Here is a 144,179-nt window from a genome sequence, read left to right as displayed (position 1 = left end):
TCTACCATCCATTTACCCGATTGGTGCTTATATTAGTTTATATCTGTTTCTGTCTTGTGGTTGTTTCAGCACACCTATTTTATTCTAGAATGACGATGGTTCAATAAATACTTATTGAAAAACTTCCCTACCATTTATTCTGTGTATCTCTCTGAGACAAAGTGAGAACGAATGACTGAGTGAAAAGTACTGTACTGTTTTCACGATCCCTGATGAGACAGGGTTGTCATGTTCGATAGTTGCCAAGAACTATTCTTTCCTTGGTAAGAGGAGTTTTTAATGGGACTGTGAGTTAGCTGGTATACTAGCGAACATTCCAGGTGGGGGTGTCTGGAATCAGTCTGGACACCAATCCCACAGTGTATGTTGTCTAAACGCGAAGATCCTATATAGGTTTATAGGAACTACACAGCAGAGAGCCTAAAAGAAAACTCTGAAACGGCTGCCTATGGAAGCTCAAAGAACTGTGATTCAAGGCCTAATTCTTTCTCACCTCGATTATGGCAGATTGTTGTACCTGGGCAGTCCACTTGTAGTTATTGTGAGACTAAAAACAGGCAAAAAACAAAGCAGGCCCACACATTCTTCACCAGCTTATCACTCCTTACCTGACAAATAGGGACCTTAGGTCCAACATTCTTGATCTTCCATTTGTCCCCAGAGTCAGGAGAACCAGAAGTGGTAGTCATTCCTTCACATATCTTGGCCCCAAACTCTGGAATGCTTTTTACCTATTGGTCTGAGAAAGGACACTAACTACCTGAGTGTTAGAAAAATATCTTATAACCTATCTCTTTTCTATTACAAAATGTGCTGAATTATGCCATATAATTTGCCTTTTCTTGCCGCACAATTTACTCAACCCTGCTGCATAATTTGGCCCTCCCTTGCCGCATAATTCTAGACTCCCTAAATAAAGTATTATAACAGATTATACCAATATTTTAACATGATACATAAACTACACATATAAAATAAACATGTTATGTAAACACCTGCCAAGTAGAAATGTAATAAGGCAGCTGATAAACACGCAATGTATGATGATACAACGTGTACCATCACAACACGGTATGTTACATCGCGGTCTTGGTAACGCAAGTCATCACATTGACTTGCGCTGGAGGGGTCTGATATAAGGAATAGTGTGAATTACTATTCCAACTCCAGTCTACGTACAGTAGAAAAGGTGTTGGAATAGTAATTCACACTATTCCTTAGTCTAGAGCGCCCTCCGGTGTAAGTCGATGTAAACACTTGTGTTGTCAAAACCATGATGTAACCATACTGCGTTGTAATTGTTTCTTGGCAAAGGATGTCTCCCGGAGCCCACAGAACAGACACCATGTACTGCAGAATGAAAATGTTCTGTGGTCACCATGACTCTCTAGGGTTCACATTGCCTTGTGAGGCAGCCGTGACTCATGTGGATGATCACAAAGAAGAGACTGCATTTGCCCCACAAGCATTGATGGGGATAAATTAAACTATTCTGTAATTGAAAAGGAGGTATTGGTAGCTTACTATGCCATCTCCAAGTTTAGGCACTTTATTTGGGGGTAGTGTTTTCACCACAAGAATGGATCACAAGCCCCTGAATGCATATTTTGAGAAAATGGGGATCAGTTCTTCTCCTCTCACATACTGCTTGGGGTGGTCAAGTGTGTTCCGGGGATACAAAATGGAGCGGCTTCAATGTTTATGTGCTTCACATGAAACAGCGATTTTGACTTGAATTTTTCATACCTTATCCTTCACGCCGCTGGGTCATAGTGTGATTTTTAGTACTACTAAGATAATAAGGTACTATTTCCTCTGTAGCAACATGTTTTATATTGTTCAACCAGACGCTGTCTGTCGTGGCACAACTCGAATCTATTTGATGTTGCCTAAACTCCTTTAGGATATATGCTGGAGAAGTTGACTTAGTAGCGTTACTGAGTTCCCTATTCACTCATAAGCTGGAGGGAAGCCTTGCTTCTATCTGTTAGCATGCTAAGAGACAGGTACAGGCCCTGTTTTTTGGACAGGGTTTTATGGCTGTTTTCTAAAGGCGATTGAAACAGCACCCACAATGGGATATAAGGTACTTGGGCGATTTCTCACATCATACTGGGATTGCTTTGGCCTATATTCAAATAGTATTATTATAAATCACTTGGAGACACCTTTTGATACTGCATGCCTATTCTTTTTGTTTTCTTTTCTCTATGGTTTTCTCCTCCCTCCTTTGAGGCTTAGAATACCCAAGGAAGGGGATATAAGGTTAAATCTGTATATTTCTATTTGTACACTACACCTATATCCATCTTATTGGATTGAGTTTTAAAATGTTGTCGGAGTCTAAGTGTAAATATATATATATATAATTGAATACATAGATTTATGATTTCATCCTGTAATTTCAAATCCTGCATTGGATACACCCCCCCCTTTTTTCACCCTATGTTTGATTGTGTTAGCGTCCTGAAGAAGTTGTGACCATATCGGTTGGTCTTCACCAAAACGTGCGTTGGTGCATCTCCAGTTAACAAGACTTGACCATTAGACCATTAGAATGTATGAAATGTCAAGCAATTACGTCTCTGAAGACATTATTTGTTACATACATGTACGTAAAATAATTGAATCTTGTAATTTATCCACTTTTTTTTGTCATATCTGTTTGTCCACCAGTACATGTTGAGTTCTTGGTTTCTATTTTATTCTTGTCTTTTTTATCTGCAGGTCGTTGATATGTGAGAAAATATCTGTTGAATGAATGTGTTGAAAGGTGTATGGGCGTTTGAATTCGGGTATTAGTAGGGGTAGCTGTATGGTGCTTAAATATAGGTATACGTTCCTTTGTCAACTGGGTCATCTTTTTTACGTTTTGCACTTGTATAACTACATGTATTTTTATATGATGCTGTTTATAATAAATACCTTATATTTTTGATAAAGAAATTCTGGATGAAGGTATTGATGATTCCTTATATGTTTGATTTAAAAAACGGTTCTTGTGTGATAGATATAAACACACACACTTAGACTCTGTCGATGACTTGCTGAGCATCCTCCAAGTATGGCGAGATATTCCGCCTACTAATCCTTTACAGGGAGTCTGTTTTCGTTGGTAGATGCAGTTGCTTCCCTGATTTGTCTGCCTCTCCATTCTTTGTTCAGGGGCCCCTTTTTCTGGTTCATTTATTCCAGGAATACAAAAACACATGGTATGTGGTCACTTTGACGTGGATAGATGCAGGGGGGACACCGACATTTGGGCTGGTAGGCATAGAATGGTTACATTCATAGGGACAGGATGATCGAGACATGGGGCAGAGGACAATGACAAGGTGGTGGAAGGTCAGATACACCAGGATAGGCGTGTCACACAGAAGGGGATGTCAGTGTACAAAAACCCGAGGCAACTGCATTATTTACAATCTCTAATTGATAAAGAAAAAGATACAAGAGGACAAAAAATACATATGTACAGTGTGTGTAACAAAAAGTGTTGTATTATTATTTAACATTTAGTTTCTCATTATTCTATATAACAAAAAACATTAACAATAAAACTATTAAGACAAAATATATATATTGGTGAAGCGACGTGCAGGCTCTCGTTTGCTCATTGAAGGACTTGGTTTTCATATATATATATATATATATATATATATATATATATATATATATATATTACCTACTGGCGGTCGCCAGTAGGTATATATAGTTAGGATTTTTTCTCTATGGGATTTTTGAAAATTCTATGTCTAATAACTTTGGCGTTTGTGGACGGAATTGGCTGAAATTTTCAGGAAAATTGAACATTTTGTTTCTGAGCAGCCCCTAAAAATTTGGGGGGGGTTCGTCAAGGGGGGGCCGAGAAAAAAGGGGGGCCCAAAACGCGTTTTTCCCATGTTAATTTCCATAGGGCGGTTGGCCTCACTTTTAGCCCGAACGGCTGAATGGATTTGCATGAAACTTGGCAAAATTGTAGGGACTGTTAGCCCGATGTGCCTTTGCTAGGTCTCAATATATGTGCTCCATTGGATTTTGATAAATTAACGTTCAAAAAAAAATATATATCTGTAACAGCGCTCCGGGTAGCGCTCCGGTTCGCGTACTTGACACGTAACGGAACTTCGCGAAGCAAAGCTGATTGGCTCTCCGGTGTCTGTCAACATTCTAAACAGTCCGGAGCGGCCGCCATCTTGTCTCTCGGTAGGATCGAGAGACAAGAGGAGGCCAAAACAAAGGGGGAAATGACCATAAGGGGGCATAGTAGATCCCCCCTCACCCTCTAGGTTTGATGTGGAGGCTTTAAAAGGGCCCCGCGGGGCAAAAAAAAAAAATCGTTTTTTGCATGGGGAGCGCCCGGTACGCTTTTGTGCAATGGGCGGTGGTAATCTAAATGATGAGGGGGGGGGGCAGCGTTCAAAGCACATCAGCGTGCATAAACACGAAAATGTTTTCATGTACCACGTACTTGACTTATCTCTAGCTTTATTAATACAATAATCAATAATGAAAAATCGACATCAATAGGGTTGTCCGTATTCCCAGTCAGTACCCTTCCCCGCCTGCCATGTGCACAAAGACCGCATACATACCCCATAACGTCAAGGCTAAGTAACTAGAACGTCATAAGGAGTTGCAAGTCGCTCCCATACTGGCGCCATTTTGGTCGAGGCCAGGCAGGTCCAGAGTATAGTTGAATGTCTCTAATAAGTAGCGGCAGGACCAGAATCCCTTTCGGCAGTTCTGGCTTCGTCATTACGAGCACTAGAAAACAAGACATTCTGGGCAATACCACCCTTGACGCAGCCCTTTATTCTACAAGATGGTGTCTTTCAAAAGCCAGGGGTATAGGAGTATGTAACAAGCGAGCCATTTAATTGAAAAAACTAAACGTGACAAACGGTTTCAGGATCAGTGAAGGTTGATTTTATAATTGAAAGTATAACAGGATCAGTTACAATAAAATCGTTCATACGCAGACCATGGGCGAGTATCATGGGTAACATTATTTCGAAGCTTTATTAATACAATAATCAATAATGAAAAATCGACATCAATAGGGTTGTCCGTATTCCTAGTCAGTACCCTTCCCCGCCCGCCATGTGCACAAAGACCGCATACATCCCCCATAACGTCAAGGCTAAGTAACTAGAACGTCATAAGGAGTTGCAAGTTGCTCCCATACTGGCGCCATTTTGGTCGAGGCCAGGCAGGTCCAGAGTATAGTTCAATGTCTCCAATAAGTAGCGGCAGGAGCAGAATCCCTTTCAGCAGTTCTGGCTTCGTCATTACGAGCACTAGAAAACAAGACATTCTGGGCAATACCACCCTTGACGCAGCCCTTTATTCTACAAGATGGTGTCTTCCAAAAGCCAGGGGTACAGGAGTATGTAACAAGCGAGCCATTTAATTGAAAAAACTAAACGTGACAAACGGTTGCAGAATCAGTGAAGGTTGATTTTTTAATTGAAAGTATAACAGGATCAGTTACAATAAAATCGTCCATACGCACACCATGGGCGAGTATCATGGGTAACATTACTTCGAAGCTTTATTAATACAATAATCAATAATGAAAAATCGACATCAATAGGGTTGTCCGTATTCCCATTCAGTACCCTTCCCCGCCCGCCATGTGCACAAAGACCGCATACATCCCCCATAACGTCAAGGCCAAGTAACTAGAACGTTATCATAAGGAGTTGCAAGTCGCTCCCATACTGGCGCCATTTTGGTCGAGGCCAGGCAGGTCCAGAGTATAGTTCAATGTCTCCAATAAGTAGCGGCAGGACCGGAATCCCTTTCGGCAGTTCTGGCTTCGTCATTACGAGCACTAGAAAACAAGACATTCTGGGCAATACCACCCTTGACGCAGCCCTTTATGCTACAAGATGGTGTCTTCCATTCAGAAAATATTGTTGGCAGCATTTTGAAAGGAAAGATAAACGGCCGTTCTCCTAGTGAGTCTCACATTGTTACATTTATGAAGAATGTTGAAGAGTAGTATGTTGAAAATCTGAAGCCATCGTTCTACAAACTCTCAACCAGCCTTGGATGGAAAAATCCTGAAGAATGTACAAACTGAAAACCAGTTTTTGTCTGCATAGCATCAGCAGCAACACTTGAGTCAGCTTTGTGTGAAGCCGCCATCTTGATCCAATCAATACCGTCCCCCTGCACACATTCAGGGACCAGGCCGCATTGCGAGGGCACCGCAAGACGTGTCTTCAGGTCAAACGGATTGTGGGACAAGGTCCAGAATGAAGAGTCACCAAAAGGCAAAAAGTTCCGCCGGGAGCCGGCCGCCTATGTCGGGGGCGATCTCAGGCCACACCAGGGCAACAAGACTTGGGGAGGGGGCAGGAGCCAAGCGCCCCCTCCCAGTCCGCGCCACCACACCACCTCTCGGGGGCCTCCGTCAAGCGGTTCAGGGAGGCACCGCAGGCAGCGGTTCTTCAGATCAGTGGCTCTCACCGGCAAGGCTCCCCTCCGTCATCAGTGATCGTTGGCACTGTGGTTGCGGCCGGAGGCCCCCCCTAGTCAATGCCCCGGCCTCTCCATGTCGTAGGCCGCAAGAGTGGGCGCAACTCAGCTGGATGGCGGGTGAGATGCTGTAGCCGCAAGAGTAGGCGAAACTCAACCGGCCGAGTGAGGCACTGTGCCGCAAGAGCGGGCGGAACTCAGCTGGCCGAGCGAGGCACTGTGCCGCAAGAGTGGGCGGAACTCAGCTGGCCGAGTGAGGCACTGTGCCGCAAGAGCGGGCGGAACTCAGCTGGCCGAGCGAGGCACTGTGCCGCAAGAGTGGGCGGAACTCAGCTGGCCGAGCGAGGCACTGTGCCGCAAGAGCGGGCGGAACTCAGATGGCCGAGCGAGGCACTGTAGGTCTTCCTCTCACAAAGATGAAAGTCAGAGTGAGGAAACAAGGAGGGGTTTTCATCATTTGGGACAAAAAAATAGTTCTAAACCAATGAAAAGTGTCATTTTTATGTCACATGACCTAGCCTTACATCATTAGGAAACCAAAAGTGAAATGAAGCAATGAAAATTTTTATTAACAAGTCACATGACCGGTTATGCTTACGTTACGCGCTCCGCGCCGCGCCCCGGATCGCTTCCGGGAAGCTGCGCTTCGCGCCTCGCTTCGCGCATCGGGTGCGCTAACGCGGCGCGTCATATGACGCATTACGCGACAACGCGATACTACAGTGTTTCTGGATGTTTCAGACTGAAGCTGGCGTCAGCATGAGAGCACCCCGTGGCTACGTCGTGACCGTTCCGCGAGCAATCATGGCAGTCGCTCCCCACCGGAAGTCTGCGGGAGTCGGGGGCCCCTTTGACTCTTGTAGAATCTTCAAGGCTGAGGGGACGCTTTTGGGAATGGGGCCCATGCCCTAGCAGTCAAGCGTCCGAGTTCCAGGGTTGCCCAGAGCCATCCTTGCAGGCCAGGCCCAAGTCTGTGGAGCCGACCGCCATTTCGTGAGCTCCGTGGCAGCCGCCTGTCGCTGTACCGCAAGAGTGGGTGCAATTCAGCCGGATGGCGGGTGATACGCTGTAATAGCAAGAGCAGGCGCAACTCAGCTGGCCGAGAGAGGCACTGTGCCGCAAGAGTGGGCGTAACTCAGCTGCCGAGTGAAGCGCTGGGGTGCAGCTGAGAAACCTCCACCTGGGGAGGTGGGGGAGGCTCGTTCGCGCTGCCTCTCCCTTCCAGTGCACCCCACGCCGTCTCCTGGTGCAGGTATATGTGATGGTCGGACCAGGGCACCGCAGGACGTGTCTTCAGGTCAAACGGATTGTGGGACAAGGTCCAGAATGGAAGAGTCACCAAAAGGCTAAAAGTTCCGCCGGACCCCGGGAGCCGGCCGCCTACGTCGAGTGAAGCGCTGGGGTGCAGCTGTGAAACCTCCACCTGGGGAGGTGGGGGAGGCTCGTTCGCGCCGCCTCTCCCTTCCAGTGCACCCCACGTCGTCTCCTGGCGCAGGTATATGTGATGGTCGGACCAGGGCACCGCAGTACGTGTCTTCAGGTCAAACGGATTGTGGGACAAGGTCCAAAATGGAAGAGTCACCAAAAGGCAAAAAGTTCCGCCGGACCCTGGGAGCCGGCCTCCTATGTCGGGGGAGATCTCAAGCCACACCAGGGCAACAAGACTTGGGGAGGGGGCAGGAGCCAAGCGCCCCCTCCGAGTCCGTGCCACCACACCGCCCCTCGGGGGCCTCCGTCAAGCGGCTCAGGGAGGCACCGCAAGCTGCGGTTCTTCAGATCAGTGGTCTCACCGGCAAGGCTCCCCTCCGTCAGCAGCGATTGTTGGCGCTGTGGTTGCGGCCGGAGGCCCCGCCTAGTCAACGCCCCGGCCTCTCTATCTCGTAGGCCGCAGAGTAGTCGGGAAGAAATCCCGGGAACGGCGGCATGCATTTGGATCGATGTTGCAGCAGGCTGCCATGTAAATAGTTATTTAATAAAACGTTTTACCCTGTTACTTTGCTGGTGTGTTGTATATATTTATAATATTTGCATAGGGTTTGTCGTTATTTTGGGCGGGGTGGGCGGCGGAGCCGAGCTGTCTTGCAGCCATCATGGCGTCGAGCTCGGTTCCTCTCACTAGTTTCATATTTCTCATGAGGGGTTGTTCCTAATGTTTCTATTTTAGCGAGGTCAAAAAGAGATCCCATTAGTGGCCTACTGATTTTGCTTGATTCCTTTTGTTTTTTCTAACGATTTTTCACTATCTGCAAAGACTAAACAGAGTATTGCGACTCTGTGCTTGTTTGTAAATATAGAATGAACCAAAGAGAAGCAATTCCAAAACAGTAAAGGCTTGGATAACAATCAATCAAATGGAGAGGGAAGCAGGCACGACGGATTACAACGGGGGCAAAGGCCTGCGTTACCTACCCTTCACTATCTGCAAAGAGAGAATACTCCTAAAAGAAAAGAGGGGGGGGGCAGCGTTCAAAGCACATCAGCGTGCATAAACACGAAAATGTTTTTACCTACCACGTACTTGACATTTTAAAGCTTTTGATATTTGCTAATAAAAAACCATTGAAATTTACTGAAAAAAACATAGGTTATAGACCATATATAGTTAGGAATTAGCATTTACAAAACCTTGAAAATTCACTGAAAAAACCATGGGTTATAGACCATATATAGTTAGGAATTAGCATTTACAAAACCTTATTTTACTCACACAAAACCATTGAAATTCCATATATAGTTAGTTGCACTAACTATATATCGCGCACCTGCAATCCACTGCTGATGATGTCACATATTACATCATTCATGACATGGTCAGTGGCATCACTGATGACATCACTGATGACATCTCAAATGACATCACTGATGACATCTCAAATGACATCACTGATGACATCTCATTTGACATCAATGGTCACATCACTGATGATATCATTCATGTGACAATACAATGCATCTCCTCACACTTCAATATAACCTCTGTTACACCCAGTGTTAAATACAGAATATAATTTTTTAAACCATTGACACACCAATACTAGTTACTACATACGCACTCACTGATTCCTACGTCTACAAACACATTCACTCATTCACCCATACAATCATTCATACATACAATCACTCATCTTTACAACACTATCATATGCACTCATACACCTATACAGACACTCACACTCTGCCACTCATCCATGGAGTTACTCACACACCTAGTCAGTCCTGTAAAGAATCAATCACACTTCCATTTTCTAATCTATACAGTTAAACATAGAGTACCTTACATTTTCAAACATATACTAACACATACTTACTCTCTTATACAATCATTGATACAAGAACACATTGATCTGCACAGAGTCACACATCTCCCAGCCAGCCACACACACACTCAGTCTCACATACATATACTTGGACAATCAATCAATAACCCATATAGTTACTCATATAGCTACTGATCAACACATGCAGCAGTTTACAGAACAACAGACATAATGATACACAAATTAAGACAGTTTAGTCACTAACCCATGCACTCAGTGAGACACATTTAATCACTCACTCATACAGTCAGTCACGCACCTACTAAATCCTTCATCCAGACACTTCTACATCTACTCATTCTTCAATATGTAAAACATATTTAAACTTTACAGAAACACACAGTCACTGGATGATGTCATCAGTGATGTCATCAGTGATGTCATTTGAGATGTCATCAGTGATGTCATCAGTGATGTCATTTGAGATGTCATCAGTGATGTCACTGACCATGTCATGAATGATGTAATATGTGACATCATCAGCAGTGGATTGCGGGTGCGCGATATATAGTTAGTGCAACTAACTATATATGGAATTTCAATGGTTTTGTGTGAGTAAAATAAGGTTTTGTAAATGCTAATTCCTAACTATATATGGTCTATAACCCATGGTTTTTTCAGTGAATATATATATATATATATATATATATATATATATATATATATATATATATATATATATATCATAAAACCAGAAAAAGTTTGAAATACACATATACTACTTTCGCATCTGCATTCATTGAAAACCACCCTCACATAAGAAGCAGAGTACATAAGAGCAGAAAACATTCTTTACTCATGCATTACAACACGTCATTACCCTGCTTTTTTTACTCCGCAAAAACTTTAACAACGTAGGGCTTTCAACCGCAAACCATTACAACGCATTCCCCATTACAACGCCCGGGTGGAGTTAGAATAGTAAATTGCATTGTAATGGATAATGAGTTGTAATGAACTGTGTTGTAAAGCCCTGCGTTGTAAATGTTTTTGCGGAGTAAAAAACACGGGGTAATGGCACACGTTGTAAATGCGTGCAGAGTAAAGTGTCCTATTCCGGAAAAAAAGTTTGCAATACACATATACTACTTTCGCATCTCCATTGATTCAAAACAACCCACACATAAGAAGCAGAGTACATAAGAGATGTATATAGCAATAGAATGTCGATCAAAAAATAGTATTTAGTTTTGTATTTAATTGATGAGACAATCAGTATTATCCCATCATTCCACTCCGTTATTACCCTAGGTATTGCACTGAAACAGCTCTATTTAATGTCTGTGATGATACGCGAATATTTTTTTTTCCTTCACTGATACTTATTCACATCACAATGTGGTCACCGATTCTTAGTCATTTCGCTGCATTATATGCTAGCATGGATAATCTTTTATTGTCGACCATTCAGTGACCTGTAAGATAGGAGAGTTCTTGCATGGGGTCACTTTCATTTATGAGGCAGGCCACTGTGGTGAAACTGGAGACTATGTGCAGAGCTCTTTTATAGACCGATTGTAGTGCCCCTACGTTACATCCCCTGCTCTTCTATTCCTGCTGTTCTTTAATATCTAACTTCAAACACACACAAGCCTTCTTGCTGATGTGGGGCAGGCCAACTATTTTCATTTAAACAGCGCATACATTTATTTGCATGTCACTGGGCCACAAATCAGCCTTTCTATGAGATTTGGGATTTAGAAAAGGTGACACAATGGTTTGGTGCTGGTGGTTTAAAGCTGAATGCTTCAAAGAAGGAGGTGTGCTTTCGGAGGTCTTGGTGCTTGTGGAACAATTCTGTAGCATTTTGAACCCCCACCTACAATACCGAACATTGGGGCATATTATCAAGGGGGTTTATCTCCGCTTTTTTGGCTTTAAAAGCCAAGAAAGCGGAGATAAAATGATCTCCCTATTACCTAGCTGTCGCTAACACCAGTTAGCGACAGCTAGTAGGAGATAGCGACCATCTTGGGCCCCACTTTGCATGTCAGTGAAAATTATCACTAATGACATGCAAAGTGGTCGTGCCAAGATGTTAGTGACTGGAAACAGTCGCTAACATCGCTATCTCCTATTACCAACTTTTGGAGATATTCGCGCTAAGCGCGAATATCTCTAAAAGCTAACACCTGCCCCTGAGCAGTTCTTAGCCATGTTATCCAATGGTAGGTGGATAACATGGGTAAGAGCATTAGCTCGGTAATGCATGAATATCGCTGACTTTTCAGCGATATTCATACATTTCGGCCGATTTTTATCGCTTAGGAGATAAACCTTGATAATAGCAAGGTTCCTAAGCGATAAAAATCGCCGCAGCTTGGCGATAAAAATATTGTCGCTAAGCCAACATAGCGATAATTATCGCTAGTTGTTGGTAATATGCCCCATTGTTTTTAGGTGTGGGGCCCTGATTTCACCACTACCCATACCCCAACATTCGGTCAGCACACACCATTCGACATACCATATAATGTACCACATTAAGAAAAGGGTGTTGGTCAGTGCTTTTCAGCCATTAGCTTCTTTGCGTTAAGAAGTCTTTATCATTGCTTGGTTGGCTCTCTGCCAAGTGCTGGATCATACCTGGTCATATTGCTGATGATTAACGAATGCTGTTGCAGTTTTCATCGATGAATGATGATATGATACAATTGCAGCTTTTATTGGCTTTGCCAATGCTTGTTACTTTGTCTCCAAAATCCATCATTTAAGCTTGAGCTGGGAATCAGAAATATAACTGAAAGCTACACTGGAAATGATGGTCATAAATGTCTTCGTCACCCATATAAAACTTAAACTGAGGCTTCACCTTATCCCCACGAATTATCATCATCATCTGATAGGACGCTTAATAATTCCCATCTAAATTATGGGAAATCACTCTATACTGATATTCCTATGTTCCAGGTTAAGCACTCACAGGGTTCTTTAAGTATGGCTCTGTTTCTGCCACAGCCGGCGCTCTACTAGAAAAGCACATTTAAGCTTTTGTATGTAACGCTCAATTCTTGGGCTGTCAAAGAGTTTCTGTTGTCGCCCTGTTTCTGCGAAGCCAGATTTCGAACAGCCTATGATCCTGCTCATCTGATTTGCGTATTTACTATTCCCTTCTGATCAGTGTGCTTACTTTCATGAAGATTGGTGATTATACTGCCTCTGCTCTTTATAAGTAATAAAGAAAATAGCAGACCACTTTTCATTAATGCTCTTCACATCATACAACAAATCTTGCCTCCCAAGTACGCTAAACCATAACACAACATCTTGTGCCACACTTTCACCACTCACCCACTACACCACTCTACAACTCCCTACCACTCTGTAACCTCACACAACCACACCTTGCACCTTCACTATTTCCCACACTATTCAACCTAAACTAAGCAACGCCATACATAATTTCATGTCAAAATAATTTACAAGATATCAGATTAGCCATCTCAGAGCACCCGTTCTCATAATATTCAAATTATACCACAGTAGACTATATCACACCACATCAAATAACACAATGGCACATTACATCACACTACAGCATATCACTCAAGGCCACATATGACAGAACCACAGAGCACCCTGCAAACCATACGGAAGCAAATTGGGCCCTGCATATAACACACCAAACACACAAAAGACCTCACTGCGTACTCAACATATTACCACATCACCATCGCGCACATACATAATTTGTCATCACTTAATAGATCATACCATGCAGTAGCATGTAAAAAAAACAAATAAAACGTATACCAATCATGAGCAAATAACTCCCACCAGCGCTACTGTGTTGCACTACGGTCTTACCATATAACATAGGAATCCACACACACAGACCTCAGTCTTGATCAGACCTGCTATCAGCACCTTGAGAAAAAGGAGCTGGTATAGGGGTGCTATTAAATTGTAAACTAGTAATCACAATATATTGTCATGCAACAATCATAATTAATATCACCCACTGCTTACCATGTCACCATTACAACATTCCATATGACATAATCTCAATGTACACATTACCACACTAGATCAGAGCACTCCCCACCTTCTACACTACTAATGGGTCGATTCCGATCTTATAAGGAAAGTATCCCAACCGAATCAGATCCTCAATGCTTTCCCTATGCCTCGGAGCGCTGGAGTATGACCAAGCAAGTACGATGCATCCTTATGCTGATGGACTCGGTTCTGTCGGACTCCCATTGAACTCTATGGGAGCCTGTATACTGAATGTGTACACAGGCTCCCGTAGCAAAAAGGGGTGGGTGGGGAAAAGCATACACCCTGTGGCAGGTGCACTATGGGGCCCACCACAGTGTGTATGCTAGGATCGGGGGGACCCATGGGCACCCCCATGACCGATTTAGAGGGCCCCGGGTGAAGGGAGGTCTGCTATGGCCCCTGGAAATCCAATTCTCGCAGCTGTTTCGTATCCCTGAGACCGTGTCGATACGACTGTCTGAATTGTGCAATGTACTCGCTCTATTGGAATCCGGCTCCCTTGCGCAGCACGATTTGGCTGCAAATGAGTCCTACGGACAGCATCAGGTTCAGAAATGATGCGGTCAACATGTGGGAGATCTTCGCATCGTATTTGGTTGTTCGGAACTGTGTACAATTCGGTCAGAAACAAGGGCTACGAATCGGATCCGGGAAAGCTGAATATGTTTCAGAGTCCTTCCGAACGATATCAGAATCAGGCCCTAGGTCTGCACAACGCCATTCATAGAAAACTGCTCATCACACTACACTTACACACCATGCTATTCCACACCAATGAACAATATTAAAAATGGTAAAAAAAATCAGACATCAGTGGTCATGGCATAATAAAAGCTTATTTTTTTTATATTTGGCATTTAGCTTTTTGAGTATTTATTGCAAGGTAAATAAAGAAGAACAATATACGTGTTTATACAAATTGTATCCTAATCTTATGTGGATTAAGCACCACAACAAGTTAGGAGTCAAGACAATTGTGAAGAAATTGGAAAGAGAGCAACAATAGGAGATCAATTTTGATGTTTAAACAATAGGTAACAGAAATTCACAGTGCGAGACCAATGGGCAAATACTACAAGAGTTAGACTGTGCATTTGTACTAGTTCTATGAACATGCATGCAAGCACACAGACATCATACACACATGTACTCAGACACACACAGGTTGAGGCTTTGGATCTCAAGACCAAGCTCGAAAGACCACCTCCTTTTGTAGTGTAACCTAACCTTGCAGGCTTACTTACAAAAATGCCAAGATACCACTGATGAAAACAGTAGGTGCTGTGCTATATAAAACCTCTTTGAAATAACACAATATAAATATATATCAATATCCATATTGAAAGTGAAGACTGATACATCCTGTTTTTCAGGTAGAATTCTAAATTCCACATTAAGATTTATATATATAGAGAAGATATGGCTAGAGTAAGACGGATCTCTAGGGCTGACTCCACGACCGATTGCGTGCAGATTGAATTCCTGGACCCTACTACAGCAGAAAATCTATTAATTCTGGACTTCAGAACATCTCCTCCTGAACACTCTTCCATCCAGATCCGCCGGTCTCCTCTTTGGCAGCAGGCCCATGTGTCAGAGGACTCCGGGCTGAGCCAAAATGACTGACTAGATAGTGCACTCATTCTTCCCTTGGGTCTCGATCTATACTTACTAGGTGTGGAGGCCATGAGCCTAGCCTAACGATAGGTTACACACCAGTTATAGGTAGCTGGAAATTTTACTCGCATAAAACCATTGAAATTCCCATGTTATAGTTAGTTGGACTCACTATAACTTGCACGTCTGCAATGCACTGCTGATGACGTCACATATTACATCACTCATGCATATATTTAAATATTTAAACATTACTCACTAATATATGTATTCACTAAGATACACTTAATAAGCCAGTTAACCAATCAATTTTTTTTTAAAAACACTGTCATGAGTGATGTAATATGTGACGTCATCAGCAGTGCATTGCAGACGTGCAAGTTATAGTGAGTCCAACTAACTATAACGTGGGAATTTCAATGGTTTTATGCGAGTAAAATTTCCAGCTAACTGTAACTGGTGTGAAACCTATCGTTTTTTCAGTGAATATATATATGTATATACATATATATATTATATATATTATTATATTATATATATTATATATATATATATATATATATATATATATTATAATAATATATATATATATTGTGTAAACTGATTCTACAGTTGGTTACTAGCTATGTGAAAGTCTATATTAGTTATTGATTAGTTAACTGAGTATTTGTATGGGAGTGTGAAAGTGTGTGTGGTTCGGTGGAGGGTGTGTGACTGTCCAAAGATGTGTGAATAGTTTATTCAGTAGATATATGAAGTTTATTTTAATATGGTTTATTTTGCCATAGAAATTATGATTAGTGCTGAAGAAAGAAAAATTAGGGCATATTTTGAGTGACTTCTCAAATCCTCTTATATTTCATTAAAAAAATTCTGATATGCAGTCTCCCAAGATGGCCACCAGAGACAAAAGAGCCCAAATGTAGCCCAATATATATATATTCACTGAAAAAACCATAGGTTTCAGGCCTTATATAGTTAGGAATTAGCATTTAAAAAACCTTTGAAATTCACTGAAAAAAACATAGGTTTCAGACCTTATATAGTTAGGAATTAGCATGTAAAAAAACCTTTGAAATTCACTGAAAAAACCATAGGTTTCAGGCCTTATATAGTTAGGAATTAGCATTTAAAAAAACCTTTGAAATTCACTGAAAAAACCATAGGTTTCAGGAGTTATATAGTTAGGAATTAGCTTTTACAAAACCTTTGAAATTCACTCAAAAAACTATAAGTTTTAGTGGTGTTATAGTTAGCTGGACATTTTACTCATACAAAACCATTGAAATTGCTCCTATATAGTTAGTTGTACTAAGTATATATCGCACACCCGCAATCCACTGCTGATGATGTCACATATTACATCATTCATGACATGGTCAGTGACATCACTGATTACATCTCAAATGACATCACTGATGACATCATCCAGTGAATGTGGTTTGCTTCGTTATTTAAATATGCATTATATATATAGCAATTTGCATTGAAGAATGAGTGGATATATAAATAAATATTTGGATGGAGGATTTAGTAGCAGTGTAATTGACTGTTTACTTGACCAATTTATAATGTCTCACTAAATATAGTGGATAGTGACTAAACTGTGTGAATATCTGTATCACTTTGTCAGTTGTTGTGTAAACTGATTCTACAGTTGGTTACTAGCTATGTGAAAGTCTATATTAGTTATTGATTAGTTAACTGAGTATTTGTATGGGAGTGTGAAAGTGTGTGTGGTTCGGTGGAGGGTGTGTGACTGTCCAAAGATGTGTGAATAGTTTATTCAGTAGATATATGAAGTTAAAACTACATGTTCTAACAGTTTGGGTGAGGGAATCTCTTTATGGGTGTGGTGATGAGCAAATATATTTCTCAAAGGTACAGGTCCAACAAACTAGAAAAATAAAAGGCAGTGTATGTGTCAGTTGTTGTATATAAATAAGTATACATAAGACACAATGATTGTGTGAGTGACTGTATGGATAACTGTATACTTGTAATAATGATTTTATAATTCACTAAGTATGACTTACTATCTAAATGAATAGAAGAAGTGGTGTTTGTATAAGTGTTTTGCTAAGTAAATATGTAAGTATGATCCATTGTTTGCATAAGTGAGTAGGATGACTTCATATGTGAATAGGATGCGTGCTGTTGTTTAATGTCGATATAGATGTATAAGTATTTTTGATAGTGTTCTATTGTTTATTGACAGCATGTATGAGTGAATCCATAGGTAAGGGATTAGATGTGTGTATACATGTATGAATCACTGAGTGGATTTTTAGATACTTGTATTGCTGTGACAATGGATTAAAATATGATACTCTGTATTTTACAAAGAGTGATGAAAAATTGTAATAGTGTATGAAAAGGTGTATGTGATTGTCACGTGGATGATGTCATCAGTGATGTCATCAGTGATGTCATTTGAGATGTCATCAGTGATGTCACTGACCATGTCATGAATGATGTAATATGTGACATCATCAGCAGTGGATTGCCGGTGCGCGATATATACTTAGTACAACTAAATATATAGGAGCAATTTCAATGGTTTTGTATGAGTAAAATGTCCAGCTAACTATAACACCACTAAAACTTATCGTTTTTTGAGTGAATTTCAAAGTTTTGTAAAAGCTAATTCCTAACTATATAACTCCTGAAACCTATGGTTTTTTCAGTGAATATATATATATATATATATAATATTTTCCAATGGGTACTCAGATACGAGGCCGCACTCCACTATCAGGTAGTTTAACAACCACTTTATTAATGACACATGCAGCTTTCCATCTCGTCATATAATCCCACGGCCTTACGTGTTTCAGAACCTTTGTGCTTCTCTTCAGAGGCTACCGTCAGGAATCAAGGATTCATTGCCTCCATATCCCCTCTGCATGCTCTTAACTTACTTTCATTGGCCTCTGGAGTGCCGTTGCAGTCAATTAATTATCACAGTGCATGCTGGGGCATGTAGTTAATTGTGCATTATTTAACCCTCCAGTGGGTTGGATTCTTGCGTGTCAAGTCCGGGATATATTTTGCAGCCCTCCAGTGGGCCCCAGATGACACTATGCATGTTTGAAATTCTTTCACCTGCAGTGCCGATACAAAAGGGATCTTTATCACTCTTACAGACCTTCAGTTGCTTCCTAGGCGGTGTGTAGACCCCACGGAAGGAGCCGCCTTGATAACATATTATCCAAAGGGTACTCAAATACGAGGCCGCACTCCGCTGTCAGGTAGGTTCACAACCGCTTTATTCACGAAAGCTTTCCATCTCGTTGTATAATCCCTCGGTATAAAGAGGTTTCGAAGCCTTCGTGCTTCTTTTCTGAGGCCACCGTGAGGAATCAAGGGGTAGAATTTACTATTCCCACTCCAGTCAGTGCAAAAGTAGGGAAAGTGTTGGATTGCAGAGGGGTACAATGTATTATTCCCATTCCAGTCAGTGCAACAGCAGAGAATGTGTTGGATTGTGGAGGGGTAACATTTACTATTCCCATTCTAGTCAGTGCAACATCAAAAACAAGTAAAATATCTTAAACAAAATTAAAATAATTTACAGTAAATAAATTAAAGAAATATATTGAATAAAAAATAGAAATATATTTAATATTAAAAATGTCAAATCAATTCACTTCTCACCCCATACCCCTACAAAACCCACAAACCTCATTTACATTTCTTTTAAATGTACTTGCATTATTAACATAATTATTTATCAATTACTCAAATATTATTTATGGAAATCTAAATCTAAATTCAATTAAATTAATTCACTTCCCACGCTATCCCTGTATAAATTCCATAACCCCAAACTAAAATCAAACTAAAAAAACAATTAATATTGCAAATAAAAACATTATTTGACAATTAAATAATTATTAGTATTTCACAAGTACTCAACAAAAAAACAAAAAAAAGCCTACTGTCCACAATTTACCCCTAAAACCCCACAATCCAAACCTAAAAAACATTTAATTGAACAATTAACAAAATTAATGATCAATTAATATTAATTAACAGTTCATTATTAAAACATAAATTAATTCCCTCCTTTTACCTTAATAAACCCCAAAAGCTACACCTAAAAAAGTAATTAAACAATTAACAAAATTAATGATCAATTAATTAATACTAATTAACAACTAATTAATAATAAATTTAAAATAAATTACTTCCCACCTTTTACCTCTATAACCCCAAAACCCACACCTAAAAAAATGAATTACACAATTAACATAATTAATTATCAGTTAATGAATTATTATTAATTAATAACTAATTAATACATTACAAATAAATTACTTTCCATCCTTTACCCCGATAAATGCCACAACACGCAAAACATATTTACATTAAAAAACATTAATAACACAGTTAACAAAATTAAAAATCAATTAAATAAATAATAATTGTTCAAAAGCAAGCATTGGTTTATTATAACTAAATTACTTCCCAGCCTATTCCCCTATAAAACCACAACCAGCTACAACACTAAAAAAACACAACATTTAATTACATTAAATTTCATAACTACTAAAAATGTAAATGATATAGTAAGAAACAAGAGCAATATTTAAACAAAAAAAGTCATATACATTTGAAATATATACTAAAAACATAGCAATAATAAAAAACGATATTTTAAAGAACTATGGGCCAGATGTAGGTAGCCAAATACCGGTCAATAACGGCCAAAAATACCGAATTTCGGAAGTTACCGACCGGTATTAGGCTATTGAGATGTAGGAGCCCATAAAAGACCGATTCCGTAAATACGAGTCGGTAATTTACCGAATCGGAAGATTCCGAATCGGAATTTACCGAATCGGTATTTTCCGAATCGGTAGTTGCCGAATCGGTATTTTCCGAACCGGTAAATAAGAAATGGTAACAAAATGACTATCGAGATGTAGGTATCTTCTAAAATACTGAATTTCATGAAATTCGGTATTTAAGAGTCGGTAATTACCATGGATTGAAAGCAGGTGGTAAACAGGTGCAGGCTATAAAAAAGGCCCCAAAATGCAACAGTGTGACCTGAATGGTGGCATTCTACGTGATAGCAAGGTGGCTACGGCTGCAGGCCGCAGGAGAGAGGGTCTGGACACGGGAGGAGCAAGCCTACAGACAGCGGATAACGCTCTTCCAACTCACTGAGGCAGAGATCTTGCAAAGGTAGAGGCTAGATCCCCAAACCATGCTGGACTTGATCAGGGACCTACACCCACTCCTGGAGCACGCAACGGGAAAAAAATGCCTATGGTTATTTGAAGATAGTCGCAGTAAGCAATGTCATTGGTCTTTGACCCTGTGACATAAACCCACACTGAGGCATACTAGACTGAATCTTCTGGGTTTGGTCTTCTTTTATCCACAGTCACAGATTTCCACCCAATATGATAAATGTTCTTACCCATCAGAGGCTCAATGCCATAGTACATCTATAACTGATGTGAATTAGCTTGTAAGGTTGTCTTGTGCAGGAGGATCCTGCTTGTGTTGCTGTCAGCATAATCATACCCATTTGAGGCAGCATGAGGCACAGGGTCCACTGTGTGCATTCAATGCAGCACTGGCTCTGGCTCTGTCAATGGGATCATTACCACCACTCAATGAGCATTGGTGCTCGCAGTCTCAGGTGAGTTATGATAATCCCTTCATCAGTCAGTTAGAGCAGCAATGGGGTTGCTGAGCTTGAAATCTTTGAGATCCTGCTTCCTCTGGCCCAGTCTCAAAATACCCACTCAATCAAGTGGGTACCCACCTCTGTGGATCTTAACTCCTATCATCAATTGAAGTCTTTCTACTCCAATTGTATCTGATGGTTGAGTTCACCTTGGTGCTTTGCAGCTTGTCAATGGTATATGTCAAGTCAGAATTCTCCTCTTGGAGGACTCCTGGACATCCTCAGCACAATTGTTGATTTGGCTCTAGTGGGTAGACATTTCTGGGCCTCCAAATATTTTTGTATCTTCTCTATGCAGGTTCCACCCTCCTTCTCAGGGGAGGCGTCACTTCACCAAGCCTCTTAAGAGATTTGACTTATTCTGAGCAGGGGCTTCTTCATACACCTTCAGTGCTCTTTTTGTGCAGTCAGTCATCTCCTTCCTTCAAAGTCAAATGCAGACAGTTCTCCTCGTAGATTAGTCAAATCTTACCCAGGTTTCTGGCCCTGAATCTGGCAATGGAAGTAGGTGGTCAGCACCCCAAACCTGATGCTCAAAAGAATCTCCAGGTTTCCACTGTTGTGGGAACACAGGCATCTGCTAAGGAAAACTTGGCTTACAGAATGGAAGTGTCTGTCCCATCTTTGTACTCAAGTGGCAGACAGTTCTTACGTATTACAGTTCAGTTATGGGCAGTTCTGCACATTTGTGATTTGCACACAAACCATTCCAGCAATGGTGTTCTTCAAAAGAATAAGCAGGAAGGCAGAGGGGAGATTGGAGTCTCATCCAAGGAGCACCACAAAACAAGAACACAAAGGTAGGTGAGGCTGCCCCATGTATCAACCTGTTAACCTCTGTGGGGTAGCCTCTCCAAGAAAACAATGTGCCAGAAAGGAACAGGGGACAATCTCTAGTTGCAAATGTGTCCCCGTCTCTTTTCTTAATTTCAGCACCAGTCACCTGCCTGAAAGATTTCATTGGAAAGTTCTGGAGGCTTGTGGGGTGCAGCAATTTACATCTGCTGTCTGAGCCTGTAGTGCATACACATACAACAGCCATAAACCTCATACATTGGCTACTAACACTGTCTTAGGGGGCTGGCAGAGCAAATTCGAAATGCAGGAAACTGGTAGGCTGCTCTCTAAGGCAGATAATAGGAAAAATGCCTGCCTTGCTCCATAAACATGGCCACAAGAATTATGCTGCAGGAAAGGAACAAATTATGTAACAGGGTTTTATAAATTTTATGATAGTATTACTTCATTATTTTAACACTTTCACAGATGTTAATACTTTGTGGGCACACCATTAGTACCAGTTAAACACCCATATACAGAAAAAGGCAACTGAAAGGTGACCCATCAGCTTTTGTGAAGGATCTTCCACTCCACAACAATATTTGTTGTTGTTAGAATCTTTAGATGATAAAATATGTGGCAAATGCAGCATAGGCACAATTTTGCAAAAATCGCCGCAGCCACATAATTTCATAATTCCACTGCCAGTGGCTGTAATCACAGTGCGGCCACCAGTGCCAATACTGTACAGCCCGGGAGATGCCAGTGGTCACTATTTTAGGAAAGTGATGTAAACTTGGTGTGCCCTCTAAACTACAAAGCCCCGATCTGGGTCTCACTCCAGATCACGGATAGCCCTTAGTGCACATGCATAATCATTGGGTATGCTGAGAAGAGGGAACAAAAACATTACATGAGACTTCAACACAGGAGTGGGCGTCTCCGGAGCCATGCAGGGGGCTTTCTTCAGCCCAGCAAGCAAAAACTCACCTTTTTGTTCAAAGCCTCATTTGTAGGTCTCGCCTATGGCCTATGCAGCGCACATGCATTGCATAGGAAGAGACCTTTAGGAATCGGTTTACTTTTTGTGCCAAAAACGTGCACGCTTTGCATTGCTTTCAATGACAACACGTGCATGTTTTGTGATTCCCTTGCGGGAGCGAGCTTTGCCGACATCTGTTTGTAATTAACTTTCAAACAGATGGTGCCTTTGCTCGCTCCCGCAAGGGAAATGCTGTGTATGCTCTCGGCCGCACTCCCCCCACTTGTTAACCCACAGATTACAGCATGCGCAAGTTTGTACTTGTTGTTTCCTGAAGCCAGCTGCAGAGTGAGTCACTGACCGTGCTTGCAAATGTGTGCTCCTTCACAGACTGAAGCCTTTTATTTTTTGGCAGTATATGGCACAATCCCCGTGAAGCTCCACTCCCAGGCAGGCCCCAGAACACTTCGCACTTAAGGAGGCTGCACCGGCCTCACCTAAATTACAGGAACAGGTCTGTTTCTGACCAGACCCAGTCTCCATGGCCGCTTGGAGACACCCTCTCCTCTCTGAGCATAGACGCATGTTATTTGCCATGTTCTCACCGCACTCCCTGCTCAGCACATCTAACTCTCCCCTTAGTCCACAGCACCGGTCGCACTGCCGCCACCCCTCCCACTTGTTAACCCGGGGGTTACAGTGTGCGCGAGTTTGTACTTGTTGTTTCCTGAAGCCAGCTGCAGAGTGAGTCACTGACCGTGCTTGCAAGTGTGCTCCCTCACAGACCGAAGCCTCCTCCCCTCCCCCTCCTGCAGCCAGTGATCCGAGACCTATATTACTATTTTACCCCTGGGGTGAGCAAATGGAGCGGGCTTGCATTAATTATGGGATTTTATTTTTATTATTTGGCAGAAGATGGCACAATCCCCGTGAAGCTTCACCCCTAGGCAGGCCCCAGAACACTTCGCACTTAACGAGGCAGCACCGGCCTCACCTGAAATTACAGGAACAGATCTGTTTCTGGCCAGTCCCGGTCTCTCTGGCTGCTTGGAAACACCCTCTCCTCTCTGAGCATAGACGCATGTTCTTTGCCATGTTCTCACTGCACTCCCTGCTCAGCACATCCAATTCTCCCCTTAGTCCACAGCACCGGCCGCACTCTCCCCACCCCTCCCACGTATAAACCCGCGGGTTACAGCTTGTGCAAGTTTGTACTTGTTGTTTCCTGAAGCTGGATGCAGAGTGAGTCACTGACCGTGCTTGCAAGTGTGCACCAAGCTCCCTCACAGACCGAAGCCTCCTCCCCGCCCCCTCCTGCAGCCTTTATTCATAGACTTACATTACCTCCTCGTTAGTCTTCCTCGCCACATGACTAACAAAGTGAGCTTCAGCTCCACACCAGAACCCTCCAAAGCAAAAAGTCAGCCTCCCATGCCTCCCATCCCTTCCCAATATGGCCGACCCATTACACCCCTGACCTCTATAAGAGGCGGGCGGGCCCAACCCATCAGCCTGTTTTTTTAGTTCTGCGCTGCAGATTTTCCAGAGCATTTGATCAGGTAAGTTGGGCTGAGGTCCTGCTCCAGCAGGTCCCGGTGGCCTGGGGGGGGAGGCCCTGCTGCAGCGGGCTCACACTCTGGTTCCCCCGCCTTCTGGCCCTTCCACTGTCCATTTGGATTCCCAGCTCTGCTTTAGCGGGCTATGTGATTTAGGCCCTGCTGTCACCAAGTGGGATGTCAGGCGGGCTCTGGCAGGGTTTGCCTTTGTCTCCCGGGTGGCTGCTCTCGCTGCTTTTCCGGGTGGGCATTTGTGACTTTGGCTCTGTGCGGTCTGGTGCCGTGCATTCTCTGTGCTACTTCGGTCTTCCTGGGGGCACTTTTTCTGGCAGCACTTCGTATCGCGGGGGTCCGGGTTTTGGGCCCTTCCGCTGTCTTTCTGTCCCGGGCTGGTTCTTCTGGCTCGTGGTTGACTCCCTTGGGTGGTTCTTCCGTTCGTCTGGCCTGTTTGGTTTGTCCTCTTCCGTGGGGGTCCCATTCTGGTCCGCTTGGCTTTGGTATGTGCTCACTATGTTAGTCATGTGGCGAGGAAGACTAACGAGGAGGTAATGCCCCGATTACTCATGGTAATCTTCATTACTCCGAGTATAGTCTTCCTCGCCACATGAGTTCCCATCCCTCCCTCCCTGTCTGTCTATCGGCTTCATGTTTATGCTTGGTAGTTTCAGGCTGATGAGTTGGGCCGGACCGCCACTTATAGAGGTCAGGGGTGTAATGGGTCGGTCATATTGGGAAGGGATGGGAGGCATGGGAGGCTGACTTTTTGCTTTGGAGGGTTCTGGTGTGGAGCTGAAGCTCACTTTGTTAGTCATGTGGCGAGGAAGACTATACTCGGAGTAATGAAGATTACCGGTAAGTAATCGGGGCATTACTAATTTACCTCTGGGGTGAGCAAATGGAGCGGGCTTGCTTTAATTACTGGATTTTATTTTTATTTTTTGGCAGTAGATGGCACAATCCCCGTGAAGCCCCCTTCCCGGCAAGCTCCAGAACACTTTGCACCTAACGAGGCTGCACCGGCCTCACCTGAAATTACAGGAACAGATCTGTTTCTGGCCAGTCCCGGTCTCTCTGGCCACTTGGAAACACCCTCTCCTCTCTGAGCATAGACACATGTTCGTTGCCATGTTCTCACTGCACTCCCTGCTCAGCACATCTAATTCTCCCCTTAGTCCATAGCACCAGCCACACTTTCCCCACCCTTTAAAGGGGGCGTCGCTTTTTCACAGAAAATGCGTGCACTTTGCCCCGGCCTCGGAATCTGACTTGACAGCAAGAGTGTGTTAAAAAAAAAAACACTCCATAGGCAGTGGGAACGCAAACAAACCTGTAAATCTTGTCTTTGTTGCTTTCCAGCACTTGATTTGCTATTTGGAATATGTATGCCATAGGACAACTGGGTTCTCAACAACCTGTTCGGCATGTAAAAGTCTTTTGCTTTTTAGATTCACAATAAAATAAATGCAAGTCCAGTCTGGTCATAGATAAAGCTCTCTACCAGGCTTTATTGATGTAGCCCTTTCCATGGATGTTTCACTAGAGCCATTTCCATCAAATGTTAGATTTTTTCCCTATTTTCATCTGCAAGAACTTCCCTGAAACCTAAACATCTGACTGTTGCATGTGAGCACTGGCCAGGCTGATAAGAGTGATGGCTGCAATAAAGAAGGCATTTGCGCATTACTCAGCCTTCACTTCTTGTAAAAGGATAAGCACATTGGGGCAGATTTATGAAGGCCTTGCGACGCCGGTGCGTCACTTTCTCCCATGTTAAAAATGACGCACCGGCGCGCAAGACCTTCATAAATCTGCCCCATTATATGCCTGCTTTCCCTATTACTTTTGAAAATGTATCCATGTGTTAAGATGTCTGAAAAGACCGCATATGTTCTTTCTCAACAAAATAAGTACATCCGATATCTAAGAAAGTAGCGTTCTGAAATCAAGACAAGAGCCCCATTGTTCTCTTGAAACCTCTTACTGACACATCTGAAATACCATCCGTAGCACACTGGGACACACACTCACTGGAACCTCATGCTAAATCCTACACCAGCTTACACAATATGAATCTGCAAGTCATTCATAAACCAGCACACGTGAAATCCATGTAGAAAGCAATGCATAACATATTATAGCACACAGATCATACACACATCCACTTGGCTTGCAGACACTATACCTCAACACCTTCTCCAACAAAGACGTCACAAGCACGTTCAGGAACGTTCTGCGGATATGTGCTGCATGGCTAAATAATTATAAGGTCCCAAAGGCGAGGCCTATTGGCTATGCCAATGCTTGTTTAGTTACTCAATGGACGAGTACGTTTTTTTTTAGTTTTTTTTTTACATTACCTCGACTGTGTAACCTCGACTCTGGTAAGATATGGTTAAGGAAGGAAATGTCGTGTGGAAACTGTCAAACTATGTGTGCCATGGTTATACGTGCTGTGACGTTCATTGCATAGAAACTTGTTGCACACAATGTACCTGGAAAGCGTATAGTGGAAATGAGGCCTTTACAATAAAAATGCATCGAAAACGTCCAGAGTTTCATGTATATGACCTTCCGCACCTCTCATGACACACAAAACTAGTCAATTTCACAAGCATTACACAAATTACTTTAAGAAACTGGCCAAAACTGCGCATGTGTAGCAATCAAATCCCCGGCCCAAAGCATGCTTTCACCTCGCTTTTGTATCTATGCTTACCCCATTGTTCACAGACTTTCGCTAAAACCCCTTTTCCAAGAGCAACGCTTTGATCTTCTGCTGGGCACACATTTTTAACACATTAAATCGAATGCACAGATGTACATTTATTAGACCAAACCCTTTTGCAAGCTTTCTTTTTTACCCCTAATTGCACTCAAATGCCTTCAAGGCAATTTTCAAAGCACCTACCTGACACAATGAGTGGGTTTTGTCAGACTTGACCGCTCTCTGGCAAGGAAGCGAGAGTCAGCACACAGCGAAAGTGTTTCAGCTTTTAACAAATAAAATAAGTTCAATTGAAATGGACATGACTTAGCACAGCCAGTGCAGAGCCCTATTTTCCGCGATTTGCATTGACTTCCATTAAAAGTTTGGAGGAAATCTTGATTCAGTCAGAAACAAAGGGGCTTATTTATAAACTCCTTGCATCACTTTTGTAACTTTGTTGGGCCATATTTACAAAGTGATCCATCTAGGCAGATGCACTACTTTGTGAACCCCTGCATCACATTATACCTGCGCCATGTTTAAAGTATGGAGGGTGGGCATTCCCCCGCATCAAAGCCTCGTAGAAGTGGCGCATTAAAATGTATAAGATTTCAGTGTGCCACTTCTAAGATGCCAATGCGTCAGAACCTTACTTTTGCAGGCGTAAGGATGATGCAGTGCATTTAATATAGGCCTCCCCCACGCATTGCTGGAGTTGGATCATGCTTGCAACACAACTCCAGCAATGTGTGACTTTTGCACCAAAAGATGCGTCAGGATTCCTGACGAATCTGTCTCTTCTTCCGTCATGGAGCGCAGTCCAATAAATTCGCGCATCCATCGTCGCAAGGAGGGCGCAGTGAAAACTGTTATATCGTTATTTTGTCGCAGCGGTGCAGCAGGTTTCATAACTAAGCCCCCAGACATTTTACCAGGTAAACCCATGTGAAATACTCATTTTGGATATGGCCCCAATTGCAGGGGTGAACATTTGGAATACAGCAGTATTGACGCCATGTGTAGCTGTAAAACACGGTGGTACTCTGCCTTTACACCTCATTAATAATTAAGGTAAACAAAGACAGAATGGCATGTTAAAAATGAATACAGATGATTTTCTATAAAGTATGTTGTGATGTTCTTAGAACATAGTGATGTCGTCCATTCTAACCATTGTATGTCATCTTGGAATGACAACATGTAAAGAATTCTAGAGGGGACAGTTAGAGTGGAAGAGCCGAAGGGTGAGGCTGCTTTCTATGGTTGGTGCCATTTATGGAATAAAGTTCCTCAACCATACTGGATGTGATTCCATCATTATTGGAGATCTTAATACTGCTGACGAACCCCTGAGAGGAGACAGGCATCTGAAGGCACCAATCTCTCCTGAACCAATTGTGTCACAAGATGTAAGACAGGCTTTCGTGTATTTTTGTGATGATCTACCACAACATTTTTATTTAAGCGGTTGCAAGCATATTTGGAATTTTCCAAGCATATTGCAGTAACTCCCTTAGTCAATGAAAACAATGCCCATGATTTGAAACCATAGACTTACCAATGGCTAGAGTGGCTCAAGCTGGATTGTCGTGGTATTTGTGTTAAAGCGCGGCAAGTCAGCTTGAGATTCTGCTCGCGTGACATCAAGAGCACTTGTTGAACTGCAGGATCAGTGGCAATTGCCAGGATGAGCGACGCATGCTACGTTGTGGAAACAAGCCCAATTTCCTGTACAAAATGACATTGCACCATGTATCGATGCCCATTTTAAAGGAATGGGCATCTCTCTACTGATGGAGCAAGGTTTTGTATGAAAGAAACTTACTCGGATGCAATCCTCTCCATTAACGTGTAATACTATAACCAATATGTTCGTAAATACTAATATTGCATTACATTTCTCAATACATGAAGCTAGGGGAAGCTTGTCTATGTGTATTACTAATAAATACTCTGAATGTCCTAAAATGGCTGCCAAAAACGCGGGAATCTTCGGCGCATGCGTCTACTGCATCTATGTAGTATGACGTCTTTGGCTATTGATAGGAAACCTTTGCAGTTGCGCAGTAGCTAATAAAATGGCCGCTTGAAACTCACATGTTAATGCACATGCTATGCTTAAACGGTTCCATGTTAAAATATCGATTGCAAAAATATAGTTGAAAAAAATATCGATGTAAAAATATTGATTACAAAAATATCGAATTCCTATACTTAAACAGGTAACTACAATAAGATTGACTCAAAAATGTTGATGTAAAAATATAGATGTAAAAAATATCGTCTTTAATAAATGACATAAATTAAAATAAATTAATTAAAAAATATTATTATTATGAACAAAATAAATCAAATGTAATATATATTTAAACTAATTATAGCAAAGAAACCAAATTTATTAAATATAAACACAAAAAAATATTTACATATACATATATTTACTTAAATACATTTTATTAACTATTATCTTTATTTAATTTATAAACTTTTTTAATTATATAAAAATAAAATAAACACGTATATAAATAATTTAAAATAAAATATTCTATATTTAATTAACACATTAATCTATTTAAAAAAACAATACATACATTTAATAACAAAATAAAAACATTAGTAGTTAAAACGTTGAATAGCGAAGGGGTACAAATTACTATTCCCACTCCAGTGAGTGCAACAGTAGAAAAAGCGCTGGATAGTGTAGGGGTAAAAATTACTATTCCCACTCCAGTGAGTGCAACAGTAGGGAAAGCTCTGGATAGCTTAGGAGTAAAAATGACTATTCCCACAGCAATGAATGCAACAGTTGGGAAAGCGTTGGATAGCGTAGGGGTGACATTTACTATTGCCACTCCAGTGAGTGCAATAGGAGGGAAAGCGCTGGATCCCAAAACAAAAAATAAAAACATCAACCTTTTTATTATATTTACTTTCTAATATTAACAAAATTATTATATAATTGTAAGTATATTATTTTTAACAAAGATAATAAAAAATAATTTAAGACTATAAAATCCACAACACACACCTACAATTAATTACACAATTACATTTAATAATTACTAATTATTTAATAAAAATTAATTTATTATTATGTATTAATTAATCAATAAAAAAATAATTACTTACCACCTTTCACATCATTTGCACATAGTAACACCAAAACACACACCTAAAACTAATTACACAATTTCAATGAATTACTAATTAATTGATGTCATTAACTTTAAAGTATTTATTAATTAATCAATAAAAAAATGAATTACTTACCACCCTTCACACAATTTACACATATAAACACCACAACACGCACCTACAATTAATTAAGCAATTAACCTAATAATGTAATAATTGGCTAATTGAAATTAGTTAACAACTAATTAATAAACTATTATTAATTATTCAATTAACACATTAATTATTCAATATATTTTCTAAAATTAAACTACTTTCCACCCTATTCCCCTATAATCCCACAACTCTATATTTAATTAACACTTTAAGCTATTTAAAAAAAATACCTACATTTAATAACAAAATAAAAACATTAGTAGTTAAAACGTTGAATAGCGAAGGGGTAAAAAATTAATATTTCCACTCCAGTGAGTGCAACAGTAGGGAAAGCGCTGGATAGCGTAGGGGTAAAAATTACTATTCCCACTCAAATGAGTGCAACAGTAGGGAAAGCGCTGGATAGTGGAGGGGTACAAATTACTATTCCCACTCCAGTGAGTGCAACAGTAGGGAAAACGCTGGATAGCGGAGGGGTACAAATTACTATTCCCACTCCAGTGAGTGCAACAGTAGGGAAAGCACTAGTTAGCTTAGGGGTAAAAATTACTATTCCCACTCCAATGAGTGCAACAGTAGGGAAAGCGCTGGATAGCGGAGGGGTACAAATTACTATTCCCACTCCAGTGAGTGCAACAGTAGGGAAAACGCTGGATAGCGGAGTGGTAAAAATTACTATTCCCACTCCAGTGAGTGCAACAGTAGGGAAAGCACTGGTTAGCTTAGGCGTTAAAATTACAATTCCCACTCTAATGAGTGCAACAGTAGGGAAAGCATTGGATAGCGGAGGGGTAACATTTACTATTCCCACTCCAGTGAGTGCAATAGGAGGGGAAGCGCTGAATCCCAAAACAAAAAAAATAAAACCATCAACATTTTTTTTATATTTACTTTCCATTATTAACAAAATTAATATATAAATGTAAATATATTATTTTTAACAAGATTAATAAAAACATTTTTTAACACTATAAAATCCACAACACACACCTACAAATAATTACACAATTACATTTAATAATTACTAATTAATTATTGAAAATTAATGTATTCATATTTAGTAATTAATCAATAAAACATTATGTACTTACCAACTTTCACACCATTTACACATATTAACACCAAAACACACACCTAAAACTAATTACACAATTACAATTAATTACTAATTAATTCATGGTAATTAACTTAAAAGTATTTAATAAATAATCAAGAAACAAATTTAAATACTTACCACCCTCACACAATTTACACATATAAACACCACAACACACACCTAAAATTAATTAAGCAATTAACCTAATAATTTATGAATTGACAAATAGAAATTAATTAACGACTAAATATTAAACTATTAATAATTAATCAATTAACACATTCATTATTCAATATATTTTATAAAATTAAATTACTTCCCACCCTATTCCCCTATAAACCCACAACCCGCTATGAAACTAAAAACGCAGAATTAAACTTAAAATCAATTAATAACTAGTAAAACTCTAAAACATATAATAAAATAACAAACAATTCTAATTAAAAACACTAAAATACATAACATTATTATAAATCGATATTTTTGTAAACTCTATTTTTGTAAGCAATATTTTACAAAGATATTTATGTAATCGATATTACTTACCTGTCAGTCGATATTCTTGTCAACTATATTTTTGTTGTCGATATTTCTTCTACTCCATATTTTTGCGGCAATATTCCTGTCCCACGATATTTTTGCGGCAGTATTTCTACTCTGCACCTGCTTAAACTAAACCTTACATGTTTTATTAAATTGCTAATGCAAAACATTTAAATACATTAATGGGATTAGTGTAGAGAAAAGTGGCATACAGTGCATTCATTTATTTTTGTATTCTAACATGTTTTTCTTTGACTTTATTATTAGTTCGTATTTGGCCCTGGAGGGTGACTGAAGTCCCTATCCCATCTGATTTATGCGCAAGCGCACCCAAACCGTCTGGGACATGATGAATCAAGTTGAAACTCAGCCAAGGTCACTCTAGCAAAGAAGCAGTTGGGAACCTCACCTCTCGACCCAAAGAGGGAAGGAATGAAGTCTAAATTTGCATACAATGTATTCAAACCTAATGTGAAATACGGGTGGGAATAAAGCTTGGGAAAGTAAATTAAGGGGCAGGAATATTGAACAATGAACCAAAGACAAGTATTACATTAGTATGGTGTGATGACCTCTCCCCATCTCCTTGTCCAATCATTAGTAGGCGTTTTCACAAATATTGAAACATTGGGGGTGGTACATACACATAGAATAGTATGACTAAGGTAGATTTAGTAAATTAGATGTCACAGACCCATAACCGACGCAGATGCCGGCAGATGCCACAGAGGTCAGAGACGCTGTCTGAGCACTCTGATAGAAGATTTGAGAGAAAAGAGATGGAGATACTGCCTGAGAAGAATCCGATCAACTAGAGGGGAACGTGGAAGAAGATCGAGGGGCACATCCAAGGAAGGGGAAAAATCGAAGAGAATAGTGCCAGAGAGGTGGTGCGACGCTGGTGTTGCATCTAGAAGAGGTCACCTATCCTGTCCTGAACCTGTACTGATCCTTGGGCTTCTGTCTGACCCAGGGGCCCTATCTAACTCCGTGGCCAGAGGTTGGTCCTCACACCATTCTAGGTAAATATAAATCTGTGTAGAATGTCCTTGTACTGCTTTCTGTTTCTACCCTCTCCAGTCACCGTCATCACGAAGATTTAACCAAGTCATATTATTCTATTTGAGGAAAATTATATTTTGCCTGACCAAATAATGTCCACTACATATACCCTATGTTACATTAATGTGCATGGCACCCATGCATATTTATCGTAGTGGCCTGAATCACTAGGCCTCTGCAAACATGTCCTGCAAGTCAAGTCATCAAAGTCTCCCAAACGTTAAGCTAAAATAAAGGCCCATGTATTTTGCATTCTGCATTGTGCATTTTAAATAAATATCGTACTGAGCCCTTTATTTTATTGTGGTTGAACCACTTTCTGAACTTCTGCCAAGACAGTGTTATGAATAACAGTTATCTGTTTTGCTGTACAGAGTGGCATCCCTGCCCGGTGAGGAAATGTAAACAGAAACCGTTCGCGACAGATGAGGCCTAGCTCTCTGTCTCAGCCCCCATGCAATGAACGGAGAAATATATGCTTTTCTGATTCTTAGTGGTGAACAACCTTTTGCTTCAGACAATACATCCCCTATCATATCAGATTGTACAAGATGTGCTTTTCGCCCTGACACAAGAGATGTCTCTGCTAGGCCGAAAGTCAGCTCTCTTCCCAGTTACACGTCAGTTGCACGCCATGCTCAAAGTTGCACAATTAGGGCAGAGTTCCAGCTGGTCATGCAGACTCCTCCCCTAAGTACCCACCCACCTATGACATCTACCTATCATCTACCTATGACTCATCAAGTGTGCGCCCACATGCTCTTATCTCTTTCTTTTTTGCTCGGCCTGGAGCGCTCCTCCCTATGTACAAGGAGAAAATTGTATATATGCTGTTCATTGTTATTGAATGTTAGATTACTCTTCCTGAACCTCAGTGGTGATGGAACATATTCTCCCTTTGACTCGAGTTATTGGAATAAAGCCCATTTTAACTTGGACACCACGGATCCTGTCTCTCATTTGATGCATGATATTTGGTTAATGCCTAGAAATTCTGCCAGGGTAATATTTTATTTACCACATTAATTGGCGCCCTTGAACAGGGACATGTCCCTTTCCCCACTCGCCGGAGTTTGTAGGTCTAGTCTTTGCCCCCTTCCACAGCCGTGACGGACTTTAAAGTGTACACGCCATTGGGATTACCCGCTACTCCCTCAGGCCCAGGAGGAGGACGGACTGCGACCAGGCATCCATGTGAGGCGGTGAGGAAAGCGGATCGTCTCAACCCAGAGCCCAGCCCATGAGAGAGCAAGGTCCGAGGTCTCCAGAGGTCCACCTGTTCCAAGGCGCATGCGTAGAAGTCCGAGGCCTTCAAGTTTCAAGATTCTGCTTCCCGGTGAGTACCACTATGGGGAATGCATCAAGATTAAAGACGTGCCCATGGTAAACGTGGGTGCGGTAAAGACGTGTCTCATTCACGTGAGACCGGTAAAGACGTGCCCATGGTAAACGTGGGCGCGGTCAAGACGTGTCTCATTTTTGAGACCGGTATGGTTGTACTGTATTTCAGTGCATAAAGTTTTTCAAGTACATGTTTAGCTCTCTGTATCAGTTTAGGTTGTAACTGTTTTAGTGTTTAATATTTGTTTATGTGTGAATGATTGTTGATTGTTTCAGTCTATTTTTGTGAATATTGGTTTCAAACATGCCACTGTTTTCAAAGTTACGTCAGATAGGGACCAGAAAAGGTATACTAGAAGAACCAGTTAACATCCCGCCTAGAGACACACCTGGTCATTATATGTATAATAAGCATGGGCTAGACGCCATTTCGTTTTTAGATTTATGGGTAGACTACACCAAGGACCTGGAGGAAAAGTATAGATGGCCAATCTCGGGTACATGGGATCCTGAATGTATTATGAGGGTGGAGGAAGCACTATGGAAAAAGAAGTCAAGACCCTCTCAGAAAGATGCCATCGAATTGTGGCGCAAAGAGTCACATAGGAGAACAGAGAAAGAATTGAATAAAGCAGATAGAACTAGACAAGCTGGGGAAAAAGCCAGAGAAAAGGAACTGCGGGAGGAGGGGGAACGTGTCAAAACAGAACAGACTGATAGGGAAAGAAACGCCGTTGTTAATGGTATTTATCCCGTTCTGTCAGAAGAACTAGCTAAAGTGACCACCTCAGAAAGATCCAGTAGGTCTCGAACGCCACCACCTGTACCATATAGAGTACATAGAATAAAGCCGACAGCATCTGAAGCATTCATTTCCTCGTATCTAGACGAGTCCCTTCCAGACTACGTTAATGCAGGTTTTCCTCCACCCCCAGCAGCAGATCAGCTCCAGCAACTTCAGCAGCAGCTAGCAAAAGATGACGTAGGTCCAGGGGCAGTGGGAGGGGTGCCTACTGTAGATGCAGCCATTCCATTTTGTGTATATGATACAGAACCAGGAAAGGGTTCAATGGTCGTGATTTCACGTAGACTAAGACAAGCTGTTGCATATCTAGAGACATTACCAGACATGAAAGATCACCTAGATAGCATGTATCGTTTTATTAGAACGGGGGAGGGACCAGATAGTATAGCACAAGCCATGGCACAGAGAAAAGTAGGGGTTAAGAACCATGTCTTACGTTTTATTATTAACTGCCTGATCAGGGAACAGGACGAAGGGGACGGAGATGTAAAAGCAGGATTGATAGAATGGAGTGATCACATAGATGCCGGTAGACATGAGAAACAGGGACAGATAGATGCTATGTACAAGAAAATACGAAAGGAAATAATAGAAAGGCACAGAAAAGAGTCTGAGGAAAATGGTGAGTTATCAACAGAAGAAGTAGATGAACCAAAAGACAAGATTAATTATGTAGGAAAAGCGCGACAGTTTGACAGACCCAAGTGCCTTGATTACCGTAAACAAGGGCCAGCTATAAAAGAAAGGTATTCCCTTGAAGCTCTATTCCAGGCTACTGAAATAGCACTGAAACAATGGATAGGGAGTGAGAGACCTCCCACACAACACGAAATAGAATTGGCCCGGTCAGCCACCCAGTGGGTGTCCAATGCCAATATATATAGCAGTGACATAGTGGCTCAGACTTTCTTAAGCCTTCCACCGAACGACCGGCGTTTGGCTGGTATTTACATGGTTCAACACTTGATAACGTTGTATAAATATCAGCATTCTGATCCTGGTCACTTGCATAAAATACTTGACGACATTTTACTAGATAGATGGACAGGTTTAGGTACTGAATTAATTAATGTAATCCTGGATCAACGACATAAGTACATAGATTCTCTGACTACATACTCGCCTCCAGTCTTACACCATGACAGACATAACGTACACATAGACAGACTGAACCCCCTACGAGAGGTTCATCCCGTTAAGAATGCGGCCAATGAGTTACAACGAGTGTATGTTTACACCCCCTTAACGAAATTAGAGATTCTTGAAATGAAAAAGATGTTGCCTTGTCATGACAAGCAAGACGAGGACACTAGTGATTTCTATTCTAGATTTGAGAAATGTTTTACTATTAACAGTGGCCTTAAGCCTGGTAGCGAGTCATTTCCACATCTTTTTGTGAGCAAATTAGTAGAGAATTCCTTACCCCAGATCAAGAATAGAGTACTGAAGGTTGAGAGTACTTGGCAAGCAAACAGCCCTTCACAAATGTTACAGATGCTACGGTATCATCAGAATAGGATTAGAGAAGAGCAGGATCATGAAAAGAGACGCATGAAAGAGACAAAAATGAAGGTGCTGGTTGCCCAGACGGTACCGGCGACTTCAAACAAGCATAACACGACACCTGTCAAAGGGAACTGTAATTATTGCAAACAACCAGGTCACTTTGTAAAGGACTGCACTGTTCTGGAAGACACAACATTGCTACAGGCAATACAAAAGAGCGACAGTACACTCCTAGACAGAATAACACGCAACAGAAGGTGTCCCCTTCGAAGTTGCAATTCTGTGAAAAGCAAGTAGTGTACCTAGGACACTTGCTTTCCAAGGAGGGGAGACAGCTAACACAAGCACGTATACAGCTCATTGCTAACCTTTCACAGCCCAAGACACAAAAGGAAGTACGTGCCTTTATTGGCCTCACTTCATACTGTAGGCAATGGATTCCCCAGTATGCCTTTCTAGCCAAACCACTCATACAGTTAACTACACAGGAGGCAGGGGGGACTGTCCTCCCTTGGACACAAGAACACACCTTGGCATTTGAGGAATTAAAAAGAGCTTTATGTCAAGCGCCAGTGTTAGCGACTCCATGTTACAGCAAACCTTTCATGCTTTTTGTAACTGAAAGAGAAGGAACAGCGTTATCTGTTCTCACACAAGATCAAGCAGGAAAACACAAGCCTTGTGCTTATTTTTCTAGCACGCTAGACCCAGTGGCCCAGGCTCTGCCTGCATGCCTGAAATCAGTTGCAGCAACAGCCCTAGCCATAAGACAAAGTGACTCCATAGTGCTGGGTCACCCTCTGACAGTACAGGTCCCACATGCAGTGGAGGTACTCTTAAACAGAACACAAACACAACACTTGACTGTAGCAAGACTGACAGGATATGAACTGACATTATTTCAACCACACATAGAGATTAGACGTTGTAATATTCTGAATCCTGCAACACTTTTGCCCTCAAGTACAGTAAATGCACCATCACATGACTGTGTGGAACTAATGAATATAGTGACAAAGCCAAGACAAGACCTGACAGATATTGCACTTTCAGACCCAGACTTAACGCTCTATGTAGATGGATCATGCATGAGAACGAGTGCAGGAGAGTTAGTAGCGGCCTATGCTGTGACCACTGATAAAGAAGTCATAGAGACACAGAAAATAGACACATTGTCAGCACAAGCAGCAGAGCTCATCGCTCTGACACAAGCCTGCATAAGAGCTAAGCACTTGAAAGTAAACATTTATACTGATTCGCAATATGCCTTTGGCGTTGTTCATGATTTCGGGGTCCTATGGAGGGAGAGAGGTTTCCTGACCTCCCATGGGACCAAGATTCAGCATGGCCAGCTTATTCAAGCCCTGTTAGAAGCCATACATTTACCTACAGCCATTTCTATCCTGAAGTGCAAAGCTCACACCAAAGTTACAGACACCATTTCCCAGGGTAATGACCTGGCAGATCGAACAGCTAGACTTACAGCCCAGACACCAACAGACACGACAAGGACAGAGGTACCATTACTGACAACATGTATGACAGTCAGGGATCCCACTCAAGACGTGCTCGACATACAGACACATGCCACTGCAGATGAGATAAAGAAATGGACTGAACAAGGAGGGGTCCAGACTGACCAAGGTTGGATGACTAAGGGAAAAGGCACATGGTTTCTACCAGATTCTATGGTACAAGTAATCATCAACACAGCACACAGTCCAGCACACTTGGGAGAAAAAGCAATGTTAGACAGCTTACAGAACATCTGGTTTAACAAGCACATGCGTGCCGCAGCGAAGCAGAAAGTACGAACATGTATGATCTGTTGTCAGTTCAATCCAGGTAAAGGCATCCCGGTGGAACAAGGCGGATTCCATCCTCCTGACCACCCTTTTGAGGTTCTCCAGATGGATTATATCCAAATGGACAGATGTAGAGGTTACAGGTATGTCTTGGTGGTAGTGTGTGCACTATCTAGATGGACAGAAGCTTATCCAGTTCCAGATTATACTGCTGCAACAACAGCCAGACAGTTAGTGCGCGAGTATTTCCCCAGGTATGGATTACCTCGGGTGGTCTATTCAGATAACGGCCAGCCATTCTCCTCTGAATTAATGAAACAGGTGTCCCTTCTGTTAGGTTACACATGGAAGTTCCATTGTGTCAGACACCCAGAAGCAGCAGGCCTTGTAGAGAGACATAATCAAACCCTCAAGACAAAATTAGCAAAGGTCTGTGCAGAGAAAGGCGTGGATTGGATTGTAGCCCTGCCGGTTGCCCTCTTTTACATGCGTATGGTAGCACATTCCAGAACAGGCCTATCTCCGTATGAAGTGGTTTTCGGTAGACCGCCAAATATGTGGGGTACGCCTATGCCCAGAAAGATAACTGATGTTGACAGTAACATGCTGACAGATTACCTGGCTTCCTTGATGTCTGCACTACTCTCTTGTCGTTCACAGGTTGCTGCCGCCTTCCCTGACAACACTCAGGTCAAGGAACACGCCATAGTCCCAGGGGACTATGTGTGCATCCGGAATTTTGATCGTTCCAGCCCCCTCGAGCCGCGATGGAAGACCCCGATGTTGGTGCTTCTTACCACGAGGACCGCACTGAAAGTGGAGGGACGCAAGGGCTGGATCCATGCCCATCACGTTAAGCGCTATTTTGGACAATGTGGAACATTCGAAAAGAACATTGACTTTAATGACACAACAGACTTTGTGCCGCCTTTGCTTGAAAAGACCCTTCAGCAAGAGTATAGGTCCAAGCTTAGATCTAGTAAGTCAGACGTAGTTTAATTGTTTAAGCCCACCCGGTGGTGAATCGGTTAGACCAGTTTCTGACATGTATAAGATCACATATGAGAATAGCAAGATGAGAGATTGCAAGACACTGCAGATACTGCAAGACATTACGCAGCAGAAGGATTGTTATCTTGATTATTATTTGATTCTGTGCATTGTTATCATCGGTTTTAGTTTATTGCTACATGTTTTCTTTTTCATTTCCTCACATATACATTCATCCAGTATGCATACGTGACCAGCAATGCAACTGAGTGCTTGGTATGTGGCCAACTACCCCCTTATCAGAAAACAAAGGGAGTTCTGCCGAAATAGATTCTAAAAAAAAAAACAAAAAAAGATTCTTAGGAAAACATGCCCATTGGATAACATGGCAAATCGCACCTCCGCACAAGACATGCTTTTTCCTCCGCTTCCACAGCTCAGATCCTTTTCAAATTTGGCATCGCAGTAGTCCAAGCGATGCCCTACATCCTCACTAAAAAGCAGCCGAATCCCTCCACTGGAACGGGTACGAATTTCCGCTCAAAAACACGCCCCCCCGAAAACGCCAAACAACGCCAAAATCCCTCAACACCTTGTTAAAGCAGCATGTTAAAACAAAACATCTTCAAAACGTTACCTCCAAGCACTTGTAAGAGATACAGCTCTCTCCTGCCTAACGTAATGACAACATACTCTGCACAAACCATGACCACATGGCGCTATTCACAAGCCATATTTACAAGAAACTCAGCAAGTTATAATAATGACATGCTCTTCATAAACCATATTTTCAAGGAGCTATTTACAGGGAACTTCAGTCTCAGAAGGACTTTCTTCTTTCAAAACGTCACGCCATACCTATTTCATTTGCGGTCAGACAGCCTAAGTACATCTGCCCTTAGACTAGGGTGGAACTTGTTATATAGCAGACAGAAACAGCGTGGAAGCAATATACAGATTTCAACAAAGGTTTCTTTTTCTTTGTTGGCCCCGTCCAAATTGTAAACTGATACGCAAATTAACAAGAACCCTGGAAGCAGTAGTGAATGTGACTGCATCTGCCCTGGCGACTTGATCCAGGAGCAGTTTGCCATGATACTATCACTGTCTGCAGTGTGGCCTGGCGATTTGCAGCCTTTATGCCACTGCTTGCGTTCCCCATCCATATGTACAAAGGATATAGGTGGAGAAATGATTCTGTATGATCAGCTATACGGTCTCATGAATATAGATGTATCCTGAAGGGTTATGTAGTTGACAAGGAGGGAATGAGGAAAATGATATTTTGCCTGACCAAATAATGTCCACTACATATACCCTATGTTACATTCATGTGCATGGCACCCATGCATATTTCTCGTAGTGGCCTGAATCACTAGGCCTCTGCAAACATGTCCTGCAAGTCAAGTCATCAAAGTCTCCCAAACGTTAAGCTAAAATAAAGGCCCATGTATTTTGCATTCTGCATTGTGCATTTTAAATAAATATCGTACTGAGCCCTTTATTTTATTGTGGTTGAACCACTTTCTGAACTTCTGCCAAGACAGTGTTATGAATAACAGTTATCTGTTTTGCTGTACAGAGTGGCATCCCTGCCCGGTGAGGAAATGTAAACAGAAACCGTTCGCGACAGATAAGGCCTAGCTCTCTGTCTCAGCCCCCATGCAATGAACGGAGAAATATATGCTTTTCTGATTCTTAGTGGTGAACAACCTTTTGCTTCAGACAATACATCCCCTATCATATCAGATTGTACAAGATGTGCTTTTCGCCCTGACACAAGAGATGTCTCTGCTAGGCCGAAAGTCAGCTCTCTTCCCAGTTACACGTCAGTTGCACGCCATGCTCAAAGTTGCACAATTAGGGCAGAGTTCCAGCTGGTCATGCAAACTCCTCCCCTAAGTACCCACCCACCTATGACATCTACCTATCATCTACCTATGACTCATCAAGTGTACGCCCACATGCTCTTATCTCTTTCTTTTTTGCTCGGCCTGGAGCGCTCCTCCCTATGTACAAGGAGAAAATTGTATATATGCTGTTCATTGTTATTGAATGTTAGATTACTCTTCCTGAACCTCAGTGGTGCTGGAACATATTCTCCCTTTGACTCGAGTTATTGGAATAAAGCCCATTTTAACTTGGACACCACGGATCCTGTCTCTCATTTGATGCATGATATTTGGTTAATGCCTAGAAATTCTGCCAGGGTAATATTTTATTTACCACATATTTCTAAAGAATCTATGCGTATGACATGTATTGGTATTTGACTCACAAAATTACTTAGATAAAACTTTTAAAACTCTCTCGAGACTGTGGTCATTCTTAAGAATAAAGTTAATGTCATTCTACCTATACTACTAACTACCTGATCCATTGACCAGAGGAAATTAAGACCCAAGGTGATAGTGTTGGTAAGAATTGGTAAAAGTAAAATTTCATCGCTCAGAGGTAACACATTTGATTCCAGTGTTAATTGCCGGTTTATGTGTGAATGTTTATGGGCCCAGGTGAGTATGGTGGTTTATGAGTAAACCAAACTGGTAAGCTCTCCTGGATCAGTTTTTCTTGGTAGCAGAGTTATGGTTAGGTTTTAATTAATACGGTAAAGAGAAATTGTGTATTTAATTATTGATTTATGTATTAATCAAAACCTGTGTGTATTGTTTTATGTTGTCTGGAAATTCCCAGGAATATTGAATAGCGGGCGGTAAATGGAAGCCATACTGCAGTGAGGTGACTTGCCATGATGAAGAAAGTGTGAAAAGTTATGCAGAACTTGAAGCACTAAGGATTATTTTTCTTTGTATAAATGTGAAAATGATTTGTAGCAAAAGAGTTCGCTAGTGAAACTTTGGTCTTATAACATCTAGAAAGGGTAATACTGAAAGAGTAGCACGTTCTTTGAAGCTTGAGTGAAGAGTAAGTGGAAGAGGTTTTACTTGTATTGTGTGAAGGGTAAGCGGAAGGTTTTACTCACAGCAAAATAAATTGACTTTTCTTTGAATTTAGTAAACCAGGCACAGTAGTGAATATTTCTACGTTGGTAAATAATGAAAATATATGGAAAATTGTAAGAAATTACATTTCGCATTACCTTGAAAAGGAGGGTGCAGATGCGAGAGCTGCGTTGACATCACTGAGAGCCGCGCTGGGAGTGGTTGAGACAGCGGGCGTGTAGCTGATGTGAAATTGTAAAGGAGGGGTCAGTAGAGAGGAGCGAAACTGACGTAATTGAAAGTCGCGCACGCATTGGCTAAGTAAATAAGCAAAACAAAAGTTGATTGGTCACCAGAATAAAAGACGCTCTGGTATTGGAAAAACATTAGAGTAAACCGAGCATCTAATTAGCCATCAAAATAGAAGCCCCGATAATAATAGACAGTGGAATTTGTATATGGAGAATTGATCTGACTATAATAGGGACTCGTCCAGATAGAAGATTTATAGGGTTTGGCAATGAATAGTATATTATAGGAAATTCACACAAAATGTACGGCGAAAAGAGAAAAAAATGTCATTTATGCAGATAATTGAAAATTATTGTAAAAGGAATAACCCCATTAAAACTAGAGAAGGAATTCTTATCCCGCTCCCAAAAACACCTGCATCATATATGATGATGGAACGAGGCTATCATACCTGTGTTATAGCTAGAAAATTGGATAGAATATAGAAAAGATGATGGAATATTAGCATTACCTTAGTTCGGAACAGTTAATGCGAGAAATTTACATAATTTACGAACTCGCATGAATGAATTAGAACAAAGACCTAGATTAACCCAGTACGAAGCTTTAGAAGAATGGGAAACGGAGGCATTTGAGCGAGATAGATCACGAAGTAACAGGAACCTGAGTAAATTTTATCCAAAAATTTCCTCCAGAAACTCAAGATAGTCAGATGAAACAATAGAGGCAAGCCATGGTGGTGGAAGGCTTATATCCTGAACTAATGACAGAAGAACAGACAGGAAGCAAATATACAAAGAAAACAAAACATTTAATGACAGGTAGTGGAGATTCAGAAGATGGTTATTTTGAAAATATATTAATGAAAAATCCTCCACCGTACCAAGAAGGGTTAAATAGAACTACCCCTAGTGCCCCGGTTCTGAAAACACCTTTAGTTCTGCAGGTTGTACGCGAGACTGCAATAGAAAGGGTACTTCAAGAAAAAGAGAGCGAAGCGATAAATAAAAATAGAAGTAAATCAATTCTTACATACACAAGCCGAATACAGTGCAGTGCAAAAACTAGTGAGGGATTAAAAAGGATGTGGTGGCAAACCAAAAAAAACTTTATTAAAGTTTGCTTCCAAACCTATGAAAAATAATGCAGGTACGGCTTTCACCAAATACGCCATAGATTTTGTTGAAAGCCATACCTGCATTATTTTTAATAGGTTTAGAAGCAAACTTTAAAAAAGTTTTTTTTTTGGTTTGCCGCCATATCCATTTTAATCCCTCACTAGTTTTTGCACTGCACTGCACTGTATTCGGCCTGTGTATGTAACACTATAGGCTGTCTGTCATATTACGGTGGCCTTTCTGGTTTTCTGGCTATCTGTTTCACACTCCTAGATCACACTGTCACCTCCTGAGTAAATGGGGTGCTGTGACAGGGAAGCTGGAATTCCAAATGATGGCACTGGCCACAAAGGGCAGTTGATGGAAATCCAATAATCATCTTACCATTTTAGGGATAGTCCAGCCTTTAAGGTTTTCTGATTTTAGATGTAATACGTCTGGAAAGATTCACAGTTACATTCTCTCTCTATCTTAGATCTGTTCTTTAGACCACCAGATCTTGTTGTTGTTTTTGTAAGGTTGAAGGGAATGACATCACCTTCTTGTTGGATACTGGTGCTACCCGTTCTACTGTGAGAACAGCAGACATCTCAAACCTACGCTTCTCGGGAGAAGCGATCCAAGGAGTGGGCGTTTCAAATAAGCAAATTAGGACCCCAATTACAAAACCAATGGAGGTACGTATTGGCAATTTTTAAAGAGATGCACAAGTTTGTGGTGTGTGACTCAAGCCCCGTAAATTTAATAGGAAGGGATTTATTGTGCAAAATTAATTGCACAATATTCTGCACACTGGATAGTGTTGCAACTCAGACCCCTGATGAAGACGGAGTTTACAAAATTATGTTAGCCAAGCAGGGAACAGAAGTAGATGAAATGTTTTCCATGATGACGAGTTACCAGATGAGGTAAAAACTACAGTAAATCCTGAAGTGTGGGATTTTTACAGGAAAAGAAGTAGGCTTAATGGCAAATGTAGATCCAGTAAAAGTGACCGTGAAAGAAGGTGCATTTTATCCAAATACCCAACATACAAAATGAGTCCAGATATTAAAGCTGGTGTTGCAGCATAAATTGATTTACTGGTTGAGCAAAGCATTCTGAAAGAAATAATGAGCAGTCCTTGTAACTCACCCATAATTGGTATAAAGAAACCCAGCGGGAAATATAGGGAAGTTCAAGATTTGAAAAAAATTGATAATATTGTCTTGACATGTTGACCTGTAGTGCCTAAATCAGCAGTAATTCTATACCAGATACCATGGACAGCAGGATGGTTTACTGTCATTGATTTATGCAATTCTTTTTTCTCCATTCCATTGCATCCTGATAGTCAATTTTTATTTTCCTTTAAATTTGAGGAGCATGTTTACGTTTGGAATCGTGTTAATCAAGGGTACACTGAAAGTCCTGCAATTTGTAACCACATTTTGAAAAGATGTCTTGAATCCCTGGTGATGCCCAAACAATCAGTTTTGGTGCAATATATTGATGATTTATTGGTTGCGTCGAAAACACGAAGTGGCTGTTACTGATTCAACTGCTTTGTTAAATCATCTGGCAAAAGGTGGACATATAGGGGCCCATTATGATGGCGGGCGGATTGCCCCCGCCAGGCTGGCGGTGGCCACCGCCAGCCTGGCGGGGGCAATCCGCCCGCCATCATCTCTAGTTTCCCCCCCGCCATATTAGTATGGCGGGGGGACCTCGGCGGACGGAAAGACCGTCCGCCGCTTTTCCGCCCCGGTTGCCTTGCGGCCGGGGCGGAAAAGGAATAATATGGTGGCGATGTCTATTAGACACCGCCTGCCATATTATGATGCCCAAATTACAATCCCTTTCCGTGGAAAGGTATGCAGAATTCACTCTGGGGGCCCCCTGCGGGCCCCCAGAGTGAAGGACAGTAGGGGGGTGCACACGGGGCGGTACCTGTGGTACCCCCCTGCATTTGCATAATCAAAGCGGCAGGCACCGCACGGTGCCTGCGGCTTTGATTATGCAAATGCATCACAAGCATTAATAGCATTGCGGCGGGTGCTGGTGTGAATATTGCCCGCCGCAATGTTATTAATGCATGATGCGCCCGCCACTGTGCCCACATCGGGACCCCCGCCCTTTAGGCGGGCGGTCCCGTTTACCGGTGGGCCCCATAGTGTCACCAGAAAAATTACAGTTTTGAAAAAATTCTGTCAAATATTTGGGACACCAAATAGAAAGAGGAGTTAGGAAAGTGACCACATAAAGAATCAAAATAATTAGACACATGTGATTACCACAAACACAAAAAGAAACAACAATGTTTCTTGGAGTAGTAGGTTATTGCAGGCAGTGGATTGTGGGATTTCCATTACTGGCCAAGCCTTTGATACAAATGACAAAGAAAAGAGCAAAAGATCCAGTAGATTGGGATGATGAAAGCATGACAGTTTTCTCAAAGTTACGGAATTGTTTGTGTGAAGCACCTGCCCTTGGTATGTCAGATTATTCAAAAGAATTAGCATTTTTCTGTTATAAGAGAGATAATTGTGCACATTTAGTTCTAACACAGAGACATGGCCTGATGTGACGTCCTGTAGCATATTTTTCTGCTACTTTGGATCCTGTGGCATCTGCACTGCCAGGTTGTCTACAAACTGTAGCTGCAACATGCATGAGTCTGGAACAAAGCAAATCAATTGTGATGGGACACACTGTAAAGATGTATGTCCCACATTCAGTTGTAATCGTGTTGACAAGAACACAAACTCAGTATCTTACTCCTAGTCATTTGACAAAATATGAGTGAATTATACTTGGGGCTGAAAATGTGACCATAGTCAGGTGTACTGTCCTAAACCCAGCTACCTTGTTGCCAGATCCATATCACGAAAAAGTGAAAGATGAAGTCGAACATGAATGTCTTGACGTTACTGAACTAAGAACTAAACCTTATCCAGACATACAGGAAGAACCCTTAAAGAATGCAGAACATGAGCTCTTTGTAGATGGCTCGTGTATGCGCCATGAAGAGGGGGGACTGGGTGCTGCTTACGCTGTGTGTGCATTGGCTGGGATAGTCGAGGCATCCTGTTTACCAGAAGTCAACTCTGCACAAGTAGCCGAATTGATCGCTTTAATTAAAGCTTGTAAAATTGGAAAGTAACTAAGCATGGGCGTAAAATCCGTTCCGCTCGCGGATTTTGCGGATTTTCAGCAAATTCGCCACCCGCGAACTCTCACGAACTTGCCGAAAATTCTTAAAATCCGTGCGAAGCGGATTTTTTGCTTGGTCGCACTTGCCAACTAGAATACTATACAATTTCGCGGGAGTAAATACTTGCGAACACGTAGATGCGGCGGGCAGCGACAATCTCGCAATTGCGAGATTGCAAAATTTGCAATTTCGCACAAGAAATCCACCAGCAGGCAGCATAAACCTTGAAAATTATGATTTTTATCAGAATAACTCGTCAGGTTGACATTTGCCTGCACTTTTTCTTTGCAAGGAGTCCATTTTGGGGGGGTGGGGGTGGGAGGAAGGAAGTGCCCGACAGTCTCTAACTTCCTGTTCCTGTCCACCAGGCTCCTCCCAGTGCTTTCTTCATGTGCTAGCCACTTTGATTTGGATCTTGACCTGGAAGGATTACTTTTGTGGATGCTGCTGGATATTTGGATTTTTGCAAAACTGAAAGCCCTCAGCAGGTGCAAAAGTTCAATCTTATCATTAGTAACCATTCCCTGTAGTGCTTCCTGAGGGGCCCCTTCAGAGTTCATTTGCCTACTTGCAACTATTCTATGACCCTGCTCTGACCCTCACAGCAGGCTCAGAGAATAGCTACAAGTATACAACAAAGGTCCTGTTAAAAAAATTACACTGCAACAGAAAGCAATTACAGACAAAACTGAAAGCACTCAGCAGGTGCAAAAGTTCAATCTTATCATTAGTAACCATTCACTGTAGTGCTTCCTGAGGGGCCCCTTCAGAGTTCAGCAAATTACAGATAAGGAAGCAGGTGCCAGCCAGACTGGAAGTTTAAATTCAGTGACACATTAATCAACCCCAAATTAATTCATGTCAGTTGAAGCAGGGCAGGTGTGCTTGCTTTTTTTCACCCCCATAATCTACAGTGATAAACCAACCAGAGGGTGGCAGTGATGTACCAGAGGGTGGCATGGGTGTACCAGAGGGTGGCAGTGATGAAACAGAGGGTGCTGTGAACCTGTGATGATGAACCAGATGTAGAAACAACATAGTCGCGGCCGTTGCGAGCCGACAAGTAAGTTCGCAATTGCGAACTGGTACAGAACCCTCGCGAACTGGCAGAAATTCTTGCGAACACAAAAAAAAAAATCCGCAAATTCGCGAGAGTTCGCGGATTTTGCGGATTGCTAATCCGTAAATACGCAAGTTCGCGGATTGCCAATTCGTAAAATCCGCCCATGCTTAAAAGTAACCATTTACACTGATAGTCAGTATGGTTACGGAGTAGTGCACGACTTTGGCCAGCTCTGGATGCAGAGGGATTTCATGACTTCTTCATGATCCCCCATTCAAAATGGAAATTTTGTCAAAGAATTGATTGAAGCAATTCAATTGCCAAACGTAGTGGCAGTGGTCAAGTGTGGTGCTCACCAGACAGGAGATGATTATGTGACAGCCGGTTATCGATATGCTGACCAGGTTGCCCAACATTGTGCTAACTATAAAATAGCATTAAACAAGAAAATTGAAACATGTGGAATCAGCTGCCAAATTATGCTACTTGGGGGTAAAAGTACATGGGAAGAAGTAAAAGACCTACAAGATGAAGTATACAAGAAAGAAAAGGAGGAGTGGGAGAAAATAGGTTGACAAAGAAGGGCTGAAGATGGCGTGTGGGTCTATTTAGATGGAAGACCAGTGATGCCAGACTGTATGCTTGCATCCATGGCTAGGATGTGTCATAGAGACACCCACATAGGCAGAGATGACATGATTAGACTTTTCAGACGAGATTGGTTCAATTCAAGGTTCAGGAATGTCGCAGAGAGTCTTTGCCAGGGATGCTTAACATGTCAACAAATTAACCCAGGCAGGAAAACAGTAGTCTGCACTGGAAGAATTGGAAAGGCAGAATGTCCATTTATAATACTTCAAATTGATCCCCATTTACCTGTTTGTCGAGGACTGTACTTGTCATAGTTTGTTTATTTGCGAAGTGGGTGGAAGCATACCTGACTAGGCGAAATTCGGTTTTCCTATTGAATCAGATAGAGGGTCTCATTTTAATAATGAAATAATTTGATTGATTTGCGAAGCATTTAAAATTGAAGAAAAATGTTACTGTGAATACCGCCAAGAGGCTTCTGGAGTGGTAGAACAATTAAATGGCACTATCAAGTCAAGACGGGGAAAGGTGTGCATATCCATCTCACTGGAATGGCCTGATGTTTTACCTCTTGTCTTGATGGGACTCAGAAGTATCCCAGATAAAAATACGGGTTTGAGTCCCCATAAAGTACTCATGGGAGGGGGAATGAGGCAAGCATGCATACCAGGACACAAGCTGTTGAATATATCTGATGATTTGGTACTGGAGTATTGCAAAGAGTTGGCCGACCAAGTGCGTTATATCTCTCACCAGGTTGGGGGAGACGCAGTTGCCAGGCAGCAGAACCAAGCGCATGATCTGAATCCCGGTGACTGGGTAGGTATGAAGAATCACACTTGAGAATCGTGCCTAGCACCAAGGTGGGAAAAACCACATCAGGTTATATTGGTAACAACAACAGCTGTAAAATGTGCAGGCTTGCCTAATTAGATTCATGCAAGCCATACAAAAAGAGTACCAGCACCTGATGAAGAAGATCCCCAACTAACTGGAGTTGTTCAGTGGCTGAGCAAGAACAACCTAGCACTAGTTGGGATGACTGGATCGCAGTAGTGGACATACCTGAAGTGATTGTGAGAACAAGAAGTCAAACCCGATTAGAAAGACAGAACGAGAGTGAGATGAGTCAGGAATAGAAGATCATGCTCAAATAAAAGAAAATACAGTTACAAAAGCACCTGAGCAGGACCAGATAAGGAAAGACCAATCTACTCAAAAGGAAGAAAATAAAAGCCCCATCCATAAGTCTGTGGAGGGACAGATAGTTCTTAGAGAACATGCCCAGGCAGAAGAAAATTGAGAAACTGAAAGACCTGAACAGGATCAGTTAGGAAAAGAAAAGAAAGTTCAGGAAAAAGAAAAAAAACAAATCGAAATGAATCCTGAACAGGGTCAGATTAGAGAAGAAGAACATATCCAGGCAGAAACGGCTGAGGTGATAAGCCCTGGACAAGGTCAGATAGAGAGGAATTCTGAAGACAAAAACAATCAAGTTGTGCCACAAATCAATGAAAATAAAAGAACTCTTGAAGAAGCTGAAAGCACAGTGCAAGCTAAAAGGGTTAGGAAAGGTGATAATTGGTTCCGCCTTAAAACTATTAATGAAGAGCCTGACCAAGTATCCAGCCAATCTGGACCGTCCACTGAAAAGCCAAGAAGAAAAAGTCCATGATTACAAAGACTGAATAATAAGTTCAAGTGTCCTAAATAGACAGTTGCAATTCTTGAAGATTTCGAGAATCTTGAAATAAGTGGAGATAGTGATGAAGAATTAAATGCTGAACTAATTGATGAAGAAGTGAGACCCACTTGAAAAAAAGACAACTCCCCAGGTTGTATTTTGTACAAAATTTCTAATGAGGGGAGAAATCTTCTTAACATAAAATGGCTGAAAAAAGAGCTGCTGGAAAACAGAAACAGAACTGTGTAAAGGATTGTTGTAGAATATGTATATGAAGTACATTTTTAGTACTTACAATATGATTAGTATTAACAGTAGCCATTTCCTATTTAATGGTTACAAGTAGACAGAACAGTACTAATACACGTGAAAGAGTGGCTAACATTAAACAGGACAGAGTAGATTTAGATACACCAGATGAGTTAGACTTACATCACACTGTGAATAAAAATGAAACAGATTTAAATGTTTTTGCAAACCTATTAGTACACTATGTAGAAACCATGAAAGTTAGCAACTGTTATGTGTGTATGAAATTGACAACATCGGTAGCAGAAGGTGTAACATATCATCATTTGCCATTGACGTATGGTATTTCATGTAGTATCTTAGCTAGTTCATTTTATTGAACTGGAAAATTACAATATTATTATTCCAACATAGCTGTGATTTTTTCTGAAGTTCCTCTGCGAAAAAGCATGAACCCAGTCCTCAGTAGTAGAGATTCACAATTCATGGGTGAATATTTTCTAACAATGAAAACAATAGGTATAGCTGAAGAACATAAGTATAATTTAACATGTAAGTTCCATGAAGAAGAAAAGATATTTTTAAACTTAGTGGAGAAAAGGAGACAGGATTTTCAAAGAAGGGCCTCTAAACCAAAAATTCAGATACCTAAATGGGCTGAGAAAGAAGAATTATTTGCAACTGGCAAGACTCATGCTGCTATGTCCCTGGACCTTGAGAAGAAAGGGAAAATCTGTCTCCATAGATTAAAAATAAAGTATAACCATATATTTATTGGTTACATAAAATGTGAACACAATTTCTTAGTACTTGGGGGATGGGGACTAAAAGGGGGTACAGATCCAGCAATTCCTGGAATTTATTTTGTGTGTGGAGACAAAGCTTATTTTAAGCTACCTGATCATTGGTACAAGAGTTGCTATTTCGGAATAGTATTCCCTAATGTATATCATGTAAACAAAATCACTGGAAACAATTAAAATAATAACAGACTAGCACGCAATAAAAGGGCTAGTTTTTCAGAAATAGTAGGTGATATATTTAGTGCATTGATACCTTCAGTGGGAGTTCTTTTGAACTCACGAAAAATCTGTCAATTGTCTACAGTAGTTGGTGGGTTATCAAGTGACACTGCTGGAGAATTTTGATTGATCAATACCGAATTGGTTGCTGTCAGATCTATGGTTTTGCAAAATCGACTTGCTCTTGATATATTATTAGCTAAAGAGGGCGGAGTCTGTAAAATGTTGAAAGCGAAACATTGTTGCACATACATTCCAGACAAAAGTGTTGAAATTGGAGGCTAAATTAAAAATATCACAAATTTGGAAGAGGATTTAAAACCACTGGAAGTTGACAGTGTATGGAAGAAACTAACAAATAGTCTTACCACCGTAGGGAGTTGGTTTTCTAACCTAGGAAAAAGCGTTATATGTCAAATAATAATGCCAATAATGGGAATAATTTTATTAGTTTAGCAATAATGTTTTGGTGCAAATGTTGCAGGAAAAGAAAGTGGTATGAAGTGAATGTAAAGGGAAAGAAGAGAAAATATGATGAAATAAGAGGAGATGTTTACCAAAGAATGAAAGGGTTACAATGTAAGAAAGAAAAGGGAAAAACGGAAAGAGTTGATGACGAGATTTAAATGGAAATTTGCTAAAGTTGGCATCTGATTTAGTGATTGAAATTAGTGATGGCATAAAATACCATCAGAGAGGAGATTGATGGACCTGACCTCGGGTCACTCCCCCCACCGCACGGCTCCTACTGGGTGCCTGTGTCTCCCCGCTGCTGCCGCTGACCGAGGGTTCGCCGCCCCTGGTGACTGCCACTCTCACTGTGCCTAACATTGTTTTCTTCCCCATCCTGTAATTTTGTCATTTTTCTTTTGTGTACCTATTCTAACTTTCTGCCTTTTTGCGCCACTGCCCTCCTGCCCCCGCCCCGGCTTCCCGCTGCTGCTCCCCTGCGGCCCCGCCCCCTTTTGCCTTTGTGTCCCTCATCCATTGGGCGCCCCACTCCCACCTCCCAGCTGCTCCTCTCTCCCACTTTGCATCCTATGGAGGTCACCGCGTGGAAGTGAAGCGGACGCGCCAAAGGCGCCAAAGGCAAGGCCGTCTGCGCGCATCCACGCCTGGACCGCGCCCAGCGCCAGGACCCCTGGACCCCACGCTCCCCGCAACGCCAAACTGCACTACGACTCCAGCACCCTCTACGAACTCAACACCGGACGAGGCAACCCCTGCTACCGGGCCACCCCGAGGCGCACCCAAGGACCCTTCGCCTGCCGGAACTGCAGATTCACCAGCATCCAGCCCACCAAACTACCAGCCAGAGAACCCAACCACCTCCGCTGCATCCTCCTAAACACCTGCTCCGCTCGCAAGCACGCCATTGAACTCTGGGACCTCCTAGACTCTACCGCCCCCGACGTCGCCTTCCTGACGTAGACCTGGCTGAACGCCACCTCAGCACCAGACATCGCCATAGCCATCCCACAGGGCTACAAGATCGCCTGCAGAGACCGCACCAACGGAGTTGAAGGGGGAATCACCATCATCCACAAGGACACCCTGAGAGTCTCCACCACCACCGATGACACCCTCACCACCGCGGAGCACATGCACTTCCAGATCCACACCGACCCCAACATCACCCTCAGAGGAACACTCGTCTACAGACCTCCCGGACCACGACCACAGTTCAGAGACACCATCACCGGCCTCGTCAGCATCCACGCCCTCGCCTCCACGGACTACATCCTCCTCGGGCACCTGAACTTCCACCTCGAGAACAACAACGACGCCAACTCCACTGCCCTGATCGCGACAACCTCACCAACCTCGGACTTAAACAGCTTGTGACGGCACCTACCCATGCCGCTGGACACACGCTGGACACATGCCTGACCCCATCTTCTCCACAAGCCCCTACGTCTCCTTCAACCACACCACCGAACCCCACTGGACCGACCACAGATGCATCCACTTCACCTTCAGGAAACCCACCACCGCACCCAACAGCTACCATGCCGCTGCTGGGGCAAGGTCACCAAGGACCAACCAACTACCACCCTTGCCCTGAGACCACCCGCTGACACCACCGACCCAGACACCGCTGCGACCAACCTCAAACAGTGGATCAACGACTGCGCCAACACCCTTGCCCCTCTCAAGACCTCCACAACCAACCACACCAACAAGAAAGCCGCCTGGTTCACCGAAGACTTCCGGATCTCCAAGCGCACCTGTCAGAAGCTGGAGAAGAAATGGCTCCATGACCGAACACCAGACAGCCACACAGACCACAAGAGCGCCACTCGCAGACACCACCAACTCATCAGGACCGCCAAGAGGACCGCCTTCAAGGACCGCCTAGACAAAAACGCACACAACACCAAAGAGCTCTTCAGCATCGTGAAAGAACTCTCCAACCCCAGTTCCAACAACAAGACATCCCACCATCACAAGACATGTGCGACTCCCTGGCCACCTTCTTTCACCGCAAGATCGCCGACATCCACGACAGCTTCAACACCGACACCCCTGCACCAACCACCGAGTCCACCACCCTTGCGACCACCACTGCCTGACCGCCTGGTCCCACGTCAGTGACGAAGACACTGTCAAAACCATGAACTCCATCCACTCCGGACCTCCATCTGACCCCTGCCCTCACCACGTCTTCAACAAGGCCAGCACAACCATCGCGCCCCACCTCCGGAAAACAATCAACAGTTCCTTCGAGACAGCAACCTTCCCGGAAAGCTGAAAGCACGCCGAGATCAACGCCCTTCTGAAGAAACCCAAGGCGGACCCCAAGGACCTCAAGAACTTCCGGCCCATCTCCCTGCTACCATTCCCGGCAAAAGTGACAGAGAAGATCGTCAACAAACAGCTAACCCGCTACCTTGAAGACAACAATATCCTGGACCCTTCCCAATCCGGTTTCCGCAGCAACCACAGCACCGAGACCGCCCTCATCGCCACCACTGACAACATCAGGATCCTGATGGACAAAGGAGAAACAGCCGCCCTCATCCTCCTGGACCTATCAGCAGCCTTTGACACAGTCTGCCACCGAACCCTATCAGCACGCCTCCATGACACCAGAATTCAAGAGAAGGCCCTGGCCTGGACCACATCCTTCCTCTCCGGCAGAACCCAGAGCGTCCGCCTCCCACCCTTCTGCTCAAAAACCACCGAAATCATCTGCGGCGTCCCACAGGGATCCTCCCTCAGCCTGACGCTGTTCAATATCTACATGGCACCGCTCGCCCACGTCGCACGACAACATAGCCTCAACATCATCTCCTACGCCGACAACACCCAGCTGATCAAATCCCTCACCGAAGACCCCCACACCACCAAAGCCAACCTCCACAGAGGAATGACGGCCGTAGCTGACTGGATGAAGGACACCAGACTGAAGCTGAATTCAGACAAGACGGTGGTCCTCATTCTCAGACCCACACCATCAGCCTGGGACGACTCTTGGTGACCGACATCGCTAGGCACAGCCCCAGAACGCACAGACCATGCACGCAAACTGGGGGTCATCCTGAACTTCACCCTCTCCATGACCAGGCAAGTCAACGCCGTCTCCGCGTCCTGCTTCAACACCCTCTGCATGCTCCGCAGGATCTTCAAATGGATCCCTCCCGACACTAGAATGACCGTCACCCTGGCCCTCATCACCAGCAGGCTCGACTACGGGAACGCCCTCTACTCAGGAACAACAACCAAGCTCCTGAGACGACTACAACAAATCGAGAAAGCCTCGGCACGACTGATCCTCGACGTCCCCCGATACAGCCACATCACACCCCACCTGAGAGGCGTACACTGGCTCCCCGTCAAGAAGAGGATCACCTTCAAACTCCTCATCCACGCACACAAAGCACTACACAACACCGGACCCACATACCTCAACAACCGACTCAGCTTCCACACCTCCACCCGAAGCCTCCGCTCAGCCAACCTCAACCTCGCCTCAGTTCCTTGTATCCGGAAGGCCACCGCCGGTGGAAGATCCTTCTCCTACCTCGCCGCCAAGACCTGGGTAATATACATCTGTGTACTATGTCCTTGTACTGCTTTATGTTTCCACCCTCTCCAGGTACCGTCATTATGAAGATTTAACCAAGTCATATTATTCTACTTCTAAAGAATCTATGTGTATGGCATGTATTGGTGTTTGACTCACACAATTCTTTAAATATAACTTTAAAACTCTCTCGAGTCTGTGTTCATTCTGAAGAATAAAGTTAATGTCATTCTACCTATACTACTAACTACCTGATCTATTGACCCGAGGAAATTTAGACCCAAGGTGATAGGGTTGGTATGAACTGGTAAAGGTAAAACTTCATCATGCAGAGGTAACACATTTGATTCCAGTTGTAATGGCCGGTTTATGTGTGAATGTTTATGGGCCCAGGTGAGTATGGTGGTTTATGAGTAAACCAAACTGGTAAGCTCCCCTGGATCACTACTTGTGGCTATTGGAAATACATTGCATCTATAAAAGCTTTGACTGAACATTTATTCAATGTGACAAAGAAGTTGTTTCTATTTTTAAGCTGCAGTTCTTTGTGTGTTAAGGTGGTGGCAGGAATTACCAGCAGCATCCCTATGGTCACAATTTCTGCCGAAAAGAAATCACAGTGATTGGCACACTCCTGTTTTGTGTCTGTTTTATTGTAAGCGGCATGAAGATTGCACAGCTGATGGATACAGGTTGATAGGCACACCTGACTCAGTGCCTTATACACTACATATTTACTGTTCTTGGCAAGACTTTAGGCACAACTTTGTATTGTTTGTCCAGTAATGAATAAGGGACATTTTCAACACGATGGTAGGTACACCTGGAAACCTAGTGACTTACACTGTAGAGCACACGTTCTCCACACTGTGATAGGAACACCTTGGAGAAGGGTCTTATGCTGTGCAGCTTCTGTACTCTGCATGTTGGTTGGCACACCTTGACGTTTTTCATCAGACATCACTGACAATGTGATTCTTGGATTTGAATCGAGTGAACTGTCACCATGACTACGACATATATGCCCTGTCCTGTCTTTTCCTGTCAGATAAGGGGGAACCAATTATATCGTGAAAGAGGTGGAAGAATCTGTTTGATTCATATTTGATTGCCTTTAAGGCAGAGAAATTCTCTGCGACTAGGAAAGAAGCTGTGTTGCTCCATAATTTTGGTGTGAAGGCTGTAATTTTTATGTTACTTTGGAAAACATTCCTATGGGTAATACGGAGGAGATGCAAGGGACATATTTGACATGTCAGTCCGTATGTTAGAAAAGCATTTTGAAGCAAGAATCAATGTAGTGCTTGAGTGGCACACGTTCCTTTCCAGAACACAAGGGAAGAGTGAAAGTGTAGGAAATTATATAGCTTGTTTACAGACACTAGCACGCAGTTGCAAATTTAATCCCTTGATTAACTCATTAGAGATCAATTGATAAGATGTACAGACAATGTTTGGGTCCAAGAGGAATTGTTGGCCAAGAATCCAGTTCCAAGGGAAGCTATTGCTATTGTGGAACTGGTAGAGAGTACACGCACATGAGAACCCTCTATACCACACAGTGATTTGAAAAACCATGAGGGAAAGAAAACTAAGGTTGAGGGAAAACAGTGTGGTGGCAGCAAAGCTGGGAGGCTTACTAAAATGAGATGTTATCGCTGTGGTAACCCAGGTAATACAGCGAACAGTACACAATGTTATGCCAGAAATGTGGTATGCAGAAAGTGCGGTGCAAAGGGCCATTATGCCCACGTGTGTAAAGGTGAGGCAAGCCAACCTCATATTGTTGACTCAGTTTATAAAGATTTGGGTAAAATGGTGTTAACTATAAAACCTGATCCAAGTGGAGTGGATGGTGGTCCTTTAAAGATGCCAGAGTGCCATATAAGCTTCAATGATAAAGATGTGGTTATGCTAGCTGATTTTGGTTCCCCATATTCAATGGTAGGTGAGAAGCATTGGGAAAGGGAATTTGGCGGAAAAGATATAACCTTGTTTCCTCCTGATATAAATCCTGTAAGTTATGGGTGGGTCCAAAATAGATGTACTTGGATATGCTGTCATGAGGACCACTTTTGAAGATAAGTCAACTGTTGGAAAGGTGTTTATCGTAAAACGTGTGTATATCTTGTTGGGGATCACACTGAAATGCAATGATGGCATCCAGTTATGTCTATGTCATTGGAACAAAGTCCTGAAGGCCTAGAAGTTTCCCAATGTGTTCAACGACTAATTGGGTCTTCTTACGAACTTTGAACACAAGATCATTCTGATGAAGAATGCAGGTGAAGAAGGTCTCTAATATTATGCCTGAACCATTTAGACTTGAAATCAACAGGTTGGTGGGAGAAGGAATAATTGAGGAGGTTGAATCTTCTGAGGTGCTTGCTTGAATTGAGTTAGTACTTAAGGATGGGGGTAAGCAAATTTGTGTTGATTTACACGACCTGAACAAGCATATTTGGGTTAATTATCAGCAACTTTTCAATATTTCAGAGGATTTGACCACGTTAGGTGATGCAAAGATTTTTAGTGTAGTAGACCTATACTTTGTTTACTATCATTGTTTACTATCATGAACATCAATTCCCGGGAGGGGCACAGACAAGACTTCACCAAGGCCAGAGTTTACCCGAACAGCCACAGGAGGACATACCACTTGGGAATGTGAACGAGCTTCAAGGAAAAAGAGGAAGAGAACAAACAGCCATCCAAGTAAGGGACACCCGGAACCCGCAAGCATGCAACAACCCCACCCGGGAAGCTAAATTGTAGCAAACACCTTAGGCGAAGCCGCAAGACCAAAGGGCAAGACCAGGAACTGGTAAGGTGCGCCGCCCATACATAACCCCAGAAACCCCTGGGATGCCACGAGCACCGGAACAGCAAGTATACCCCAGTGAGCAACAGAGAAGCCACGCAATCCCCTACGGACAGTAAGGGCAGAACCACAGGAAGAGACAACCGCCCGAAGGACCGAGGAGGGAGGCACCAACACACAACCGTCAGAACAGGACCGAAGCCCCCATAGGGATATTGCAGCAGAAACAGGATTGAGTAAACCCCCAACCCAGCTGATCCACAGGTACCCAAACCACAGGCCCCTTGGGAACCAGGACCAGAACCCTCTCCAAAAGAGCCCAACACTGGACCGGAGATCCAGAAACAGACGAAGCCCGAAACCCGTCACCACGGTGGCACACCAAAACCATCCGAAACCTAGGCGACAATCCGGAGGGCCCATCGAACCTTGCCAAACACCTCCCAGACAGGACAAAAGGCCCAAGGCAACATCCAATCGGAGCCCTCCCGAACCCCGATGCAGGTACAAAAGAAAGGACCTGAAGAACAAGGTTTGCTGAAGGAAGGGACCCCCGGCCACGTTCCCCAGCATGAAAGGACAGGGTGGCCACCTTCAATTGAAATGCCAGCCCAAAGCCTGACGACAACCAGCAAACATCCCAGTCTGCGAGGATCGGACTGGAGCCAACAACCTAATGGCCACCGCCGTCCATTGAACCAAAGTCTCCAACGGCAAAGAATCTTCACGAGAGCAGCCTGCTGTGCAGCTACCTTTTACCAAGGAGCAAGCCACAACTGTCTCCAAGTCGACACCAAGGCAGCAGCCACCACGGCACCAGGCGACACAAAGAGGAAGACAGTCAATCGCTGTGACAATATTGACAAAGATACAGAGGGACCCCCCTCATAAAACAGCCTGTAGTGTAGTTCCTATTATCCCAATAGGCTCTGCGCATTGGAATAGAACCTTCAATAGTATAGGCCTAGACCAGACGTTAACTAGGTCTTCTATTGTCGATATTAGACTTAAAGTTTTGGGTTTGCCAGCTAGCTCAGAGTTCACTAGAAACTTTCTCGAATAGGCAAGGAGGAGTTGAACCTCCCTGGATAGACAAGAAGGGATTTAGTTTCTGACAACCATAGAACATGACAACTTTGCTCTCCCCTAATCAAGAGTGTATCTCTAGAGTCGTGTGAAAACAAAAGACGACTTATTTTACTCAGTCAGTACGTGCATTCTTAGTCTCACCAGATTGTAGAGAAAAGGAAGAGACGGGCGTGTTCAATAAAAGATGGTATTTATTGATCAGTCTCTTTTCTCATACAAGAGAAATGGATCGATATTATTGCAATACTTATGGTTAAGTAAAGTGCATACATTAAAAGCAGAAGTATAAAATAATACTGTAAAAACATTGATATGGTTTCTAAGCCATATGATGGGTAAAAATGGATAAAATAGATACCTACACATATACATTTGACTAATCGTACTCAACTGGTGTTTCTAACTACGCCTACCCCAGATGTACCTGACTTAAGCCTAATACGTGGGCGGGAATAGAAAGTAGCAGTTTAAGTTAAGTTTGTTTTGCCAAGTGACTGACTCAAGAATTCTCTGCAAGGGGTTATTCAGTTCTGTACCTGGAATCTAGGATGAATGAGGGATGGTATCTCTCGTCTCTGGTCTCGATATTCCAGGCTGCCTGCGAGGGCTACCCGGAAGCGCCGGAGCTGGATTTCTCGGCAGGAGAAAGCAGCGTATTGTTCTCAGCGCGTCAGGAAGGCGGGGCTGCGCCAGCGGGGTCTGCTCTGCTCTGGGCTTCGGCAAGTCTGGCTGCTCCGATCTCGTCACCACCGCGTGTGTTTGCATAGGGCAATATCGGTAATATTTATACCTTTACGGTGCCGAGATTGACGTAAGGATGGACATAGATACGTCAATAAGGATGTCATACGACCTGGTCGTTAGCACATTCTTTTGCTGAAGTTCTCGGTGAAATCAAAACAATGGCCGCAGGGTTTTTCCCAGGTTGTCATAGGTTTGATTTGTTTTGAGAACTCCGTATGCCTTATCAGGGGCTGGAGGAATATCGCTTGTCTAATTAGATGGCAAGCGTTATGACCTAATCAGATAACACGTTCCTGTGCCGTAGTGTGGCTTAATCAGATAACGGTTCCTGCATCATGGGGGTTTTCTGCCTCATGGGATGGCTGCTAGTTAACTTGTTAACCAGAATAGGGTCAGGAATAGGGGGATCGATACAGAACCTGTAGGAATACATCACACCCACTCCATGCTAACTATGGACATATTTACGAATCTATGCATAGTAAAACATACTGTAGAGTATTGTGTATACCTTACCACCCCAAAATACATAAATGCATTTTGAAATTATCAAATATACGGAAAAAAACAGTCACATGTAATATATGCACTCAAGCTGTAGAATAATGCTAAAGTAATCACGCATATCTATACATTATCACTAATTTGTATATGAGAATTTACACATGAAATGGCTCTTAATACAGAAAAAAAGTTTCGAGACCATTCCATCACAGAATAAAATAATTATGAACATACCAGCGGGCAGCTAATGTCTATAAACTATCTAAAATTAGAAGTTTTAGTTCTCTAAGAATAGTTCTTACTTTAAGCAGAAGATAAGTGTCCCGAAAAATATGTAAAAATATTTTGGGGCTGCTGAAAAAATCTCTGTCCGTGAACTGGAAGGAAAATTGTTCATGGTATTTTGCTATTCTAGTTGAAGGCCAAATTCAGGGAACGCCGTGTGCGAGCTTGCTCAAAAGTCTCTATTTCTGCTCTGGTGAGAACATCATATCATTTAGACTGTCGAAAAAGCTGTCAACAGCTTCCTGGGAGAGTTCCACTAACTCGGAAAAGGATGTAACCATGCATTCGTGCGCATGATTGTCTCCATTGACGTTTTGATTAGTATTGCTGACAGAAGGTCGTACCTGATCAATGCTGTTTTCATCTTGAACTTCACTACCCCTCAATCGTAGTGGTGAAGCTTCCACGAATGCCGTCATCAGGATTGGTAGCCGTTGAGGGCAGCACAAAGCATGAGCCTTTATTGGACTCAACAATGTTTCTGCATCCATTGGCGCATCTGATTGTAGCGTCAGACAGGTGTCTAACACGCATTCTTCTCCGCATAGCAAGCACCTTAATACAGGTAAAACACATCGTTGCCACATTGGTGGAAATGAAAGAAACCAAGTCATGTTCAGATCTCTAAGCCGGGATAGTCCCAGGATTTTTGATATCCGGTCCCGGTATCCAATGGCTAGGATTGTTTCTTCCCTTGTCGCAGGTGTTTTGTCTGTGACATGGTTTGCCATAACGAAATATAAGGACTAAGAATAGTATTCCTGCAATTAGTCCCAAAATGAGGGGAAGTCCGCCAAAAATCGAATGGACGAAATCTGGAAAAATACCCAGTATGGCTTTGAATGGTGTTAATGCCATCGAAAATACTGTCTTAAATACTTTTGAGACTCCACTGGTATCAGAAATATTTAAGATTTCATTCAGGATTTCTGCGAAATGTATGGGGGAATTAGTTGATAACAATGAGTGAATCTCTGCAGTCGTCCTTGCGACTAGGAGATCATACGTTTCTTTTGATGACGTGAGCCTGGTCGGCGTCTGAAGAAGCACTGTTTTCATTCTGCTTAAAGTATCTATTCGAATAGAAGTAATTTTCAAGTTGGGCCATGCCCTTGCCTCCCTGTCTGGAAGGGAGCTGGGGAACAATAAGCGTCCACAGCACTTGACCTTCTCAGTCGTAGTTACGAGATAAGGAGTCCCGGGCATAAGACTACAGCATCTGCGGTCCACAATTAGAACGTAACTCCCATTATAGAGTCTTTGAAAGAATGGTTCTATCTCTGTTGCAGGTGCACCTAGCTGGTGACATGAAAGGTTATTTGAGTTCCCTTCACAGGCTCCATGCAAACTAATTCCATTACACAGAAGTGTACCGCTCAGTGACATCGCACAATTATTGCCACTAAGAAACACTTTCTGTCCTTTATTACTGACACATGCATGTGAATAGGGCAAGTTCCATGTTGTTTTAATGTACCCTTTTCCCAATTTTTCGTACATGCCAGCCTGTATATATTTTTGGCAGTATTGAAACCTGAAGGTTGATATTGGAATATTAATTATCCCATGTATTATCCATTCACTGACAGGTCGTTCTGACATTGTCACTGGTAATCTCTCGAGTTTCTCAATGCTCAGGATTGTATAATCAGCACCCTTTTGTGCCATACTGATTTGTTTATCAGTAAGGTTAAAGATATTGAATAGTGACGTTGTGTTGATTAAACGCCAAGGCACATAGCCTGAACGCAGATTTTGTAACGTCCAGCCAAGCTGTACAATAGAACGCAATTGGGACTGACCGTGTTGTAACAACAGTAAGTCTTGCGATAATATGTCGATTGCTGAAGACACAATGCTGTCCAGATAAAAAATTCTGGAGGACAGAGTCATTAACCCATTGTCCACTACAGAAAGTGATTTTTCCAAATTAATACGGTCAATTTCCCGTATACTTTCTGCTGTCTCAATTTGAGTCACCTTCCAGGCCTCGTTGTATGCTGCATATACAGAGGCGGCTATGAAACGTTTCTGACGCTGTTTGCGCGGTCCCATAATGAAATCACGCAAGTCAGCACCATCAGTAAGTAAAGTTAGGTGTTGCTTAATTTCTGCCAGTGTGGAAGTTTGTAGCCACTGAAGGCATAATTTGCCCACACTGTAGGTGGTTATTATCCCTGGGTGTTGTCTTTGGGAATATCTAGGGTCTGGCCTGGTCATTTTGAACCCCTGTGTTTTGTTCAGGAATCTGTCTTGACAGTTATTAGTATCTGTGGGCCAGATCAACCACTTTTTCCAATCAGGATGTGTTCTGTTTTGGTTTAATACATAATTTACGTCTATCTCTTCATCTGTAGAGCTATTGCTGTTCATTGTTGGTTTTGGAATAGACAGTTTATTTAAGTCTTTGATTTTGGCTAGGCCAAGACAGGTAGTTTGTTGAACAGTGTCATTTAAAAATATAATTTGTTCTGGGATCATGCAGGCTCTAAACAAAGATTCTATACCCTGTACTTGCCATTCTTTTGTACCCCAAACACTCTTTACTTCAACATTTTTGTCCCAATAATCAAAACCAAAAGTATTCATTTGTTCAAAGAATGAGTCTGAATATATCAATTTCGTGTTTGTTATCATGGTCTTTGTCCCTGTCTTATTTGACAATTTGAAATAAAATGTTTCAGCATTACTTGTGTTAAAACCTGAAAAGTATGAATATTTGTCATAAACGGTTCTTGAGCTTCCTTTTGGAGGGGTTGCACAATGTTCCCATTGATTATAATTTAAAACATTTCTAGGTTGTGCAGATCTATGTAGAAAATGGTTACCATAGTGGTTATAACAGTACATACTATCATAATTTGTCGAACCCTGCAAATAATCATGTTTGGTAAATTTAGCAGACATCACTAAGTCAGACATCATATTATTTATACTTTCAAAGTCCCAATCATCAGCAAATGAGCTTGGTTTTACAAAGTCACTCAACGAGATCTTAATTTGGTGTGGATATTTCAGGATTTCAACCGGACCATAAATTTCGTAGTCAGTGTTGTCCCATGCTACCCCACCCGGTATAGGATTGGCTGTGAAGTTGACTGAAGAAAGTTCTCTTTTCTCGACGTGTGAAGATGTGTGTGGTTTGAGGATCAAGTTGATTTTCTGACTTGCTGTGTCCATTTTAGCATATTTTCCCTCAATGAAGCGTCCCAAAGTTAGTACCATGATGAGCCAAAGTATGAGGATAAATGCACCAAAACCCACCCAAAATTCAATCCATGGAGAAATCAGATATGTTTCTTTCAGTTGTTTCAAAAGTACTTTAACTTTATCTTTAAAGGTTTTTGTTGATGGCTGTGTTTTTGATTCAGTGAAGCCTTCAGAGGAATCATCGAAGTTTATGAAGTAGCCGGATGCAGTTCTGTCAATTGTTCCAATTGCTTCAGGATTACTGTTTCTTGCATAGTCGTTTGTTACTTCATTATAGATTGGTGTGTCTCTGCTAAATGTTTTTATTTGGGTTTTCAGAGGTCTAAGTTCCATTGCGTTGTTGCATAGTCCTTGTTGTAGTTCTGTAGGCGTTTCGAATGTGATTAGCCTCTTAGATTGAACCTCTGTGTTTGTAGCAAATCTTGGTGTTCTACTACTTATCGGGAGTCCACTTGGCCTACTATTTGTTATCGGCCACATGATTGTGGTTTTACCAGGTCGATGGATACAACTCGGTTCTCCTTTTTACCAGCAAGCGGCGGTAGTACAACTGATCTTGTCCCGTTGATGGACAAGACAGGAACTGCTTTTCTGTAAGAAGGCCCAAATTCCTTCTTTACCGCGATCTTTTCTCTGACTAGATCCCCGACTTTTGGAATCCAGACAGGTCTTGCTGGGACAGGTGGTGGTTCTTCAGTGGTTGTTGGCTGCTGTTTCAACTTTATGTTGCTCAGGTCTTTTCTTGTTTCGTTTAAGTCCTGCAAAATAGCCAAACAATCTTTGGTATCAAAGCTTTTTTTCCTTCACCACTGAAGTCTGACTGTCGAGGTCTAAGACTAACATCCTAGTTCCAAACAATAATTCGTACGGACTGAATCCCTTCAGAGAATTTCTTGGCAGGTTATTTAGACTACGTTGGACACTTATTAGATGTTTGACCCACCCAGCTCCCGAACCTAATACCTTTGCCGTTATAGATTGCTTTATGTCACGGTTTTTTCTTTCAACAATTCCGTTCCCCTCAGGGTGAAATGGACAAGAGTACCGCAATGTAACGCCCATGCTGACCATGGCCTCCTTATAAGCTCTGGAGCTAAAAGCAGGACCATGGTCCGAATGCAGCATGCCAATTGCGTATGTGCCGATAAAGACTCGCAAATCTTTTATAACAGTTCTGGCGTCAGCCGTTCGCTGGGGCCACATCCATATGAATCTCGTGCATGAGTCCACTGCAACCAAGATATATTTATAGTTACCATCCCTTTGTAAGGGACCACAGTGGTCTAGGTAAACACAGGCTAATGGTTTATCCGAGATTAGAAGGGGCGTCTGCGCTGGACGTCTCACCGTTGATACTTTCATTCTTTGACATATTTCACATTCTAAAACATAGTTCCTTGTTTGTCTTCTCATTTGTGGCCACCAGTATCTCTGTTTTAATAATGATACTGTGGCTGAGACGCCAGCATGTATAGAAGCAAGCCCTTCGTGTGCCGCTATTATCAGTCCTAACCTATGTTCCATGTTTGGAATTGCCCTATCCCCCACTCCAGGGATTCGGGCAAAAGGAACATTGTTTGCGTCAGTTATGTATGAGTATTTTACTGGAAAGCCTTTCGGGAGTGTTTCTATCGAATCCTTTTCTGTAGCGCTGACAGCCTGTAATATTTCGCTGTCTATCTTTGTTTTTGACCGTGTGATGGCAGCTACGGAAGCCGTTAGCACAGCTGCCTTCGCGGCCTCATCAGCCAATGAATTCCCTGCAACGTGAACGCCATCACGTTGATGACTCAGCGTATGTATCACGTGAGTCTTTGGTAGTTCTTTTTGTAATAGAACTACTTGTTCCCAGAGCATCTTATGCTTGATTGTGCCTCCTTTTGCATCCTTAAAGCCATTCTGAAGCCAGATCTGCAAGTATTCATTGTAAGACTGAACGCAGTAATACGAATCGCACACTATGAGTGTGGGGAATTCTCGATCGGTATTTTCAAGCGCCATCTTAAACGCCAGTAGTTCAGCTCGCTGAGCTGTACAATCTCCTAGAGATTGTGTCTTAGTGATAGCTGGTTTGAATTTTCCTTCGTGCCAGCGACCTTTAACAATCGCGCACGCAGCACTGTAAGCTTGTTTACCCCCTACTGCGGGTTGTGCTGATCCGTCTGTATATATTATACAGTCGTAATGTTCTAGAGGCAGAATTTCGGTCGGCGGAGGACATTCAAATTCATATTGGAGAAATTCTTGTGTTTTTAAGTTAGGATCAAATTCGTATGCCACGTCTGTTGCAGCAAGAGAATTAGCCCATTGTATCCATCTCGGATGGAGCGCTTTAGCATTTGGAATGCTTGCTTTTGTTACAGCCTCTAGGGCTGGTATCGGTGTCACGATTATTATTCGTTTTCCTTGTGCCAGGGCTCGTTCTTTTGCTATAGCTGTCTGTGTTGCAGTAAGAATTTTTTCCGTTGGGCTAAATTTCATTTCAGCCTTAGTGTACAAGTGTGATTTGAATGCAATTGGTACCTTTTCTCCCTCATTAGAGGTCAGGTATGTGAATCCGCATCTTCCTGGGATGACTCGAATCACTAGATTGCGTGTGTTATCACGTGTTTCTAATTTTGTTTTAATTAACATGTCTGTTTGTAAGGATCTCAAAATTTCTGTGTGTATTTGAGTCCAATTGGTTCTTTTAAAATCTGGTTTTATTAGATCGTAAAGGGGTTTGACCCTTTCTGCGTAATTTGCAATGTATGTTCTTCCGAAATTTAGGAAGCCTAGAATTGACTGTAGGTTTTTTAGTGTTCTAGGTGCTTGGAGTATGGCACATTTCTCTAGGAAATTGTCAGCCAGGCTTTTGCCTTCACTTGATATTTCGTATCCTAAGAACAGGACTGTTAGATGGGCAATTCTAGATTTTTTAAAGTTGAATTTGTAACCCTCTGCTGCGAACCCAAGTATTATGGTGTTCACTCTTTTCAAGTGAGTCTCCAAGTCATCATCCGTTAAGTAAATGTCATCGACATAAGATAATGCTTCATCATCATATGTTTGTAGTAATTCTGTTACTCTCGCTGAGAATACCCCTGGGCTATTCTTGTACCCCTGGGCTAACCGACAGAATTGTTTTTGAGTGCCATTTATTGAGAACGCAGACAAATATCTGCTCTCTGGTGCTATGTTTTGACAAAAGAATCCATTAGAGATGTCTAATGTTGTTTTGTATTTTTTGCGCACTATGTTATTCATTAGTGCAGCACTATGCGAGTTTTGTACTGCAAAAGTTTTGCAACATGAGTTAAGGTGTCGGTAATCCAAAACTAGACAATATAAATTGTCTGGTTTGGAGACCGGAAACAAAGGGTTGTTCATTTGTGAGGTGCAAGTTTCAATCACCCCCTGGTATTCTAGTTGATCTAGGATTTCTTTTACCTGTTTTTTAGCTTCTTGCTTAATTGGGTACTGTCTTTGTGCAGTAGGTTGTGATTTTAACTGGATTTTGTGAGGAGGAGAGTCCTCATCCCATCCTACATGATTTCTATATAAAGCAGGAGCTTGAGCTACTGCCCACTTACTGGCAAGTGTGTATTCCCACTTACTGGCAAGTGTGTATTTTTTATGAATTGGGATATGATTTGAGAAGGCAGGCATAATTATTTCTTCGCCATAAGGTCACTCCCTGACAAACTCTGGTGGCCAGTCTTTTTCAGCTAGAAGGATGTCATAGCCCTTGGAGAGATTATCCCAAAATAGTCCCCTTATTTTTCTAGTCTTATCCCCTTCTATACGTAAAGTTATTTCATATATTTTGTGAGGTTTGCTAATTCTGGTGTCTGCAGTTTCCACTTGAAGATATTCATTCGTGTCCACTGTCTCCAGAAGATTCATAAGGACTTTGCGAGCTATGCTCACTTCTGCTGCGCTGTCTAGCATTGTCTGAGACCATTCTCCGTTTTTCAGTTGTGTCCTCAGTATTCTCGGCATTGTTAACTACCTTGATACTGGCTACCTTCTTTTTTGGAAATTGTAGTTTCTTTTTTAGCTGAGCAGATTCCTTGTCTTTGGACTTGGCGTGCTCTTCTCTTTGTTCTGATCGTCCTCTTCTTTCCGATTTCTGCGAGGAAGTCTGAAAAGATTGAGAGGGACGTGTATCAATGTCTTGATATCTATCAGGCTTCTTTATATTATCCCTATTTCTAAGGTTATATCTTTTCCCAGAGGGGTCACTTTGGGGTGACCTGTGTCTTTGGTTCGGAGATTTTTCTCTCCGCCGAGGAGACCTTCCTCTGGACTGGAATTTCTTTTCTTTAGGATTGGATTGTTTGTTTCCATCCCAGCTCTTTTTTTGTGATGTTGAATTATTATTAAAAAATATTTTTCCAGGACTTTCAATCAGTTGTGGTTTTACTGGTATTCCACCTAAACTATCTCTACCTAGTTCCTCATAGGATTTTTCTATAATTCTGGCAATTTCAGCTGGTTGGTCTGCTATATCTGTCTCCTTTAACCTCTGGCGGATCGCCACGTTTGCTGCTTCTCCCTTTATGTTGGCTAATAATATAGCCGAGACCTGCTTGAAGTCTTTTAGTAATTTCATACCAAGAGTTAAAGCGGGTTCTGGACCGTATTCGTCTTGAATTTGTTTTAGCACATCTGGTATTACCGAAATGGATGGAACACCGTGCGTTTTTGTGTAGATGGAAGCAAAGACTGTACCCCAAGTGTCACAGTCCTCCACGTGTGGTGCGATTCCCATTGGAAGACAGATAGTCAGAATCCTGTGTTTATCCACAGGGGTGGTGTCTGGAAACACCGCCTCTATTTGGGTGATTTTTTGTGCTAACCAGAATGGTATTTGTTCCCTTTTAGCTGGTACTTTACCTAGGCAGGACTGTATGTTCTGTGGTGTAATTTTATTTGTGTTCCCCTGATGAGGGGTCAGCTGTGGAATTTTAATTGCTGGTTGAATTGTTGAAGTCCGCATCACATATTGGACTAATTGTCTATGTAATTTTATTAATTGTTTTAGCTGTGTTAAAAGCTCTGCTGCAGACATCCCATCGATGTCTGGATGTGGTGTGTATCCGGCTAGGACCGGCCACGTTGCTCCTGGTCTACCTAATGGACCGAGCCTGGTGATGTGATTATTATGTTTTAGGGCGCCATTAAATAAGAGCAGATGCTCTTGAAATTTAAGTGGTACTTCCACCTCCTCGAAAGGAGTGTACTCATTAGGAGGTTCCTCTGTTTTGTAATAGTGGAAGACCTTTGTTACAGCATTTGCTGCTGGAAAGTGTATCCATGAATAGAATACCTCTGTCTGCCGATATTCGTGTGCCTCAATTACGAATATGACTGTGCCACCTCTAGGTGTCAGTCCATTTTCTATAAGTTTTAAAGTTATAGATTTTCTTATGTTGACCGCGATGAGTATTATATCCGGGTCAGCGTCTTGCAGTGCATTATCAGCTGCTGCGAGTTCAGTTATTATTCTAACTGCCTCTCTTTCTCCTTCAGTGTCTGACATTGTACTGTCCAGAAGGTTATTTAGTTTGTTTTGCAGATCAGGTTCTTATGGAAACAAAGATTAGATGCACAATATTTTGGAACAGTGTATCCTTCAACGTTGACTAAACCAAGGACCATACATAGGAGTTTCCTCCTGCGAGGTCTGGCGGATATTACCTTTCACCCACTCCAGACGTCTTTGGAGTATTATGGGAAAAAAGGGGGTCTGAGTGAAAAAGCACGACTGAGTTACTCTAAATGTCTTACGTTAGTTTTATCGCCTATCCAAACGCGTTGGGCGCCATGTAGTGTAGTTCCTATTATCCCAATAGGCTCTGCGCATTGGAATAATACCTTCAATAGTATAGGCCTAGACCAGACGTTAACTAGGTCTTCTATTGTCGATATTAGACTTAAAGTTTTGGGTTTGCCAGTTAGCTCAGAGTTCACTAGAAACTTTCTCGAATAGGCAAGGAGGAGTTGAACCTCCCTGGATAGACAAGAAGGGATTTAGTTTCTGACAACCATAGAACATGACAACTTTGCTCTCCCCTAATCAAGAGTGTATCTCTAGAGTCGTGTGAAAACAAAAGACGACTTATTTTACTCAGTCAGTACGTGCATTCTTAGTCTCACCAGATTGTAGAGAAAAGGAAGAGACGGGCGTGTTCAATAAAAGATGGTATTTATTGATCAGTCTCTTTTCTCATACAAGAGAAATGGATCGATATTATTGCAATACTTATGGTTAAGTAAAGTGCATACATTAAAAGCAGAAGTATAAAATAATACTGTAAAAACATTGATATGGTTTCTAAGCCATATGATGGGTAAAAATGGATAAAATAGATACATACACATATACATTTGACTAATCGTACTCAACTGGTGTTTCTAACTACGCCTACCCCAGATGTACCTGACCTAAGCCTAATACGTGGGCGGGAATAGAAAGTAGCAGTTTAAGTTAAGTTTGTTTTGCCAAGTGACTGACTCAAGAATTCTCTGCAAGGGGTTATTCAGTTCTGTACCTGGAATCTAGGATGAATGAGGGATGGTATCTCTCGTCTCTGGTCTCGATATTCCAGGCTGCCTGCGAGGGCTACCCGGAAGCGCCGGAGCTGGATTTCTCGGCAGGAGAAAGCAGCGTATCGTTCTCAGCGCGTCAGGAAGGCGGGGCTGCGCCAGCGGGGTCTGCCCTGCTCTGGGCTTTGGCAAGTCTGGCTGCTCCGATCTCGTCACCACCGCGTGTGTTTGCATAGGGCAATATCGGTAATATTTATACCTTTAAGGTGCCGAGATTGACGTAAGGATGGACATAGATACGTCAATAAGGATGTCATACGACCTGGTCGTTAGCACATTCTTTTGCTGAAGTTCTCGGTGAAATCAAAACAATGGCCGCAGGGTTTTTCCCAGGTTGTCATAGGTTTGATTTGTTTTGAGAACTCCGTATGCCTTATCAGGGGCTGGAGGAATATCGCTTGTCTAATTAGATGGCAAGCGTTATGACCTAATCAGATAACACGTTCCTGTGCCGTAGTGTGGCTTAATCAGATAACAGTTCCTGCATCATGGGGGTTTTCTGCCTCATGGGATGGCTGCTAGTTAACTTGTTAACCAGAATAGGGTCAGGAATAGGGGGATCGATACAGAACCTATAGGAATACATCACAAGCCGCTCAGAACACCATGACTGCTACCAGCAGAGACTGCTCAACACGCAAGTGCCCATGACCAGAGAGAACTGCAACCACCAGGCACCGAGTTGCCAGCACCGTAAGCAGGGAATCCAACTACACCACAGAAGGAAACTCCACAGAGAAACCCAGCAAAGGACATCAATGATCCAAATACTGAGGAAAGGCATGCATGACAACAGCCGTCCATTTCCTAACCAGTACACACTTCACTGGCCCATGAAGAGAAAGGCACTCAGGCCCACTACGCTGACAATAGGCGAAACATTCCATGACCTAACACCAACAGAGGGCTAAGGACATCCAAAAATGTCCCGCACATGCTGAAGACGAACAATACTGTAAAGAGCAGCTCCATGGCCAAAATGACCCTACACCACCCTCGACATCAGAAGGGACCGCTAGAGCTTACAACAAAAGCCACACCCATCGTGGCTACAAGCAAATAAGCAGCACAACAGACAAGGTAGGTGCAGTGGAAGGCAGGCAACCAGGCCCCCTCCACCAGGGCTTACCCCCCTGACCTGCACCCACCCACGATGAGCCATGGCCAAAGAAGCATAGACCACTAACAGATACATTTAGTGCCAACGAGACCCCACACAGCTCCGACCACTTCCCATCCATGATGAATAACGGCCAGAGGATCACTCACAGACATACATAGATGCTGACACAGGAGCCAACCAAAGAAGGATACCCAACACATATAGAAAACCCAAGACCGAACATGTCCCAGGCTTCAAAGGCCCAAGGTTAGAGCACCAGCCACCAGCCACGCAGGACAACCACCGAGGGATGAAACAGTAAGCAACAGAACAAGGGACACCAAATCAAATGATCAGCAGCCTTACCCGAAAAGGGGAGATAGCGTAGAAATGCCCATAAGTCCAAATAAATACCAGGACCCGCAGTGAAACACCAAGTACGAACACATTACCAATGGGGAATGAGGCTGACCGTAACCACGAGGCCAGGGAGACCCACCAGTCACCCTAAATGAATGAGGCAGAGACCCCAGTCACCGGGCCACAGGGACCCATTCCAAGTCAAAGCACACACCCTTACCAGGACAGCGAAAATGCTGACAGCCCCAGTATGTACTCCCAGCGAGTACCACTGCGCCGGGGACCAGCTTAGCACCCAGTTCCGGTAAAGGAGCCAGTGGCAACACACCGGTGCCATGCCTTGCAGGCACCCGCAGTAAGCCAGCTCCGAAGAGTAAAGAGCGAACATGGACCCGCTCCAGCTGGTACCCACTCTCCAAAACCAGAGCCCGCCCTCCCAGAGGAGTGGGCCATATTGCCACACCCCAGGCATGCCAGAAAGTGCCACAAAGCTTACCACAAAACCCCTACACCTACCAGGAGGTCCCGCTACAGCAGGGGATCGAACCCGGAAGACGGGAATGAAAATACCATGAAAACCCCAGAAAACCAAAAAGCACCACAAGGGCAAGAGGCAGCCAACTGCAAATGAGAGCCCAGTCCTGCTAAAGCAGGGACTTGATCCCTAAAACCCACACAATGGCCTCTAGAGCAGACTGCCGCACACTCACCTGGATCAGAAGAGAGTCTTGCAAGGAGTAGTTCGAGTCTTTTGCTCGAAAGTTCTGTGGGAGGAGCTACTACTCATGCATTAAGGAATGTGGTGGGGAGGTCTGACGAGGAGGTAATGCATGATGAGTCCAGGCATTTTAGTTAATTTGTAATGCCTCTGAGAGCTTACTGTTTCATGAGGATGCCCTTTGGACTGGTATCTGGAGCATGTTTCCAGAGGGTTATGAAAATGGTGCTTGACACATGATTTCAGATCATGAAATCAGATCATCAAGCACACTCTTTGATCTTCGTTGGGCATCCCATGGCCACCAATATCTTCCTGGTGACTCCAGTGTGACTACCTTAAAGGCTTAGTCTTCCAGGAAAAACAGGGCAACCATATCCGCCATTACTTTGTTGAGAGCCATGGCCCTGCATCTATGAGGATGGTGGAATGGGACACATTCAAACTGGTGACACATGGTTATCGCATATGACAGGTAGTGGGTATATGCAGGACACTGGACAACAAAATCTGGGACAGCGAGACCCACCTACAGTAGCTAAAGCAACAAACCAGGATCCTGATAAGAACCCGCAGCCAGCCACCGAAAAGACCTTATATATACAACTCCTAGAGCGCCACTGTCACTTTAATTTCACAGCTCACGCAGCTAAAGTCCATAGAGAAGGGGACAAATCCAGCTGGCTGTTAGCCTGGCTAGCGCAACTAGATACTAATTTGCATCCCATAACAGAGTTGATCACACTCATGGGCACATCCATCTATATCCAAGAGGACATACTACAACTCTTTTACACTTTTCACTCTAAGTTGTACCATGCCCCATCTAGCATATCTGAGGACTACTTGGGCACCTTTCTTGTGGACACTCCCTCCTCCATCCCCACTGTGACTAAACTACCACTTGACAAAAAAAGAACTACAGAGGAAGTAATTTAGGCGATCAGGGACCTAGCCCACAATAGAACCCTGGGTCTTGATGACCTACCACTTTAATATTATAGTGCTTTGTCCTCACAACTTGCTCCTAAATTGAATGATTTATATGAAACCCCATGACAGCAGACAAACTCTCTCACACGCATCAGGAATTGCTCCTGTTCTCCATTCCAAAGCACGGCACAAACCCAACTCAACAATCCTCATATCGACCCATGCCATCCTAGGGGACAATTATAAAATGCTGGGCAAAATACTGGAGGACTGCTATGCTCAGGTGCTCCCTGGCTCATCCAAGCAGACCAGAATGAGATCATCTGAGGACACTGCAACTCCCAGAACATTTGTCGGTTGTTTTTATACAACACGTGGGCTTATCCAGGTCTTGATCCAGCTTGGAGTCAGCTCATGATTACTCGCATACACTCGGCTCCTCTACACTAACCTGACCTCCTGAGTCTGCCTAGGGCTCCTTATCTCTGCCCCATTTCAAGTGAGCAGAGGCACTAGACATGGGTGTCCCCTTTCACCACTGCTCTTTGCCTTAGCAATGGAGACTCATACTATATGCTTACGGCGCGAGGGCGATGGCTGGGTAGTACCCCTAGACGGCAGGACACACGCGCTATCCCTGTACGCCGACAACCTCATCATTTACTTAAAGGGCATTACATCGGATCTTTCCCCACTTCAACATACACTAGAAAAGTTTGCTTCAGCTTCGGGTTTGCGAGTAAACTGGGATTCATCTGCTACATTCTAACCAGCCACCGCAATCCATATATCTAGTACTACTCTAAGTAAATTAGGGTTTATTTTGGTTAATAACCATAAAAAGCATACAACCAACAATCATACTATGCAGCATAATATAATAAATAGCGTCTAAATCAACTGTGGGCAGAGAACACCGCTCCGCCCACGGAGTGTGCAGAGTTTTGCCAACTCTGCGTTCCGCGGAGAACACGGAGTAGGCAAAACTCCACAAACTCCGCAGCGGAGCAGGGTGGGCCACCACCCACCCTATTAGCAATAAGTAAAAACTTTTAAAAAAACAATTTAAATAAAGAAAAATGGCTTACCCTAGCAGCGTTGTCCCCGGGCTGCCCTCTTCCTCTTCATCGTGTTCTTGGTCAAAACTGCGCATGTGCGGTCTCCCATGCATACGCGCATGCTCGGACGACCGCGCATTTGTAGTTTTGACCAAGAACGCGATAAAGAGGAAGAGGGCAGCCCGGGGACGCCGCAGCTAAGGTAAGAAGAAAACTGGGTATTTACCTGAACCTCCAATTGCTTGATATGTTACTTATGCAAGACAATAAACGGAAATTAATGCGTTTATCTTGGCCATCAAATTTGCCTGTTTTTCTTTTAATTATTTTTCACGTTCAAGAGAGTAGTTACAAAGAAGGACACATAATCGACTAAACAGACAATCTCATTATTACAACATATAACAGTACATTGAAACTTGACATAAATATGTGGAGAAATACAATTACATCAATGAAAAATGCACAAATTGTGAGGACATTAAATCAATCGAAAACAGTTGCAATGTGTAACTTCAAATCATATTTACACATTTAAACAACACATGATATTCCAAATTTTAGGAGGGTAATTATTTGCAATACTCTAAATGTCCAAAAAATTAGACTGGCACTTTTATAGTAGCCTTGACTGGTACTTTTATAGTAGCCGACCCGTTTCGAGTACCGGTTTTTTGAATTGCCGGACTATCATCAGGGCAGATGAATCCTTTCTTAAAACCAACTGTTTGTGACAAAAAACAAAAATGCGATAATGAATTGTAGTGTGCTTCCTACTATATTTACAATGCTCTTTTTATCATTAGCTAACGGGGTATCCACATACCTGGCAAATGCCGAACGTGGGTTGTAAACTCGTATTGTGTATTCATGCAGTGGGAGCCACTCTGCAACAAAATATCAGAGTCTAAGTGTTCTTGTAAACAAAGCTTGTATCGCATTGTATCTGTGTCACTTGGACACCGGAGTTACCTTTGACTTGCACTTGCGTGGCGTGGTAATGTGATACGCTGATGTTCGCTACTTCTCGGGCCGGGGTACTGGGGTCTCAAAATCTAAACAAACAGATGGGGTCCAAAATTCAGCCAAATGCTTCCACACATTAAAACGAGCACGTTATGAACGCGGTCGCAGCTAAGGTAAGGCATTTTCCTTTACTTTTAAATTATTTTTTAACACCTTCGGTGCTCATGACGGCTCCCGGCCGTCATGAGTCACAGTAAGCATGTGCTCATGACCGCCGGGAGCCATCAGAACGTTGCTGCTCCGCCCACGCGTGATTAATTCCCCGCCTGTGCGGGCGAATTAATCAGTGGGCGGAGTTCTGACGGCTCCCGGCCGTCATGAGCACACACCCACTGTGATTTATGACGGCCGTCAATAAGCACCGCGGACCCACGCCCACCCCTAGCCCCGCCAGCACTGCAGCAAAATGAACACCGCAGTGAAGGGGTAAACGTTTTTACTTATTGTCAATAGGGCGGATGGGAGACAGGCGTCGTAGCGTAGCTATGCAGAGTTTTACAGAGTTTGTTTTCAACTCCGTGGTGCTCTGCATAGCCTCACTATGCCCAGGGTTAATCTAAATACATTTCAAATTCATCATATAGTCATTTAAGACAATATAAAGATAAAACTAGTAATAAAAATGATCATCTAGCTATTAAAATTTCAAACCCTTTCCCTTACGTACTAGGTTTACAGTTAAAATATATCTACTAAGATTAAATACTATAGGCTGAGATGTATCTATTTTTAAGATTCTTAATGCTCCCAGATATTTTCTTGTCCACATATTTTGACAGATAGGTCAATTCCATTTTTTCCTCGAGGCAGCATAAGCTACCAAGAAACAGCTACTCGTTACCTGATTTACCGCCTCTACCACACCCCAATGGATATATTTGAGGGGAACCTTCGGGTTGCACTGTTGGGCATTAAGGTGCAAATGCATTTCTGGCAATCTTATGCCTCCAGCCCCAATAGGTAAGGTAACACTAGCAAAAATGATTATCCTGTCTTGCCTGCTTTACCACTTCACTAATCTCTCCGTAATTCCACTTTGCCCCTTCTTCAGAGATCTCGACTCATTGTTGAGAGTAGCCGAATAGTGCCGAGTAGCACTTAGCAAACAACAGGTTCAGAGAGACTGGAAAGGGTTGCGTGCCCCATCATTTGAAGTGTATTTTCTGGCAGCATAGCTATAATGGACTGGACAGCCGGGAGATACATTGGAGTGACCTGTACTGAAAACTGTGTCTTGCCCTCTCCGGCGATCCACCGCCTCCATCTTCCAAAAACAATGCCCCCCTTCACTTCCCCTACAGGTGGTAGTGGCTTGAGCTTGCATGTCCAGAACACATGACATAACCCAGACAATCCTAGTATATCCTCCTGCATTGCCTCTTGTCAGACTTCCTAAATTTCTTGAGACCTTCACATGATTTGACTTAGCCCCCGGGATGGAACACTCAGTCCTGACAAGGGGGGACCTTTTTCTCAACGTACAGCTCCTTGCATTTGACCAGCTAACAGCAGACTATTATCTACACCCAGGGCAATTCCTTCTCCATTGGCATCTCACTCACACACGCCAAACCTACGGAATGCTATGTAATCAGAAGCACATCCTACCCTGCAAGCGAACCTCATGATGGGCCCTGGCCCTCACCTTATGTCAGGTCCACTTGAAGTAACTTTCGCAGGAACAGAGATGCCTTTTTCCCAAGCCACCTCCCAGGAAACACTGATGCAAAGTTTAATTAATTACACCTAGTGCTTTCCCAAGTGGGGGCAGGGGGATTGGATAAAATAACAAACAAGAGAGAAGAGACTGCCAACTGGTCTTCAACCTTCTAATAATCTTCTTGCTTCTGACTTGAATATTCAGGAGGCTAAACAATAATATCTAACATTAGACTCATTCTTAATTACTTGGTTCTTTTTATGTATTGAACAATATTAACATATCATACCTATATGACCATTAGCTTCTGCTGCTCTTCTATGTATGATAGACAGTTATGGTGTTCATTCTATTCTCTTCTGTCTAAGATAATTAACAATGTTATTCAGTAATTCTTCCTAAATCCTATTATCTCTATGTTAGCTGAGAATATGGAATAACCTACCTAATTATATATTTCTTATCTGTTCCAATCTTTAAAACTTTAACCTTTCATTTTCTTGTCTTTCAGGTAAGGAATTGGTATCGACTTCTCTGTTGAGTACTTCTAACAATTATGTTCTTATAACTCTAGTTCAAAGGCAATGTAACATTTCACCTAGCTTAGTTTTACCGAAGTATTTCTTCTCACTGAACCTCTCTCTGGAACGCGCTCACAGGAGCTCACAGGGGCACGATAAGATTATCAGCGTCACAGCATCAAGCTTGGAAAATCCTCATAGTGTTTCTCCCAGTTCTTTTTCAGCAGGGAACACTGTGCATGCCTCCGTGCCGAAACGCTACCCTCAGAGAAGGAAGCGGGCGCAGCATCAAGCTTGGAAAATCCTCGTAGTGTTTCTCTCTGTTTTTTTCAGCAGGCAACACTGCACATGCCTCTGCGCCGAAACGCTACCCTCAGAGAAGGAAGCGGGCAGAGCAGCACACGGAACGTCCTTCCAGACAAAATCTCGACTATAGTCAATTCGGCACTGGAAACTAGAAATATAAAGGAAAAAACAGCGGTAAGGGACACTCCTGACTAAACTAATGGGAATGTGGGAAAACGCTGCCATAATGGCCTCAGTTCAGGTGAAGTGCGCCAACATTCTAAGTTGAGCGCTTCACCAGCAACTCGAGGACAGATTCGAAAAAGACTAGAATGCCGCATCACACGGAGCGTCGGACATCTTGGAGTTCCCCGTTCTCCAGGCCTCACTCTAGGTCAGAGTTTTCGTCTTCTTCTCAATTAGCAAGGGTGACTTAGCATCTATCGTACAGAGAAAATGTTTATGATTTGCCGTAATCCTGACAGTACCCCTTCACAAAGGAGGTCCTTCCATTCTTGGCTTTTTAGGGAATTTTTGGTGGAAGGATCGTACCAAAAGGGGAGCATGAACATCAGAACACTTTTCCCAGGCTCTCTCTTCTGGACCATAGCGCTTCCAGTCCACCAAATAATAGATTGTTCCATGTATTTTCTTAGAGTCTAATATTCTTTTGACCTCAAATTCTTCACCTGACAATAACTGTACGGGTTTAGGAGGGTGAATTTCTCTTAGGTCTGAAGACACCTTTTTCAGAAGTGAGACATGAAAGACGGGATGTATTTTCATTTCTTTTGGTAGGGTTAAATGATAAGTCACTTGATTAACCTTTTTCTCTATTGGATATGGGCCTACAAATCTTGGCTGAAACTTTCGATCTCCCTTCAATCTAAGATTTTTAGCGTTTAACCAGACCCTGTCTCCAATCTGCAAGTTTGGACCTTCCTTTCTCTTTTTATCAGCATATTTTTTATAGTTTTATTTGTCTTGAACTAAATTGGTGGTGGCAGTTTGATGAACTAGAGCTAGGTTTTGTACTATTTCTTGGACTGCTGGAACTGAGATTTTTCTACCTATTATTGAAGAGTTTGGATGCCTGCCATAATTTAGGTAGAATGGGGGAAGACCTGTAGAAACATTTTTTGCATTATTGTGTGCAAATTCTGCAGCCCACAAATACTCTGGCCAATCCCCTTCTTGATCTAGCATAAACAACCTTAAATACTGTTCTAGTTCCTGGTTGACCCTTTCAGTTTGCCCATCTGTTTCTGGATGATAGCTTGTGGAATATCTTGTTTCTATTCCTAAACTTTCCATGAAAGCCTTCCAAAAACGTGAAAGGAATTGGGACCCTCGATCCGAAATTATCACATTTGATATACCATGGGTTCGTACTATGTGTTCACCAAAATGTGCAGCCAACTCCTTGGCCGTTGGGGTTCCTTTCAAGGCTACAAAGTGCACCATCTTGGTGAATGCATCCATGAATACCAATATGGAATTATACCCCTGACTAGAAGGCCAATCCACTATTAAATCCACTGTAACTGTATGCCAGGGATGAGGGGGCGTGGGCATTGGTTGGAGAAACCCTTTTGGTGATTGCGATTTTCCCCGAGCACAGAACCCACAAGCCTTCACATAGGTGTGAATATCCCTAGTCATTTGTGGCCACCAGTAGTATCTTTTGACCAGATCTCCGGTCTTTAGTATGCCCTTATGTCCAGCTAAACGACTGTCATGATTGTTCTCTAGAATCAATTGTTGAAGTTCTCGGGTTGGCAGATATAATTTTCCTTCTCACCAAGGTAAACCTTGCAGGACTTGTCTAGATGGTTCTTGTTTCGCCCATTCGGTCATTTCTTCTGGTGACATCGCTCTCATCACTCTTTCCTCAATAGTTTCTGAAAGTACAGCTCCGACCACCTTATGTTCTGGAATGACCGTCTTGGATTCCTGATTGCCTTCAATTTTCTCCATGTCAATTCTAGACAAGGCATCAGCCTTTCAATTCTTGGTTCCTGGTCGATACGTGATCACAAAGTCATAATCCGCAAAATTTAATGACCATCTGAGCTGCCTTGGATTGAGGGTCTTCGCGGATTTTAGGAATTTCAAATTTCAATGGTCAGTGAACACAGTCACCGTATGTCTTGCTCCCATTAAATAATGTCTCCACTCCTTGAAAGCGTCTTTGATCGCCAGTAGCTCCTTCTCGATAATGGTATATTTAAACTCCGCTAGTGTTAATTTTCTCGACCTGTAAGCTACTGGATGAAGTTGCCCAGTTCTTTTGTGCCTTTGTGAGAGAACCCCTCAATAGCCAGGTCCGAAGCGTCTGTCTCCAAATAGAAGGGTTCTGTAGGGTCTGCATGTGATAAAATTGGAGCAGTGGTGAACTCTTTCTTTAGTACAGGGGTCTCCATCCAGTAGCGTGAACTACTGTAGCTCTTGAGCTAACTCTGAGTAGCTCACCTATATGCAGCCCAGGTTACTAAATTAGAAAGATTTTGCTTTGTTGAATTAATTTACATATAAAGAAATTGAAATTATACTGCACTAATAATATTAGTAGCTGTTATTGTGTTTTATTGAACATAAGTAGGTCTCAATACAGAAAAGGTTGGAGACCCCTGCTTTAGTAACTGAAATGCTCATTCTGCTTCTTTTGTCTATTCAAAGGAAACTCCTTTACTCAACAGTCGAGTAAGTGGAACTATCTTGTGTTAGAATTCTTTCACAAATCTTCGATAGAAATTAGCAAAGCCAATGAAGCTCTGTAATTCTTTCACACTGCTTGGTCACAGTAAGCATGTGCTCATGACCGCCGGGAGCCATCAGAACGTTGCTGCTCCGCACACGCGTGATTAATTCCCCGCCTGTGCGGGCGAATTAATCAGTGGGCGGAGTTCTGACGGCTCCCGGCGGTCATGAGCACACACCCACTGTGATTTATGACGGCCGTCAATAAGCACCGCGGACCCACGCCCACCCCTAGCCCCGCCAGCACTGCAGCAAAATGAACACCGCAGTGAAGGGGTAAACGTTTTTACTTATTGTCAATAGGGCGGATGGGAGACAGGCGTCGTAGCGTAGCTATGCAGAGTTTTACAGAGTTTGTTTTCAACTCCGTGGTGCTCTGCATAGCCTCACTATGCCCAGGGTTAATCTAAATACATTTCAAATTCATCATATAGTCATTTAAGACAATATAAAGATAAAACTAGTAATAAAAATGATCATCTAGCTATTAAAATTTCAAACCCTTTCCCTTACGTACTAGGTTTACAGTTAAAATATATCTACTAAGATTAAATACTATAGGCTGAGATGTATCTATTTTTAAGATTCTTAATGCTCCCAGATTTTTTCTTGTCCACATATTTTGACAGATAGGTCAATTCCATTTTTTCCTCGAGGCAGCATAAGCTACCAAGAAACAGCTACTCGTTACCTGATTTACCGCCTCTACCACACCCCAATGGATATATTTGAGGGGAACCTTCGGGTTGCACTGTTGGGCATTAAGGTGCAAATGCATTTCTGGCAATCTTATGCCTCCAGCCCCAATAGGTAAGGTAACACTAGCAAAAATGATTATCCTGTCTTGCCTGCTTTACCACTTCACTAATCTCTCCGTAATTCCACTTTGCCCCTTCTTCAGAGATCTCGACTCATTGTTGAGAGTAGCCGAATAGTGCCGAGTAGCACTTGGCAAACAACAGGTTCAGAGAGACTGGAAAGGGTTGCGTGCCCCATCATTTGAAGTGTATTTTCTGGCAGCATAGCTATAATGGACTGGACAGCCGGGAGATACATTGGAGTGACCTGTACTGAAAACTGTGTCTTGCCCTCTCCGGCGATCCACCGCCTCCATCTTCCAAAAACAATGCCCCCCTTCACTTCCCCTACAGGTGGTAGTGGCTTGAGCTTGCATGTCCAGAACACATGACATAACCCAGACAATCCTAGTATATCCTCCTGCATTGCCTCTTGTCAGACTTCCTAAATTTCTTGAGACCTTCACATGATTTGACTTAGCCCCCGGGATGGAACACTCAGTCCTGACAAGGGGGGACCTTTTTCTCAACGTACAGCTCCTTGCATTTGACCAGCTAACAGCAGACTATTATCTACACCCAGGGCAATTCCTTCTCCATTGGCATCTCAATCACACACGCCAAACCTACGGAATGCTATGTAATCAGAAGCACATCCTGCCCTGCAAGCGAACCTCATGATGGGCCCTGGCCCTCACCTTATGTCAGGTCCACTTGAAGTAACTTTCGCAGGAACAGAGATGCCTTTTTCCCAAGCCACCTCCCAGGAAACACTGATGCAAAGTTTAATTAATTACACCTAGTGCTTTCCCAAGTGGGGGCAGGGGGATTGGATAAAATAACAAACAAGAGAGAAGAGACTGCCAACTGGTCTTCAACCTTCTAATAATCTTCTTGCTTCTGACTTGAATATTCAGGAGGCTAAACAATAATATCTAACATTAGACTCATTCTTAATTACTTGGTTCTTTTTATGTATTGAACAATATTAACATATCATACCTATATGACCATTAGCTTCTGCTGCTCTTCTATGTATGATAGACAGTTATGGTGTTCATTCTATTCTCTTCTGTCTAAGATAATTAACAATGTTATTCAGTAATTCTTCCTAAATCCTATTATCTCTATGTTAGCTGAGAATATGGAATAACCTACCTAATTATATATTTCTTATCTGTTCCAATCTTTAAAACTTTAACCTTTCATTTTCTTGTCTTTCAGGTAAGGAATTGGTATAGACTTCTCTGTTGAGTACTTCTAACAATTATGTTCTTATAACTCTAGTTCAAAGGCAATGTAACATTTCACCTAGCTTAGTTTTACCGAAGTATTTCTTCTCACTGAACCTCTCTCTGGAACGCGCTCACAGGAGCTCACAGGGGCACGATAAGATTATCAGCGTCACAGCATCAAGCTTGGAAAATCCTCATAGTGTTTCTCCCAGTTCTTTTTCAGCAGGGAACACTGTGCATGCCTCCGTGCCGAAACGCTACCCTCAGAGAAGGAAGCGGGCGCAGCATCAAGCTTGGAAAATCCTCGTAGTGTTTCTCTCTGTTTTTTTCAGCAGGCAACACTGCACATGCCTCTGCGCCGAAACGCTACCCTCAGAGAAGGAAGCGGGCAGAGCAGCACACGGAACGTCCTTCCAGACAAAATCTCGACTATAGTCAATTCGGCACTGGAAACTAGAAATATAAAGGAAAAAACAGCGGTAAGGGACACTCCTGACTAAACTAATGGGAATGTGGGAAAACGCTGCCATAATGGCCTCAGTTCAGGTGAAGTGCGCCAACATTCTAAGTTGAGCGCTTCACCAGCAACTCGAGGACAGATTCAAAAAAGACTAGAATGCCGCATCACACGGAGCGTCGGACATCGTGGAGTTCCCCGTTCTCCAGGCCTCACTCTAGGTCAGAGTTTTCTTCTTCTTCTCAATTAGCAAGGGTGACTTAGCATCTATCGTACAGAGAAAATGTTTATGATTTGCCGTAATCCTGACAGTACCCCTTCACAAAGGAGGTCCTTCCATTCTTGGCTTTTTAGGGAATTTTTGGTGGAAGGATCGTACCAAAAGGGGAGCATGAACATCAGAACACTTTTCCCAGGCTCTCTCTTCTGGACCATAGCGCTTCCAGTCCACCAAATAATAGATTGTTCCATGTATTTTCTTAGAGTCTAATATTCTTTTGACCTCAAATTCTTCACCTGACAATAACTGTACGGGTTTAGGAGGGTGAATTTCTCTTAGGTCTGAAGACACCTTTTTCAGAAGTGAGACATGAAAGACGGGATGTATTTTCATTTCTTTTGGTAGGGTTAAATGATAAGTCACTTGATTAACCTTTTTCTCTATTGGATATGGGCCTACAAATCTTGGCTGAAACTTTCGATCTCCCTTCAATCTAAGATTTTTAGCGTTTAACCAGACCCTGTCTCCAATCTGCAAGTTTGGACCTTCCTTTCTCTTTTTATCAGCATATTTTTTATAGTTTTATTTGTCTTGAACTAAATTGGTGGTGGCAGTTTGATGAACTAGAGCTAGGTTTTGTACTATTTCTTGGACTGCTGGAACTGAGATTTTTCTACCTATTATTGAAGAGTTTGGATGCCTGCCATAATTTAGGTAGAATGGGGGAAGACCTGTAGAAACATTTTTTGCATTATTGTGTGCAAATTCTGCAGCCCACAAATACTCTGGCCAATCCCCTTCTTGATCTAGCATAAACAACCTTAAATACTGTTCTAGTTCCTGGTTGACCCTTTCAGTTTGCCCATCTGTTTCTGGATGATAGCTTGTGGAATATCTTGTTTCTATTCCTAAACTTTCCATGAAAGCCTTCCAAAAACGTGAAAGGAATTGGGACCCTCGATCCGAAATTATCACATTTGATATACCATGGGTTCGTACTATGTGTTCACCAAAATGTGCAGCCAACTCCTTGGCCGTTGGGGTTCCTTTCAAGGCTACAAAGTGCACCATCTTGGTGAATGCATCCATGAATACCAATATGGAATTATACCCCTGACTAGAAGGCCAATCCACTATTAAATCCACTGTAACTGTATGCCAGGGATGAGGGGGCGTGGGCATTGGTTGGAGAAACCCTTTTGGTGATTGCGATTTTCCCCGAGCACAGAACCCACAAGCCTTCACATAGGTGTGAATATCCCTAGTCATTTGTGGCCACCAGTAGTATCTTTTGACCAGATCTCCGGTCTTTAGTATGCCCTTATGTCCAGCTAAACGACTGTCATGATTGTTCTCTAGAATCAATTGTTGAAGTTCTCGGGTTGGCAGATATAATTTTCCTTCTCACCAAGGTAAACCTTGCAGGACTTGTCTAGATGGTTCTTGTTTCGCCCATTCGGTCATTTCTTCTGGTGACATCGCTCTCATCACTCTTTCCTCAATAGTTTCTGAAAGTACAGCTCCGACCACCTTATGTTCTGGAATGACCGTCTTGGATTCCTGATTGCCTTCAATTTTCTCCATGTCAATTCTAGACAAGGCATCAGCCTTTCAATTCTTGGTTCCTGGTCGATACGTGATCACAAAGTCATAATCCGCAAAATTTAATGACCATCTGAGCTGCCTTGGATTGAGGGTCTTCGCGGATTTTAGGAATTTCAAATTTCAATGGTCAGTGAACACAGTCACCTTATGTCTAGCTCCCATTAAATAATGTCTCCACTCCTTGAAAGCGTCTTTGATCGCCAGTAGCTCCTTCTCGATAATGGTATATTTAAACTCCGCTAGTGTTAATTTTCTCGACCTGTAAGCTACTGGATGAAGTTGCCCAGTTCTTTTGTGCCTTTGTGAGAGAACCCCTCAATAGCCAGGTCCGAAGCGTCTGTCTCCAAATAGAAGGGTTCTGTAGGGTCTGCATGTGATAAAATTGGAGCAGTGGTGAACTCTTTCTTTAGTACAGGGGTCTCCATCCAGTAGCGTGAACTACTGTAGCTCTTGAGCTAACTCTGAGTAGCTCACCTATATGCAGCCCAGGTTACTAAATTAGAAAGATTTTGCTTTGTTGAATTAATTTACATATAAAGAAATTGAAATTATACTGCACTAATAATATTAGTAGCTGTTATTGTGTTTTATTGAACATAAGTAGGTCTCAATACAGAAAAGGTTGGAGACCCCTGCTTTAGTAACTGAAATGCTCATTCTGCTTCTTTTGTCTATTCAAAGGAAACTCCTTTACTCAACAGTCGAGTAAGTGGAACTATCTTGTGTTAGAATTCTTTCACAAATCTTCGATAGAAATTAGCAAAGCCAATGAAGCTCTGTAATTCTTTCACACTGCTTGGAGATTTCCACTCAAGAACTGCCTTAACCTTCTTGGGATCCATGGTGACTCCAGATGGCGAGAGTACAAATCCAAGAAACTCTACCTCCTTCGCACTGAACGCACATTTCTCTAACCTAACGTATAAGTTGTTTTCCTTTAACCTTTGTAGGAGCTTCTTCACCTGACTGGGATGTTCTTCTTCCGTTCTGGAGTAAATCAGGATATCGTCAATGTATACTATGACGCATTGATCAATGTAAGTAAGTAAATTCTTTATTGCTTGATTAATAAAAATCTTTACAATTGGTCTAAAAGTACTTGGTTGAGCACTTTGCAAAGCGCATAAAAAGCAAAAGATAAAAGTAAGACATTTCATTATAGTCACATTAGTGTTAAAGCATTTCAGAATCGATGAAAATAACCTACTGGACGAGACCCAATTTGGTTTCAGGCAGGGACACGGAACCGAAAGTGCTTTAATAAAGGCAGCAGATGAAATAAGAATGACATTGGACAAATGAGGAGTGGCAGTATTAATACTGCTTGATCTATCTGCAGCTTTCGACACGGTCGATCATGCCACCCTGATCGACCGTGTCTCAGCAATTGGCATCCAGAACAATGCCAAAGAACTCCTCGCTTCCTTCCTGGCCAACCGTTCACAGGCTGTAAAGCTGGGCCCTTTCTTCTCCCACACCTTCTCCCTTCCTTGCGGAGTACCACAGGGATCCTCACTAAGTCCGACCCTGTTTAACATATATGTTTCAGACTTAGCGAGGGTGATTAAATCCTACGGCATCAGCCTTACAACCTATGCCGACGACACTCAATTGGTCCTATCTGTACATAATGATGGATCGACAGTTGCAGCAAACTTTCAAGAGGGAATGCTTGCCATCAGTTCCTGGATGTCCTCAAACTGTCTAAAATTAAACTCTGATAAGACAGAGGTCAAGACATTCGGGAAACTGGAACCTGCCTGGTCCCATCGATGGTGGCCCAATGAGATGGGACCTCCACCAGAACCTGTTACTAAGGTTCTCAACCTGGGAGTCATATTTGACGACAGACTGATCTTTCACCATCATGTCAACTCCGTAGTCTCCACTTCCTTCTTCACGTTGAAGAAGATCAAGAAGCTTCTTCCCTACCTTCCCACTTCAGCTGGTAAAACACTGATCAGCACTCTTGTTTTCGCCAAAACGGATCATTGTAATGCCCTCCTTCTTAATGCACAGGAAAAAGTTCTCAATAGGCTTCAGCTAGTGCAGAATTCCTCAGCCAGAATCTTATTGGGCATCCCCAAATTCACCTCCATCTCTCCTTATATCCAACAGCTTCATTGGCTCCCAGTCAGGAGCCGTACAAAATTTAAGGCATTGTGTATTGCCTATAAAGCAATCAACAACGCAGGTCCGCAGTTTCTGAAGGACGCCCTCCGTCCGCTTGAAAACCTAAGAACCCTTCGTTCATCCTCAGCTCATCTGCTCAAAGTCCAACGCACTAAAAAAGCTAGCTGGGGTGACAGATGCTTTGCGATCTCCAAAGCCAGACTATGGAACTCACTCCCTCTCACCATCAAAACTGCCCCAACGCTCCTTAGCTTTAGGAAGAGATTAAAAACCTGGCTATTCCCACATTAAAATCTGCCATAGCCATCATTCTGATCAGTGAGTGCCGAGACACCCCAGGGTATTTGCGCGCTATAAAAATCGCCAAAACATAAAACATAAACATAAACCGTAATAAATATGAAAAAATAAATATGTGCAAAAATGAATCTTGTGCTATCCTTAAGTAGGGAAAAGTTAAATACCCAGGGATACCTATGAGGTGCTGTCAGTGTATGATTTTTTGTAATTGCAATAACAGGAAAGAAAAAAACTCTGTCAAACATTCGCAAGTGAAAGTTCTTTACATGTAAGAGTTTTTCGCAGATAGTAGTTTTTCCAGTTCATGGGCTAACGGCTGGGTTTAGCGCGATGTTTACTGATTTCATAAAGCGAACCAGTCTGCAGGCTAGTTGAATGTCCTCCCCGGTAAAGCATGCCAGCAATGCCTGTCGGCGAGTTCGCAGACGTTTTTGGTTCCACAGCTGTGTTAGATGTCTCCTTTGTTCAATATCTAGGGCTTTGCAGCTGCATAGCATATGCAAAACGTCCTCCTTTGTATCTTCGCAGAGTGTGCACTTTGTGTTGGATTCCGAGTGTCTCCACGGGGGAAGATGTTCTTTGATGGTATTACCCCCATCCTCAACTGCAAAAAGGATTCCTTCGCTGCCCTTGAGAAGCCAGTGCCTAGGTAGACCTGTGGTTGGGGCCTGGTGTAGCTCTGGATCACGAACCACCCTTGAGTCCTCCCGGTTAGTGCTGCTTTATCTTCTTCCAGGGATTGAATCTTCACAGTTTTGTTGACGAGCCGATTTATAGCATTTGTGTGTGCAGCTTACTTCCCAAAGGTCTTTTAGCGCAACGGTGCTTATTGCTGCCTGGAGAAAGGCCATTGCAGGGCTGTCCGTGTTTCTTTCCAGCTCTTACCATAAGTAAGTATTCAGGGTGCCCATCTCAGCACTTTTTACTTTGTGCCAGCATTTTATATAAGCACCCTTACGTGCTATTTGTTGTTTCTGTGGGCCGAACTCAAGTCTTAGTTGAGCTGGGGAAGTGTACGGTGGGAGACTGAAGAGTATTCACATAAATTTTGCTACTACTTTGTCTAATGTAGGCTCGTCTCTCCCTCTCATACATTCTCTACCATAGGTTATCGATGTCAGTAGTCTTGCTTGTAGAACGTCTAGCAAAAGGATTAGGTTTGGTCCAGCTATTTTGTTCTTAATGCTCTTTAGTGCAATGGCCAGTGATATCCCTCTGCTCTTAATTGCCTTTTTTTGTTGTTTGAAGGAGCCTTTCGAGTTGAAAATTATGCCCAAATATTTATATTCTTTGACTGTTTCCATCTTCTGATCTCGCAGAAACCACTGTGGGTGCCGCTTTTTAAATTTTAATATCATCACCTTTGATTTCCCTAAATTCATACTTAATCCGTTCTTATCTGAGAAATTGCTTGTTGTGTTAATGAGGTGCTGAAGGCCAACAGGGGTTTGGCTTATTAATATTAAATCGTCCACGTACAGTAGGTTCGACAAAGAGAAGCCCCCCAGCTTTGGGGCGTGATGATTGCATTTATCAAGGCCGTCGGAGAGATCGGACATGAAGAGGTTGAACAGGGTCGGTGCGAGGACGCAACCCTGCTTCAGACCTTTTGTTGTTGTTATATTTTTTGATAGACAATTACCTGCCCCCAGTTTTATTTGAATCCCGGTTTCTGTGTGCAATAAGATCAGTAGGTTCAGCAGTTTGGGGTCAGCACCCCAGCTTGAGAGCTTGGCCCAGAGTTTTCCTCTGTCTATGCTGTAAAATGCAGCTGAATAGTCAATGAAGCACACGGTAAACAACCTTTACCACGTAGTTTTTACCACGCGGTACCTTTACCACGCAGCCATTACAACGCAAGTCGTTACCACGACTTGCGCTGGAGGGCGCTGTGGGATAAGGAATTTTATAAATTTATATTCCAACACCTTCCCTACTGTTACGGGGACTGGTGTTGGAATATAAAATTATAAAAATCCTAAATCCGCGCCCTCCAACGCAAGTCGTGGTAACGACTTGCATTGTAGCGGCTGCGTTGTAAAGGTATGCATTGTTAGAACCTGCGTTGTAACAACGTACATCCAAGCACACATATAGCATTTTTTTGTGTTTGATTGTAGAATCTAGTAACAGGGTGACGGCCAGAATGTTTGTTGTAGTCCCTATGTTTTTTTGGAAGCCGGTCTAATTAATGGGGATTACATTTTTCTTTGATGCCCAAGCTGTTATCTCTTCTAGAAGGAGCCCCGAAAAATATTTAGCATCTATGTCAATAAGGGCAATGAGTCTATAATTTTTTGCTTCATTCCTGGTGCCTTTTTTATAGATCAGGGCGATGATTGATCCCATCCAGGAGCTCGGGATTTGCTCTGCCACCCAAATTTTCTCGAAGAGTGGGAGCCTTTGCTCAGCCCAGTAATTGGGTTCTTGCATGTAGAGGGCAGGTGGGATTCCGTTTGGCCCTGAGGCTCCCTCTTTCCGGCATTTCGCGATTCTTCCCCTAATCTGTGTTATTGAGCCTGGGAAGTTGGTCTCCTCGGCTGGTGGCTTTTGGCCCTTCATGTTCTCCTCCCAGACTTCTAGGTCTTGTATTACTTTGTTGGTTTCGTTGAAGTGGTTGGTTAGATGTTTTACCCAGCTCTCCTCCGTTATGTGGGAATTTATTCCAGGGACTTCGGGATACTCAATTTTATTAACAGTTTCCAGAATCTCGCGCTGTTGTTACTTCTTGCGTCGTAAAGCAGTTTCGCCCATGTTTTTTCTGTGGAGTCCTGCAAGTTTGGGGTGTCTGAGGGTGAGTTTTCCGGTTACTTGTCCGCCAGGCAGTTGTTCTTTTTGCCTCATTGGTGCATAGATTTCTTGTGAAGAATTGCACTTTGAGTTAGCTGGGCCAAAAGATTTCAGAAAGATTTCCCAGGCGGTTATGTTGTTGTCATGAAATGGCTTGACACTTTCCCAGCAGATCTTGGCATTTTTCGAGAGTTTTTCTGGGTCGCTTGTTTTGCATTTGATTCTCTTACATTTTGACGTGATCATTAAATTTTGCATATCGGTTGGAATTGTTAATGCTGTCCCCTGTGCCATCAGTATCAATTCTTGCGGGAGATGATCGCTGCAGTCGGATGTACCAATTTTAAAGTCGTTTGATCAATGTATTCACTCGGAACACTGTTGATAAAGTGCTGGAACGCTGCTGGTGCGTTACATAGTCTATAGAGCATGACCTGGTATTTGTATAATCCCAGATTTGTCCAGAACGCCATCTTACACTCATCTCCCTCTCGAACTCTGATCAAGTGATACGCACCTCAGAGATCTAACTTGGTATAAATTTGTGCTTCTTTCACCTGATCTAAAAGTACAGAGATAAGGGGAAGAGAATACCTGTTCTTGATAGTAACCTTGTTAATAGCTTGGTAGTCTATACACGTTCTCGATTCGCCCTCCTTCTTAGGAATGAAGAATAAGGGCAAGGAAACTGGAGAATGGGATGGACGAATAAAGCCGTTGGCTAGGTATTTCCTGATGTATTATTTTAGGTGCTCATTCTCTTTTTCAGTTAAGGCATACACCCGACTACAGGGCAAATGAGCTCCCGGTTCTAAATCCATTCTGCAGTCGAAAGGTCTATGTGGTGGTAGTCTCTCAGCCTCCATTTCGTTAAACACCTCTTCAAACTCCTTGTATTCCGACGGAACCTCATTTGTGTGGATCACACATACTGAGATTCCTTGCTCACTTAAAAGAGTTGCTGGCCCAGGTTCCTTGCCCCTTTGTTGGTGATAATAACAATTTTCCTTGCAAAATTCCGAATTCATCTTAACGGTTCCTGCTCCCCACTCAATACTTGGATTATGTCCTGTTAGCCACGGCAAACAAAGAATAATCTGAAATTGAGGAGCATCAATCAGATTAAATTGGATGGTCTCTCGATGTCCTTATTGGAATGTTAATACCACTGGTTCCGTGTGGCTAGTGATGGGTCCAGAAGAAATATTAGTTCCATCCACTGCTCTCACGGGTTCGCTCTTTGGCTTTAGGTTTGCTTTTAACCCTATACTGGCTGCGTATTTTAGATCACAGAAGTTTCCTGTGGCTCCTGAGTCAATCATGACTGAGACTTCGGTAAGGGTAATATTTCTAAACCTTAATTCCATTGAAATCACTAGATGCCGGGATGAAAACTGTAAGGTATTAGCTAAACGATGTTCTTCAGGAGTTGTCTTTTCTTCTGCATCCACCAGTCCAACTCCTCCTACTGGTGGTGCTTGAAGTTTTCCTTTTCCTTAGAGAACATATTTGGTTTCTTGGGACATATTCTCACAAAATGTCCACTACCTCCACAATACAGGCACAAGTTATTCTGTCGTCTCTTTTCCGTTTCTTCCTTGGTCAGAGGCCCTCGTACCACTCCGATTTGCATAGGTTTGGTTCCAGGCTGGCTATCCGGTACTTTCGATGAGTCATTTCTAGTTCTATCAAATCTATTGTGTTGAATGTAAAATCCTTCCGTTTCTCTCCCTTTCTCTCACTTTGACGAAAGTCGATTTTCAAAACTAGATCAATCAAGGCGGATATGTCGGTTGGTCTGTTAGGGATTTGAGCTAAAACGTCTTTTAATTCATCCTTCAATCCATGATAACAGACTGCAGCCCTTTTACTTTCTGGCCAATCTGTCTCCACTACCAATTTATTGAATTGGGCTAGATAAGCCACTAAATGTTTGTTGCCCTGCTTCAATTCCAAAAGTTCATTGTCGGTGGCTTGTCAAATTCTTCGATGATCAAAAATCCTTAGAAATTCTTTTTTAAAGTCTTTAAAATTATAAAGAAGGGCGTCGTCTCGAGTCACCAAGGGCATAGACCAACAGGCAGCATCGCCACTAAGATATGACAAAATGAAGGCTACGCGGAACTGAGCGTCTGAAAAAATTGAAGGACGACACATAAAGTGTAATGAGCATTGCGTTAAAAAGACTTGAGCCTTCTGTGGGTCTCCACTGAATCTTTCTGGTGGGGCTAGAGGAATTACTGGGGATAAGGAGTGCACTACATGCATAGCTACTCTAGTAGTGGAACTTAAATGTCCCCCTTCAGTTTCTGTGAATCTTAAACTAGACTATGGATTCAAGCTGGTAAGCTTAGTGGCCAATTCTATGGTTTCTCATCTATTATCTATTAGTTCTTGCCTCAGTCCACTGTTTTCCTCTCTAACTGCAGCTAATTCCTTTTGTATTAAATGTAAGGCCTCTCCTAAATTTTGCAATTTTTGACCTTCAGTCATTCTGTTCGGGCGCAAGTCAAATACGTGGGCACTTTAATCTGTCAGGTCCACTTGAAGTAACTTACGCAGGTACAGAGATGCCTTTTTCCCAAGCCACCTCTGTCAGGCCCCCCACAATTCTTACCTGTGACTTGTGAAGTAATCTTGCAGAGACGACATGAGCCAACACCACCGTACCCACCTTACCTCCCAAGCTGGCTATACACAGGTTTAAGGATGTTGATGGGCATGGGGAAGGAAGCCAAAAGGAATGCTGGAACGTATTTGGTAGCGAGATAAGGAGCTTCCCTCAGTTTGAGGACCACTGTATACACGTCCACTGTATAGGAAAGATAAGAGCCCCCTATTACTACCAGATATAAGCATATAACCTAACTCCTTCCTAGTTCCCCCCCTAAACACATGTAAAGAATGGTCAATACCTGTGGTGGAAGTCCTAAGGTGTTCATCAGGTATCAACGCTCCTGCGTAAGTAGGAGTAATTCAGTGCAGGCGCTTCCAGGTGGTTTTGGCAAAATCAGCAAAGCGCCTTTAGCGCAGAAAGGTAAAACAAACAATGCGCTCCTGCACGTAGGTGACGTGGTCACCAAAAAATCACCAAGGCGCCTTAGTGCGGACAGCAAGCAAACAGGTGCTCCAGCGAGTGAGAGAATTGCAGGAACATGGGTAGGAGGAGGGCGTACTAAACGCGCTGCTAACCAGGAATTGCTCTTCAGCGCATGAGTGTTTAAACAGCAGTCGGGTACTCACGCTTCAAGATGAAGAGCCCTAGAATGCCATGCGCAACAGCACTAGAACAGCAGGATAGCTCATGTCAAGAACAGCAGGAAGAAAGCAGGAAGACTACTTCGGGGCTGAAATGCCGGGAAATCCAGAATCCAAAGCGCAGAACGGGCGGAAACCACGGGTCTTATGCGGTTTCCCCCGGAAGCACTTTGGTGATGCCGGCAGCCTGCGGTGTACAGCTAGACTGCTGACTCCCTCCAGACCGGAAGTGAGGAAAGTTTGCTTCGCCCAAGGTACGGAGTTGCTTCCTCTCCGTACAATCGTCGGAATTGCTGCCTGAAGGTAATGTTACCTAACGAGATATGACAACCTCCAAGGAAACACTAGTGCAAATACACCTAGTGCTTTCCCAAGTGGGGGCAGGGGGATTGGATAAATTAACAAACAAGAGAGAAGAGACTGCCAACTGGTCCTCAACCTTCTAATAATCTTATTGCTTCTGACTTGAATATTCAGGAGGCTAAAAAATAATATCTAACATTAGACTTATTCTTAATTACTTGGTTCTATCTATGTAATGAACAATATTAACATATCATACATATATGACCATTAGCTTCTGCTGCTCTTCTATTTACGATAGACAGTTGTGGTGTTCATTCTATTCTCTTCTGTCTAAGATAATTAACAATGTTATTCAGTAATTCTTCCTAAATCCTATTTTCTCTATGTTAGCTGAGAATATGTGCTAACCTACCTAATTATGTCTTTCCTATCTGTTCCAATCTTTAAAACTTTAACCTTTCATTTTCTTGTCTTTCAGGTAAGGAATTGGTACAGACTTCTCTGGTGAGTACTTCTATACAAACGATTATGTTCTTATAACTCTAGTTCAAAGACAATGTAACGTTTCACTTAGCTTAGTTTTAACAAAGTATTTCTTTTCACTGAACCTCTCTCCGAAATGCGCTCACAGGGGCGCTATAAGATTATCAACATCAAGCTTGGAAAATCCTCGTAGTGTTTCTCTCAATTCTTTTTCAGCAGGCAACACTGCGCATGCCTCCGCTCCAAAATGCAACTCTCAGAGAAGGAAGAGGGCGCAGCATCAAGCTTGGAAAATCCTCGTAGTGTTTCTCTCAGTTCTTTTTCAGGAGGCAACACTGCGCATGCCTCCGCGCCGAAACGCTCCCCTCAGAGAAGGAAGTGGGCAGAGTAGCACACGGAACGTCCTTCCAGACAAATTCTCGACTATAGTCAATTCGGCACTTGAAACTAAAAATATAAAGGAAAAAACAGAGGTAAGGGACACTCCTGACTAAACTAACTCGGGACTGTGGGAAAACGCTGCCATAACAGTCTCGGTTCAGGTGAAGTGCTCCAACATTCTAAGTTGAGCGCTTCACCAGGAACTCGAGGAAAGGTTCAAAAAAGACTTGAATGCCGCATCACACGGAGCATCGGCCATCTTGGAGTTCCTCGTTCTCCAGGCCTCGCTCCAGGTCAGAGTTTTCTTCTTCTCAATTAGCAAGGGTGACTTAGCATCTATTGTACAGAGAGAATGTTTATGATTTGCCGTAATTCTTACACCCTATCACTTGGCTGTATAAAGCTGTTCGCGAGCTGAAAGTGCTTCCCTTCAACACAATATGGCACAAATGGGAGGAGTAGCTTGGGATAGCACTGCACAATAAAGAGTGAGACTGCCCCAGCATTTCCCGCAAATAGTATCCGGTAACTCACACTTCAAAAACATACAACTCTATGCTGCATTGCGCCTACTTCAGTAGCGGCCCCCCTCCCCTCAGCTCCTTGAGACCCTCATGGGTAAGTAGCGCGCTTTACAAGTATTATGATTGATTGCTTGATTGACTTCACCCCAGCTCAAATGAATCTCTTCTTACCACAAGCAGATGCGCACTGCCTGTATTGTCAGGTCCCAGGCGCAGACCTACAGCATATGATATGGTCCTGCCCAGCTTTACACCACTACTGGGAAAGAGAACACAACACATTACACCAGGTCATGGAGCCCACTGACATCTACACATGGGAGGGAATATTTGCTTGGTATTTTCAGGCGGCATAAATCCGACAAGGTGGCACTCACTTCATCTCCCTGGTGCTCCTCCTTGCCAAACGTATCCTCACCTTGCACTGACGATCCTTGGTGACCCCTACTTGGGCTGCCTGGTACGGCGTGGCCCATAAATGGGCACAGCGGACGAATGCCCCGTCCGCTATGAGGAGGTCTGGGGTCTCCACAAGCAACTCGTCTCCTCTCATTGGGCCATCCTTCTTTCAGAGTTTTTGCTTCACACTGGAAATGATGATCTTCCTCCGTAGTGGCTACTGCGCTTCAACAATACCAGACAATACTTGCTGTGCCCCCCTCATCTTCACACATCCATAACGTCCTACGCTACTCCATCTATACTGCCGGCCCCTGCCCCCATGACCAATGTATCTATATCTCAGGTTGATCTACTATTAGGTTCTGCCACACCCCTTCTGCTCCCACACTTCCCCCCCACTATTCGAGGTTATACACTTTCCCTTCTGTTGTGTACACTCATCAATCTCTCTGACATATACACAAATGCATGTTGTAAGCTGTTTGACTATCGCTGCACTTACCTGCTCGACCAACATGCTTTGCTCCTATTTGCATATATACTAAACTCTCATTGTACACCTTTTCTTTGTGTCTTGTTTAAAAACCCAATACATTTTTTTTCAAACACATTGTGTGCTACCAACATTGGGACATTTTGTTGTATCAAGGAAAATCGTATTGATCACTAATGCTAGCCTCAAAGGATTGGGAGGGGTACTTTCACAGAGAGAAGGTGGTGAAGACAAGGTAGTGGCATTTGGTCACTTGCACTGATGGGTGGAGACGAGAAATACTCAATCACAGAAAGGGAGGCTCTGGCATTTGCATGGGCAATCTGGCATTTTAAGTTTTATCTGTGGGGGGATACTGTTTGTTGTTTGATCTTTTCACAGAGCGTTGGTCCACGTGTTTTCTACCAGAAAAGACAACAAACTTACTCCTCGTATCAAAAAGTGGATAGAGGTATTGAACTATTTTTTTTTCCAGGGAGAGTAATTTGTTGGTTCAAAAAATGTGGTTGCAGAATTTTTGTCCCGTCTTCCGGTAGACAGGAAATTAGGCAGTAAGTTGATGGCAACGGAGGCCTATCGAACTCATTTCATCAGTTGGATTAGCAAGAGTGTTTTGCAGGAGAGTTAATGGAAATCTGCAAGAGAGACAGATGAAGAAGTGAGAGAGCTCAAGGCTCTCATTGTCAAGGGTTAGCGAGATTATAAAACGCTCTCCGAAGTAATGAAAAGTTTTTGGAATGCGAAGCATGAACTCAGTTGGAGTGGGGGTGATTTGTACAGGGGTACCAGAATAATTGTGCCCAAGGCAGTAGGAGCACATGAGGGTCATTTGCGGAGAAATCATACCAAGTCTAGGGTGAGGGAGTGGTACTGGTGGCTTAGTTTGGGTGGTCAAGTAGAAAGCGTTCCCATTAGGTATAATTCTAAATGGTACATGGGATACTTGCTTTATACAGAAAGAGGTGACCATAATGTTGATAACAGACATAACACCATAATTAGATGTACCATCATACAATTCATCGTAAGAAAATGCAGTTGATTGCTCTAAATCTGCCAGCACATTATGCTCTGTTTCAATGTCCCTATTATCAGAAATAGTACTATTGGTGATGACATAATTCAAAGAAATTTTAACCCATTGCGTGCTCATGACGGAACCAAGCCGTCATGAGCCACGGGTGGCGTGTGCTCATGATGGCGTGGTTCCATCATGCTGCTGCTGCACCGCCTACGCGGCACTAATTCCCCGCCTGTGCAGGCGAATTAATGACTGGGCGGGGCCATGATGGAACCACGCTGTCATGAGCACACGCCACAGGTGACTCATGATGGCGTGGTTCCGTCATGAGCACAGAAGCGCTGCGCTCACCCCTTACCCCCACCTATGCTGCGGCAGAATTGCGCCTCAGCAAAGGGGTTAAACAAATACAGAATTAGCACACGTGCAGTAGGTCCATTCACATCATACGACACCCTGATCCACACTATTCTTCGGGAATTGGAACCACCGTAATGTTTACCAGGAACAGATCTCTTTGTTCATGGTACGATGATGCATGTGATTAAAATACTAAGTTCACCAGTTGTACTGAAGAACATTCTGGGCGATAATGTCCATTCAGAAGTATGAAAAAAACAGTCACCAAACCAATCGAGAGGACCAGAAAGGGTAATCCAATTGGAATCCAAAGGTGTACCCAGGGAGTAACAATGCATGTCTTTTTCAGCCAAAGATAAGGTGCATGCAATTGTAGCTTGAAAGGGAAAGTCGGCTGTACTGGTGTCTCAAGTTCATTTGAACCCGATGAGAAGTCATCATAGTCCACAGAGTAGCCAGATGCCATTCAATTTATTTATGGCAGCGCAGCAGGTTTTGTAAAACAAGGAGATGACTCAATCTGTGGTATAATGGTGTAGATCTTATTGTCCTTGCATTATTGAATAGAAATTTGCCTTTCTGTACTTGTCGATTGTACAGTGGTTGTTGGTCCAAAATTGAGAAGAAATACTTCATTGTTGTTTACTCTTTCTTATTTGAGAGAGGAATCCTCTTTAGTTAGGAAAGCTTCCATCTGAACCTCCTGTGTGGTAGCGAGAGGAGGGCGGTGGCTGCTCAGGATCCCATGTGGCTTACTGTTGAGAATCAGCCACATAACGTGGTTTGATAAGATCTCCTCAACTGGCAAGGGGTGGAAGAAGTACAGCTCTGGTGCCTTCGACAGCCAGGACAGTTACACGTGCTGTGTATGACGGGTCAAACACTTTTCTGTCCACAATTTTTTCTCTGACCAGATCCCCAATCTTTGGGACTGACTGGGTCTTGCCAAGGCAACATTCACTTCAACAGTGGCAGTGCATTTTCCTTGGATGTTGCTTTGTTTGTCCGGGAATTCATTAAGTTCCTGTAAAACAGCCAAACGTTCATTGATGTCAAACATTGTGTCTTCTGCCACTGTACAGACATTATCAAGGTCTAGGACCCACATTCTCACCCTGAACAGGATTTCATATGGAGGCCAACCAAACAGGGATGTTCTTGGCATATTGTTAAGTGCTCTCTGGAACTCATATAGGTGTTGGACAGAACTGTGACTCGAGTCTTGTACCCTTGCAGTTAAAGACTGCCTTAATTCATGTTTTTTCCTCTCTGCTACTGAATTTCCCTCAGTATGATAGGGTGAGATGTATCACAAGGTCTCCCTCAAACTTCCAACACTCTTTGTAAGCCTGAGATCTGAACACCAAACCCTGGTCAGAAGTAGTGTGCCAATTGTGTATGCCCTGATGAAGACTTGAAAGTATTTGATAACTGTTTGGGCATCAGTCAACCACTGTGGACATACCCACAGGAATCTAAAGCATGAATCTACTGGCACCAAGATGTACTTGTGAGCCCCGTCAGATTGTAAGGGGCTGCAGTGGTCCAAATAGACACAAGTGAGAGGCTTATTCAAAACCAATAGAGGTGTCTGTGATGGATGTGCAATGGTGGTGCCCTTCATCTGCTGGCAGATGTCACATTTGAGGACAATGTCCTTGGTCTGTGTTGTAAGATCAGGCCACCAATAGCTCTGCTGCAATAATGAAACAGCAGCAGTAATCTCTGTGTGTGTTTAACCCAGACTATCATGTGCAGCTAGTATTAACCCCAGTCTGCAATCAGTGTTAGGTATGACTCTATTCCCCACTCCTGGAATGTGAGCATATGGTATGTTCTGTGCATCTACCTTGTAGAAGTTCTTGAGTGGAAAGCTTTTGGCAGGTGTGTGTCATTGCGTGCAGCATTGACAGTCCCCATTATATCTCTATCTATCCTCATACTAGAATGAGTGATTGCACCAACTGCAACAGTACAAACTGTTGATTTAGTGGCTTCATCTGCCATGGAATACCCTACAACGTGCACGCCGACATGTTGATGACTCAAGGCGTGTATTACATGTGCCCGTGGAAAACAATCTTTCAGCCGCACCACTTGTTTCCAAATCATCTTGTGCTTGATTGTGCAACTCTTAGAATCTTGAAATACATTTTTGGCCCATTAGCGAAGATCTTCATTATCTGACTGGAAACAATAATATGAATCACACACTATAAGTGTGGGGAATCCATGATTTGTGTTTTCCAATGCCATTATCAGGGCCTTGCGTTCTGCCAGCTGCTCTGTGCAGTCATTAAGGGACTGTGTGTATGTTTTCTTAGGATGGAACTTTAAATCATGCATGCACCCCTTTACTATTGTGCATGCGTCAAATATTGGTGCTTTGTGCCTAAGGCAGGCTGGGTGGACCCGTCAGTGTAGATGATGTATTCATATTTATCTAGAGGCATTATTTTATTCGGCAAAGGATATTCTTGTTCATAGTACAAAAAAGCTTGTGCTTTAATGTAGAGTCAAATCTGTTGTCTACATCTGTTGCAGTGAGAGAGTTAACCCATTGTGTGCATCATGGACATAAAGCTTTGGCATTTGGGATGCTTGCTTTGGTGTTGGCCTCTAAGATCGGTACCGGGGTTACAACAATTATGCATTTACCCTGGGCTAGTGCTCTCTCTCTCTCTTGCTCTCTTTTTCTCTCTCTCCAACAGTCTGTACTACTGTGAGACTATTTCTCAGTAGGTGCAAAACTTATCTCAGCATGTGTGTATAAATGTAATTTGTATGCTATTATTATGGTATCACCTTCATTGAATGTGATATAGGTGTACCCCAATGGTCCTGCTACAGCTTTCAGCCACCACTAGATTTGTGTTGTTTACATGTGTGTGTAAATGATTGGAAGGTATAATATCAGCCTGTACGGAATGCAAAATGTTTGTGTGTTCCTCTGTCCAATGTGTGCTTGAAAAGTCTGGGCTTATCAAGTCATAAAATGGTTTTACACAATCTGTGCTATCCAAAATGTATGTTCTGCCAAAAGTCGTTCGAGTATGGAGCCATGCACATTTTTCTAAAAAATGGGTCGCCAGGCTTTTGCCTTCACTTGACAATTCATACCCTAAAAATAGGACATTGAGATGAGCAATTTTTTATTTTTCTAAATTAAATTTGCAGCCCCTGTTAGCAAACCCCAGAACTATGCAGTCCATGCTGTCCAAGTGTTCCATTAATTCATTGTCCGTTAGATATATCTCATCTACGTAGGATAATGCCTCTTCATCAAAATTTTTAAGTACCTATGTTACTCTGGCTAAAAACAGCCCAGGCCTATCTTATAGCCCTGAGGTAATTGAAAGAATTGCCCCTGTTTTCCTAGCACTGAAAATGCTGTCAAATGTCTACTTCAACGCACTATTTTTAGTCAGAAAAATCCATTCATGATATCTAGTGTTGTTTTGTATTTCTTCCATTGTTCGTTAGTGCGGCACTATGTGCATTTTATACTAAGTAGATGTGTTCAGATGTCTGTAATGCAATACTCGACGGTATGAATTATCAAGTTTCATTACGGGAAACAAAGAATTATTCATTGATGAGGTGCAATTTTCTTTTACATCTTGGTATTCAAATTGTTCTAGGATTTCCCTAACTTGTTTCTTAGATTCAAGTTTAATTTAATACTGTTTTTGGGGTTGAGGAGCTGTCCTCAATTGAATCTCGTGATGAGGTGACTCATCATCTCACCCCACATGATTGCGGTATAATGCTGGAGACTGCGCTAACGCCCACCACTTGGTGTAAGAATGTTTCACTGATTCCAGAACGTGGTTGGAAAATGCAGGTAAAATTACTCATTCCAAGTTTGGACACTGCTTTACGATGTCAGGTGGCCAGTCTTTTTTAGCCAAAAGAATATCGTAACCATATATCAAGTTCTCCCAAAGAGAGCCTTGATGTTTCTCGGTATGCCCCCCTTCAACTGGATTATAATTTTATATACGATAGGGTACACTTACGCTAGTATCCGGTCTTTCCACCATGATATGCTCGCTCAGTGCTACTGCCACCATATAATAATCCATCAGGTTCTGGTGAGCTATTGTGACTTCTGTGGCATTGACCAGCACTGTCACTGCCCACTCCCTGTTCAGAAGCAGAGTCCTCAGTATTCTGGGCATGCCTGATTTTAATTCTGGCTACCTTGTTGTTTTTGAATTGAGGTTTAGGAGTCTTTGATTTTTCTTCTTTATTAATAATGTAGTCAGACGAGCATTGTAATTACATCTTCGATTTCATCTACTCTTCTGATTTGAACTCTGACCATCTACCTCTCTCCGAACGTGTATTGGATGACTACTGAAAGGAATGAGTGGAGTGTGTATCAGCACCCCCAATACCGGTCTGACTTTCTAATGTTATCACGGTTTCTGATATTATTTCTTTTTTCAGTGGCTTCCTGCTGAGGAGACCCAACCTGTGACCATGTCTTATCTTTATTCTTTTGTTTATTATCCCATTTCTTCTTTGTTGAAGAATGGGGTGCTTGCTTAGAGTTATCCTTTTCAGAATTACTCTTAAGTTGTGTTTTCCCAGGTCTGGCTCCCAAATTATCTTTATCTAGTGTAGCATAGGTTTCTTCAATAATTTTTGGCAATTACCTCTCCAGATGTGCAGGAGCGAAATCCCTCAGGTGTTGGCTTATAGCCAATGCAGCTGCCTCCCCTTTTAGGTTGCCAGGGGAGCCATCACCATCGGCGTGCAAATAGTTAGTATTCTGTGTTTTTCCTGTGGGCCTGTATGGGGAAATACTGCTTCAAGCTGGCTTGTATTGTGTGCTATCCAGAACAGAATTTACTCCTGACTGGTTGGAATCTTTACAATAATGGGATTCAGCGTTTTGTAGGCTGATACCAGTAGCAGCCATTTGTGGTTGAAAGGCTTGAGCAGTCCACACAGAGTTTACTGTTAGTATTTGCATAATGAACTGTATTATATTTCTGCATATTTTTACTAAATATTTGTATAGCGTATTCACTTCTGCTGCAGTTAGATGAGCAGTATCAGGAAGCGGTATGTATGCAATATGAACTGTGGGTGCAGTGCTTAGACTAATTCCATTCACCCCCATTGTATATGTTGAAGTAGAGACCAGCTAGCTCACAGTGCCACCATAAGCCCCCCTAACCTGAACAGGGAGCGAATGGTTTCTGACAACCACTGAACATGACCACCCTGACCCCTCAGGATCGTGGTACCAGATCTAGAACTCTTTTTCTCAGTCCCTCGTGCACTCTTGTCTTCAGAGAAATATACAAAGAATACACAATGAGACGTCCTTTAATATATTTACTGAACCAACTTTATTCTTGTACAAAGTACATGTGCTGCGATGATCAATAGACAGAAGCATATGAAATTTATTACAAGCATCAAAATAGTAAATAGCACTGTGTATATATGCAGGCATATAAAACAAGATAGGAATTGGTTGTACTTATGTGTTGCAATCCCTATCCTATAGGTGCCTAGGGTGTATGTGCGCATGTTTAGCCTAGAATCCCCCCACAGGATAATCCAACCCCATTACCCGGCGAGACAGAATGAAGGACACCCTCTTGGTTACAAACTGGAAACCCCTCATGGAGGTGTTAGGCAGCTGTCTGTCGAAGTCTAAGCATGCAGGGACCTCTCGATGTCAGCAGAAGTGTCTCATCTGGCTAACCCCGTGAAATGCTTATAATAAAAAACATCTTTTTGATGCATAAACAAAATAGCATAGTTATGGGTTAGCCCTGTCACCCTGTGGATGAAGATAGAATGGGTTTGTACTCAGTGTTTGGGCATCATGATCATTTTGCGTGAATCAAAATGTGTAAACAAAGCAGTTTCAGAGAAACTAATTCAACATTGTCACAAACGCAAATATATGCAAAAGATTATGGTATAATGTTATTGTGCAAAAAGAGGGCAATGTAAGAAGATTTGTAGCATTGCTACACTGGCCTAAATCAGGCACATACCAGAGTCTGTTGTAGTGCACAAGACTCTGCCTTTCCCTGCCCAGAACTCCAGACACACTACAGGAGGTGGAGACTTGTTGTGTGAGGACAGGTAAAGCCCTATTCAGGTGTCAGTGATAACTCCTCCCATTACTCTAGCTCAAGAAGGTCCATCAGCTGGTGATGGCCCATCAGGATATGCAAGGCACACCTCCACTCCATTTGTGTGGCTGTCTAGAGTGAATGTACAAGAGCCCAACTGTCAGCCAACCCAGATGCGTATTCTCGAAACAGGCAGAGTGAGAGAATGGTTAAGCAAGAAAATGCCCCCTTTCTAAAAGTGGAATTTTTAGACTTACAATTCAAAAACCAACTTCACCCAAATATGTTCTTTAAAGTGTGAGTCCAGAGACACCAAACTCCAAATCTCTCTCTGCTCCCTATGGGAAATTACACTTAAAAGATATTTCAAGGCAATCCCCATGGGAGAGCCAGGGCTTGTAATAGAGAAAAATGAATTAGCAGTATTTCACTATTAGGACATGTAAGACACACCAGTGCATGCCCTACCATTTACATACACTACACCTTGCCCATGGGGCTACCTTGGGCCTACATTAGAGGTGCCTTAAATGTAATCCAAGGAAAGGCTTTGGCCTGGCATGTGGGTGCACTTGGCAGGTCGACATGGCAGTTTAAAACTGCAGTCACAGACACTGCTGCAGCAGATCTGAGACATGTTAGCAGGGCCACTAAGTTGGTGGCAAAATTAGTGCTACAGGCCCAACTGTAGTATTTGATTTACATGCCCTCAGCGACCAAACTTCATGCTATATTCCTTCGTAAAACAAAACAAACACCCACTACAACCCTCCTGACTAAACAAATAATACAGTTCCTAAATAATCTTTATTCCAAAATCTTCTACCTTCACCAACACTTACCACAAAATCCTCAACACATCAACACTCATTCACCCACCTCTCATCCATTACACAATTTAAAGCCTCAAAGCAGGATCCACATGTTCCACCACCATCCCTAATTCATACACCTTCCACCCGAAACAGACGCAAGCAAATTAAACGAATTAAACAAGATGCCACTCTTCACAACTTTGTATCTCCATGTCTATTACATAACAAGGCTACTCCACAAAGCCAACATTGCTCACCAACTCACTCTCAACCACCATCTCCATCACCTACACAAGCAGACCCAGTGAAATTCGTTCTAAACCTGCTGGACGAGGATTATGATATAGACAAACAATGTAATGGCTAACTCATACAATTAATACCAACACTGATAACACCCTTACTACTAGTTTAAAGTGTACTACTCACTCCTCTAGCAAACAAAGTCACAATACCACCAAAACTCAATCACTTTACTGCCTTCTAATAAATGCTCCATCATGCTCTGGAAACAAGCACCACATCTACAACCTACACACTGACATAGAAACTGACTTACTCTTCATAACTGAGTCATGGTTGGAAAATGAAATGGCTTCAGTGTTAGAAGGAAAAATATGAAAGAGTGGTACAAGCTCTCAGAGAAATAATTATATCAATTAAAGAAAATTTGCAATGACAAAGAATCAACAGTGGACCCCAGAGACCGCACCTCTTTGCTGTGTTCCCTTTGGATTTCTTGTTGATGTGATGAAAATGGGTGTGCACAAACTGCTCCTGCACCTGCCGTTGGGAGTTGCAAACTGCTAGGCAGAATTGAGATACTTCTAGAAAGGGGAGCGCTGCACTACCAGGTGTGTGTTGAACAACACACACCTGGTTGTGCACCGCTCCACTTTCTGGAAATTAAAGAAAATTAATTAGAGAGATGAGTCAACTTCCATGACCACCCACTGAGATGCAGGAACTTTATTTGTTTACCCAGGGTGATGCAATCTCCCCTGATTAAGGACTTTGCTTGCCCAAAATGCATTGGGTCTGCACAAGCATGATTTATCCAAGTTTTTGAGCTGTCATGATTTAAACCGAGATGATTTCCAGAATGTAATGATTGATCAAATATGATGCATGAATACATTCAAACTGGTAGTAGACCAACGTTTCAACTTTCGATTTACATTGGATTACTCCACTTTTGGACATCTGGCTTTGCATTCAGGGGACGTTACCCCTGGGGTGACGCTTTTTTCTATGGCTCCAGCGTTGCCTGAAGCCGTTCCTCCAGGCTATCAAACTGTCACCAAAAATCACATAAACAAAAGAGAAGGTGGACTAGCCGTTATATTCAAAGAAACAAAAGCTGACAACGTTTCCACACAAAGTTGTGAGACCCTCATGACCAGATGCAATCCTACACTAAATTCCTCTCTTGTAACTTTCTCTTTCTATAAAGATCACCCCCTAGCAATGCAACATGTTTCTAGACACAGTTTCGAACCTTATGACACAGCGCTCCAAACTACTTATCCTTGGAGGCCCAAACATATGGTTAAACAAGCCTAAAATGCCCCATCCAAGAACTATCATCACTGCCCTAAACACACTGAACCTACACATTGCTTTGCACATCCTAGATGTCATTTTTGCAAATCCAGAACTAGCTAATTTTCAAATATTTACTCCAATCACATGGCCAGGCCACAATCTGGTAGCTTTTTTAACTCAAAACACCACAGATCAGCACACCTAAGGAAGGCTATCATGCATGCATCCATCTATCAACTGTGGAATAAAATCAATTTTGATTACTTAGAAACACACCAACTTTCTTCACAAATCTATATACAAAAAAGTACAAAAGAAAGCTTTGTGAGTGGCTCTAGTAAATGTTTTTTATTCTAATACTGCTAAGAACAACAATACAGTACACAAGAAAAAAATAACCTTGGAGGAATTCAGAACTAAAAAAAAGATAAAACAACAATTTTCAAAGCTGCAATACACCTAACTCAAAGCAAATAGTAATCAAGACAAACTTTACCTACCAAAACTTTACAGAATATATACAAATCAAAAAAACTAAAAAAGGTACTATTCAGACAGAACTCAAAAGGCAAAATGTGCAAATAAGGCATTTTATATATTTCTCACAGAATTAATAAACCTAAATGCACAGAAGAAACTCATAACATGACTCAAGAATTTGACATCAAACTGGCAAATCCTTACACACCCACAGCAGACATGTTGTGCCCCTATTCAGAACAACAAAGAAACCATCAGCACTAACCCATTTCCAACAATCCCCCCAAGGGTAGAGTATCCCAGCCTCTGCATTCCTCAAGCACCTATCAGAAAGTGGATTGATGGATCTGTTCAAAGCAAGAAGGCCAGCAGGCTGCCCTTCCGACCCTTGTCCACCACAAATTTTAAGAACATTCTTTTAACTACCTCTGCTACCAAACTGCCAAGAAAAATCATCAATATTTCTTTAACTACAGGAATCTTTCCAGAAGATTTAAAAAAAGTATATATATGCCCCTTATTAAAGAAAACAAACCTAAACACGTATGACCCAAACAACTACAGACCGATTGCAAAAGACCTTTCCTGGATAAACTGATAGCTAGAGCAGCATTCACCAGTTGTCACAATTATTTGAAGATAAATCCATCCTTACCGACTTCCAAATAGGATTTCTTCCAAGAAGGGGCACAGTATCTGCCCTCATCACCATCTGGGGTGACCTTAAAAACATAATAAACCAGAACACACTACTTTCCTTAGACCTTTCAGCTGCCTTCGATGTAGTAAACCATGCCACTGTAATCCAAAGCACATATCCTAATACATACATATTTTCAAGACCTCACCTGTGTTTCCGCAGGAACGCCATGGAACTGAAGACTGATCCGCAACTTTTCCCTATCACCTATGACGCTAGACACAGTCTAGACAACAGAGGTGACATGGGGAAGAAGGGAGACAAAACAAGGAAAAAAGGAAGAAATCCTTTGTCTTGATTGGCAAACAGAGAACTTCATCAAAGTTAACGTAAAGGCTGATATCAATAACTCAGAGCTGTAGGGAAAAAAGAAGGCATTCTTTAGGAAACAGCTAACCCCATTAACATTTCAAACTGTTCTTAAAAACCTTTTGTACCTTAATGCTCCTTTCTTCTGCTATGGGAATTATGCAGTTTTATTGGCGTAATATGAATCATAAAGCTGTAGAGAAATAAAAGAATTAATATTGAGGTAACAGAATAATAATTTAGAGTTTCTTTTTGTTTGTTACACAAGATTAATTCACTTGCCTACCTATATAATGAGGTGAAGGAGTGAAGAATGAATCTAAGGTTCTCATTGCCTTTTTCTGTAGAAAATTCTACTTTACTTTCTGAAGGAGATTACTACTGCCAATATACCAAGCTCCTTCTAGAAAGCAGGTGGGTTAACACAACATGAGGGAAAAACCAAAATGCAGCACAATGCGCTATAACCTTAACCATGGTTTGAAAATATAAACAAAATATATGAAGGCAGCGCAAGAGCGCTGTTACCAGTCCCCGGTAATAAAGTCCTTTGTCTTGTTTCTTTTCTTTTTCTTTTTGTGTAGGAGGAATCCGAGATGTGGGGAGCAGCAGGATGCCAGGACGCCAGGAGAACCCGTAGGCAGCAGAGAAGAGACACAGCGGAAGCCACAGGAACTCGGGAACTCGGGAACTCCTCGGAAGGAGAGACAGGCACTGAGGCACCCGGCGAACAGCAAGGACCACACACGGGAACTCCTCGGACTAGCAGAGGCACCCGATTGAGGCCGGAATCCAGGAGTCCACAAAAGAGGGGCGGCGCAGTGACGCACCTGCACGAAGGCAAGGGAAGACAGCAAGACACCACAAAACGGGAGACGCGACGGACCGGAAACAGGTAAGTGGGAAACCGAAAACAGAATGCAAAGCGTCTTCCTATGCAGGGGGCTGGCCTTTCAACTTGCCTGACTTCCCCCTGCACATGCGCATTTGCATGCGGCAGCCATTTTGGTAGTTAAGACAGTCGTGACACATATAATCCAACTACACATATTTATATGAATAGGCATATAATCTATAGTTGCGCTTGAGTGTGGTGGCCATGAAGGAAAGAGCCAACTCTTTAGTAGACTTTTGAAGATAAGACAGTTATCCATGGCTCTTATGTTTGGGGGCAAGGTGAAAATCTTGAGTGGAAGTTCCTTTGTTGTATGTATTTGGTGATTTTATTCCTGATAAAATGAGGTCCTATTCCATGTTTTACTTTGTGGTTGAAGGTGGATCTTCAGGCAACCGGTACCCAATTTAGGGCCATCATCGCAGGGGCAATGTGGGCGTGTGGTTTTGCGTGTATGAGTAGTCTGGCAACAGTGTTCTGGATGTGTTGTAGTTCTTTCAAAGTTAATAAAGATGATTCATATTGGGGGCCATTGGCGTAATCAAGTTTAGACAGTACAAGAGAGATAATAGCTTGAACTTTGTGTGGAAACCCTAGGCTGGGAAAGATGTGTGGCAGAGTCCACTTGGTCATTCATTGATAATTTGGAGTCCATGATAATTCCTAGGATTCTAACATTCTTAGATACTTTAGTAGGCCCCAGATTGTATGGCCAGACACAGAGTGGGCCATACTTTTTCCATTCGCCACATGTGAGTATTTCTATTTTGGAAGCACACAGATTTGAGGTGCCTCCATGTCATCCAATGATCAACAGCTCAGAGGAACCTGAAGATTTTTTAATTTCGAAATGTATTTAGGGCTTTCCAATTTAAGAAGTATTTGTGTGTCATCTACATAGTTATTTTTCTAACAAGAGGAGTTTGGCCCGAAGGAATAGGAGTCAGGCAGGGCCACGTAAATGCAAGAACTACAAAATGTGTCGAACACATTTCTTTGTACATCTATTTTAATTATACTTTATTTTTAAAGTTACTTTCTCATCAATTTTTCTAAGGAAGTGAAAAGGAAAAAAATAGTGCATAATTTACATATGTTACAAATACATTTACATTACTTTATATTCAACTTATTGTACATACTCCATCACAATACATACAGCTGTATACAAATACCATAGAAAACAAATTGGTGAGTTAAAGTGCAACTTGTGCAATCCATGAATCAAAAAACATAGATTTTAATCAAATATCTATGTAACTGTAAGAGCAAAATTGTCATTAAACATATAATTCATAAGTATAGGAAAAAAATCCCTTGTTCTTCAATGCTCTTTTGCCGACGCGTTTCGAATCAAGGATAGTCAATATCTAGATTTTCATCAGGGCTCTCTGATTCTCTGTACAAAAGGTATGGGAAAAAAAGATTTTTAAGTGAAAAAATAATCTTTCTCTAAAATGCTTCTACTCTCTCCTCACATCACTCTTTTTAATACCTGGGAGGATTGTCGTGTCTCCCTCTGTTTTTCTTTTAGTTCAAGATTGAGGATTACCTTTTCAATTGGGGAATCTCTGTCAAAAGACACAGAGGTTCGATATCAGCGATATACATAAATAGACGCTTCTTTTTATCTAGGTGTATTCTTATTCTAAATCATACCTGCTGGGGTCTCTTATTAGGGGTTGTGGTCGTGTTTCTTATCGCCTTATTCTGGCAGCTAGGAAGCAATTTGCACTCTTTCTTGACTTCCATTATCTCGAGCCACGCTTGCCTTTCTACAGTGAGAAACAGATTTGCTTTACACTTTGCACTCATGTGAGGCGTTTATTTTATCTGGGGCCATTTAAATCAAAATCGTACCTTTTAGTTTGTTCTATTTGCACAAACTTAATTGTATTCATGGAGGATGCCACCAGCCGGCATTCGTCCTTCTGAAACTAATGAAAAAGCCTACAATTAGAGCCCTTTGCGCGGTAACTTTGTTCCAAACAATTGCAACTTGTTGCATTCAAGCGCATACCTTAGTTTCAATATATATATACATTGTTTTATATATATAGGTCACTGCATTGTTTTCATATAAGTTATTTGATTATATGCTTATGGATCTCTGCTTATTCTATTTATCCATCACAATATGTAAATATGATCAAAACAATTGTATTTATAGGTGTTTCACTAATAAAATATTGAGGAACACATAATATATATATATATATATATATATATATATATATATATATATATATATATATATATATATATATATATATATATACACAAAGAACAGCGCTTCTTCCGGAGTGCTGGAACCCAAGGAAGTTGGTGCAAATGCCGGCGAAGCAATCCGGTTAATTCAACACATCCAAAGGAACAAAGAAGTTCATCTTGCGCTCTCAGGCAAAAAGGCAAAGGGATCCAAGATATAAAGTTTGCAGTTTATTACACAACGCGTTTCAGCTAAGGAGCCTTGTTCACGTGAATATATATATATCAAAGGTGTTGCTCAAGCATCTCCTGCCCACTCCAAACCGAAAGTTGTATCGTTGCAAAAAGGACTTCTTGGGCTAAGTCCTATTAATTAGGTAAAGGAATACGATACATATATATATATATATATACACATCACAAATAAATTAGCTTTTCCGTACAGCCAAACCTGAAATCTGGATTTCCAGCTATCTATGCATACTTCCGCATATGGGACTTTATGCCATACAACTTGATATCTCTTTATTGCTTTCCCTATACATGTATACCCTTTCTATGTAGTTATGTATCTATATATGTATTATTTTACTTTTACTGAAGAAAGAAAGAAAGAAAGAAAGAAAACTAATAAGCCTTTAACTCCCTCCACTGCACTACTCTACGTCACATCCTATAACTCACCCAATAAAGCCTCTACTTCCACACTCTGATTCATCACAAACCTCATTCTACTACTATGATCTCTCATTTGACTCTTTGCAGACTCTTCTCTCCATCATCCCTCCGTAACTCACATCAAACCTCATTTTACTACGATGATCTCCAAAATAACACTTCCAAGACTATTTCCTCTTGCATTCCTCCTCTGACTTATCCCAAACCTCATTTTACTATTACAATCTCCCTAATAACCCTTTCTAGACTCTTCCATCCTCTATCCCTCCTTTGATTCATCCGAAACCTCATCTGATTCCCAACTCCCAAATACCATTATTCAGACTCTTCCCTCCTCGGTCCCACCTATATCATATTCACTCAAAGTAACAGACTCTCATGCCACCACTCACATTAACAACTTATATTTCCCTATACTAAACTGCCACTAATCTCGTTTAGGTTCCGGAGTAGCATGCTACTCACTGAAAAGCACTTCAGCGCCTTGCATGTGGTTGTAATTGCTATATATATATACAATTGCAATTACAACTACAAATTGAATTGACTTTGAAATTTGTTTGTCAATATTTCCCAACTAAATAAACAAACTATAACTCATTTCCTTGACCTTTGTTGAATGCAAAGCTGAGTTTGTGCTGCTGTAGTCTAAACCTCTCATGAATATTTAGTTGCAGTTTGTACTCAATAAACTGAGCTATCCTCCTGCATTTTTATGACAACAATGATCATTTTTATTGTTTGATTTGTTAAAATCATTACAATCACATGAATGAGAAAATATGATTCAAAACATTATCCTACATACTAACATCTCTTCCATAACTGCAATCCAACAGGAATAAAGTATAATGCTTGGCAGAATAAGCAAATCCTTATGCAGTTATACAGCAATTCATACTGTTAACAACTAAACATAAAAAAATGCATGTAAAGGGCAAACTAGTACATTTACAACAAACAATTTTAAAATACAAAGTTTGTTTACCAATGCTTCATCCTTACATCTGAATAAAAAAAATAGCAAAATATCAAAGTACAATTGCTTTGTAGTGTAGTTCCTATATTCCCAATAGGCTCTGCACATTGGAATAATATAAACAGCAGTGTAGACTTAGGACTGAGGTCGATTTGGTCTTTACTGACTATGTTAGACTTAATTAGTTTTGCCAGCTAGCTCAGAGGTCACTAGAAACTTTCTCGAGTAAACAAGGAGGAGTTTAAATTCCCTGGATAGACAAGAAGGGATTAGCTTCTGACAACCATAAACATGACAACTTTGCTCCCTCAGAATAAAGAGTGTATCTCTAGAGTCGTGTGAAAACAATAGACAACCATTTTATTCAGTCAATCATGCATACTTAGTTTCACCAGAGTGCAGAGAAATAGAGAGACGGGCGTTTTCAATAAAAGGTGTTATTTATTGAGCAGTCTTCTTTCTCATGCAAGAGAAATGAATTGCCACAATTGCAATACTTATTATAAAGTAAAGTGCGTACAGTAAAAGTATATACATACATAAATACATTGACTAACGTACTCAACTGGTGCTTCTAAGTACGCCTACCCCGGTGTACCTGACCTAAGCCTAATACGTGGGAAGGAGTAAATAAGTAGCAGTTTAAGTTAAGTTGGTTTTGCCAAGGAATCTGATTCAAGAATTCTCTCAAGGGTTTAGTCAGCTCCGTACCTGGGTAATAGAATGTAGGAGGTCTGGTATCTCTCTCTCAGGACTCGATATCCCAGCAACCCGCAAGGGCAGCTGGAAACACCGGAGCTGGATTTTCTCGGCTGGAGAAAAAGACAGCGTCTTTCTCAGTGCGTCAAAAGGGAGGGGCGGCTTCCGTGGGCTCTCGCATCAGCTGGGCTCCGGGCAAGTAGATAGCCGCTCTGCTCCAAACCACCGTGTGTTTGCTTAAGGCAGCGTTGGTATATTTATACCTGAAAGGTGCTGGGTTTGACGTAAGGTTGGACATAAGACGTCAATAAAGATGTCACTAAGAACTGGCCTTTCTTTCAGTGCTCGCAGGAGTTCTAGGACAAATCAAAACAGAAGCATGGGCATTTCCCCGGTTGCTGGAGGTTTGCTTTGTTTAAAGAACGCGTGGTACTCTCTAGGAGTCTAGGGGAGTAGCCTTGCCGTATTTGAACTGCATGGGCTATTACTAAATATGGATATGATTCTTATGCCTTTATAAGGATATTATAGGCATACAAGGGCATAAATCGGGAATATCGAATTAGGGTCCTAGATAGGAATACAACACCAACTCCACGATCTAATGTCCCTCATTACTAAAACTAAGCAGTAGTAATCATATAATGATGCATGTGTGTTTTCCACCCCACCCCAAAATACATAATTCGCATTTGAAATGGTATATTGGTAAATTCACGAAAGTGAGTATTGGTACTGTACGCTTTTCAAGCAGTGGTATCATTCAGTTAAAAATGCATATATATATCAGCTGAATAAATTGCAAAAATTACACATGAAATGGCTCTGAATACAGAAAAGAAGATCGAGACCATTCCATCACATATTAATACAAAATGCTGTACATGTGCTAGAGGCTAAGGTAAAATATTGTCTCTAGAGTTCCTAAATTAGAAGCTCTGTTCTCTAAGAATAGTTCTACTTTAAGCAGAGTACTCTGTGCCAGAAGAAGGTAAATATTTTGGAAGAGAAAAAAAAATGATTTCGCTTTCAGGGGAAAAATAGTTCCAAATGTTTTCAGTAGCTTTTGTTTATCAAAGCTTGAAGGCCGAATTCAGAGTTCAGGGAACGCTGTGTGCTCGTTGCTTTAAAAGTTATTCCCGTTGTTCAGGGGAGAACATCATTTCAGACAGACTCGCAAAAAATTGGTCTACGACATCAGGTGAAAGTTCGACCAAGTTTGAAAATGCCGAAACAGTGCATGTGTGAGAATGATTGCTATCATCGATGTCAGGATCAGCAATGCTCACAGAAGGTTGTACCTGTGTGATGCTGCTCTCATCTCGTACTCCACTGCCACATACCCGTAGTGGTGAAGTCTCAACGAATGCCGTCATCAGAATAGGTAGCCGCTGGGGACAACACGATGCATGAGCCGTTACAGGATCTAGCAAGGTATCTGTATCCATTGGTACTGCTGATGGTAGTGTAAGACAGATGTCCAACACGCATTCTTCTCCGCATAGCATACATCGAAGCACAGGTAAGATGCAATCTTGCCAGATTGGTCTGAATGAAAGAAACCAGGTCATATTCAGATCTCTTAGCCGGGCTAATCCAAGGACTTTAGTTATGCGGTCCCGGTAGCGTATTGCTAGGATCGTTTCTTCCATCGTTGCTGGAGTCTTGTCTGCGGCTTGGCTTGCCATATCGGAGCAGAAGAATCAAAAATAAAATTCCCGCTACGAGTCCCAAAATTAGTGGTAGGCCGCCAAAGACAGAATGGACAAAATTGGGAAAGATGCCCAGAACTGTTTCAAACGGTGTCAACAGTCCCAAAAAAATTGTCTTAAATACATGTGCGATGCCACTGGTATCTTGCATGTTTAAGATTTGGCTCAATATTTCAACGAAATGCACGGGGCAATTTGTTGATAATAAGGAATGTATCTCTGCTGTTGTCCTTGCGACTTGCAGATCATACGTTTCTTTAGATGAGGTCAAAGGCACAGTTGTTTGTAAAAGAATGGATTTCATTCTGCTTAAAGTATCAATTCGAATAGAAGAGATATTCAAATAAGGCCATATTACCGCCTCCATGTCTGGAGTGCTGTTTGGATACAATACTTGCATACAGCAAGTGACCATGGAACTAACGCTCACGAGATAGGCTTTTCCTGGCACCATGCCACAACAGTGTGGTCATTTATTAGAACGTAGCTGCCGTTGGAAAGCTATCTGAAAAATGGCTCTATCTGTGTTGCAGGAGTGCCGTGCAGGTGACATGAAAGGTTATTTGAAGACCCTTCGCAGGCTCCATGCAAGTTAATACCTTGACACAGGAGTGTACCACTTAGTGATTTTTTACAATTATTGCCACTAAGAAATACCTCTTTTTTCTTTTCACCATAACATTTGTGTGTATAAGGTAATTCCCATGTTGACTTGATGTATCCTTTACCCAACCTTTCATACAGGCCTGCTGGTATATACTCTTGGCAATATTTAAACTGGAAAGTTGTTATCGGAATTGTGATTATTTCGTGTATTATCCATTCAATGACAGGTCTTTCTGACATTGTCAATGGTAATCTCTCAAGTTTTTCAATGCTCAAAATCGTATAGTCTGCACAAACTGATTTGTTTATCAGTAAGGTTAAAGATAGAGAATAATGACGTTACGTTGATTAAACGCCATGGCACATAGCCTGAACGCAGATTTTGCAACGTCCAGCCAAGCTGTACAATAGAACGTAATTGGGACTGACCATGTTGTAACATTAGTAGGTCCTGTTCTATTATATCAATAGCAGATGATACGATGCTGTCCAGTGAATATATTCTGGAGGACAGAGTCGTTAACCTATTGTCCACAACAGAAAGTGATTTTTCCAAATTAATACGATCAATTTCTCGTATTTTTTGTGCTGTGTCAATTTGCATTACTTTCCAAGCTTCGTTGTACGTAGCGTATATACCGGCCGCTATGAAACATTTTTGATGCTGTTTGCGTGGTCCCAGTATGAAATCACGCAAGTCTGCACCGTCTTAAAGTAAAGTCAAGTGTTGCTTAATTTCAGCCAGTGTGGATTTCTGTAGCCACTCAAGTGATAGTTTCCCTACACTGTATGTTGTAACTATCCCTGGATGTTGTCTCTGGGAGTATCTTGGGTCTGGCCTGTTCAGTTTTAACCCCTGTATTTTGTTCAGGAATCTATCTTGACAGTTATTTGTGTCTGTGGGCCAGATCAACCATTTTTTCCAATCAGGATGTGTTCTGTTTTGGTGTAAAATATGGGATACGTCTATCTCCACATCTGTAGTGCTATTACTATCAGGTATGGGCTTTGGAATAGACGGTTTATTTAAGTCTTTTATCTTAGCTAGGCCAAGACAAGTAGTCTGTTGAATGGTGTCATTCAAGAATATTAATTGTTCTGGGATCATGCAGGCTCTAAATATTGCTTCTAGACCTTGGACCTGCCATTCTTTCGTACCCCAGATGGTTGTTGTTTCAATGTTGTTTTTGCAGAATTCAAAACCAAATGTAGTAATTTTTTCATAAAATGCTTCAGAATAAATGAATTTAGTATTTGTCAACATTGTTTTCATTCCTGTCTTATTTAACATTTTAAAATAAAACGTTTCTGCATCACTTGTGTTAAACCCTGAGAAGTATGGGAATTTCTCATAAAATGTTTTTGAGCTGCCTTTAGGCGGTGTTGCACAATGTTCCCATTGGTTATAATGAAAAACATTTCTAGGCTGTGCAGATTTATGCAAATAGTGATGACCAAAATGGTTATAGCAATACATTTCTTCATAATTTGATGAACCCTGTAAGTAATCATGTTCTGTAAATTTTGCTGACATTACTAAATCTGACATCATATTGTTAATATTTTCAAAGTCCCAATCATCAGAGAAAGTACTTGGTTTTACAAAGTCACTTAATGAAACCCTAAACTGGTGTGGATATTTCAAGAGCTCAATCGGGCCAAAAATGTCATAATCCGTTTTTTCCCATGCTACCCCACCGGGTATTGGATTGGCTGTGATGTTCACTGATGACAGTTCTCTTTTTGTGATGTGAGAGGATGTGTGAGGTTTTATGACCAAGTTGATGTTCTGACTTGCTGTGTCCATTGTACTATATGTGCCATCAATGAATTTTCCCAAACATAGAACCATGATGAGCCAAAGCAGGAGTAAGTAAGTAAGTAAGGAGGAAAAGTACACCTAACACAATCCAAAATTCAATCCATGGAGAAATCAGATAGGTTTCTTTGAGATGATGAAAGAGTTCAGTTGCTTTGTCTTTGAAAGTTCTTGTTGCTGGCGTTTCTTCATGTTCACTTGGATCATCAGAAAAGTCATCGAAATTGATGAAGTAGCCAGATGCAGTTCTGTCAATTGTTGGAATTGCTTCCGGATTTTCATTAGCTTTTGGATTTTTCTTTGTTTCACTAGCATAGTCTGAGGCTACATTGTTGTAGACTGGTGTTTCTTGACGAACTGTTGCAATTTGGGTTTCAAGAGGCACAAGTTCCATGGCTTTGTTGCATAGTTATTTTTTATTCACTGCAGGTTTATCAAATGTGATTAGTCTCTCAGTTTGAACCTCTTGGATTGTAGCAAATTTTGGTATTCTGCTATTTCTTGGGAGTCCACTGGGCCTACTACTTATTATTGGCCACATGATTGTGGTTTTCTTTTACCAGGTCGATGGATACAACTCGGTTCTCCTTTTTACCAGCAAGGGGCGGTAGTACAACTGATCTTGTTCCGCTGACAGCTAAGACAGGTAGTGTTGTTCTGTAAGAAGGCCCAAATTCCTTCTTCACCTCTATCTTCTCTCTGACTAGATCCCCAATCTTTGGACTCCAGACAGGCCTTGCTGGGACAGGTGGTTTTTCTTCAGTGGCTGTTGGCTGTTGCTTTAATTTTATGTTACTCAGGTTTCGTCTTGTTTCATTTAAGTCCTGTAAAACAGCCAAACGGTCTTTGATATCAAAGCATTTTTCTTCTACCACTGAAGTGTGACTATCAAGATCCTGAATGTGCATTCTAGTACCGAACAATAGTTTATATGGATTGAGACCTTTTAGAGAATTTCTTGGCAGATTATTAAGACTACGTTGGACACTTGCTAAATGTTTGACCCACCCATCACCCGAATCTAATACCTTCGCCGTTATAGATTGCTTTATGTCCCGTTTTTTTCTTTCCACTACCGCATTTCCCTCAGGATGGAATGGACAAGAGTACCGCAATGCAATGCCCATGCTGGCCATGGCCTCCTTGTAAGCCCTAGAGCTAAACGCAGGACCCTGGTCAGAATGTAGCATGCCAATTGCGTATGTGCCGATAAAGACTCGCAAATCTTTTATAACAGTTCTGGCGTCAGCCGAGCGCTGGTGTCTGCATTTTAAGTGAATCTAGTCTTAAATATTATGGGACGCATCTCTCCTGCTGGATTTTTGCGTATAGATAGCCTTATGCTTTGTAATAGAAGGGTCCTGGCAATACTCCGGTCGGTTCGCGACTGCGATCTCTGTTGCAGTTTGGACAGCCCATTGCAAATTTGAAATGTTGCAGGCTCATCCCCGGGCACCAGTATTCTGATTGTAATTCTTTCTGAGATTCCTTGATCTCTCGGTGCCTTAGACCCAATCCCATGTGTGCGTCTGCTATTAAAAAGACTCTCCTGTTCGTGTTTGGAATTACTCTATCCCTCCACTCCAGGGATTTGAGCAAAAGGAACGGAGTTTGCATCAATTATGTATGTATTACTGAGTGGATAGTTCAGAGGTAATGCTGCATAGTCGCCTTTTAAAGACGCTTTTACCGCCAGCATAGTTTCTCCATCTATGTAACTTTTAGAATGCTTTTTTGTGGCTACGGAAGCCAGTTGAGCTGCTTCCGCTGTGGCTCTGTGAGCCAATGAATTCCCTGCATCACGTTGATGACTCAGTGTATGGATCACGTGAGTCTTTTGTAGTTCTTTCTGCAAAAGAACTACCTGTTCCCAAAGCTTTTTATGCTTTATTGTGGCACCTGTGTCATCTTTGTAATCGTTTTGAACCCAGATCTGCAAGTCATTGTTGTAAGATTTGACGCAGTAATGCGAATCGCACACTATTAGTGTGGGGAATTCGCGATCGGCATTTTCAAGCGCCATCTTTAAGATCTTATTTCAGCTCGCTGAGTTGAACAGTATCTGAGTGATTCAGTCTTGGTGACTATTGGTCTGAATTTACCAAAGCGCCAGCGACCTTTAACAATCGCGCACACTGCGTTGTAGGATTTTTCCTCTACATCCTAGTGTTGTGCAAATCTGTCCATGTAAATTACACATGTGTATTGTTGGCAGAATTTCGATTGGCAGAGGATATTCTTCTTCGTATTCTAGATGTTCTAGTTTTTTCATTTTCGGGTCAAAATAGTACTTCACGTCTTCTGCAGCTAGAGAATTTTCCCACTGTATCCATTTTGGATCTAATGCCACAGCAGTCAAATTGCGTGGGCTTGTTAATGCCTCAAGGGCTGATTCTGCTGTTAAAACAGTTATTCTTCTGCCTTGGGCTTGGGCTCTTTCTTTTGCTACAGCAGTTTGAAACGCTATTAGAATTTTTTCAGTATAACTAAACTTCATTTCAGCTTGTGTGTACAAGTGTGATTTGTAAGCTATTGGTACCGTTTCTCCCTCATTAGCGGTCAGGTACGTGAATCCGCATCTTCCTGGGATGACTCGGTTTACAAGGTTGCGTATGTTTTCGCGAGTTTGCAATTTTGTTTTAGTTAACATGTCTGTTTGCAATGATCTTAAAATTTCTGTGTGTTTCTGAGTCCAATCTATTGGTTTGAAATCAGGTTTTATTAATTCATAGAGAGGTTTAACCCTCTCTGCAAAATTTAGAATGTATGTTCTTCCGAAATTCAGGAAACCTAGTATTGATTGTAAGTTCTTCAGCGTTTTAGGTGCTTGGAGTACAGCACACTTCTCTAAGACGTTGTCTGCTAGGCTTTTGACTTCACTTGATAATTCATATCCTAAAAACAGGACAGTTAGATGGGCAATTCGTGACTTTTTAAAGTTGAATTTGTAACCCTCAGCTGCGAAACCAAGTATTATGGTGTTCACTCTTTTCAAGTGAGTCTCCAGGTCATCATCTGTTAGATAGATGTCATCGACATAGGATAATGCTTCATCATCATATATTTGTAGTAACTCTGTTACTCTTGCTGAGAATAATCCTGGGCTATTCTTGAATCCCTGTGGGAGTCGACAGAAGTGTTTTTGCGACCCAATTATTGAGAAAGCAGTCAAATACCTGCTTTCAGGTGCAATGTTTTGACAAAAGAATCCATTAGAGATATCTAATGTCGTTTTATATTTTTTGCGCACTATGTTATTCATAAGTGCTGCACTGTGTGAGTTTTGTACTGCAAAAGTTTTGCAACATGAGTTTAAGTGTCTGTAGTCCAAAACTAGACGATATGAATCGTCTGGCTTGGAGACAGGAAACAAAGGATTGTTCATTTGTGAGGTGCATGTTTCAATCACCCCCTGATATTCAAGTTGATCTAAGATCTCCCTGACTTGTTTTTTAGCTTCTTGTTTAACTGGGTACTGCCTTTGTGCAGCAGGTTGACTTTTTAACTGGATTTTGTGAGGAGGAGAGTCCTCATCCCATCCTACATGATTTTTATATAATGCAGGGGCTTGAGCTACTGCCCATTTTCTTGCCTATATGGATTTTTTATGAGTTGAAATATGATTTGAGAAGGCAGGCATAATCATTTCTTCGCCATGAGGGCACTCCCTGACAAATTCTGGTGGCCAGTCTTTCTCAGCTAACAGGATGTCATACCCTTTCGAAAGGTTATCCCAAAAGAGACCCCTTACTTTCCTAGTCTTGTCCCCCTCTATACGTAATGTTATTTCGTATATTTTATGAGGTTTGCTAACTCTGGTATCTGCAGTTTCCACTTGAATGTATTCATTTGTGTCCACTGTCTCCAGAAGATTCATCAAGATCTTGCGAGCTATGGTCACTTCTGCTGCGCTGTCTAGCATTGTCTGGGCCCACTCTCCGTTTTTCAGTTGTGTCCTCAGTATCCTCGGCATGTTTTATTATTTTAATACTAGCTACCTTCTTTCTTGGAAATTGTAATTTTTTACTTTGATGAGCAGGTTCCTTGTCTTTGGACTTGGCGTGCTCTTCCTTGTGTTCTGACCGTCCTCTTCTTTCCGATTTATGTGAGGAAGTCTGAAAAGATCGAGAGGGACGTGTATCAATATCTTGATATCTGTCAGGTTTTCTCAATTTATCCCTATCTCTAAGGTTGTATCTTTTCTCAGAGGGCTCCCTTTGGGGAGACTTGCCTCATTTTGTCCGGAGATCTATCTCTCCATTAAGGAGACCTTCCTCTGGACTGGATTCGTTTTTCTGTGGGAGTTGATTGCTTATTTCCATCCCAACTCTTTTTTGGAGTGTTTAGATTATTTTTAATAAATGTTTTTTCAGGATTTTCAAGTAGTTTGGGTTTTACTGGTTTCCCTGCCAAACTATCTCTACCTAGTTCTTCATAGGATTTTTCTATGATTATGGCAAGTTCAAATGATTGGTCTCCTATATCTGTTTCTTTCAATCTCTGGCGGATCGCCACAGATGCTGCTTCTCCTTTTATGTTGGCTAATAATATAGCCGAGACCTGTTTGAAGTCTTTCAGTAATTTCATACCCAGAGTTAAAGCAGGTTCTGGACCGTATTCATTTTGACTCTGTCCTAATACGTCTGGTATAACCGCCATGGACGGAACACCATGTGTTTTTGTGTAAATCGAAGCAAAGACTGTGCCCCAAGTGTCACAGTCCTCTACATGTGGTGCGATTTTATTTGTGTTCCCCTGGTGAGGGGTGGTCTCTGGAATTTTTATTGCCGGTTGGACTGTTGAAGTCCTCATGACATATTGGAACAATTGTCTGTGTATTTTAATTAACAGTTTTAGTTGAGCTAAGAGCTCTCGGTCTGATATTTTTTCAATGTCTGGATGTGGTGTGTAGCTGGCTAGAACCGGCCACGTGGCTCCTGGTCTACCTAGTGGACCGAGCCTGGTGATGTGATTTTTATGTTTTAGGGCGCCTTTAAACCAGAGCAGGTGCTCTTGGTAATTTAGTTGGATTTCAACCTCCTCGAAAGGAGAGTATTCATCCGGAGGTTCCTCTATTTTGTAATAGTGGAATTCTTTTGTTACAGCGTTTGCTGCTGGAAAGTGTATCCATGAATAGAATACCTCTGTCTGCCGATATTCATGGGCCTCTACCATGAATCTGACTGTACCACCTCGTGATGATAGTCCATTTTCTATAATTTTAATAGTTATATTTCTTCTTATATTTGCCGGGATGATAATTGCATCCGGGTCATTCTGTTGGAGATTCGTGTCATCTAACAACAGTTGAGACAATGTAGCATCTCTTTCTTCGTCACCGTCTGGCATTTTACTGACAGAAAGTTTTGTTGCAGATCAAGTTTCAAGGGAAACAAAGATTAGGTGCACAATATTTTGGAACACTGTATCCTTCAACGTTGACAAAACCAAAAACTATACATAGGAATCTCTTCCTACTAAGTTCCGGTGGATTTTTAACCTTTTACCCACTCCAGACGCCTTTTGGAGTATTTACGGGAAAAAGGGTCTGTGTGAAAAAGCACGACAGAGTTACTCTAGTGTCTTGCGTTAGATTATCGCCTTACCAAACGTTGGGCGCCATGTAGTGTAGTTCCTATATTCCCAATACGCTCTGCGCATTGGAATAATATAAACAGCAGTGTAGACGTAGGACTGAGGTCGACTAGGTCTCTACTGACTATATTAGACTTAATTAGTTTTGCCAGCTAGCTCAGAGGTCACTAGAAACTTTCTCGAGTAAACAAGGAGGAGTATAACTTCCCTGGATAGACAAGAAGGGATTAGCTTCTGACAACCAAAAACATGAAAACTTTGCTCCCTCAGAATAAAGAGTGTATCTCTAGAGTCGTGTGAAAACAATAGACAACTATTTTATTCAGTCAATCGTGCATACTTAGTTTCACCAGAGTACAGAGAAATAGAGAGAAGGGCGTTTTCATTAAAAGGTGTTATTTATTGAGCAGTCTTCTTTCTCATGCAAGAGAAATGAATTGCCACAATTGCAATACTTATTATAAAGTAAAGTGCGTACAGTAAAAGTAGTATTATGAAATAATACTGTAAAAGCATTGATATGGTTTCTTAGCCATATGATACCTTAAAATGGATAAAATATATACATACATAAATACATTGACTAATGTACTCAACTGGTGCTTCTAAGTACGCCTACCCCGGTGTACCTGACCTAAGCCTAATACGTGGGAAGGAGTAAGTAAGTAGCAGTTTCAGTTAAGTTGGTTTTGCCAAGGAATATGATTCAGGAATTCTCTTAAGGGTTTAATCAGCTCCGTACCTCGGTAATAGAATGTAGGAGGTCTGGTATCTCTCTCGCAGGACTCGATATCCCAGCAACCCGGAAGGGCGGCTGGAAACACCAGAGCTGGATTTTCTGGGCTGGAGAAAAAGACAGCGTCTTTCTCAGTGCGTCAAAAGGGGGGGGGCGGCTTCCGTGGGCTCTCGCATCAGCTGGGCTCTCGGGCAAGTAGATAGCCGCTCTGCTCCAAACCACCGTGTGTTGGCTTAAGGCAGCGTTGGTATATTTATACCTGAAAGGTGCCGGGTTTGACGTAAGGTTGGACATAAGATGTCAATAAAGATGTCACTAAGAACTGGCCGTTCTTTCAGTGCTCGCAGGAGTTCTAGGACAAATCAAAACAAAAGCATGGGGATTTCTCAGGTTGCTGGAGGTTTGCTTTGTTTAAAGAACGCGTTGTACTCTCTAGGAGTCTAGGGCAGTAGCCTTGCCGTATTTGAACTGCATGGGCTATTACTAAATATGGATATGATTCTTATGCCTTTATAAGGATATTATTTATTATAGCCATACAAGGGCATAAATCGGGAATATCGAATTAGGGTCCTAGATAGGAATACAACAGCTTATGCAAGAACTAGTATCACTGGACATATGTTAGCAGCTAAGTTCTACATGAATGCCATATAATTTATCAAAACCAACAAGGGACCAGCGCAACACTACACCCACAACAAGTTATATGTGGTGCAACTCTGCAACCCGCCTACCCTCCCAAAGTAAGACTTAATGTGCGAGCTACATATAATTTATATTAACATTCATACAATCAAGTAATTTATAATCTACAGTACCAATCCCATTAATTAATTAGATGGGCATTACTTAGCAGCATGAGCAAATTATCTGTGAATATGTGCAAATACGCTAAAGTGCATGGTGTTTAGTAATAGATTCCTATTCAACTCTAACATATCGCAAACGATCAGCTGGAAATACCAAGAAGTAGCAGCCTTGTAAATGGTCAAGTATACCGGGACATAACTTAGCAGCCAAGTTCAGTAACATATACATTTGTTAGAAAAAAATCATACCATCAAAGTCCACTAGTACAAAACCATTAAATAATTGTCTAGCCATTATTTAGCATCAAAAACATATGCAGATGTGCAAATACTTAAAGAGGCATAATATTTAGTAAGCAAGGCTTTTGCTGCTGTGCCTCTAAAGTCATTAGTTTTTTCTCGACAACATCTAGAAACTTTACAAATTGGCAAATAAGCAGATTAGAGCTGCCAGTAAAACATGAAATCAATGCTTGGCAGCATCTTCTTGTCTCTGCTTCTAGAAAATGCGGCCTCAGCATAATTTTACGAGAGTTAGTTAGAGCTGGACAAATACAGACTAGGTAAAGTAATGTTTTATCAATATGACCACAGAGCCTGTACTTCCTGTTAAACCATTCTTTTATCCATAATGATGTACCCTCCTTAGTTGGATAAACACCGTATCTCAGTTTCATAAACTTGTCTTCAATGTAAGAAGGTTAAGTTAAGTATGGTTGAAATCCCAGAACTTAAAAATGTATTTATCACAGAGCAAGCATGCTTTTTTGCTGTCATTTTTCTGTTTATTTCACAGTACTTTTAAAGCATGCTGCAGACTCTTGGCCAGGACATTGATCCAATTAACATAGGGATGGAGTGATTCCTGCATGTAGAGCCGCCAAGGACCAGCAGAGGTGGATTTAGTAATTGTTATCCAGCACATGTTTGCCAGAGATGGGGAACAACCTTTACAACGCAACTTTTACAAAGCACTACCATTACAACGAAACTTTTACAACGCAACATCCATTACATCGCATCCCATTGCAACGCAACCATTACAACGCATGACACTACAACACATGTCATTACAATGCAGTCATTACAACGCATACCATAACAACGCATACCATCACAACGCATAGTACCCTTACACTATCCAACACTTACCCTACTGTTGCACCCCCTGGAGTTAGAATAGTAATGTTTACCCCTACACTATCCAACACTTACCCTACTGTTGCACCCCCTGGTGTTAGAATAGTAATTTTTACCTCTACACTATCCAACACTTACCCTACTGTTGCACCCCCTGGAGCTAGAATAGTAATTTTTACCCCTACACTATCCAACACTTACCCTACTGTTGCACCCCCCTGGAGTTAGAATAGTAATTTTTACCCCTACACTATCCAATACTTACCATACATGCAATGTAATGATATACGCTGTAATGGTATGCGTTGTAAAGGTAGGATGCGTTGTAATGGAATGCGTTGTAAAGGTAGTTTTTAAAAATTCGTTGTAATGGAATGCGTTGTAATGGAAGTTGCGTTGTAAAAAATGCGTTGTAAAGGTATCCGTTGTAAAAGTACGCGTCGTAACGTCATACATCCCCAGAGATCCAGATTCAGCTGAAGCCAAAGAATGGGAGTATTTTAAGTATGCGGCTTGGTAGGCTAAATCCTGTCTCTGAATACCAACCTCTAGCAAAATTTGAGCCTGGCCAATGTACGTCAGTATTTGAAAAAATTATTTAACAGCCTTACCCTGCTGTTTGTCCAGTAGCTTGGCATCTTTTCCTCAGAAAATAAATGAAGCATAAGTTAAGACAGGGATTAGTATAGCTGACATAACATTCAAAAGGTGGCCACATGTTGGACATGTCAGTTTATGCTGAAGGCCTTGAAAGCAAAGATGTTAGTGGCCGCTTTAGCCTTTAGAGAATGAAAATGTCTTCTGATGGACATTTTGTTGTCAGACAAGATGCCAAGGTACTTAAAGATTTTGACTATTTTCATTTGCTTTCCTCTTGAATTACCAGGACTGTAATATAAGAGATGATACTCTAATCGACATAATCTTGTATTTTAATGTTGAGTTCTAGATGATATCTCGACAGACATACATCAAAGGAATTAATTTGTTTCTGAAGACCGATTGTTGTTTGACTAAGTAGTACTGTGTCATCGGGATACCGAACATATTTTAAGGGAATATTGCTCAGTTTAGGTGGATGTGAATTCGAGTGATCGAAATGTTGTTTAAGATCTACCACAAAAGGATTAAATAAACAGGGGGCAAGGACGTACCACTCTTTTAATCCATTTACTGTCTAAATTCTTTGAGTAAGGAAAGTTCCATCTCCCAATTTATTCTGGACCCATGTATTTGAGGAAAAAGTTAATATGAGATCCAGGAGTTTTCGTGGAGCTCCCCATGCAGATAATGTTTGCCATAGCAATTTTCTAGGAGCGGTGTCAAAGGCTGCCCTTAATTCTATGAAACAAATATACAGCTTGCATTTCATTGATGAGGCAGAAATCTGCCAGGAGAATCAAGGTGAACAAATTGATGGTGGTTGACATGCCGTTACGAAAACCAGTTTGCATTTTTACAGCTCTTGTTTTTTCAGGAATGCAGTGATAAGAATGGTAGCCAGAATCAATGAGGGATATTGGATATGCTATTAGGTGCATGCATTTGATTATGACACAAGATGAAAGCCAGGTGTGGGAGGAGGTGCTTTGTTGCTGTAAACCTATAGCGGAAAAGCCATTTGATTGAAGCTCCCCTTCAAACTAGAAATTCAGATACTGGTTCGTTAGACAATCTAACAAAAAAATATTTAAATTAACAGAAAGAGACCAGTTCTCCCATATTAGACTCAACCATGGTCTCCCGGATATCTTAAAAAGGCAACACAATATGATTGTCTGAATGAGTTTATATTCGATAATAGGAAACTCGTTGGATTTTCTCTGTAACCTGATTGATCCACTTATGGTCCCATGTCAGGCAATAGTTTTGCACTATGTCACTATGGAAAATATGGGACAAATGACTTCAAAGTGGAGAAGTGTGGCTCAATGATTAGAGCGGCAGACCCTGATGCAGAGGTCTGGCCCGGGACCAGGGTTCAATTCCCGCCTCGGTGGGTCTTGGGCTCAATTTCCTTGGACCTGATAATTCTCGCCTCAGTGCCTATTCTAATCATGGGTCCACTCTGCAACTCTAGGCAATAGCTTGCTTAATCTCCACAACGGCCCCAACAGCGCTGGGATGCCTGGATTCACCTTGGGGGTGCCCAGGAGTGGACCTTTCACAGGGAAAAGCCAGGAAGAGTTCCACAGCGGTATGCGTTACAGTGCCAGGACACCCATGGGTATTAGTGCGCTTTACAAGTACAAATTACATTTAAATTACATTTAAATACTGACACGGACTCAAATAACATAACTACCACAAAAATCATAATTGTACCACATAACACAACAACTCATTAGTACAATAAAATTGCACAACATACCAATAGGGCTACGATCAACAAGTGTTAAAGTAACTTAAAGGATCCAAGATTTCAAAATCAATTTGGTACTACACAAAGGCCATCAACGCAGATCTCAAATGCACTTAACTAATATAGCATAACATCTTTGCAAAACATGTATGCAGTGCCACTCACCAAAAGAAGAGTGAAATAAATGTGTAACATGGTGGTTTGCCCTGAAGCACACGAGAAAGGAGAACTTATCAAAAGAAAGATAGTTGTCACAAGAAACAGGCAGTGGATCATGAACCCAGGTTCCACAAGGTGAAAATGGGGAACAGTTGGTAGCGGCACTATAACAAAATGGCAAAAGAAATTAAAGGCAGCGACACTGCTGACATAAATGAGCAATCCACTCCAGGTAAGAAAATCATACATGCATATGCACCATAGAGTTTGCTTGTCCAGTCCATGTCTAACTTCCTGATGCATGAAGGCCTAAACTCCTAAAGTTATGAAAAGTGTTGTACACTTTCAATGTAACATAAATGTGAGGCAGACATCATCAATGATACATCTCTGCTTGCACATACAAACTAAGTATTGTGATGGCATGATGCCATTATTTTTTACGCATTGCATAATCTAGGAAATATTAAACTTCAAGCAAATCCTATGTGATTTCTTGGGTTGCCTCTTACATAATCAGTCCAAAATAAACATAGAGCAGAGAAATATAGGTAAAATGTAGCACAAATGTTGCACCATGAGTTAATTACATTTAGGGTTTTTCAAATAAGTGACGAAGCAATATTTCCCACTGCCAGTTGTACCCTTTATGAGTATGTTGAAGTTGTGCATCAGACAATGAAACACAACCAGCTGGCTGCATTGCCACGTCAGGGTCAGTGGCTGACCCATACACTCATGATGATATCATGATGTTGCTGTTGGAAAATGTCACAAAATTACCTGAGGAACAAACAGCTAAGCCCATAGCACCAGGTTTCCAACAATGACACCAGTATAGTACTGGCCTAGTATGCTTTAACTGATTTGGAAGTAATCAAAGGAACATGGATCCAGTGGATATTAGTGTTGCTGGAAATGTACCCCAACACCACCATAATGCCTATTAGATACAACAGCAAAACTAATGGGGCTGGTATTCCATAATAGATTGGAGGAGTGGGCCTCTGAAAAGAATACATTAATCCTTAGACAATATGGCTTTAGAAAAGGAAAGGGGACGGTGGACCAGTGCCTCAATTTAACTCTTATAACTGCAATGTATACAGAGGCCAAGAATGCCCATCTGTATATATATTGCATTGATGGATTTATCGGCCGCCTTCGACTGTGTGTCCCATTCCATGTTACGGGCAATAATGGAGGACATGGGAATAGAAACCCAGATAATTAATTTTATCAGAGAGATGCATGCTAATGCTATGGCCTGTGTACGCTACGGAATTGATGGAGAATGTACACAGTATTTTAAAATTACCCGCAGCGTCAGACAGGGGTGTGTACACACCTCCTTTTTATTTGCGCTGTATACTAATGGGTGGAGACCTCCATGGAAGGCTCAACATAAATCTCCTCCTGTCTCGATACTCCTCTTTGCAGACATTGCAGTGCTATTGGCGCAAACGGGCAATGCACTGCAGAGACTCATAGAAGAGTAAGTCAAATTTATGACCAATCTGGACATGGGGATTAACCAATGTAAGTCATTTGTACTTGTGGCGGGTACGACCGTAATAAAACTCCCCACTTTGTCTATTGAAGGCCGAAAACTTGAGATTGGGAATTAATTTATTGGGATTATTCCTAACATGGGCGGGTATGGTGCTAAATAGAGGAATCCTAATGGGAAAAAGAACTGGAGGGCTTTTTAGATGTATAAGGAAACTTGGCTCAAAGCCATTAAATGTAATAAAAAAGATATATAAGGCAAAAAACATTATCTATCGCTGCGTACGGTGCAGCTGTCTGGGGCTTATAGGATATTTCCGAATTGCAGATTATAGAGGATGGCATTTTTACAATATTGCTAGGTGTTTTGTAAACCTGTTCCTTTTCCATTGTTCACTCTGAGCTGAGTGCCCCTTATATAACAGATAGAATTCATAGTGCCCCAATGCTTTTGTGGCACTCAGCATGGAGGAAAGAAACCCTACGTGGCTCCTCCCACAAGGACTGCATTCTGGAAGATGTACTCCTGCTGTTGTCACCTCCAGCCAACATGTAAGGCAGGCGCATCAGTTCATAGCCTGACACTATGCCCATGTGATAACCATTCTCCCCAGAAAGATTTGCATATTGTCTTTTTTTGCAAGTTGTATTTGAATGAAAGGAAAAGATACATCCTCCCTCTTATTCGTAAATTAAATATTAGACAATGTTGCCCAGCACTTTATTACCATCAGCAATTATTGGATCCCCCGGCATGTTTTTGTTTGGCTTTGTTTTTCATATCTGCTATGAAGACAAGAAGCCGAAATAACTAGTGTGAATTGTATAAGTAAGATAAGGGTCAATGATAAATTTTTGTTTTTGCATTAATGAACTTCTATTATTGATCGTGCTTTTAATTGTATCTCATGCATCTGAGCTTTTATAGACATGTCTTTTATCTTGTAATCCTTTTTTTAATCTGGAATGTACATTTTGTAGAATACTTGTTATGCCGTCATTCTTTTGGCGACATAAAGTTTCTTTTAATGAATAAATAAATCAATATCAGAATCTAAAAATTGAGCAAACATTGCCAGTTCAAACACAATCTAAAAAAAAGATTAAGCTACTCATTACTAATATCCATGTGTTTTGCACTAATCAAAGATTCATCAAAGTATCACAAAAAATTAAAACTAAACAAAAACAAGGCCAAGTTAATTAGGTAAATATCACACTGCACAGTATAGTGTCTGAAAACAATGAGTCTTTTCAGCCTAGTCAATAAACTCCATAAACTAATCTCCTCCAACACACAAGTTAATGTTCTATGTACAACAAATTACTTCGTACAGAAGCGTCCAACTGCATAGTGAAAGCACGTGTATCTGGCATTCTCCAAGGCCGCCATTTTGGTTAGTAATTAAAGCCAGTATTAAAAGAAAGACTAACCCAGAGAATCCCAATCAGTTATTTGAAGTCCAAAAATGCGCCATCGTGAAACAGTAAACCAAGGGAATATTCAAACTGTTACCAGTGTATCAAATAATAAAATAACTCCTATCTATTATAAGGAAAATAACTGCATCATTAATCAATGCATCCCACTGTCCAATATCTCCAACTCCCAAGTTAATATTTCTAAACAAGTATTTTTCCATTATTACCAACTACAGAAACATCCATCTGCCTGTGAAATCTGGAGTATCCGGCATTCTCCTTGGGCACCCTCTTGGGTGGTAACTTAAACCGAACGAACATAGAGAATCCTTAAAACGCCACTGATGTCCAAAATCTAATAATTACATATCTTGTAATAATAATTTCAGCCACAATTCAGTAAATTTCCAGTGTATCAATTATAAAATACTAAAACTGAGTATTACCCATTATCAATCTATTATTATACTTTAAATCTCCAATTTATATTATTAAATTCAAAACTAACAACTCCTCTATACTAGTTTTCAACCTGAGTATGTGAAACACTACATAAAATAAACATCATCTATTAGCCATATAGCCATAGAACATTCATGTTTTTTTTATTTTATTGTATTAATGTCAGGACTCCTCCAGAGTTTAAACACACAATTACAGCCATTATAAACGGAAAGACATTGTAAAGCAAGAGAAAATGCCCAAAGAGTAATGAATGGTCTTATTTGGTAATGAAACGGAATTCCAACATGGCCACCATCATGACTGAAGAGGTCGCATTCTAGTCTCTGGGCAAGTGACAGGTGTTTGAGTCTAAGTGAAGCGCGCGAGCGCAATTAATCGTGCACTTCACTGAGGAAGAATTCTGAGACAGTCGTGTTGTTGCGCACTTGTACAATTCATGGAGATTTCGAGGAAGATTCAGTAAATAAACTTCGCCGCGTTGAAGATTAAAGACGCGGGTGAAGTTCCGATGTTCTGACATTTGGAGATTTGAGAGGCAGTTGCACGTGAACCTCTTACCCTACGTCAGCAGAGACATTTCAGGACTTCAGCACCGACGAAATTCCTGCAAAGCCAGAAAAGAAGAGATAAGTGAACAAGAGACTTTAAAGGATATGACAAAATGTTTCCTGTGTAAATAATTAAAAAGCCAGCATAAAAAATATAATACTACGTACTTACCAGTTAGAACCTTTTCCCAGAAGTTGTAGGAGTAGGCTTGGGTAGACACTCTAGAATAGAGAAAGAGAAATAGTAGTTAAGCACTGAGTTAAAGCATAATAGGATAATAGTAGTTAAGAGCTCTTTAGGTAGGGTAGTTAGGAACACTAATTAGAAGAGTTTAAACAAGACAAAAGACTATATGGAGAGGATGAATAAAGTCGCCTGAAGAAGTCAAGTAGGTGAGAAATAAAATAGCTTAATCAATAAGATATAGAAGCAGTAATTTCAAATAATAAGCGTAGTTTTGCTTTTAGGGCGCTCTTCATCAAGAGAAATAAGAGACACAATACACAAGAGAGAAGAGGAGCAAGATTACTGGAATAATCGGTAAAGATAATAGATGAAGAGTTATAGAGAGGGAGTAGAGTAGTCAGGTGATGTGATAACTCTTTTCTTTCCTTGAAAAATACTTTAGGTTTCTCTGAAGTTGGGTCTGCAGGCAGATTTGACAAGAGGAGCAGTAGAACAGTTCCAGTGCAGTCTCTTCTGTGTACCTTTATTATTTTATCCACTCCCCTTTCCCCCTGTGGGGTTTCCTAGAATCAGGTTTCCTAAACGGGCTCTGGAGAATCCTGTGGAGGGAGTTGGGAACAAGCATCTTCTGTTCCTGTGCAAATCTGATAGTAAAAGGTACGTTCTGACAGAGTGAAGTGCCCAAGTATATTCTTGCACCCGAACAAAAATGGCGGAAAGGCTAAATTTGCAGAACTTAGGAGCAGTATTGGAAGCATTACAAAAAGAGTTAGTAGCAGTCCGAGAAGATAATAGGAGCCTTAGACAAGAAATGTCCAATGCCAGAAAAGAAACCGCAGAATTGGCTCAGAGGATTGGTCCTTCCGTGGGTTCTAGTAGAGAAGGTGTAAATCAGCTTACTGAGAGTTCAAATAGATTAACAACTCAAGTAATTCACTCTTTATCCCCAGTCATTCCTTTAGCTCCTCCAGAAAGATTTAGTGGGGATCCACCAAAAGCACAGATTTTCCTCACACAATGTTCCCTTCATTTCATGTGCCGTCCTTCCATTTTCCCTGATGCGCAATCTAGAGTGGCGTTTGCCCTATTCTATCTGAGCGGAGATGCTGCATCATGGTCAATGCCATTAGTCTCAAGAGATGATCCCATATTGCAAAATTACGACGAGTCCAAAAAATAATTTCTGCGGATCTTTGACCAACGGAGAATATCACAGGCAGTCGATAATGAACTGTTAGAATTACAGCAAGGCAACCGAGATTTAGTGGCATATTTGGCCCAGTTTAATAAACTGGTGGTTGAGACAAACTGGCCAGAGAGTAAAAGAGCTGCAGTCTTCTATCGTGGGTTACGTGACGAACTCAAAGATGTTCTTGCACAGATACCAAACAGACCTACTGAAATCTCTGAGTTAGTAGACTTAGTGTTGGAAATCGATTTTCGCCAAGGTGAGCGGAAAGGTGAGAGGAGAAGAGACTTTAAAGCTTTTATACCAAGGTTTGACAGAGCCAAGACAGAAACTAATCGATCTATGGATGGTTCAACCAATCCTGAACCGATGCAAATTGGAATGATTAGAGGCCCCTTAACTAAAGAGGAAAAAGAGAAAAGAAGGACAGGAAATGAATGCATGTATTGTGGTTCCAGTGGCCATTTTGTGAGAAACCGTCCCAAGAAACCGAAGCGCATGTATAAGCCGAAGGAAAACTCGCAGCACCACTTGTAGGAGGAGTTGGACAAGTGGATGCGAATCAAGAATCAACTCCTCAAGAGCACCAATTAGCCAATACTTTGCAATCGTCATCCCCCCATTTAGTTCTATCTGTGAAAATTAAGTTCAGACAGAAGATTTTGACTGAAGTTTCTGTGATGGTGGACTCTGGAGCCACAGGAAACTTTTTCGATTTAAGGTTTGCTGCCAAGATTGGGGTAAAAGCCATTCAAAAGACAAAGAGTGAACCAGTGAGAGCGGTCGATGGAACGAACCTGTCGTCGGGACCGATAGTGAGTCACACGGAACCATTGTTAATGGTATTGAATGATGGACATCAGGATGTAATTCAGTTCAATTTGATTGACGCGCCACAGTTTCAGTTAATTCTGGGACTGCCGTGGTTAACGGAACATAACCCTACTATCAATTGGAGTACTCGAACTATAACAATGGTTTCAACATATTGCTGTGAGACTTGTTTTGAAGAAACTGATAAGAGTTGTGTGGCTAGTCCGGCACATTTATTATGTTCGGCGTATGCATCAGTGTGCATTATTAATTCAAGAGAAATTCCTTTGGAATATCAGGACTTTGCTGATGTTTTCGATGAGGAAAAAGCTGAGGTGTTGCCCCCTCATCGTCCGTATGACTGTAAAATTGACTTGGAGGCCGGTGCTAATTTGCCATGTAGCAGAGTATATGCTCTCTCAGAGAAGGAACATCAACACTTGAGAGAATATTTGGATAGAAACTTGGCTAATGGATTTATATGGCCGTCACAATCTCCTGTATCTACGACTCTGTTTTTTATACCAAAGAAGGAAGGAGATTTGCGAACGTGTATAGATTACCGCTCCCTCAACAAAATCACCAAGAAGTACCGTTATCCACTTCCACTCATCTCAGTCCTCTTGGATCAAGTCAAAGGAGCGCAAATATACACCAAATTAGATCTAAGAGGTGCTTATCACTTAGTGAGAATGAGGGAGGGGGATGAGTGGAAGACAGCTTTTAGAACCAAATTTGGGCTGGAGACGGCTGTAATGCCAGAAACCGGTCCTGGGAAGCTTGATTCCGGTCCAGGGAAGACATGGTTTCGGGCTGGACTGCTCCCATGAGGCAAAGGGTCAGACTGATTTGCATATGGCCATGTCTGAACTGGGGTGGCGGAGTGAGCTAAAGAACGGTGATGGATTAAACCCAGATCAATTGACTGGGGGTGAGTGTTTGTATTGTCAACGCTCCGTCCATCATCACCTTTGGTTTTTCTTTGTTCGCCCTAAGTTGGCAGGGTATGCTCAGACGTGAGTCCCTTGCTCACTTTGCCACTGGAGTCAAGCAAGCCCGGCTGGAGACGGCTGTAATGCCAGGAACCGGTCCTGAGAAGCTTGATTCCGGTCCAGGGAAGACATGGCTTGGCAGTTTCGCCCCATCTCGTTGCTTCCTGCCCCTGCGAAGATGCTTGAGGCACATCTTAACAAGCATCTCGCTATTTTTGTGGAAAGCTCGGGATGTCTGGATTCCTCCCAGCATGGATTCAGGAGGGAACATAGTACTGAGTCAGCCCTCACCATCGTGCTTGATAAGATCCGCACGACAGTAGATGAGGGCCAGACCACCCTCCTGATCCTGTTAGATCTAACAGCAGCCTTCGATACCCTCTCCCCCTCAGTGCTTACATCTCGCCTGAGGGAGGTGGGGGTGAGAAGTGCAGCCCTGGATCTGTTGACCTCCTTCCTTACCGGGAGGGAACAAAGAGTCAAGCTGGGAGAGTTTCTATCTCCATCTCGACCAGTGCTATGTGGGGTCCCTCAAGGGTCGGCGCTTAGTCCGACCCTTTTCAACATCTATGTGACCCCACTGGCCAGGCTAATAAGATCTTTCGGGATGGAGGTAGTCTCTTATGCAGACGACACCCAAATACTCGTCTCTCTCCCCCATTCTGATGTGCTTACCGCCTCCAAGTTTAGATCTTGTATGGAGGCGGTTGGTCACTGGATGATTCAGAACTCTCTTAAACTGAATGGGGAGAAGACTGAGGTGTTGGTGTTTGGAGGGAAAGATAACATCTGGTCAGCCAATTGGTGGCCTGACTCATTAGGAATATGTCCCTCCCCTACAACATCTGCTAAAAATCTTGGGGTGATGCTAGATCCAGCCCTTGATATGGGCAGTCAGGTGAACAGAACTGTTTCCACCTGTTGGGGTTTGATCCATACCCTGCGAAGGATCAGGAAATATCTTTCCTTGCAGGCAAGAAAACAAATAGCTGTTGCACTAATTGGCTCTCGTTTGGACTACTGTAATGCGCTGTATGCTGGGCTAAACCGGAGCCACCTACAGCGCTTACAGGTGGTCCAAAACGCCATAGCCAGATTTGTCCTGGATATCCCCAAACGCTCCTCAGCCACTGCGGCCAGGAAATCGCTGCACTGGCTACCGGTAGAACTTCGAATCCGGTTTAAAGTCCTTTGTATGACCTACAGAGCCATCACTAAAAACAGTGACACGGGTATTGGGTCTATCATCTCCCATTTTACCCCTGGCAGGAGCTTGCGTTCCTCTGGGAAATCGCTTCTTAAAACCCCCCGTGTACGAAGAGCTAAATGGGGTGGCAGGGCTTTCTCCACGCTAGCCCCCAAATGGTGGAACGATCTCCCTCCTGACTTGAGATCTCTTCCATCTTTACAGAAATTCCGCACGGCCCTAAAAACTCGCCTCTTTCAACAAGCCTATATGTAAGGACGTTTGTTTCAAATTTTTGATTGTATTATTAGGCGCCTTGATACCTGCGGGTTATTGTTTTTTGCGCATTATAAATTTTCTTCATTTCATTTCATTTCATTTCAGTTCGGGCTGGACTGTTCCCATGAGGCACAGGGTCAGACTGATTTGCATATGGCCATGTCTGAACTGGGGTGGCGGAGTGAGCTAAAGAGCGGTGATGGATTAAACCCAGATCAATTGACTGGGGGTGAGTGTTTGTATTGTCAACGCTCCGTCCATCATCACCTTTGGTTTTTCTTTGTTCGCCCTAAGTTGGCAGGGTATGCTCAGATGTGAGTCCCTTGCCCACTTTGCCACTGGAGTCAAGCAAGCCCGGCTGGAGACGGCTGTAATGCCAGAAACCGGTCCTGGGAAGCTTGATTCCGGTCCAGGGAAGACATGGCTTGGCAGTTCGGGCTGGACTGTTCCCATGAGGCACAGGGTCAGACTGATTTGCATATGGCGATGTCTGAACTGGGGTGGCGGAGTGAGCTAAAGAGCGGTGATGGATTAAACCCAGATCAATTGACTGGGGGTGAGTGTTTGTATTGTCAATGCTCCGTCCATCATCACCTTTGGTTTTTCTTTGTTCGCCCTAAGTTGGCAGGGTATGCTCAGACGTGAGTCCCTTGCCCACTTTGCCACTGGAGTCAAGCAAGCCCGGCTGGAGAGGCTGTAATGCCAGAAACCGGTCCTGGAAAGCTTGATTCCGGTCCAGGGAAGACATGGCTTGGCAGTTCGGGGTGGACTGTTCCCATGAGGCACAGGGTCAGACTGATTTGCATATGGCCATGTCTGAACTGGGGTGGCGGAGTGAGCTAAAGAACGGTGATGGATTAAACCCAGATCAATTGACTGGGGGTGAGTGTTTGTATTGTCAACGCTCCGTCCATCATCACCTTTGGTGTTTCTTTGTTCGCCCTAAGTTGGCAGGGTATGCTCAGACGTGAGTCCCTTGCTCACTTTGCCACTGGAGTCAAGCAAGCCCGGCTGGAGACGGCTGTAATGCCAGAAACCGGTCCTGGGAAGCTTGATTCCGGTCCGGGGAAGACATGGCTTGGAAGTTCGGGCTGGACTGTTCCCATGAGGCACAGGGTCAGACTGATTTGCATATGGCCATGCCTGAACTGGGGTGGCGGAGTGAGCTAAAGACCGGTGATGGATTAAACCCAGATCAATTGACTGGGGGTGAGTGTTTGTATTGTCAGCGCTCCGTCCATCATCACCTTTGGTTTTTCTTTGTTCGCCCTAAGTTGGCAGGGTATGCTCAGAAGTGAGTCCCTTGCTCACTTTGCCACTGGAGTCAAGCAAGCCCGGCTGGAGACGGCTGTAATGCCAGAAACCGGTCCTGGGAAGCTTGATTCCGGTCCAGGGAAGACATGGCTTGGCAGTTCGGGCTGGACTGTTCCCATGAGACACAGGGTCAGACTGATTTGCATATGGCCATGTCTGAACTGGGGTGGCGGAGAGAGCTAAAGAACGGTGATGGATTAAACCCAGATCAATTGACTGGGAGTGAGTGTTTGTATTGTCAACGCTCCGTCCATCATCACCTTTGGTTTTTCTTTGTTCGCCCTAAGTTGGCAGGGTATGCTCAGACGTGAGTACCTTGCTCACTTTGCCACTGGAGTCAAGCAAGCCCGGCTGGAGACGGCTGTAATGCCAGAAACCGGTCCTGGGAAGCTTGATTCGGGTCCAGGGAAGACATGGCTTGGCAGTTCGGGCTGGACTGTTCCCATGAGGCACAGGGTCAGACTGATTTGCATATGGCCATGTCTGAACTGGGGTGGCGGAGTGAGCTAAAGAACGGTGATGGATTAAACCCAGATCAATTGACTGGGGGTGAGTGTTTGTATTGTCAACGCTCCGTCCATCATCACCTTTGGTTTTTCTTTGTTCGCCCTAATTTGGCAGGGTATGCTCAGACGTGAGTCCCTTGCTCACTTTGCCACTGGAGTCAAGCAAGCCCGGCTGTAGACGGCTGTAATGCCAGAAACCGGTCCTGGGAAGCTTGATTCCGGTCCAGGGAAGACATGGCTTGGCAGTTCGGGCTGGACTGTTCCCATGAGGCACAGGGTCAGACTGATTTGCATATGGCCATGTCTGAACTGGGGTGGTGGAGTGAGCTAAAGAACGGTGATGGAGTAAACCCAGATCAATTGACTGGGGGTGAGTGTTTGTATTGCCAACGCTCCGTCCATCATCACTTTTGGTTTTTCTTTGTTCGCCCTAAGTTGGCAGAGTATGCTCAGACGTGAGTCCCTTGCTCACTTTGCCACTAGAGTCAAGCAAGCCTGGCTGGAGAAGGCTGTAATGCCAGAAACCGGTCCTGGGAAGCTTGATTCCGGTCCAGGGAAGACATGGCTTGGCAGTTCGGGCTGGACTGTTCCCATGAGGCACAGGGTCAGACTGATTTGCATATGGCCATGTCTGAACTGGGGTGGCGGAGTGAGCTAAAGAACGGTGATGGATTAAACCCAGATCAATTGACTGGGGGTGAGTGTTTGTATTGTCAACGCTCCGTCCATCATCACCTTTGGTTTTTCTTTGTTCGACCTAAGTTGGCAGGGTATGCTCAGACGTGAGTCCCTTGCTCACTTTGCCACTGGAGTCAAGCAAGCCCGGCTGGAGACGGCTGTAATGCCAGAACCCGGTCCTGGAAAGCTTGATTCCGGTCCAGGGAAGACATGGCTTGGCATTTCGGGCTGGACTGTTCCCATGAGGCACAGGGTCAGACTGATTTGCATATGGCCATGTCTGAACTGGGGTGGCGGAGTGAGCTAGAGAACGGTGATGGATTAAACCCAGATCAATTGGCTGGGGGTGAGTGTTTGTATTGTCAACGCTCCGTCCATCATCACGTTTGGTTTTTCTTTGTTCGCCCTAAGTTGGCAGGGTATGCTCAGACATGAGTCCCTTGCTCACTTTGCCACTGGAGTCAAGCAAGCCCGGCTGGAGACGGCTGTAATGCCAGAAACCGGTCCTGGGAAGCTTGATTCCGGTCCAGGGAAGACATGGCTTGGCAGTTCGGGCTGGACTGTTCCCATGAGGCACAGGGTCAGACTGATTTGCATATGGCCATGTCTGAACTGGGGTGGCGGAGTGAGCTAAAGAGCGGTGATGGATTAAACCCAGATCAATTGACTGGGGGTGAGTGTTTGTATTGTCAACGCTCCGTCCATCATCACCTTTGGTTTTTCTTTGTTCGCCCTAAGTTGGCAGGGTATGCTCAGATGTGAGTCCCTTGCCCACTTTGCCACTGGAGTCAAGCAAGCCCGGCTGGAGACGGCTGTAATGCCAGAAACCGGTCCTGGGAAGCTTGATTCCGGTCCAGGGAAGACATGGCTTGGCAGTTCGGGCTGGACTGTTCCCATGAGGCACAGGGTCAGACTGATTTGCATATGGCGATGTCTGAACTGGGGTGGCGGAGTGAGCTAAAGAGCGGTGATGGATTAAACCCAGATCAATTGACTGGGGGTGAGTGTTTGTATTGTCAATGCTCCGTCCATCATCACCTTTGGTTTTTCTTTGTTCGCCCTAAGTTGGCAGGGTATGCTCAGACGTGAGTCCCTTGCCCACTTTGCCACTGGAGTCAAGCAAGCCCGGCTGGAGACGGCTGTAATGCCAGAAACCGGTCCTGGAAAGCTTGATTCCGGTCCAGGGAAGACATGGCTTGGCAGTTCGGGGTGGACTGTTCCCATGAGGCACAGGGTCAGACTGATTTGCATATGGCCATGTCTGAACTGGGGTGGCGGAGTGAGCTAAAGAACGGTGATGGATTAAACCCAGATCAATTGACTGGGGGTGAGTGTTTGTATTGTCAACGCTCCGTCCATCATCACCTTTGGTGTTTCTTTGTTCGCCCTAAGTTGGCAGGGTATGCTCAGACGTGAGTCCCTTGCTCACTTTGCCACTGGAGTCAAGCAAGCCCGGCTGGAGACGGCTGTAATGCCAGAAACCGGTCCTGGGAAGCTTGATTCCGGTCCGGGGAAGACATGGCTTGGAAGTTCGGGCTGGACTGTTCCCATGAGGCACAGGGTCAGACTGAATTGCATATGGCCATGCCTGAACTGGGGTGGCGGAGTGAGCTAAAGACCGGTGATGGATTAAACCCAGATCAATTGACTGGGGGTGAGTGTTTGTATTGTCAGCGCTCCGTCCATCATCACCTTTGGTTTTTCTTTGTTCGCCCTAAGTTGGCAGGGTATGCTCAGAAGTGAGTCCCTTGCTCACTTTGCCACTGGAGTCAAGCAAGCCCGGCTGGAGACGGCTGTAATGCCAGAAACCGGTCCTGGGAAGCTTGATTCCGGTCCAGGGAAGACATGGCTTGGCAGTTCGGGCTGGACTGTTCCCATGAGACACAGGGTCAGACTGATTTGCATATGGCCATGTCTGAACTGGGGTGGCGGAGAGAGCTAAAGAACGGTGATGGATTAAACCCAGATCAATTGACTGGGAGTGAGTGTTTGTATTGTCAACGCTCCGTCCATCATCACCTTTGGTTTTTCTTTGTTCGCCCTAAGTTGGCAGGGTATGCTCAGACGTGAGTACCTTGCTCACTTTGCCACTGGAGTCAAGCAAGCCCGGCTGGAGACGGCTGTAATGCCAGAAACCGGTCCTGGGAAGCTTGATTCGGGTCCAGGGAAGACATGGCTTGGCAGTTCGGGCTGGACTGTTCCCATGAGGCACAGGGTCAGACTGATTTGCATATGGCCATGTCTGAACTGGGGTGGCGGAGTGAGCTAAAGAACGGTGATGGATTAAACCCAGATCAATTGACTGGGGGTGAGTGTTTGTATTGTCAACGCTCCGTCCATCATCACCTTTGGTTTTTCTTTGTTCGCCCTAATTTGGCAGGGTATGCTCAGACGTGAGTCCCTTGCTCACTTTGCCACTGGAGTCAAGCAAGCCCGGCTGTAGACGGCTGTAATGCCAGAAACCGGTCCTGGGAAGCTTGATTCCGGTCCAGGGAAGACATGGCTTGGCAGTTCGGGCTGGACTGTTCCCATGAGGCACAGGGTCAGACTGATTTGCATATGGCCATGTCTGAACTGGGGTGGTGGAGTGAGCTAAAGAACGGTGATGGAGTAAACCCAGATCAATTGACTGGGGGTGAGTGTTTGTATTGCCAACGCTCCGTCCATCATCACTTTTGGTTTTTCTTTGTTCGCCCTAAGTTGGCAGAGTATGCTCAGACGTGAGTCCCTTGCTCACTTTGCCACTAGAGTCAAGCAAGCCTGGCTGGAGAAGGCTGTAATGCCAGAAACCGGTCCTGGGAAGCTTGATTCCGGTCCAGGGAAGACATGGCTTGGCAGTTCGGGCTGGACTGTTCCCATGAGGCACAGGGTCAGACTGATTTGCATATGGCCATGTCTGAACTGGGGTGGCGGAGTGAGCTAAAGAACGGTGATGGATTAAACCCAGATCAATTGACTGGGGGTGAGTGTTTGTATTGTCAACGCTCCGTCCATCATCACCTTTGGTTTTTCTTTGTTCGACCTAAGTTGGCAGGGTATGCTCAGACGTGAGTCCCTTGCTCACTTTGCCACTGGAGTCAAGCAAGCCCGGCTGGAGACGGCTGTAATGCCAGAACCCGGTCCTGGGAAGCTTGATTCCGGTCCAGGGAAGACATGGCTTGGCATTTCGGGCTGGACTGTTCCCATGAGGCACAGGGTCAGACTGATTTGCATATGGCCATGTCTGAACTGGGGTGGCGGAGTGAGCTAGAGAACGGTGATGGATTAAACCCAGATCAATTGGCTGGGGGTGAGTGTTTGTATTGTCAACGCTCCGTCCATCATCACCTTTGGTTTTTCTTTGTTCGCCCTAAGTTGGCAGGGTATGCTCAGACATGAGTCCCTTGCTCACTTTGCCACTGGAGTCAAGCAAGCCCGGCTGGAGACCGGCTGTAATGCCAGAAACCGGTCCTGGGAAGCTTGATTCCGGTCCAGGGAAGACATGGCTTGGCAGTTCGGGCTGGACTGTTCCCATGAGGCACAGGGTCAGACTGATTTGCATATGGCCATGTCTGAACTGGGGTGTCGGAGTGAGCTAAAGAACGGTGATGGATTAAACCCAGATCAATTGACTGGGGGTGAGTGTTTGTATTGTCAACGCTCCGTCCATCATCACCTTTGGTTTTTCTTTGTTCGCCCTAAGTTGGCAGGGTATGCTCAGACGTGAGTCCCTTGCTCACTTTGCCACTGGAGTCAAGCAAGCCCGGCTGGAGACGGCTGTAATGCCAGAAACCGGTCCTGGGAAGCTTGATTCCGGTCCAGGGAAGACATGGCTTGGCAGTTCGGGCTGGACTGTTCCCATGAGGCACAGGGTCAGACTGATTTGCATATGGCCATGTCTGAACTGGGGTGGCGGAGTGAGCTAAAGAACGGTGATGGATTAAACCCAGATCAATTGGCTGGGGGTGAGTGTTTGTATTGTCAACGCTCCGTCCATCATCACCTTTGGTTTTTCTTTGTTCGCCCTAAGTTGGCAGGGTATGCTCAGACGTGAGTCCCTTGCTCACTTTGCCACTGGAGTCAAGCAAGCCCGGCTGGAGACGGCTGTAATGCCAGAAACCGGTCCTGGGAAGCTTGATTCCGGTCCAGGGAAGACATGGCTTGGCAGTTCGGGCTGGACTGTTCCCATGAGGCACAGGGTCAGACTGATTTGCATATGGCCATGTCTGAACTGGGGTGGCGGAGTGAGCTAAAGAGCGGTGATGGATTAAACCCAGATCAATTGACTGGGGGTGAGTGTTTGTATTATCAACGCTCCGTCCATCATCACCTTTGGTTTTTCTTTCTGAGTACCAAGTCATGCCATATGGTTTGTGTAATGCTCCGGCTGCTTTTCAGCACTTTATAAATGACGTCCTTCGTGATTACATCGATCAATGTGCGATAGTATATATTGATGATATACTAATCTATTCCAATGACCAGAGAAAACATCCAGAACAAGTTAGAGGAACTTTGCAAAAGCTCAGGGAGAACCGACTTTTTGTGAAGCTTGAGAAGTGTGCCTTCAATGTCACTGAAGTGGAATTCTTGGGA

Source organism: Lissotriton helveticus, chromosome 5_1 (genome assembly GCF_964261635.1).
Source record: "Lissotriton helveticus chromosome 5_1, aLisHel1.1, whole genome shotgun sequence".
Classification (NCBI taxonomy): Eukaryota; Metazoa; Chordata; class Amphibia; order Caudata; family Salamandridae; genus Lissotriton; species Lissotriton helveticus.
Note: the sequence above shows the minus strand (reverse complement) of the source record.